This window comes from Dreissena polymorpha, chromosome 8 (assembly GCF_020536995.1).
Source record: "Dreissena polymorpha isolate Duluth1 chromosome 8, UMN_Dpol_1.0, whole genome shotgun sequence".
Lineage (NCBI taxonomy): Eukaryota > Metazoa > Mollusca > Bivalvia > Myida > Dreissenidae > Dreissena > Dreissena polymorpha.
In genome coordinates this window covers 4,871,899-5,016,077 of record NC_068362.1, presented here as the reverse complement: position 1 = coordinate 5,016,077, position 144,179 = coordinate 4,871,899, and the positions used below count along the sequence as shown (strand labels likewise).

The window sequence follows — 144,179 nt, the reverse complement described above, 5'->3', positions numbered from 1 at the left end:
GCAACAAATTGTTGTCGGCCTTTATTTAGATGATTACGGGCCCTTTTGTAGAAAAAGACGCTGAACGGAAGTGCAATAACTAGGTGCTTTGTAACGGGCAATTTAAGACCAGTGTCGTCTCTGGGACGGGGTTCCTCTAGTGTCATGCACTATTATCGTTAACTCAAATGACAACTCTGATGGGGAAATATAAGGATAAATTTCCGGTGCGCTGGAAACAATGAGCCAACTCATACGAAATGGGTCTTATGTCTTGTCGGGAGCTACCATGTCCGCCAATGAGACGACGAACCTTTGCGTGACATTGTAACGCACATGGTAGCTCCTGTTCAGACTGATGCTGGCCGCATATGGTATAGAATCCACTTTTGCATGACGCAACCCAAATGAACTACAGTCTACCTGGTACTCAATGTAGGCTATGACTCCCTTCATCTGCTTCCGCCTGGCTAGCTCCATTAGCGTCACTTCCTCCCCTCCGTCCTTGTACTGCACCGACAATAGATTATACGAGTCGCGCTCTGGGAAAACGGGGCTTAATGCATAAAGGATCGTTCAAGATTAGCCCGTGCAATACACCCAGGCTAATAAGAAACGAAACTTAACGATACGATTTAATGGAATTATTCGTTTAAGTGAATTTTCTTCCAAAAGAGAAACCACTCTATGTGAAAAGTCCGCAAATGCTTATCAGGGACTTTAACCAGCTGCATTAAGCCCAGTTTTCCCTGAAAGATTCTCATATTTAATAGAGCTCGATTGGTTATTGTCGGCTCGCGTACTACTTGCATGTACCCCGGGTAATCTTAAGTATAAATACATGTTCCCCGGAGACGGTATAAAACGTACGTGGGAATTGTAACAATAAACCGATCGTTATCTGCTATTTTGTTTTAATTAATAATGTTCACATTTATGTCGATTTTCTGTTAAATGACCTCTATATTATCGAAACTCATACCCAAAAAGCATGTTGATGCAGTTTTTTAAGAGAAGATTGTTTAAGAGAAACAATTTCGTTTTACGGTAATCGGTATCACGCTTTACGACATAGGATATTGGACGGGAATTCAACTCGGGTACAGCCTAATATCGACCGGGTACGTTTAAGTTTATTGACCGTACCCGGGGAACATTTAAGTGGGCCGTCCAACAGATTTTGGCATGTATTGAAGCTTGTCATTAAATGATTTAAATGCAGTATATTGATACATTTAAACATTTGAACTGAAAATCTCCATTAAAAAAAACCCACAAGAATACAATGTAAAAAAGGAAAAAAAGTAACCCTCAACAGGACTCGAACCACTGGCCCGAGTCCTGGAGTCCTGGAGTAAAAAGTAACACGTCTAGACTACTCATGCTTAGAGCGGATGTATTTTTTAGCTATATAAGCAATCCTCGTAGTTTCCCAAAGTATCGTTTCGCGTCGCACGACGCTTTATCTGTTGGACGGCCCCTTTAATTGACGCATGAAGCCATGATAGGCAAACGCGCGTATTTGAATAGCCATATTTAATAGTGACATAGCCATATTCAATAGTGACATGTCACCAAAACACTAGAATGAAGAAGTATCGTTGGGATACCCCAAGTTTCTGCACGAACATACATACAGTACCATAAAATGTGTTATATTTATCGGCATCTTATGTGTCAGCTGACTGGACAATCATCAACTCGATTTTGTTCGTGCAGCGGTATATTGATTATCAGCTTTAAAATGGTCCGCCAGACAGCCACACCTTGTCCGCAAAAGGGTGTTAGTACACTGGGTTACAATACCCCAGCATTTGGTGGGGGGGGGGAGGGGGTGTAGTTGGCACACGCTTTCCTCACATAGGCCATCCTGGTTCAATGCCCGTTTCCGGAAGCATGATAGTTTTGTTTGTGGTCACCATACCGGAAAGATGGTGTTTCCTCCGAGTACTCCAGTCCCCCGTCCCCTCACACAAAAAGACCTCCACAAAATTGAAAATATTTCAGCAACTACATGTACTAGATTAGATGGAATTTGAACCTGACAATCAACATCCGTCCCAACGTTAGTGTGTCTAGTTTCTTAATTTGGTAGGACAGTTAGGGCACACTCCGGGTTCATACATGTTCGTATTCCGGCGAGAGAGGACTTTATAAACCTCGAAATACTCACACTGGTAGGGGGAATGGAAAAGGGGGAGGGAGGAGGGAGTAAAACTAGGTTACCGACCTTGACCGTCCAGTCCATGCCGAGCGTGAGGAGATATTTCGCGATGGCGTCTCTGCGGGCCTGCATGGAAAACTCGAGCAGACACTTACACGGTGGCGTGGTTTGATACATCCTGTGCGCAATGTCCTTCGTCTGCACGTCTTTGTACATCTGGGATCTGTTTTAAAGTATTCCCTTTTTTAATATGTACCAATTGTGTCTACTTAAAACATTTTCATATGAAAATACACTCTCTGGTCTTTTAATTAGAAAGCAGTACTTTCAGTCTATGGATAACATTTAGAAAACGCTCCAAGATTCAAATATAATCGGATAAATGACAGCTGCCAGGAATACATCGGGCTTTAAAGTGTTTTTATTGATTCTTAACTTTACGATAGCCAAACATAAGTGTCTGCTGTAGATGTAACCTCTGATATTCATTATACGATATGTATGGTAAACATTTAAGCCCGCGCAGGTATGTATATTGCGAGATTCAACGTCACTTTAAGATTTCACACACACAAAAAAATGTTTTAAAATAACAGCTGTATTTTCCATCTTTTCATGTTACTTTGTTTAATATAATTCCAATAGTGTGAAAGCCACGCTTACATTCAAACTGACTGGAATTCCAATTGAAAGCTCCGTACGAAATAAATGACGTCGCAATTACCTGATTTGCTCAACCAATGAAAGGTCACCCAGTCTTATCGCCTCTTTGATGTCTAGATACTTGGCCAACAAGTGAGTGTCCAGTCCGAAATCTCGCTCGCGCTCCCGTGCAAGAAACGCTTGCTTTTCTTTTGCTGACAGACGCTTGATATCATCAGGAGATTGACCATTCTGATAATTAACAAATAGTTTTTTTCCAATATTATGCAAGATCTGCGACTGCTTCCTAAACATGTGCGTAAACTTGCGAGTTCTTACAACATGTAACAACGTGTTACCAGTTTTTATATGGAGAATCAAAAGCGCTTTGAAGTTTGTTTGCGAGAAAAACTAAATGATTCGTCTCCCTTGTCTCAGGGCGAAATATAGTTGTGAGACCGATATGATTTTGAAAGTCATTTCATTATATTAATGCCATATCTATCGGAAGACGGTACTATAATAATGTTTTTTCGCTGCGGTTGTGTTAGCTTCTGAGATCCTGTTGTTCACAGACGTGTGAAAAATATTACCTTGTCTATGTCCTCCATAGTGCATCCCAGTGCGACCAGCTCCCTCTGAATGTCTTCGCCTTCTTCCAGAGCGCATGCCACAAATAGTGGTGTGCGACCTTCCTGAAACAAGTGTAACCCTTTATGGACGGTACGGTTGAATTATTTTCAGTCGTTTGAATGTTTTATTTATTGTCGGCTTTATAAACCATTTTACTCCGATTGCCATATTCAAACTGACAGCAAGAAATGTGCTTACAGTATCTGTTTCGTATATCACCTGGCCTTTTCCGCAATAATGAAAAACACAATGATCCTTTTGTAATGATCTACACCTGAGTCTCACGGGGCCTAACGACGAGAAAACGGAGTTTGTCGCATGTGCTTTACGTGACGTACCAGATTAGCCTGTGCAGTCCAGACAGGCTAATCATGGACGACACTTTCCACCTGAACTAAATTTTCGAAGAGATTCCCCTTGAAAGAAAAAAAAAATCAATTCAAGCGTGTGTTGGAGCAGTGGTCTAATGTCAGGACGCTGGCTTAGGGATCGAGAGGTCCCGGGTTCGAATCCCGCCCTGACCACTTTAATTTTCTTGAGCAAGAAAAAAATCCCACATCTGCTCCTCTCCACCCAGTTGTATAAATGGGTACCTGTGAGGGAAATAGGTCGATGTGCCGTGGCTGCATACTGCGCTAAGATGTTCGGACGACTTATGACCCAGTGATCAGGGACAAAGGTAAAGCGCCTTTGAAGGCACATCTCGAGTATGAAAAGGGCGCCATATAATGTGGTATAAAAACAGAAGAAAAGAAATCGGTCGTCACCGATTTGCTTGTGCATTCATGATTTAAGTCAAGTTTTCTCATAACGCGACTATTAAGAATGAGATTTCAACAACGAGACCGGTTGATGGCGGCATAGCTCTTTATCCACCATGAGCCACACACAGTTTTACGGACAATTTCATAGCGATTACACCGTTGTACAATGAAGGCGGACAATAACAGACGGTGGATCTTTATTTAAATCAAAACACATAATTAATTTTAAATTGTAAGAATTCAGTATAAGATGTCAGATAAAATTGAAAGAGTTATCATAAATTGAAAACACAATTTTCTTTTAATCTGTCTTCTGTCGTTTAGACGGAGAACCGGTAACATATGAAACCATGAATTCACCCCATTAACGTTCTTTAATGAAGGCATAATGAAATGAAAAATTAATTGTTATGTGAAGAGCATATGTTTACGCCTTAAATAATAATAGTAATTTAAATGTACTTTAGTAGGAGGTTGTTTCATAGTACTAAAATGTTTCGCACATGAAGAGAGACGCACCGTTAGTCTACTCTGACCCACACCTACCCTGTCGGGTATTTTTGCTGACTCCGGCGCCAGCTTCATCAGGAGACGCAGCACGTGGCGTCGCTCGAATAAGGTAGCGCGGTACAGCAGGGTACGCTCGTACTTGTCCCGCATCCGGAGCACTCCCGTTGTCGACAACGTCTGCACATGAACCAAATTGTCCGCGTAGATCGCGTGACTGATCTCGCGGTACAGCAACTATGGAGATAACAGGATATTCAATGTATATAAACTATTGAGACACGGGAATCGGTATCAACCATCCAGCATCGGTACATAGATTTAATTGATTCCGAGTATTGCTAAACGTTTGCAAGCCTAAATCAACTAGGCGACTCGGGTGTGATCCCCGGTCCCGAAAGCATGTAAGTTTGGTTGTTGGTCCACCAAACCTGGCAGGTGAGGTCCCTCTGGTTACCCCTGCTTCCATATCAAACTAAAAGCCAAAGTAAAATAAAAAAATATTTACGTAACAACTAGAAATAGCCGGCAATTGCGGCTATATTTCGATATTGGCCCCTAACGTTCGTGAATCTAGAACGCTCATTGGGTATGACTGCTAGGGCACAATCCGTGCCCACACATTATGCAGACTAAAGCGCAGAATGACCTCATAAAATTCGACATAAACACACTTCATTCAGATATGAAAAGATTTTACTTGCGTTAAATTCCCTAGCGATAAGTTTTCCAATCTCCAAGCAGAATTTTAACAGGTTTTGAAAATAGCTCATATCGCCATATTGGTGCAAAGAGGTACCATGTGCCTTCTTATTTCAATGTCGCATGGTACCTTTTTGCATCAATGGGGCAGTATTGCGGTTTAAAACCGCTCCATATCAGACTTGAATCAAATTATACTTGAATCATGTTAATCAACCCTTGAATCACTCACCGGCAACGTTCGAACATCCTCCATAAATAAACATGCCTTTTTGGTTCCCACTTTAGCCTCCAGTGCGTTCGCGACTGACCCAAATTCCGGATCGCTTACATCAATGTGTTCATAGCCGCGTTCCAGCAAACTGAAAGTAACTTTGTACACGTTAACTGAATTTCTCAAAGCTGCACTGCGTGTTTTAAATTATATAATCTCATATCTTACGTACAATTTGTCTACCACTGTTATAACTAAGAAAGCAGTTAGTTTGAGCAAGATTGTGAAAACCGCACAACCGCTCAATATTGCTTGATTCCATTGTAAAACATCTAAACACCAAATAAGTATTTAATAAAGCAACTTATGTTTAATTAATTGAAAGTTATGAAGACACGTCAGGTTTATCGCATGTCCAATATTGTCTGACGGTTCTTAACCTCCCGCTGCCCAAGAGTTTGATTTAATGCGATTGCGCCACTAAGTGAAAATTGCGCCAATCATTACTTTGTATAGATTGCGCCAATAATTACTTTGTATAGATTGCGCCAATAATTACTTTGTATAGATTGCGCCAATAATTACTTTGTATAGATTGCGCCAATCATTACTTTGTATAGATTGCGCCAATCATTACTTTGTATAGATTGCACCAATCATTACTTTGTATAGATTGCGCCAACCCAATTATGGAGGCACTTCTTTGTGAAGTTCATGATCACATTCTTGTCATGCTATATATATATATATATAACAATCTTAATACAAATCAAAAGATTTGTATTCCCTTTCAGCCATGCTTTTTGGTTGGTAAAGCGAAGCGCTCGTGCAAAATTAAAACTTTGGGCAGATATTTACGGTGGTAGAAATGGGACATGAGCATGTTTTTATCGCTGTTGCCTCGTCAGTAACTCGTTCTCACGATTATGAATTCCGCTCGAACGATTTAACTAAAACATGAAACGACTTCGTGGCAATACAATTAATTTTAATGGGAACGAATTGGTAAATCATTTGAAAACATCACGTTTAAAATAATATCAACATAATGCTATAAAGAAATTACAATTTTCGTTTAAAAAACCTCGACATTAAGAGAAAATAATGTATCGAATATAAACCTTTAAAACTTCACTGAAACACGTCTTATTTGAATTGGAATAGATTGCCGCACTTATGAAAACATTGTTAGCGAACCTCTGCAGCAGGTCTAAGCAGCCATTCTTTGCCATATCCACCAATATCCGGTCAAGGTAGGTCAGTTCGCTCGTCAGTCTCGCGGGACTTCCGGTCGCATATCGGATCATAATCCTATCTCGCAAGAAATGCCCGTCATCGTCCAAGGCGAACAGATCCAGCCCGTTGGCGGACATGATCTGTAGCGTTGGGATCGGCAACTTCCGGTCGTAAGCGGCATCCAAAACAGCGTACGTATGTTTTCTGATGTTCTTCTTTTTGAAGTCCGTTGTATCGAGTATTACATCTAGTGTCTCATAGAATGGATTATTGTTCTTTGTATTTTGCATAACGTAAAGGAATAATGGCACGTTTCTGACAGTGACGTCAATATGAGCGCCTTTTCGGACGAGCTTCCGGACGATGGACGCAAGCCCCAACATAGCGGCTTCACCGACCAGAGGTAGTGTTATGAAGTCACCACTTCCGCCGTCTATATAACCGGTCGTCTGCGTATTGACGTTCACGCTACTCATTTTGAAGAATGGGCGAAGCTTCGCGCGATCGCCTGCTAGCGCGTAATGGACGAATTCCACCGTCTTTTCCCGTTCATTGACTTGATCCAGAATTTCCGTATATGCGGACGTCTGCGCCATTTTTATCAGCGTCTGCCCGTATTTGCTTGTATTTATCTTGCACCAACTATCCATAAGGCGGTTCAACTGCCCCGTATTATTTTTAAGAATGGCGTTCCAGAGGCCGGGAGAAAACTGCGTCAAAATTGCCGCATTATCCGGGAACGATTTGGCCAGCTGTAACGCCGTGTGGCCGCTCTGGTTCTGTTGCAGTGGATCTACGCCAATCATGATAAGAGCCCTTAGGAGTTTCCGAGCGCCGGCTTGTTTAGCCGCAACGTGGAGCGCCGTGTTTCCGTCGGCGTCGGCGGATGCCATGTCGATCCCCGAGTTACTCAACTGGAACACGACCGGAACGAGTATCGCCTCGTCCGCATCGCCCGAGTATGCATGCGCAATGAAATGAAGGTACGTTTCCGATTTTGAACTTCTTAAGTTGACATCAACCTTGCCGGAAGTGATAATCTCCAGCGTCTTGGACGGAGTTTCCGTCGTCTTTTCTTTGATAATGTTTAAGAGTTCAGATGTTTCAGAGATCATGATTTACTTTTAGTCCATGCAATTACAATCACGACTCGTGTATTTATAGTAAATTTCGGACAAATTAAACAGTTATTTTGATACTAGTATTATTCAATAAAGTTTCTAAACGACTGTCAATGTGAATAAAAAGCAGTTTGTACTAATACAAAACGCAATTCCATTTCGGAAATTTTTAGTTTTACAAACACACAAAATTATTCGAATCATCATGCATTTATCATTATGTTTGTTAAAAGAATTCAGTTCTTGTGACGTCATTGTGCACACTAAAGGGGCAGTATTTCGGAAACCATATACCCTAGTCTGGACAGGGGGAATTCTGAAATTCCAAAGTGTAATTTCTCGATCACGTTTACCTTATTTAACATGACCACATATCGATTTCCTGCGACATGTAATGATAAAGTATTAGCAAATCGCTGACTCTATATATAACTGTATTGCTACAGGTATTAGCAAATATTGTTGACAACATACATACCAATTACACAATTACACAAGTGTTGAAGCGTACGTAACTTTATGACCATTTCCAAAGTGTTATAATAGCATACACATAACCAAATCTGTACTTTTCCTTTGTGGCCATTTATACATGCATTTGGTTTACTGCTTAATCTAAATATATTTGACGATTGTACATTGTTATTCTAAAACTATTTATTAAATTACAGATTCTCTTATTATCATAAGTTGGTTCTAACACGTTTGGTCCTATTCCTTGATTTGTTGTCAGATTTTTGTTAAACTTTAAATTCCCCATTTATTTCCGTTTTCATACTATGTATCCCTGTTTCCGACGTCGCCCTCTGCCCCCTCCCCTCCCATTTAGTTTTGTAAGATTAAGATCATGTGCTAAAATAAAGATGATTTGATACACCGCGAAATCACAATATCTTTCATTTTCGTTGTTTTCTCGTACATTCTCTCATACATAGTGTACCTTTATTAAAAGAGTGTAAACACAGAAACGCACCGATATTGGCAAACACGGCTTGATCAGACTGCACATACAATAATTGCATACGCTTCTGTATGAATATTTGATGATATTTAAACATGGTCATTTTGGTGATCAATTGTTGAACGGCTGTTGTATTGACCAATAGTTGAAGGACATTTCGGAATTTTTCAAATTTATTTTCAATGATAAAATGCGTTGTATCATTATTGGAAAGGGAAACGATTGGTAGTTTCATACGCCAATCGGAACCTCCTTAAATCGTCCTTTGACCCAGAGTGCTTCATAACCGAATGCTTTGCATCGCCTTTGGCATTTGTTAACATTCCGGTCAGGATGAAATGAGAAATGCTGTAAATACTGTTCTTTTGTGTTTTAGCTGCTGACAAAAATTAATCAATATTATTAATATTAAAAAACAGGTCTGAAGTGGATTGAAAAGAACTCAACAAGTGGACGCTGAAGGTACATGGACGCTCACTTGAGTTTAAGACCTAAGTGGTATTTATATCTCAATAAGTGTTGTTGTTTTTCATCCTAGGGTCACTATCCTCCTATTTCAAATATGAAACGTATGCAATATGCTAGTTTTTAATAGCTATATAAGGCTGTCAACGATGCGTTACCCATGGGGCGATATTTAGTTTTTAGGTTCTAAATGTTGACCGCTGAGGCATCATTTGAACGGTCTTTGAACATGGCCAATATGCATTGTAACATACCAAATACCAGCCGTTTGGTTGCAGATGACACTGTTTTTAGTTGTTCGCCTGCGAAGAACTAAGGTTAGGACACGCGTTTCAAGTCAGTTCGCTCTTAACTACGATAAACCTGATACATGCCGCATCCGCGCGAGAAAGAGTTGTACATGTATAATTGATGCAACAGGTTTGAGTTCTTCAACTGTATTAATTCACAAATGGAAACATAATGTGCATATCGTGTCAAATGGATTTTTGTTAAAGGAGCGTATATAGATTTTTTTATAAACAATGTTATTATTATGCGTGTCGCGGAAGAGAATGTTTATGAATGATTAAAATAGTCCACTATCTGACGTAGTACATTTGTTCAGCAAAGGTCATTTATAATCTGACGCTATTATTAGAAGCGGAAAAATAAAACTACTGCTGATAAACAAGTATAGTGGTACGTCCATTACACTATCAGGCGACTGTTGCGTTACCTCGTTCATAGGTGCATGCTACTACAGCGGGGTTAAATTTGATATGTCTGGGAAACGTTCTTTTGTTCTCAACAGATAGAGGCCATCTTTTGTATACACGGCTGCTAACAACGTAATTGTAGAATGTAAAGTTTGTTCATATTCACAGTTCTCAATTTATCAAACGCTGAACACGAGTTCACCAATAACTACAGGTATACACCAACAACAATGCTTTATAATCGCTTAAACCGATTTAAAAAAAAACTGTATATAACAAGAATTTTTTTTAAATGTAGTCGGCGTAAACGCTGACTTTGAAATAAAGTTAACAATTTACGTTTCTAAATAGTTTAATTGAAAACAAAAGTTTAACTATTGTGTTTTTTCACTTGTTAGCCGCGTATTCACCGCATGAAATGTATTATGATTGTCAAACAACACATAAAGGTAAGTAGATAAAATTATATTACCGGAGTGCACATCATGTGTCCTCACATGCCTTATTGTAAGTGTATTTCTTCACCATCGAAATATATCGTATAAATTAATATTTGATTTACACGCAGTTTTTTTCGACACAAGTAAATCAAACTTGCATAGCCGCGTCATGGCAAAATGGGTCTTTGGCGTTTCGGCCAGCGTATCTTTAACCCAACCTATGCATTTGCGCAGTTTTGTCAGAGGCGATGCTGTTCGCTATAAAATCACTCAATGTGTTATGGTCTCATTATGTATCTCCTGACCAGACTGAGAGATGCGAAGGCTGATAAGTCTATATATATATATATATATATATATATATATATATATATATAAGAAAAGTATTGATGCAAAGCATCAAAGGGCGTCGGGAATTTCAGTGTAAAAGGCCCTCAATGAAGTTACATGGAACGATTTTTTTCTACTGTAAATATCAATATATGTGCCGATTATTTTAAACAAAATAGAAACAGATACTGGTATAACCATTATCTATGATTTTGTGTTATAACCCCCCGAATAACCATTATTTATGATGTTGTGTTATGACCCCCAAATAACCATTATCTATGATTTTGTGTTGTAACCCCCAAATATTTCATAGTTCATTTTATTTACATTGGTTTCCTTTTTCACTGGCATCCGTGTGCAGTTTTCATTAATGGAACAGAACTGTGTAGGTTTTAAAAAATCTGCTTCATCTTTTAAGCGTAATTTCATGTTTTTCTCAACTTCAAGGGGAGATGATTCTGAACTTATTCTGACGTTGCTCATTTACGATAGGGGTTGAGTACTCATTGATATGAAAACACTGTTAAAGTTTGGAAAAAAAAATTGAATGAAAACTGTAAATTGCATAAAGAAGCTGCATTTCACAATACTTTGAAAATCAGTAAAAGATCATAATAGATTTATTGCTCCGATATTCATCATTTTCAATAGGGTTCGAGTAATACTGATATAAAAACACTTAACAAGTTTGAAAAGATTCAGACGAAAGTAGTGAAATCTTTTAAACAAGTGGAAATTTTTTATTTTGTCAAATTTAATAGAAAAAAAATCTGGACTTATTGTCCCGATGTTTCTCATTTTAAATGAGGTAAAAATGCTCATTGATATGAAGACACTGTAAGTTGGAAAGAATCTGATGAAAAATGTTGACATAATCACCTAACCAAGCAGCTTTTCACTTTTATTTTTAAATTCAAAGAGACATAATTCTGGACTTATGGTCCGATATTGCTCATATAAAGTTTGGGTTGGGTCCTCATTGATAAAAAAAACCTGTGCACGTTTGGGAACAATAGGATGAAAATTTTGAACTTCGAACAAGGATTTCAAAATTTCTGAAATTCTAAGGAACATAACTATGGACGTATTGGTCGGATAATGCTAAAGGGCCCATACCACCTGGATAGTAATACGTGTCGCGCTTCGCGCTCTATATGTGGTTCTTAAAAAAAACTTCGAGGAGTGCTTGACTTTAGGGAAACGGGTTACTGGGACACAGTTCCTCCTTGATAAGCGGCTGCTTCCTTTATCGCAACTCATTGTTACAATCAAAAATACGTGTCGCGCTTCGCGCTCTATATGTGGTAGGGATAGTACTTAGGGCCTATGATAGAAAACCATACAAATACATGGATAATAGATGTGTTGTTTGCATTAATTTGTTAATATACAAACACGTGTATTTTTTTATAAGACATTTAAGTGATGAAAGAAATTTTAATTAACGTTGTCACCACGTTGCATCCATTAATTTTAATAAAAATGTCCAATTGTAGTAAAATGAATTTTAAAATGTCCACATAAAATAAAGCTTTATTATATTTATTAACCTGTCTGAAAAAATTGTCAGCCGCCGAACTGTTCGTTCGTGCCGGAACCCGGGATTGAACCGGGGGCCTTTAGATGACTGTTGCGTAAACAACTTCAGTCTAACGCTCTCCCAACTGAGCTATTCCGGCTGACATTCACTTATGTACTGCTATTTGGTGAAGTTGTGTATAGCGATCGTTATTATATGTCTATTAATAAACTAATACATTGTACGTTTTCGTACCACTACGCCTTCCAATAAACTTGCTTGCGCGATAGGTCGTCAAATATCGTACTACATTGATTCTCCACTAAATTAGCAAATTAGAAAAACCACAAATTAAATATATTTTGATTATGTTTTGCTTTTATACAAAACATCATTTGTTTTTATACAAAACCAAAAAGTTTCGCGTATTTGCCCAGTCCCTGTGATCTTTCCCCTGTGATTAGTTGTGGATCAGTTATTAATAAATACAATTAGCTTTGCATTATTGGCAATAAATGTTGTAATAAATGTAATAGGCACAAATGCAGTACTTATTTACAGTAATTTACACAAAAAATCACCACTATGCAAGATGTTCTTAAAACAAAAATATATACATTGATCCGTAAAATAACTTCTCCCATAGGCGAAAAATAAATGCATTACATTATAGTCGCCGCACTCCAGTGCGACGCCAATGATTGGCGCATATGGAATAAGACACATTTTCGCATGACGAGGGTCATAAAAATCTCATTGCGAATTGGAAATGACACATTTTAGCAAAATGCTTTTCGATACATAATTAAAATCAAAATAGCAAACTGGTAAATAAGGGTAGCCTATCCAGGCGTTAAGGAACGATTTCCAGACGTGCTGACAGAGTGGTGGGATTATTAAAAGATTTTCCTCTTATCGTGATACTATACTATTTCGGTAATGTGTGTTTTCTCATCTTGAAAGCAAAACTGTTTATCGATAATCAATTATATTTTCCCCGGTCGATTTAGTGAACGAGAACTGACCCTGCAATTCTGCGATATGGATTTTAAAGGGGCCTTTTCACAGATTTTGGTATATTTTGAAGTTTGTCATTAAATGCTTTATATTGATAAATGTAAACATTGGATTTTAAAAGCTCCAGTAAAAAAAAACAAGAATAAAATTTAAAAAAGGAAAAAAAGTAGCCGGTACCAGGGCTCGAACCAGTGACCCCCGGAACCTGGAGTTAGTCTGAAGTAAAAACGCATTAGCCTTCTCGGCTATTCCGCCGGGTATACACAGTGTAAGTATTTTATACCTTATATAAGCAATCTTCGTAGTTTCGTAAATTTAAACGACAACAACAGAACTGTCCAAATTATTCAATCGTTTCGCGTTGCAACGCTTTATAATTTTTAGGTTTTCAAATCGTCAAAAGTTACATATAATGGCTATATTGGACTGTGGTAAATGTTCAGTAATACTGTTTCCTCAAAAATATCATAACTAAAACGAAAATTTGCGAAACTGAAACAACTTTTTTCAATTTTGCCAATTTACCAAACCGTGAAAAGATCCCTTTAACACGTACTTGTAACTTGGCCACAATTTGTGTCGTTTGAACATGCAGAGAGTAGTCCGGAATTCCTCACACTGAACAGTGCTACATCCTTAACGCTGAGCACAGACACAGTGATGTAGCCTATAAATATTCTAATATATTGATGCGTGTCTGTTGGCGTTATGTAAAAGTCATTTAAGGTGAAAAGCTGGGTAAAACAGCTATGCCGAAAAAGCGCATGAGTGCTCTATAACCACGTTTAAGTCAGAGTTGTTGAAACCGTATGAACTGCTAGGGTAACAAGTAATGCATCAACAAAAAGTATGGTTCAACGGTGTTCTCTTTATGACTACCTATATATAATTCGTGGGTTAAAAGTATTGCTCGCAGATTTATTATTTTATTTATTTTCATCAATTATCTTATTGTATACCGGTATTTCGAATTTGTATATGGTGTCGAAAATCATAAGTTTTGTACAGGAAATTTCCATCATGAAAGTATATTCTTAGTGAGATAGGCATTCTTTATTCCAACAATATTCATTTAATATGATGGTGATTGCCAATTTTCTTAATATTCAGTTCTCATTACCATTTTTATCATACTTTGTATGCTTTCAGAACGTAAAAAATGGCCATGTTGTTGTTCTTTTGTCTAAGTTATGTCTATAAAATTAATAGGATGATAAAAAAGTGCACGCACATCTCGACCCGTGCTTTAAGGCACACTCTTAATAAATTTGAATGGCTTGTGTTCATTTTAAACTTGCGATTAATTTTGAAAAATGAGTTGCGTCTTAAATTATGCAATAGCGAACTTCAGTGCCTCCAGAGCTTTGATTAAAATAAGTTCAACTTTTAAGTCTATATAAACCATGCTGGGTCGGAGCCAGTTTTGACCACAAGTACATTATTGGTACAAACTGTCAGTGACCTCGACATGCGTGATTTAAAATATGGAAATGAAATACAGTGGGTTCGGTCGAATTTTCTAAGCGGGAGCTGTAATTGTGTGACCCTCTAATCTGTACTTGCTGCATGTTGAATAGAGCAATACACACACGCCCACGAGGACACAGATGAGTGGAATAGCTTGAACTAATATTATGGTAACGAGTACAGCTTCTTATATGGGAAAACAATGCGTGTTATCATTCGAGCATCTTTCCGGTAAAACTGCGCTAAATGCATGTGCGTAGTGTCGTCCAAGATTAGCCTGTGCTGTCTAAACAGGCTTATCAGGGACAACACTTTCCGATTCTATGGATTTTTGCTAAAAGGAAGTATCTTCCAAACGAAACATCGAATTGTGCGGACTGCCTATGCTAATCTGGGATGACACTACGCATATGCGTTAAGCCTTTGCATGCTGGGAAATTTGTCGTCTGCTAAAATGTCGTCTGCTCAATTTCTAAAATTATCATTTTCTTCGATTTTTTCAAAGAATACTATCACAATAGCAAACAGTTTGGATCCTGATGAGACGCCATGTTCTGTGGCGTCTCATCTGGATCCAAACTGTTTGCAAAGGCCTTTAAAATTCGGTTCCAGCGCTACATGGGTTGAGCCTGGTTTTCCCAGAACGAGGCTCATTCTTTTTCACAAAAGGGAACAAACAAACAATAATGAAAATTAACATTGTATTAGCTGTTAACAACATGAATCATTGATTGTAAAATAAACGCATTAACTGAGAGTAGCATTAAGTGTGTATAATAAGGCATCTTAACAAAGACAAAACTGTGATAAAATAGTGTACATTTTCCATTACTGTGACAACGTATAGGTGATTATGTTGATACCACAGAGAAATAATTGATTTAAAAGTATTGCATATTTTTAAATCTATTTAAATCTATTATTTGAAAAAAAAATCTACTCTGGATTTTATGCTGTGAATTTAAACAACACAACATACACAAATATTTGCCTTTATATAGCACCATTATAATATTGTATTTGCATAGTCAATACATCAAATCAATAGTTATATTTTCAATTAACATGCCTACACAACACAAAACAAGACTGCCAGGTCACAAAATATGCTGTTGTAAGGTCTGGGTTACAATGCTCTGTGAAGCTCATTTGTAATACTGGCACACAAAATAATGGAGACAACAAGAAACATGGTAATGTCATGATACCAGATCTTCGGCTTTTTAGTATATTAATAAAATTAAATTAAAATAATTGTGTCATTTAAAAAACGGGGCATATTATATGAACACCCACGTTAGGCAGGTATAGTCCAAAACAACATCATTTTAAATTGTGAGGAGTGGTGTAAAGACATAGGCAATATAATGAACATGTACCATATGTACATGTATATTAAAAATCATTATAAATAATCATTAAACAAGCCATCAATCTGACAATAATGCCCAAACAGACTTTAGAAACTGACTTATTGCGAATCACAGCTTTAATTTCCATGAAACTCGAGAGCGTTTCAATAAGCGCTAGGCTGTTGATGCAATCGAGCTAGAGTAAATTGTAAACAGAATACCTTTACACACTTGAATGTAATCATTCAATGATATAGAGGATATGCTATGATTGAAAATATATTTTTTCTATGCTCACGAGTGAATTAAAATCGATAATCCACCGAATCCAACAAATTTCCATTTTATTTAATGCATTTTTCACAGTTTATATACATTGTTCAAGAGTTTAACTAAAGAATTTTGCTGGGATAATGACGTCATTTCGTCAAAAAATGACGTCATTTCACAGTAAACAATGAAAATTATCGATAATTCTCACTTACAATTTTCCCTGTTTGAAGCAGTGAAATTATCAGTTTTAATTCACTAATATTTCTCTATAAACCACCGGAAAGCATTAAATAAAATGTTTCATTTTTTTGTATTCTTGTGTAGTAGGAGATAAGGCAAGACATTAAAATCAGTTGTTTAATTCCTGCATTTTTATGCTCTTTACAGTTCCTCAAGAAAACCAGGGTAAATCACAAAACATAAGTGGCCAAGGGGCAACTACCGCTTTGCCTTTGACTTGGATTTCATTGATTTTGTTAAGATTTTAAAAGGTATATTATCAACAAATGTTCTAGACTGAAAATTGATGTTTATGCTATAGTCATGAAAATCACACAAAAATCATATCAGTAAAGGCCATAATACATATTCTTTGAGACAATTCTAACAGTCAATATCTTTTACAAAACACAACATATTTTTATCCATGTTTGCCTGCATTACATTTTTAGATATTTATCCAAAAAATATTGCACAGATCAATAAAAAATCTTGGTTTCTACTACTAAAAGTGAGTCATTAGAAGAAATCTGTCATGATGCTATTCAAGGAACAAGAGCTATTGGCGGGAAGGGCGCTCAATTTTATTTTTCTTATCAGAGTTTATGACCATTTTCTAAACCAAACTTTTTGTATAGTAGGTAAGATATTTAAATAATGATGTAATTTATTAATTTTCTAATATGCAATATATCCAACAAAAACATACACCTTGATTTTGAAAATAGCTCAATTTGTGAGTTCCAGAATCCTTTTTTAGCTTTAATGATCTCATGCACATCACATATAACCCTAATAGGAAATATAAGGTCCTAACATAATAATAAATTATTTAGTTGTATAACTTTATTGATAACATTTTCTATGTTTACTTAACATGACCTTGACATTGACTCCATGACTAACCCCATGAGCAATTTAGCGCTTGGTCTGTATATGTGTTATATTTTCTATGTTTACTTAACATGACATTGACTCCATGACTTACCCGATGCGCAATTCAGGGCTTGGTCTGTATATGTGTATTAATTCATTAAGTTTCATTGTAATGGATATGGTGTCTGCCTAGCGTCCGGGAGGTTACGGGTCTGAGTCCAACTGCAGGAGCGTTCTTTACATCTCCCCAAAAGACATCAAGTACTGGTTTGAGGCCCAGGAAAAGGACTCGATAACATTTAAATAAGCGCGGGGCTTTACATGTAATCAGCTAAAATAAATAGGTTTAAACTAATCAAGAAATTAAGTGAAATTTATTTTGTTTTTTGTAATAACAGGGAACTTGACCCTTCCAAACACCATTTGTATTCCCATGGAGTTGTCTTGATACAAAGTTTCTTTATATGAAATTCGTTGGAAATTATCTATCTTTATAGCTTGTATGTAAAATTCAAAGTCTAAACAGGTCCTTTTAGTTAATAATGGCAGATTTCAAACTAGAGTTGCCAAAATATGCCTATGAGGTCGTTTAAGTATGGTGATTATATCTTTTAAGCATGAATGATATCCCTTAAGCCATTCCTGACACACTAACCGTAAAACTTAAAACAGCCTATTTTGCTAATATGCAAACATTTAAGTCAACTAGAGTTAATAACTACAGTTACCTAACTTGGACTATGGTGTGATTTTAATTTGGGAAATATCGGTTTTATGTTTGCATGAAATCCTTCAAGCAACTCATGAGAAATTAGCTTACAGAAAGACTAGAACCTCCCTATATAACGTTTATTCAAATGCAAATTTAAAATGGCCCTAATTTTTCTAAACTCAGCATATTGAGTCATTTTAATATGGAGAGCTCATGTTTTGAATTAAAGTGAAATCCCTTTAGCCATAGTGAGAAATTAGCTTAACAGAAAACTTAAACATACTGGTAGTTCGGGAAAAAATGCACGGATAGCACACTAGCTAGCCTTTTCTTTGAATAAAGAAACCTCCAGTAGCAGATGCAAAAGACATAAATGCAGCAAAAAAGTAAATTTTTGTCAAATAAAATACCAACACATGACAATAACAGCACCAAAAGAAATTTAAAACATGTAAAATGAATTCTCACAGTCATGAACACATATTGTTAGTATGGTAATTTCAAGAGCATATTCTTGAAAAATAAATGCACACTTATAAAAAGCATATACATAATTTATATTTAAAGCAATATGATTAACACTTGTGACTTAAAACTTCAATCATGTAAAGTAATAATTCATTCCTTTCTTTGACTATAAGTTGGCAGTTGACCTGCATCAGTCACTAGAAGGTTAAGAAAATAAATAATTTCTACTCTATTAGCCTGAGTTATTCGGTGGTAAATGTAATATGGTTGTAGAATATAACAGCACATCACAGACATTAAATGTTGCATAGAGAGTATATTGTAAATAAAATACAAATGTACCCTAACATTATACAATAATTAAACAAAACTGGATAGCACACAAATGTGCGAATCCATACAGCGTGGTAAATAATTGAATTTAATATTGAAATGGAATCAAACAGACAACCATTATATTGTTATCTATAGATCCTTAACCCTTTCAGTGCGGGAACCGAATTTTGAAGGCCTTTGAGAACAATTTGGATCCAGATGAGACGCCACAGAACGTGGCGTCTCATGAGGATCCAAACTGTTTGCTATTCTGATAGTATTCTTTAAAAAAAAAAAATCGGAGAAAATGCTAATTTTAGAAATTCAGCAGACGACATTTTCGCAGAAGACAAATTGCCCAGCATGCAAAGGGTTAAATTTCAATCCCACCATCACTCTTTAAAAAAATAATTAAATTACTTCATCAGCATCACTTAACCTTCCATATCGGTCATGTATATTCATATAGATTTGAATGTTTACTGTAATTTTAGTAAAATCACTCTTAAGTAAAAGCTTTTAGCAGATACGTAGGACGTATCACGCTTTCACTTCTTTCTCTTCCCATTTCTCGCTGTCATCATCATCAGTTGGTGGGTCAGAATCCGTAAAACTGCAAAATTCATCGTCCTCTGTCATTGCAGCTGCTTTTTTGTGTCTAACATTCTTCTGTTGAAGCCTCTCCTCATCTGAAATCTTCACGCTTTCATCATCAGCCCCGAAACAAACCCTGGACTCTGGCTTCGGTGGCCTTATCTTCTCACCAACCTTTCTAGCAATGGTCTTTATGTCATTAAATTTGCGTTTTGAAGGGACTGGTGAACAATCACCAACATTACTACCTACATCAGTGTCGTCACCCTTCTTAACATTGTTATTTTCCACAACTTCCTCTGCAGTTTCTATGCTTCCATTTTCAATGGAATTTTCTGATGAACTTTTCTCCAATGTATCACCTTTTGCTTCATTATTTACTTTCAGGTCATTTCTGGTCTCTCCAGCAATGAGATCAGCAGAAGAAGAATTCGGTGGAGATTTTGAAGGTGATGGTGATTTTTTCTTCGAGGTCAATGAGAAGTTCTCAAATGCTGACTCCAGTTGGTCTTTTGTTTTGAGGCCAACAGCTCTCATGACTTCATTCAACTTCTTTAAGTAATCGCCATGTCCATCAATCTAGGTAAAACAAGATCTAAATAGAACTCACTTTTAAAAGGTATCTTTACATAATTAAGAATCAAATATAACTAGTAGTGAAGAACTCACACATTATTTTAACACTTAATCAAATAAGGGATCTCTATTAATAAAGAGTTTTGAGCTGCTTAAATGTCAAAACTTATTCATTACGCACCAAGACTCTTTGTGTTTAAAGACAAAAACCTATATGTATTCTATAGGTCTTTGTTAAAGATAACTACAGTAGTGACTGCGTTCCATTGTTTAAGGTTCAGAAGGTAAAATCAACGGAAGCACCAAAACATTAATATTTTTATTTACCTGCCTTATCTCTTAAGTCTTCAAATATTAAACCATTATCATTTCTTAATTTTTAAAATCATACTTATCACTTAACATCCATGTTGCTTACTTTTCTGTTAAATATAGAACTTATTAAAGTGATATTACAACAAAGACATTCTATTTTTTCCAGTAAAAAGCATACCACTAGAATTACCTTCATCAGTACATTTTGTTTAAAAGTGATTTCAAATATATACATATTTTGTTTTAACTATTTCAGTGCTGGAACCAAATTTTGAAGGCCTTTGCAAACAGTTTGGATCCAGATGAGACGCCACAGAATGTGGCGTCTCATCAGGATCCAAACTGTTTGCTATTCTGATAGTATTCTTTGAAAAACAAATCGAAGAAAATGCTAATTTTAGTAATTCAGCAGACGACATTTTAGCAGACAACAAATTTCCCAGCATGCAAAGGGTTATACAACTACACATTACACACAAAATAGCCTTACACTGAGGCAAATATGCAGTCTGCACAGGCTAATCAAGAAAGACACTTTCCGCTTTTATGGAACTTTTCATTTAAAGGAAATCGAAAATCCAGCTTAGAAAGTGTCATCCCTGATAAGCCTGCGCTGAATACACATGCATTAAGCACCGTATTCACAGAGTGTTGCTTAATTCAATTCTCAATAATATTTTCACAGCACTTACCACTTCACTCAGGTCAATATTGTGCATTCGCCTATTGTCCCACTTGACTGGTGACAGTCCCGCCACATTAAAAGTCACTGAGGCAGTTCGAAACAGGAACTTTAACAACCAGTCACTCCTACAAGGGAATGCAAGCAGACTAGTAACATATCAAGAACACAGATCTGGTGTACCTGAAACAGTTAGTCTACAGAATAATCATAATTGAGAGTTTGCAAAAATAAAAATCATCAAAGGAATTAGATGTTTATTTCTGTTGACTTATAAGAGATGGTCCATTAATAATTTGCTTACATTGGCACATTACTATTTTACATTTTGCTCTTATATATACTTAATAGCCAAAGACAAGACATATCGAAGGATGTCACAGGATACATTCCCCCAAACAACCAGAATAGTGTGGGTGGGGTACTAAATTAATAAGCAATGAACAGCATACTAATGTGTACACAATTTATCTTATAAAGTTAAAAGCAGAAACGGGTTACAGGATATGAAAACTCATGACCTCTGACCTTAAAATTGTGACATTGACCTTTTACTTTGGAGCGTTCAAAATATACATTACACATCCTAAGGTCACCATGAAATAATAATTACTAAATAATAAATATATTTAAGATTACTCCTAGGCATATAAAGTCACAGAACGAATACTATTAATTTATTAACTTTGACCTTGTATTGTGACCTTTACCTTTAACCAAGGAGCATGAAAATTCTTTTAAACACATTATCTGGTCATCGGGAATAATACTCTTAAGTTATATGAGCTTTGTTCTGTGAAAACTGAGCTTAGTGCATGTGCGTTATGTTATCCCAGGTCAGCCTATGCCCTCTGGACAGGCTATGTTATCCCAGGTCAGCCTATGCCCTCTGGACAGGCTATCCCAGGTCAGCCTATGCCCTCTGGACAGGCTATGTTATCCCAGGTAAGCCTATGCCCTCTGGACAGGCTATATGTTATCCCAGGTCAGCCTATGCCCTCTGGACAGGCTATATGTTATCCCAGGTCAGCCTATGCCCTCTGGACAGGCTATGTTATCCCAGGTCAGCCTATGCCCTCTGGACAGGCTATGTTATCCCAGGTCAGCCTATGCCCTCTGGACAGGCTATGTTATCCCAGGTCAGCCTATGCCCTCTGGACAGGCTATATGTTATCCCAGGTCAGCCTATGCCCTCTGGACAGGCTATGTTATCCCAGGTCAGCCTATGCCCTCCTGGGTTATGTTATCCCAGGTCAGCCTATGCCCTCCTGGGTTATGTTATCCCAGGTCAGCCTATGCCCTCTGGACAGGCTATGTTATCCCAGGTCAGCCTATGCCCTCTGGACAGGCTATATGTTATCCCAGGTCAGCCTATGCCCTCTGGACAGGCTATGTTATCCCAGGTCAGCCTATGCCCTCTGGACAGGCTATGTTATCCCAGGTCAGCCTATGCCCTCTGGACAGGCTATTAAGGGACAACTTACCGCATAGACTTGATTTTCGTTTAGGAGAGACTACATTTAAAAAGAAAATATACAAAATATACAAAAAATCTCATATTCTGATAATATTTTTACTGATCCACTGTATTTTACTAAAAGGATGATGTTTCATTGGACTGATAATTATAGATTTAGGATTACAAACCAGTTGCTTCAGTAATATTGTTCAGAGTGTGCCCTGTTGGCCGCGTATGCATTCTTAAATTATCATTCAAAAAACCATTTTACTATTTCGAGTCACCGTGACCTTGACCTTTGACCTAGTGACCTCAAAATCAATAGGGGTCATCTGTGAGTCATGATCAATGTACCTATGAAGTTTCATGATCCTAGGCCCAAGCGTTCTTGAGTTATCATATGACAACCACCTGGTGGACGGACAGACCGACCGGCAGACCGACCGACATGAGCAAAGCAATATACCCCCTTTTCTTCGAAGGGGGGCATAAAAATCCACAAAAAAGAAAGTGTTGTTTCATTATTCTGTGCGAACTGCACCAGCTTATCTGTGACAACACTTTACGCATATGCATTCAGCCCAATTTTCTCTGAAACAAGGCTAATTATAGTCCTCTCAGGGATGCAAATGCTACAGAGCCGACACAAAATCTGGACTAACGAGTTGGATCTTGTACAAAATATGGCAACCAATCAAATTTTTTTAATTTCATCAACACAAACTAGATCTATCTATTATTATTGACACAACAAGTCACGTGAAATGGGGAAAGACGAGATCTAACTAAAGAGGGCATGATTATTGATACCTTACTGTATCATAAATTCGAGCCTTGCTCTCGGTAAACTGGGCTTAACCCTTTGCATGCTGGGAAATTTGTTTTCTGCTAAAATGTCGTCTGCTGAATTTCTAAAATTAGCATTTTCTTGGAATTTTTTCAAAGAATACTATCAGAATAGCAAACAGTTTGGATCCTGATGAGACACCACGTTCTGTGGCGTCTCATCTGGATCCAAACTGTTTGCACAGGCCTTCAAAATTCGGTTCCCGCACTGAAAGAGTTAATGTGAGTGCGTAAAGTGCGTAAAGTCCCGATACGCCTGTGTAGGATGAAAGTGTTGTTCCTGACTGCACAGGCTAATCTGGGGTGACAATTTAAACACATTCATTAAGCTCATTTACCGAACCAGAGGCTCATTTGTGACTCATACCTGGAATAGCCGTTGACAATCTTGCCGGACACGATCCTCTCCAGTGGTTTCCATAGTTTCACATCTCCCGACACAGGAGCACCCAGTAGAATCACTTCCTCCACCAGACCCTCACCTCCTGGGGTTAGATAACATCTGTGAGGCCACATTCCACTCATAGCAGACAGATACATGTACAAGGTATATTTAATAATTGTAACTTGAGTTAAATAACAACATACTTATTGGATCAATTCGCGAATAAAAATTAATTTCCAATGAGCGTGGCAATGGTAAATATAAACAAGAGCACCGCCTTGCGGGTGCAGACCGCTCATCTATTTTTCTTTTTAAAGGTGTAGGGACCTATCTCAATTTCAATCACAAAGGAGGGAGGGGTGGAGTGGAGAGGGGTGTATAGTGTGGGGGTGTGGTCATTTATTTCATTATCTTCCAAAAATGCAAACAAAATGAAAAAAAAAAAAATGAGGGGGGGGGGGGGGGGAGATTCTTGGGTGGGATGGTTGGACAGTATTTCAAAAATAAAATAATAAAAATAAATATTTGTGTTTTTTAACCATGTTTGAAAAAAAGAAGAGATGTGTTTGTCAGAAACACACTGCCCACTATTGTGCTGCTTTAAAAAAAAAAAAAAATGTTTATTTTTACCTTGAAGGATGACCTTGACCTTGAACTTCCACCACTCAAAATGTGCAGCTTTATGAGAATGCCGCTTTGAAATATAATTTTTTTACCTTTGACCTTGAAGGATGACCTTGAAGGACGACCTTGACCTTGAACTTCCACCACTCAAAATGTGCAGCTTTATGAGAATGCTGCTTTGAAATTTATTTTTTTTGACCTTTTACCTTGAAGGATGACCTTGACCTTGAACTTCCACCACTCAAAATGTGCAGCTTCATGATAATGCCGCATTACATTATTTATTTTTTGACCTTTCACCTTGAAGGATGACCTTGACCTTGAAGGATGACCTTGACCTTAAACTTCCACCACTCAAAATGTGCAGCTTCATAAGAACGCCGCTTTGAATTTATTTATTTTTGACCTTTGACCTTGAAGGATGACCTTGACCTTGAAGGATGACCTTGACCTTGAACTTCCACCACTCAAAATGTGCAGCTTCATAAGAACGCCGCTTTTTTTATTTTTTTTACCTTTGACATTGAAGGATGACCTTGAACTTGAAGGATGACCTTGAACTTCCACCACTCAAAATGTGCAGCTTCATGAGACGCCGCTTTGAATTTATTTTTTATTTTTTTGACCTTGAAGGATGACCTTGACCTTGAACTTCCACCACTCAAAATGTACAGCTTCATTAGATACACATGCATGCCAAATATCAAGTTGCTATCTTCAATATTAAAAAAGTTATGGCCAATGTTAAAGTTTTCGAACGGACAGACGCCATATATTTGACATTTGACCTTGAAGGATGACCTTGACCTTCACCTTTCACCACTCAAAATGTTCAGCTCTATGAGATACACATGCATGCCAAATATCAAGTTGCTATCTTTAATATTGAAAAAGTTATGGCCAATGTTAATGTTTTCGGACGGACAGACAGACTGACTGACATACTGACGGACGGTTCAACTGCTATATGCCACCCTACCGGGGGCATACAAAATATTTTTTTGGGGTGGGGGGGGGGGGTATAGTGTAAGGGTGTGGTGGTCATTTATTAGATGATCTTAAAAAAAAATGGAGTCTATTGTGGTATGTCAGGTAAGAGTTGTTTTGTCAAAGTATCAATCAAATCTAATCATAAATAAAGAAGTTATGGTTATTTTAGCGAAATTTAATAATTTGACCTTGAGAGTCAAGGTCATTCAAAGGTCAAGGTAAAATTCAACTTGCCAGGTACAGAACCCTCATGATAGCATGGAAGTATTTGAAGTTTGAAAGCAATAGCCTTGATACTTTAGAAGTAAAGTGGATCTAAACACAAAATGTAACCATATATTCAAAGTTACTAAGTCTAAAAAGGGCCATAATTCCATAAAAATGACAACCAGAGTTATGCAACGTGTCCTTTACTGTCCCTTTATGATAGTTTGCGAGTGTTCCAAGTATGAAAGCAATATATATGATTCTTTAGGGGGTTAAGTGGACCAAAACACAAAATTTAACCAAATTTTTAAGTATAAAGGGCCCATAATTCCGTCAAAATGCCAGTCAGAGTTACATAACTTTGCCTGCACAGTCCCCTTACAATAGTTAGTAAGTGTTGCAAGTATGAAAGCAATAGCTTTGATACTTAAGGAAAAAAGTGGACCTAAACACAAAACTTAACCAAATTTTCAATTTTCTAAGTATAAAAAGGGCACATAATTCTGTCAAAATGCCGGTCAGAGTTACATAACTTTGCCTGCACAGTCCCCTTATGATAGTTAGTAAGTGTTGCAAGTATGAAAGCAATAGCTTTGATACTTAAGGAATCAAATGGACCTAAACACAAAACTTAACCAAAATTTTCAATTTTCTAAGTATAAAAAGGGCACATAATTCTGTCAAAATGCAAGCCAGAGTTATCTAACTTTGCCTGCCCAGTCCCCTCATGATAGTAAGTAAGTGTACCAAGTTTGAATGCAATAGCATTGATGCTTTATGAGAAAAGTGGACCTAAACTCAAAACTTAACTGGACGCCGACGCCAAGGTGATGACAATAGCTCGCTTTTTTTTCCAAAAAATAGATGAGCTAAAAATGAAAACCTTTTCTGTTGTAAAAAGAACAAGAAATGTGTTCACGATACAAAAATGCCCCAACTCTGTAATATTCAATGATCCTAAATTATATAGTTTACACAAAATTATATTTAGAAGGGTTGTATCACACGAGTAAGATAGCAGGTATTTGGTATTTACATAGGGCATTCAGCTTTGTGTGATTATAATTGATACTGTGATTCACAAGTGTCATACACCCATCCATGTAATATTACATGTATAAATCTTTTGGATACATCAATTATAAAATTAACACAAATTACATAAATATTAACAAAAGATATCATATATGTAAACATATAAAATTATTATAATATGACCCAAAATACACAACCCATTTTACACTACAACAAGGGTGTAGAATACAGAGAATTGAACTAGACTCATAACTAATTTGTTAATCTGAATATTAAGCTGTTGATAAACTATTTTAATATAATATGTACACTACTCAATTTTGCCCAACGTTGCCAGAGTGGCTCCAGAATATAAATCAGAACACTTCTTATCATGTGATTTTTTCTGATTTATCAGCAGAGAATATCAAAGACTAAAATTGAATTCAAGGGAAATAACTTTTTCAAGACTTTCAAGGATGTCTCTTCTTTTCAAAAATCACATCTAAGTGGTAAGAGTTGTCCTTGAATAGCCACTGCACAGGCTAATCAGGGACGACACTTTATGCACATGCATTAGGCTCATTTTTCCCAGAACGTGGCCTTTATTGTCACACACTCTCAGTATTAGACACAATCAATTGGAAAACCTAAACAAGGGCTGTTTGTAAAACATGCATGCCACCCATATGGGCTGTCAGTTGTAGTGGCAGCCATTATGTGAATAAGTTTTTTGGCACTGTGACCTTGACCTTTGACCTAGTGACCTGAAAATCAATAGGGGTCATCTTCGAGTCATGATCAATGTACCTATGAAGTTTCATGATCCTAGGCGTAAGCTTTCTTGTGTTATCATTCGGAAACCATTTTACTGTGTCAAGTCACCGTGACCTTTGACCTAGTGACCTGAAAGTCAATATGGGTCATCTGCAATCCTATGCGTAAGCGTTCTTGAGTTATCATCCGGAAACCATTTTTCTAAGTTGAGTCACCGTGACCTTGACCTTTGACCTAGTGACCTGAAAATCATTATGGGTCATCTGCGAGTCATGATCAATGTACCTATAAAGTTTCATGATCCTAGGCATAAGCGTTCTTGAGTTATCATCCGAAAACCATTTTACTATTTTGGATCACCGTGACCTTGACCTTTGACCTAGTGACCTGAAACTCTATAGGGGTCATCTGCAAGTCATGATCAATGTACCTATGAAGTTTCATGATCCTAGGCATAAGCGTTCTTGAGTTATCATCCGGAAACCATTTTACTATTTCGGGTCACCGTGACCTTGACCTTGTGGCCTAAAAATCAATAGGGGTCATCTGTGAGTCATGCTCAATGTACCTATGAAGTTTCATGATCCTAGGCCTAAGCGTTCTTGAGTTATCATCCGGAAACCATTTGGTGGACGGACGCATGGACGGACATACAGACTTACATGAGCAAAACAATATACCCCCTCTTCTTAGAAGGGGGGGCATAAAAAAATCTCATTAATCAAACAAAACAAAACTCGAAGCACTGACTGCATCATATAATTAAACATATTAAAATACCTGTCCGTTTGGAGAGCTCTTCAAGACAAGAGAAGATGACTCTCGCCCCTAGACTGAAGCCAATCAGAGTTACAGGCCGGTTCCCCTGTTCCCTCGCCAGAAGAACCTCTGCCAGCTGTTTCCCAGTCTGTGTGGCCCGGCTCGTGCACACGTGCCAGGGATTATCGATGGTTGCAGATGCCGATAGAAGAGCGGAGGGCCAGGCGACAGCTGTGATAAGGCCTGGAAATGCATGGCACTAATATTATTACTGCATGGTGTATAATGCACATTATAACTATTTTGATACAAAAGTTGCAAAGACCAATATATTGATACAACCGATTGTGCAATTGTAAAATGAGAGAAGATTTTTAGCAGTTTTCTTGATTATAAAACATTTTTTCCTTCATTTCAATATTTTAAAAACTGTCTAGGTGCATTATACATGGTTGCACCAAATACATGGTAAAGTATGGTATGGTTTGTAGAATATTCTTAACCCTTTGAGTGCGGGAACCGAATTTTGAAGGCCTTTGCAAACAGTTTGGATCCAGATGAGACGCCACAGAACGTGGCGTCTCATCAGGATCCAAACTGTTTGCTATTCTGATAGTATTGTTTGAAAAAAAAATCGAAGAAAATGCTAATTTTAGAAATTCAGCAGAAGACATTTCAGCAGACGACAAATTTCCCAGCATGCAAAGGGTTAAGTGGTATATTGAACATTAAAACCCTTTACCACTCAGATATACACTTTGAAGCATTTGTAGTCCTTAAAATAAATCTAATTAATTCTAAGTCCTTAACCCTTTGCATGCTGGGAAATTTGTCGTCTGCTGAATTTCTAAAATTAGCATTTTCTTCGATTTTTTTCAAAGAATACTATCAAAATAGCAAACAGTTTGGATCCTGATGAGACGCCACGTTCTGTTGCGTCTCATCTGGATCCAAACTGTTTGCAAAGGCCTTCAAAATTCGGTTCCCGCACTGAAAGGGTTAAAATAAATCTAATTAATTCTAAGACCTTTATTACTTGATTCAAGTTTTAAAGGCTTCATTCCAAACCCTCAGGTACTAATGAGCAGCAAACAGATTTAAACCTGAACCTGAAGGCTATTGAGGTTTAAAGTAGGTTGTTTTTATAGCCATTCTCACTTTTCTTCTGAGTGGAAACAGGTTCACAGAGAATTTTTTATGTTCCAAGATTTTATCATGATTGTCTAAACATGTGAGAAATTCACAATGAAGAATTGAGTATAGATCTAATTAGGAAACTGTAAAAATATATCAGTATGCTTGTCTTAAAAAAACTTGCATCGGCTTAAAATAAGATTCATCTAAGAACAAGAGATGTGTTCGTCAGACACACAATGACCCCTACTGCACCGTTTTGATTTATTTTATTTTTTTATCATTTGGCAGGTACTGATAATTTTTACAAGGGAAGTATTATTTTTGAAGGAGATATAATAAAAAATATTCCTTCCCTTGGTCCCTGCCAAATGATAAATAGAAATTATATCCCTTTTTTGACCTTTGACCTTGAAGGATGACCTTGACCTTTCACCACTAAAAATGTGCAGCTCCATGAGATACACATGCATGCCAAATATCAAGTTCTTATATTCCATATTGCAAAAGTTATGGCCAATGTTAAAGTTTTCGGACAGACAGATTGACTGACAGACAGACAGACTGATGGACAGTTCAACTGCTATATACCACCCTACTTTGGGCATAAAAAGATAATGTACATGTATATTAATTTGAGTTTTCTCTGCTTAAGTTAAGAAAATAAAACACAACACATTTTTGGAATTAGAAACATAACATTACAGACTACCGGAATTTCCCCAGGATTTTGGCCAAGCACACCGACAAGGCAGTGTGGTTGAGGGTTTCACTTATAATTTGTGTTATTTGCTTCACTTTCTATATGAAATTCTACATTACTTTAGAGCTATTAAAAGACATTTTTGTCAACTATATATTTGTTTTTACTTAATTTATTTTATTAAAGTCATATATTATAATATTTAATAACAAACAATAAGACATGGCTGGAAAAACAAGTGCTGTACTAAAACTGTCTGGGCAAAAGCCTGCATTATAAAGAACACAGATTAATGGTAACATCACACACATATGTGACAGTTGGTGAATTTATTTTAGTATCTGTTCAACAATGCTGTTTTCAATTAATTAACAAGCAAAATATTGCTTTCATAATTATAGAACCAAATACTTCTTTTCCTGAAAATTCTTACATATATTATTTTTGCAACGTAGATTATTCTAATCATAGAACAAGGGGAAGGGGTTATATATTGTCTTAATACTCAATAAAACCATCAGTGCATGAGGAAAATAAATAATGCAGCTAATGTGTTTGAAGAGAATCAGAAAAACAGTAAACAACAATACAGATTAATTTTTTTCAACATGTTCTTTACTAATTGATAAAACCTGTATTTTGTTGAGATGTAAGTATGTATAATAACAACCAGGTTAAAACCCGCTACAGTGCGCCTTAAGCCCAAGTTTTAAACTATTTGCACTCAAGTCAATACTTCACAATATATCCCGTTACCATGTAAAGCATACCTTAAGTGTAAATTCACCTAGTAAAACACAGTGGGTTTTGATAGTGTCAAAAAAACAAACAAGCTTCACATCAATGCAAGCCGGGCTCAATCCCAGTTCCTGTAGCATATGAGTTTGGTTGGTGGTCACAATACCGGACATGTGAGGTTTATTGCGAGTACACCATGTGAGGTTTATTGCGGGTACACTGGCTTCCCTCCATAACACATGACCACACCAAACTTGAAAATATTTTAGAAACCTCAAAATACATGTAGCTAGAGATTGCATCTTTTATTCAAAAGTTATCCCAACTTTTGTAAGTCTAATATTAAAGTTCATTAGTAAGTAGGGCCACAACATGCACCTGGTCCAAACATAATGCAGCCTCAGGCGGGGAAGGACCTCATAAACTTTATAATACACACACATGATGGTTTTGTAAATGCATCTTTCCCCTCAATTAGTAGTTTTGTATTACAAACTAGAGTGAATGGTGTATTTCAAGGCCTCTGTCGTGGCCATATTGATGCCTATAGACATGAGGTAGTCCATGGTAAGTGACCTACCAGAGAGAATGGTGTATTTCAAGGCCTCTGTCGTGGCCATATTGATGCCTATAGACATGAGGTAGTCCATGGTAAGTGACCTACCAGAGAGAATGGTGTATTTCAAGGCCTCTGTTGTGGCCATATTCATGCCTATAGACATGAGGTAGTCCCTGGTAAGTGACCTACCAGAGAGAATGGTGTATTTCAAGGCCTCTGTCGTGGCCATATTGATGCCTATAGACATGAGGTAGTAAATGGTAAGTGACCTACCAGAGTGCATGGTGTATTTCAAGGCCTCTGTGGTGGCTATATTGATGCCTATAGAAATGAGGTAGTCCATGGTTAGTGACCTACCAGAGAGAATGGTGTATTTCAAGGCCTCTGCCATGGCCATATTGATTCCTTTAGACATGAGGTAGTCCCTGGTAAGTGACCTATCAGAGAGAATGGTGTATTTCAAGGCCTCTGTCGTGGCCATATTGATGCCTATAGACATGAGGTAGTAAATGGTAAGTGACCTACCAGAGAGAATGGTGTATTTCAAGGCCTCTGTCGTGGCCATATTGATGCCTATAGACATGAGGAAGTACATGGTAAGTGACCTACCAGAGTGAATGTTGTATTTCAAGGCCTCTGTCGTGGCCATGTTGATTCCTATAGACATGAGGTAGTCCCTGGTAAGTGACCTACCAGAGAGAATGGTGTATTTCAAGGCCTCTGTGGTGGCCATGTTCATGCCTATAGACATGAAGTAGTCCATGGTAAGTGACCTACCAGAGAGAATGGTGTATTTCAAGGCCTCCGTCGTGGTCATATTGAAGCATATAGACATGAGGTAGTCCCTGGTAAGTGACCTACCAGAGTGAATGGTGCATTTCAAGGCCTCTGTCGTGGCCATGATGATTCCTATAGACATGAGGTAGTCCATGGTAAGTGACCTACCAAAGAGAATGGTTTATTTCAAGGCCTCTGTCGTGGCCATATTGATGCCTATAGACATGAGGTGGTCCATGGTAAGTGACCTACCAGAGAGAATGGTGTATTTCAAGGCCTCTGTGGTGGCCATATTGATTCCTTTAGACATTAGGTAGTCCATGGTAAGTGACCTACCAGAGTGAATGGTGTATTTCAAGGCCTCTGTCGTGGCAATGTTGATTCCTATAGACATGAGGTAGTCCATGGTAAGTGACCTACCAGAGTGAATGGTGTATTTCAAGGCCTCTGTTGTGGCCATATTGATGCCTATAGACATGAGGTAGTCCATGGTAAGTGACCTACCAGAGTGAATGGTGTATTTCAAGGCCTCTGTTGTGGCCATATTGATGCCGATAGACATGAGGTAGTCCATGGTTAGTGACCTACTAGAGTGATTGGTGCATTTCAAGGCCTCTGTGGTGGCCATGTTGATGCCTATAGACATGAGGTAGTGCATGGTAAGTAACCTACCAGAGAGAATTGTGTATTTAAAGGCCTCTGTCGTGGCAATGTTGATTCCTATAGACATGAGGTAGTCCATGGTAAGTGACCTACCAGAGTGAATGGTGTATTTCAAGGCCTCTGTTGTGGCTAAATTGATGCCTATAGACATGAGGTAGTCCCTGGTAAGTGACCTACCAGAGTGAATGGTGTATTTCAAGGCCTCTTTGGTGGCCATGTTGATGCCTATAGACATGAGGTAGTCCATGGTAAGTGACCTACCATAGTGAATGGTGTATTTCAAGGCCTCTGTCTTGGCCATATTGATGCCTATAGACATGAGGTAGTCCATGGTAAGTGACCTACCAGAGAGAATGGTGTATTTCAAGGCCTCTGTTGTGGCCATATTGATGCCTATAGACATGAGGTAGTCCATGGTAAGTGACCTACCAGAGAGACTGGTGTATTATAAGGCCTCTGTGGTGGCCATGTTGATGCCTATAGACTTGAGGTAGTCCATGGTAAGTGACCTACCAGAGTGAATGGTGTATTTAAAGGCCTTTGTCGTGGCCATGTTGATTCCTATAGACATGAGGTAGTCCATGGTAAGTGACCTACCAGAGAGAATGGTGTATTTCAAGGCCTCTGTTGCGGCCATATTGATGTCTATAGACATGAGGTAGTCCATGGTAAGTGACCTATCAGAGAGAATGGTGTATTTCAAGGCCTCTGTTGTGGCCATATTGATGCCTATAGACATGAGGTAGTCCCTGGTAAGTTACGTACCAGAGAGAATGGTGTATTTCAAGGCATCTGTCGTGGCCATATTGATGCCTATAGACATGAGGTAGTAAATGGTAAGTTACGTACCAGAGAGAATGGTGTATTTCAAGGCCTCTGTCATGGCCATATTGATGTCTATAGACATGAGGTAGTAAATGGTAAGTTACGTACCAGAGAGAATGGTGTATTTCAAGGCCTCTGTTGTGGCCATATTGATGCCTATAGACATGAGGTAGTCCATGGTAAGTTACCTACCAGAGAAAATGGTGTATTTCAAGGCCTCCGTGTTGGCCATATTGATGCCTATAGACATGAGGTAGTCCATGGTAAGTGACCTACCAGAGAGAATGGTGTATTTCAAGGCCTCTGTGGTGGCCATGTTGATGCCTATAGACATGAGGTAGTCCATGGTAAGTGACCTACCAGAGAGAATGGTGTATTTCAAGGTCTCCGTGTTGGCCATATTGATGCCTATAGACATGAGGTAGTCCATGGTAAGTGACCTACCAGAGAGAATGGTGTATTTCAAGGCCTCTGTTGTGGCCATATTGATGCCTAAAGACATGAGGTAGTCCATGGTAAGTTACCTACCAGAGTGAATGGTGTATTTCAAGGCCTCTGTGTTGGCCATGTTGATGCCTATAGACATGAGGTAGTCCATGGAAAGTGACCTACCAGAGAGAATGGTGTATTTCAAGGCCTCTGTTGTGGCCATGTTGATGCCTATAGACATGAGGTAGTCCATGGTAAGTTAGCTACCAGAGAGAATGGTGTATTTCAAGGCCTCCGTGTTGGCCATATTGAATCCTATAGACATGAGGTAGTCCATGGTAAGTTACGTACCAGAGAGAATGGTGTATTTCAAGGCCTCCATGTTGGCTATATTGATGCCTATAGACATGAGGTAGTCCATGGTAAGTTACGTACCAGAGAGAATGGTGTATTTCAAGGCCTCCATGTTGGCCATATTGATGCCTATAGACATGAGGTAGTCCATGGTAAGTTACGTACCAGAGAGAATGGTGTATTTCAAGGCCTCCATGTTGGCCATATTGATGCCTATAGACATGAGGTAGTCCATGGTAAGTTACGTACCAGAGAGAATGGTGTATTTCAAGGCCTCCATGTTGGCCATATTGATGCCTATTGACATGAGGTAGTCCATGGTAAGCTACGTACCAGAGAGAATGGTGTATTTCAAGGCCTCTGTGGTGGCCATATTGATGCCTATAGACATGAGGTAGTCCATGGTAAGTTACCTACCAGAGTGAATTGTGTATTTCAAAGCCTCTGTCGTGGCCATATTGATGCCTATAGACATGAGGTAGTAAATGGTAAGTTATGTACCAGAGAGAATGGTGTATTTCAAGGCCTCTGTGGTGGCCATATTGATGCATATAGACATGAGGTAGTCCATGGTAAGTTACGTACCAGAGGGAATGGTGTATTTCAAGGCCTCCATGTTGGCCATATTGATGCCTATAGGTATGAGGTAGTCCATGATAAGTGACCTACCAGAGAGAATGGTGTATTTTAAGGCCTCTGTGGTGGCGATATTGACGCCTATAGACATGAGGTAGTCCCTGGTAAGTGACCTACCAGAGAGAATGGTGTATTTCAAGGCCTCCGTGTTGGCCATATTGAATCCTATAGACATGAGGTAGTCCATGGTAAGTTACGTACCAGAGAGAATGGTGTATTTCAAGGCCTCCATGTTGGCTATATTGATGCCTATAGACATGAGGTAGTCCATGGTAAGTTACGTACCAGACAGAATGGCGTATTTCAAGGCCTCTGTGGTGGCCATGTTGATGCCTATAGACATGAGGTAGTCCATGGCAAGTTACCTACCAGAGAGAATGGTGTATTTCAAGGCCTTTGTGGTGGCCATATTGATGCCTATAGACATGAGGTAGTCCATGGTAAGTTACGTACCAGAGAGAATGGTGTATTTCAAGGCCTCCGTGTTGGCCATATTGATGCCTTTAGACATGAGGTAGTTCATGGTTAGTTACGTACCAGAGAGAATGGTGTATTTCAAGGCCTCCGTGTTGGCCATATTGATGCCTTTAGACATGAGGTAGTTCATGGTTAGTTACCTACCAGAGAGAATGGTGTATTTCAAGGCCTCTGTGGTGGCCATGTTGATGCCTATAGACATTAGGTAGTCCATGGCCTCTCCCATCTGCCGCACGTACTTGGTCTCCCAGCGCAGGCTGTACTGCTCCTTGGACTCAATCAGGCATGACCAGGGAATACGGAAATCTGAAATAAAGATATCGCAGGCTGTACTGCTCCTTAGTCTAAATCAGGCATAACTAGGGAATATTGAAATCTAAAATAAAGAAAGAGCATGCTGTATTGCTCCTTGGACTCAATCAGACATGACCAAGGAATACAGAAAGTTGAAAATAAGGTATAAATATGCTTACTTAAAATAAGACCTGACCCCGTAATATGGAAATCTGAAAAATAGGTTTTAATGTACTAGCATTAACTAGGCATCACAGGGGAGGGAAATCCGATATAGACTAGGCATCACAGGGGAGGGAAATCTGATATAGACTAGGCATCACAGGGGAGGGAAATCTGATATAGACTAGGCATCACAGGGGAGGGAAATCTGATTTTAAGGTAAAATTATGAGCCTTATGCTGCAAAAACTGGGCTTAATACATGCATGTAAAGTTTCATTCCAGACTGGTCTTTGTAGTCAGGAAGGCTGATCAGGGACGACACTTGTTGCTTTTATTGTCTCCTTACAGTAAAACTGGAGGGGACTTATGGTTTGCGCTGTGTGTGTCACACTTTTCTGGATCCTGCGATAAAAAGTTCTTCATATTTTTTCATGAAACTTGAAACATTGACAGATGGCAATATAGAGATTCTGCACGTCATTTCATTTTGTTCCTACGTCAAGAGTTCTGGTTGCTATGGCAACAAATTGACTAGAAATATTTCTGAAAATGGTGGATCCTGCGATAACTTTAAAAAAAAATCATATTTTTTAATGAAACTTGATAGATGGCAATATGGAGATTATGCACGTCATTTCATTTTGTTTCTATGTCTAGAATTCTGGTTGCTATGGTAACAAATAGACTAGATATATTGCTGAAAATGGTGGACTTTCACTGGTAGGGGACCATATTGCTTGACAATAGTCTTGTTTGTTTTGTTTTAATTTTAAGGAAGTCAAATACTATGCAATGTAACACAATTTGCATTATACATAATATATTATTGAATTGAATTTCTGATAACATTTGCATAAAAAATCATGCCAAGTAGATAATTTTCAAGAGTCAAAAGTGGAAAAATAAAAATTAATTGATCAAAAAGCAGGATTCTAACATTTAAATCACTGGCATTACCTTGGACCTTCTCGTTCAACCAGCCAGTGACGGCTATGGTGATGTTAAGCTGCTTCACGGTCCTGGTTGGGTCATACTTGCTGCCTAGCAATGTCAAGGGCTCGAAGGCAAACTCCTCTATCGCCCCAACTCGCTTCTTCATCTTGTAACCTGTACAGGTATCACGGGTAGAAGTTGAAAATACAGGCTCAGATCATGCCCTTACAGTACCTTGCAATAATTCAGCCTTGTTTTGGCAAAACTGGGCTTAATACATGTGCGTAAATTGTTGTCACAGATTTGCCTGTGCAGTCCCCACAGGATAGTCAGAAATGACACTTTCCGCTTTCATGGAGTTTTTTACTAAAAGGAGGCCTATTCTAAAAGAAAATCTAGCTAAGACTGAGAGTGTTGTCCCTTATTAGCCTATGTGGACTACACAGAAGTTGAAAATACAGACTCATATTAGACATGTACAGTACCTCTTCTGAATTTTTTCCATTTAATATCAGCCATGTGACCTTAAACAGAGACCCTACAAAGTTTGCCCTCTTTCAACACAAATTTTGAATTTATATCAACTTGAAATAAATTATTCCTATAAGGCATCTATTTAAAACCTACCTTTATACAGTATTAGTTTTGAACTATTAGTTAAGCTCGAATATATCGCAAAGTCTGATGCTATTTGAAACCCTCTTGAGTCTTTTTATGAGGTAGAACCTGTACTTGGTGTCTTTGGGAGGGATCAAATGAAAACGGTGGGGCTTGAACTCATGATCCACAGTTGCTAGAGGGACAACATATCTTCTATGCCACAGTGACCTATTAACCCTTTGCATGCTGGGAAATTTGTCTTCTGCTAAAATGTTGTCTGCTGAATTTCTAAAATTAGCATTTTCTTCAATTTTTTTCAAAGAATACTATCAGAACAGCAAACAGTTTGGATCCTGATGAGACGCCACGTTCTGTGGCGTCTCATCTGGATCCAAACTGTTTGCAAAGGCCTTAAAAATTCGGTTCCCGCATTGAAAGGGTTAATATACATTATCATACAGTACTAGAGATCCTAATCTTTTATCTCACTGTATGCAATTTTGCATTCTCATCAATTCTTCTTACCTGTCCATTCAAACCCAAACATAAATCAACCCCATGTCATGACGCCTACCCATCTAATGCTGACTGATCAGTTCTGATTGATCAGTTATGTCCATAAGCTGCACTAGTATTCTATTGGCAACAGAAATTTGTCCCTTTACCACCCAGATATGCCCTTTGACGTGTGTTTAGTCCCTAAGAAAATCTAATTCAATTTAATACATTTCTTTATTGGTTCAAGTTTGAAAGCCTTCATTTCTTAGATACCGGTGAGCAGCAAACAGCTGAACAGACTGCAAGTTACTCTCCGGCTGTTCTGGTTTTATGCAGGTTGCACATGCCCATTTTTCACTTTGTTTCTGAGAAGTAAAGTGTGATCTAGCATAGTACCTGTCAATCCAGCCCCTGCGACCCCAAACAGGGAGCCTATGATTGCGACCCCAGCAGTTGACCCCAGGACTGCAGCCCCTGCTCCCCCTATGATTGCCCCTGCACCGGCTGCTACCAGTGGGGCAGCCAGTCCACCTGTGAGACCTGCCATACAGGACTGAGGTTTCAGAGATTTATATAAATAATATATCTAAAGCCTATTAAAGAGGTACATGTTAAATTTCAGAAATATATATATTTTTTAAGAATATTATTGTATGATAAGTATTTATTTAATAGTGTATAGTGTGTGGTTTTTATAAATGCTAATACAAATAATTTAATTTTTGATAATTATTCAAAAGTTTTATCTGTTGGAAACTGTATGCAGGCAGGAGAGAATATTAGAATATGTGGTTATACAAGAGTTCCGCGGTCGGAGATGACCGCATTGAAGCCGGATTTTTGATTTAAATGACAGGAAAGTACCTTTCGTGTTTTTGTCAATGCAATACTTAAATTACTGTCAATTGAAAGACTTTAAAATGACCAGTTGTTCTCTTGACCAGTGGTCATCTGTTAGTCATGGCAAAGTCCATGTCCAAGCATACGAAAGTTAAAACAACTTTTAATTTTTAACATTCAAGGTCACAGTGACCTTGACCTTCAATGACCTTAAAATGACCAATTGTCATCTACTAGTGCTGGCCAACCTTCATGTCCAGTTTGAAGACTGTAAGTCCAAGCATAAGAAAGTTATACCATGAAATAAGAATTTTAAAATTTTTACATTCAAGGTCACGGTGACCTTGACCTTAAAATGACCAGTGGTCATCTACTAGTTCTGGCCAACCTTCATATCAAGTTTGAAGACTCTAGGTCTAAGCATACCAAAGTATTAACAACTTTAACATATTTACATCCAAGGTCACAGTGACCTCGACCTTCAAATGAATGACCTTGAAATGACCAGTGGTCATCTAAGTGTGCTTGCAAACCTTTACGTCAAGTTTGAGATTCTAGGTCCAAGCATACCAAAGTTACAACAATTTTAACATTTTAACATTTAAGTTCACAGTGACCTTGACCTTCAAATGAATGACATTGAAATGAATGACCTTGAAATGACCAGTGGTCATCTAAGTGTGCTTGCAAACCTTTACGTCAAGTTTGAGATTCTAGGTCCAAGCATACCAAAGTTATAACAATTTTAACATTTTAACATTGAAGGTCACAGTGACCTTGACCTTCAAATGAATGACATTGAAATGAGCAGTGGTGATCTTCTAGTACTGGCCAACCTTTATGTCAAGTTTGAAGACTCTAGGTACAAGCATACCAAAGTTATAACATGGAATAAGAACTTTAACATTTTTACCTACCAAAGTTATAAGAACTTTAACATTTTTACATTCAAGGTCACAGTGACCTTGACCTTAGAATGAATGACCTTGAAATGACCAGTGGTCATCTAAGTGTGCTTGCAAACCTTCATGTCAAGTTTGAAGACTCTATGTCCAAGCATACCAAAGTTATAACAATTTTAACATTTTAACATTTAAGGTCACAGTGACCTTGACCTTCAAATGAATGACATTGAAATGACCAGTGGTCATCTTCTAGTACTGGCCAATCTTTATTTCAAGTTTGAAGACTCTAGGTACAAGCATACCAAAGTTATAACATGAAATAAGAACTTTAACATTTTTACATTCAAGGTCACAGTGACCTTGACCTTCAAATGAATGACCTTGAAATGTCCAGTGGTTACTTACTAGTTCTGGCCAACCTTCATGTCAAGTTTCAAGACTCTAGGTCCAAGCATACCAAAGTTATAACAACTTTAACATTTTTACATTCAAGGTCACAGTGACCTTGACCTTCAAATGAATGACCTTGAAATGTCCAGTGGTTACTTACTAGTTCTGGCCAACCTTCATGTCAAGTTTCAAGACTCTAGGTCCAAGCATACCAAAGTTATAACAACTTTAACATTTTTATATTGAAGGTCACAGTGACCTTCACCTTCAAATGAATGACCTTGAAATGACCAGTGGTCATCTGTTAATCCTGGCCAACCTTCATGTCAAGTTTGAAGACTCTAGGTCCAAGCATACCAAAGTTATACCATGAAATAAGAACTTTAACATTTTTACATTCAAGGTCACAGTGACCTTGACCTTCAAATGAATGACCTTGAAATGACCAGTGGTTACTAACTAGTTATGGCCAACCTTCATGTCAAGTTTCAAGACTCTAGGTCCAAGCATACCAAAGTTATAACAACTTTAACATTTTTTATATTGAAGGTCACAGTGACCTTGACCTTCAAATGAATGACCTTGAAATGACCAGTGGTCATCTGTTAATCCTGGCCAACCTTCATGTCAAGTTTGAAGACTCTAGGACCAAGCATACCAAAGTTATACCATGAAATAAGAACTTTAACATTTTCGAGCACGCCGCCACCCCGCCCGCCCGCCCGCCCCCCCCCCCCCCGCCCGACAACATCAATCTATAAGCCGAGATTTTTTCGAAAAAAATCCGGCTAATAATCATGATGAATTTTTATATGTTCTTAAAAATGGTCATAAAAAAGAAACAGTCATTTGTAATTTCACTGACCCTTAACAAAAACTTGTTTTCACCAATACAAGGCTGCACCCATTAACTTCAATAATACTAACAATAAGAAATTGATTCCTAAAAAAACACTATCCACAAAATTAAGTACAGAAAATGAACGCTTACCAATAAGAGCCCCGCCCCCAACTGTTGCCAGACCAATCAAAGCATAGCGTTTTATCTTCCTCTTCCTGGCCTTTTTTTCTTTTTCTTTTTGTTCTTCTCTGAAAATACAACAACAAATTTTGCCTCTTTGATATTTACGTTTTACAATACTTGACTTAATTCACAGGTATTTGAAATATTTATTAATTTGGAATAAAAAAAATCAACTCAAAATCATTATCTCTTTTAAGCTAACTTCTCTGTACTGGCCTTAAGTTAATAAAAACAGTTAAAATGTGTAATTGAATAAATAGCTTTGTAATTTTGCTTATCATTTTTCCAAATAAAAAAAGTAGCAATGTACCCAAAACATGCCAGTGTCAATACACATTTAAACTTACTTGATTTCTATGTAAATGTTTGGTTTGCTGTGTTTACCAAACTTTAAACTCTAGTTAATATTTCTTGCAATTTTAGGCTATGCAACAGTTATTTACAAACAGGATCTCATAAAATGTTTTGCACTTTAATTATTCACAATATTTTAGGCTGAAAATGTCAGTAAAAAATCATGCTCATTGTTGGCGTAAGGAAAAACAACGAAATGTAAGCATATTGCATACACTAAAAAATTATTTTTTTTAACTTAAAATTTGAGAACAGTCAATTTGATATATTTAACTGCTTTTTAAGACAACAACAAGTGATACCAATTGTAAAACTGACAACACCTTACACGTACAACAACTATGCTCTAAACAAATAAAACAAAATAAAATATCAGTTCAATTGACAGACAACTATCTAACAGGATTCGAACTTTAAAGCTTTTACCGACAGCCATGTCAGCTAACAAAATAGGAATGTTTAAGAAATGTCTCTGGAAGTTCTTTTGGTGTGGTATATAACATTTAAATTGAATTATCTCACCTTATATGTATGGAATTTGAAAGAAAAAAAGTAATCAATTTTTTAGTACAACTTCATCTCTTGTTACTTATGGATATAATATCAGTTCAACAGCCATCAAGTCAAAATCGTTCTTCAGTTGTGCCTTACATGGCTTTTATGGATAACAACAATCATTATTTAGGTACACACATAGAAAAACAAGAGCTGTGTTTGTGAAACACAATGCCCCTTACTGCACTTTGTAACTTTGTCAATTGTCAAAGGACAATAACAAAACTCTTGAGCCTTGAGCTGAAAGACATGTATGTTACTCATACAACAAAATCAGGTAAGCAGTGTCCGACAAATTTCTTATTTTTCAGGTAGCCCACTGGGCTACCAATAAAAATATTTGGTAGCCCATAAAATTTTCCTACAAAATGATAAGAGGCAGGTTTTCATCTTTATTTTATTTCTTCATTTACATATACATAATATGTATACATACATATACATAAAACAGCAAGTAGTCTGATGTACATGTAGTTAATATCGTAAATTAATGTTACAGTACAGGCACCGTGTACCTAAATGTAAATGTACCAAAGAAAAACATATACTACATGTAGATATTACATGTATGTGCACATGTATGTGTACTTAAATTCGGACAGCACGTTAAGTCGTTAACGTAAATAAAGCGTTTAGATGATCAATACGATTGACTCGTATGGTGTTAATCAATGCAATTGCCCTTTTTAACAACAAATACCGAGTTTCAAGAAATCAAGAGTATTAAAGCATTTATTTACTTGTGTCTGACTTTAAGTACTGTCCGAATTTACGTATTGCATCCGTATGTTACGACACTTGTGTGCAGTCAGTATACAATACAATAATTGTTTCAATAATGAAGGAACTCGTGTTTACATGATATTTTATTAAGAGAAAATGTCAATGCCAAATAATTCGCGATATATCCCGGTACTTTAGTTAAAATTCACAACGAAACTTTTAATGGAAATTAAATGATCTCAATGTTGTACCCGCTACGAAATTTTTTATTTACAAATAAATACACCCACGCCAATTTTCGCACGCTTTTTATCAGGACAAAGAAATTCATTTCTTAAATGTAGAATTTTGTAATCTAAAATAGCTGTACACAACGCGTGCAAACCGTGGCAGGTTATTTACGCATGTTGCAATACAACGGTCCTGATTGGGAGCTTATTTCATCATATCTTTAAATAGAACCATACGCCGAAATTCATTTGACACTTAAGAAAATTTCAAACGTTTGTGTTTATGACTCTTATTGTCTATATTACCCACCCATAATTTGGTTTTAAAAATATAAATCGGGTATATATGGGATTATTGATAAACAGTCGATTAATCCAATTATTAATTGACAATGCAAAGTAATTAGCAGGTGTTAACCGCGTTCACAAAGTTGTCATTAATATTCATTTTCGGTTTCCTTACGGTTTTGAAGAATCCGCTATTGTTTTGATTTATTTAATGTTTGGCGTCCTTCGATATTTAACAACATCAAAAACGTTGTTGCTATTACTCATTGTTGCGGTAAACAAAGAATTCCAAACTGCGAAATGATGTTGCATCATGTGCGCCAACTATCCAACCGGCTCTCATTATATTATTAGCAGACGACAAATGTTGATTCTGATTGGATGATTAAAATACACTGTTACTGTTTCAGACATTACCGCAAGTTATTGATGACTGATTAGATAATTGATTGCACTTTGTTATCGGATTATAAGCAATACACGGTGTACAAACACATGGTCAGCGTGTTTATTCTACGTATGTCTGTCAATAAACCGGGCTACCGCTCTTATAGATTTATAGTAGCCCGGCGGGCGTCAGCTGGAAAATTTCAGTAGCCCGATGAAAAATTTCGGTAGCCCCCGGGCTCCGGGCAATGGATTTGTCGGACACTGAGGTAAGTATCTAAAAGCTTAAACAGAAACAATTCAGGAAAAGTGTCATTTTACAGAAAATTCCAAAGTCCAAGGCATGTAACATGGTAAAAAACCAATGCCATGTAGGTAGACTTACCAAACAAAATTCAGGTAAATATCTGCAAGCGTTTAGGAAAACTGTTATTCTAGAGAACATGTTGATTGTCCTAGTCCGATGCCTGTAACTTCGCCAAAAATCAATGGACCAGACGAAAACTCGAATTTGATCTTTAAGTCATTAACGTGGACTGACACACTAACAATGAGGTAAATATCTGAAAGCTTTTAGGAAAAAAACTCCAGAAACGTAATACCAGACGGACAGACAGACAAATGGACGGAGAATTCGGCTGCTAAATGCCTACATAACGGGAGCATAATAATCCATTTTAATGAAATTGGTACAATAGAAATACCAAAGTACAACATACTTGTATACCTGAAACATCCTGTTGCACTAAAGTAATGAATTGTTAATAATTGAAATTTGGCAAAAAAGAGAGGAAGAAAAAGTTATTCCTACAACAGTATCTACATTATTTAAATGAGTTTCAAATATTTAAATCACATAGCATAATATTGAATTGTCTTTAATGAGCTTTGCTTAAGAGAAAATGAAGACCCCATACTCTTAAAGTGAGCCTCATTTTGGGAATACATGCCTTAATGCATGTGCATAAAATGTTGTACCAAATTAGTCTGTGCATGACTTAACTTTTTCATTATATGGATTTTTTCGCTTATAGGAGATCTCTTCTAAACAAAGAAGAAAGTCTCATCTTAACAAACATTCTATTTTAGTGGAAAAAGTCATCCCTGATAAGCCTTTGTGACTGTCCACACTAATCTGTGACGAAACTTAACACACATGCATTAACCCTTTACATCTTAGAAATGTATTTTGATGCATTTGTAGTCCCTTAGAAAGTCAAATTTAATTAAAGACCTTTCTTACTAGATTGAAGTTTAAAAGGCTTCATTTCCAACCCTTTGTTACTGATGAGCAGCAAACAGCATAAAACCTTAACAGACTGTGAGTTCCTTGCAGGCTATTCTGGTTTTATGCTGTTTGCACATAGCCATTTTCACTTTTCCTCTGAGTTGGAAAGGGTTAAACCAAGTGTTCCCAGGTGGACACTCCAATGATTATTTTAGCAGTAAATATAACATACTCCATGACACCATTATAATAACGGCAAAAATAATTCTAAAGAATAAATTTCAGTGATTTTGCAAGTTGCTTTTTAACTTAAAATCAAATTATACAATAACAGTTTATTTAATTAGCACACTTTTCCTGTCACCACAAAGGTATCACTTTATATCAGGGACACTTCCTGTCATGACATAGGTCTCATGTTATATCAGGGACACTTCCAGTCATGACATAGGTATCACTTTATATCAGGGACACTTACTGCCATGACAGAGGTATCACATTATATCAGGGACACTTCCTGTCATGACATAGGTCTCATGTAATATCAGGGACACTTCCAGTCATGACATAGGTATCACTTTATATCAGAGACACTTACTGCCATGACATAGGTATCACATTATATAAGGGACACTTCATGTCATGGCATAGGTCTCACATTATATCAGGGACACTTCCTGCCATGACATAGGTATCACATTATATCAGGGACACTTCCTGTCATGACATAGGTATCACATTATATCAGGGACACTTCCGGTCATGACATAGGTCTAACATTATATCAGGGACACTTCCTGACATGACATATGTCTCACATTATATCAGGGACACTTCCTGTCATGACATATGTCTCACATTATATCAGGGACACTTCCTGTCATGACATATGTCTCACATTATATCAGGGACACTTTATGTCATGACATAGGTCTCACATTATATCAGGGACACTTCCTGTCATGACATATGTCTCACATTATATCAGGGACACTTCCTGTCATAACATAGGTCTCACATTATATCAGGGACACTTTCTGTCATGACATAGGTCTCACATTTTATCAGGGACACTTATTGTCATAGCATAAGACTCACATTATATCAGGGACACTTCCTGTCATAACATATGTCTCACATTATATCAGGGACACTTCCTGTCATGACATATGTCTCACATTATATCAGGAACACTTCCTGTCATGACATATGTCTCACATTATATCAGGGACATTTCCTGTCATAACATAGGTCTCACATTATATCAGGGACACTTCCTGACATGACATACGTCTCGGTTTATATCAGGGACACTTCATGTCATGACATAGGTCTCACATTATATCAAGGACACTTTCTGTCATGACATATGTCTCACATTATATCAGGGACACTTCATGTCATGACATATGTCTCACATTGTATCAGGGACACTCCATGTCATGACATAGGTCTCACATATATATCTGGGACACCTCCTGTCATGAAATAGGTCTGTGATTATATCAGTGACATTTCATGTCATGACATAGGTCTCACATTATATCAGGGACACTTTCTTTCATGACATAGTTATCACATTATATCAGGGAAACTTCCTGACAGGACATTGGTCTAACACTCCATGATTTACAACAGAGACACAGCCTCTAACACGGCATGGCTTCATGAGATTTTTATCCAAGACTACAATATCTATTAAGCCTAGGTTTCGTATTTCTAGGCTCTTATATCTTTCTGTAACAGTTACAACTCAACTAACTCAGTCATGATATACACTTCATATTCAAGTATTGGTTACACCACAACTCACTATATCATGACAAAGGCTCAGTACTCTAGTATTGGTTACAACTCATCTCGCCTCGTCATGACCTAGGCTTCATACCCGTCTGTCATGACATAGGTTTTATATTGGAGGGTTGATTATACAGGGACTTTCTTTGGCATGATATGCGCTTAATACACAAACACTACATAAAAGTCTGCTTATGCTGTCATGACAAATGCTCCATACTCTAGTATTGGTTACTACTTACTCTGTCATGACATACACTTCATACTCAAGGCTTTCTGCAAGGTCAGATTCCAAGTCTTGTAACTCTTCATCAGAAACACGTAGTTGCCAAGCAACATGTCTGATCAGTGTTCTCATCCTTGCGTCATAGGTGCCTAAAAATATGCAAATCTTTTTTTTTCATTCTAAGGATTGTATTCATTTGCAATATATGTATATAAAATCAATATACAAATAAATTTGCAATATGAGTTCTCATTCTGGGAAAACTGGACTTAGCCCTTTGCATGCGGGGAAATTTGTCGTCTGCTAAAATGTCGTCTGCTAGATTTCTAAAATTAGCATTTTCTTCATTTTTTTTCAAAGAATAATATCAGAATAGCAAACAGTTTGGATTCTGTGGCGTCTCATCTGGATCCAAACTGTTTGCACAGGCCTTCAAAATTCGGTGCCCGCACTGAAAGGGTTAATGAATGAGTTATCAAGTGTCTTCTCAGATAAGCCTTAGCTGTCCTCACAGGCTAATCAGGGACAACTTTTTCCGCTTTTAGATAAAAATTTTTTTAAAGGAAATCTCCTCTTCATAAAAATCATGTTTAAGCGGAAAGTTTTGTCTGTAATTAGCCTGTGCGACACTTTACGCACACGCATTTAGCCCAGATTTCCCACAACGCTGCTCATATATTAGGACACTTTAGTGATGTGAACTGACATAGGACACTTTAGTGATGTGAACTGACATAGGACACTTTAGTGCTGTGAACTGACATAGGACACTTTAGTGATGTGAACTGACATAGGACACTTTAGTGATGTGAACTGACATAGGACACTTTAGTGCTGTGAACTGACATAGGACACTTTAGTGATGTGAACTGACATAGGACACTTTAGTGATGTGAACTGACATAGGACACTTAAGTGATGTGAACTGACATAGGACACTTGAGTGATGTGAACTGACATAGGACACTTTAGTGAAGTGAACTGACATAGGACACTTTAGTGTTGTGAACTGACATAGGACACTTTAGTGATGTGAACTGACATAGGACACTTTAGTGATGTGAACTGACATAGGACACTTTAGTGATGTGAACTGACATAGGACACTTAAGTGATGTGAACTGACATAGGACACTTTAGTGATGTGAACTGACATAGGACACTTAAGTGCTGTGAACTGGCTTTAATCTGATATTATCTGTGATTCAGATGAGTTTGATTTTCTTCAGGCAATTTTAGATCGCCTTCAGCTTTAGAACTACAAATCCAAGATTACCTTGTGCTATAGAAATGCATAGTAGGTCCCTAACCAGGGGCAGGCGACTCTGCTTAAGTTCCGGATCCTTCAAAAGGTTGTCCACGAACGTGTCTGTGTTGTCAATAATCTCTCCATCTAGCAGGGCTATCATAGAGTCATTGGTCTGAAAAAGGGAAAACTGGGTTAAATTCATCTGCGTAAAGTGTCCTTCCATATTCATCTGTGCAGTGTGGACAGGCTAATCAGGGACGACACTTTCCACTGATATGAAATTTTTGGTTTTAAGGTCACTTCTCAACAAAAATCCAGTCCAGGCAAAAGTGTCATACCTTTCAATATTGTCTCTTTTTTCCAGTTGCTCAAATCTCTTGCCAGAGAAGGGCATTTGCATGAACTCAAATGTATTGATAGTACTATTTAATTTTAGATACAGATTAAAACCATTTGATTCTTTTAAAGTATGCTATACCAAAGCGATTCCCTGAAAGTATTAAAATAATGCAATTATGATGCCAATCATGTGATCTAAACAAAGCTGCTGCTACAGGAGTGGTAATATTTTTCTAAAATGCATAGTTTTCATCGGGCCAGGGAATTACTTCCTTTACACTTGGTTCACATCTATAACAATTTATGCTAGGCTGGTCAAAAAAGCTGTGCTAAATCTTTGCTTGTAGTAGTATCTTCATTCCAACAATTATTAAAACTACCCATCTACACCAGTTGAACAGATAAACCATGACCACTTGGATGACAGTAGGTCAGACCCACTTGTGTTTAACATACCAGTTGTGTTTTAATTATCACTCAACAAAATAATTATTTTTCATATTCACTATTATAAAAAGATGTCCACGGAACACTTTTCCCGCACATGGAGAAAGTACATGAAGCTCTACTATGGACATGCCCACTTTTATTTTATAACAGTACATTTTTTTAAGAATTGTAAAATGTATGAATATTAGAGCATTATTTTGTGTAGACATTCATCAATAAATCATTGGTACTAAATAAGTTTTTTTCTATATATGTCAATAGAGAGAATATTCACTGTGTTAATACCTAACTGAACGTATGCAGGGGATATACAGTGAATATGCCATTTTGCTGCATTCTTGCAATAAGTCAAAAAGGGATATCAAGGTTAATTTGCATGATGGTCAAAGGTTTAATCTTTATTAGGATTATCAAGTGAACCACTAAGTTACACTTCCTTATCTCAGTCTAACTTCCTTCATTCATATTTACTTCCTTAATCAATCTATATCACAATGTGCTTTCAATTAATGCAGTGACATGCTGCTCGGATAAAATACTGAATAATTGTTAATGTTTTGCATATAATTAAATGACTGGTATATTTTATTTCAACTGTATTTAAAAAAAAATCTAGTCTTCCTCTAGGAAAATAGGGCTTAATGCATATTTTAAGTGTAATTCAAGATGAGCCTGTGCGGTCTGCACAGGCTTATCAGGGACGACACTTTCCGCCTTTCCTGGATTTTTGCTCAGAAAAGATTTACTTTGAAGTAAAAAAAACATAAAAGCAAAAAGTGTAGTCCCTTAGTAGCCTGTGAAGACTGAACAGGCTTATCTGGGCTGACACTTAACTGAAGACTGAACAGGCTTATCTGGGCTGACACTTAACTGAAGACTGAACAGGCTTATCTGGGCTGACACTTAACTGAAGACTGAACAGGCTTATCTGGGATGACACTTAACTGAAGACTGAACAGGCTTATCTGGGCTGACACTTAACTGAAGACTGAACAGGCTTATCTGGGATGACACTTAACTGAAGACTGAACAGGCTTATCTGGGATGACACTTAACTGAAGACTGAACAGGCTTATCTGGGATGACACTTAACTGAAGACTGAACAGGCTTATCTGGGATGACACTTAACTGAAGACTGAACAGGCTTATCTGGGATGACACTTAACTGAAGACTGAACAGGCTTATCTGGGATGACACTTAACACACAAGCATGAAAGCCTGTTTTTCCAGAGCTAGGCTATATTGAACTCTGTTAATAGTTTTACCTGTTTTGATTGTCCCAAGTCTAGAAGGATCTTCTCAAGAGCCTTCATCTTGAAATCTCTATAATAAAACAAGTATTACAAGTAAGGGAAATGAAGCGTGTATAACATGATAATTATAAAGACATTAATCTAAAAAGGTCCAAGTAAAAGTATTTGATTAGGTTTCTGCATAATCAAAAAAAATGTAAATTGACTTCTCGGGCTTATCTGAGACAACTTTTTAAACAAAAAGTAATAAGCCCTGTTTCCCCGCAGCAAGACTCCAATGTTGGAACCTGATTTCCTTACGTGTGGCATTCCTCCTGGAACAGTTGTACAAGGGACACAGCACACAGGCCTGACAGAGAGTACTGGGAAACATCGGTGAGCTGCTTGTGAAATCTCTCTGAAACATTTATACAAGCAAACACCCGTAAAAATTGAGAAAACTGGGCTTCATACATGTGTGCAGTGTCTTCCCAGAATTGCCTGTTCATTCAGCACAGGCTTATCAGAGACGACACTTTTGCTTAAACTGGATTTTCCTGGTTATTTGTTTAGAAGAGATTCCTTCAAATAGAAAATTCCATAAAGGCAGAAGCGTCATTCAAGATAAGCCTATGCAGACAGCACAGGCTAATCTGAGACTATATTTTATGCACATGGATTAAGTCCAGTTTTCCCAGAACAAGTCTCATTTACAATCTATCAACTTCAGTTTGTGCAGATTAGGTGCTTCTGAATCTCCATGTTATAATCATTTTACATTATAATTTATTATCTGTGGTTTTCGCTGATCAGTTGCTTTGGAAAGGTCACACAAGCAAATATGTTACAAGTTATGGTGAGTAGCTTTGCAGGTGAATTGCTCATTAAATCCTTCTTTTAGAAACATGTTGAGTAGTATCTTTTGCTTTTGCAGGTCAACCCTTTTAAAAGCTCAATTAAACATCCACACACGCAAATATGTAATGCACGATGTTTGATTTTGCATGTCACCTGCTTGTGAATCTCTATAGCAGTCACACAACCAAAGAAGTAATCATCATCATATTGTATGATCTTGTTTTATGCTTATCAGTTGCTTACCAATCTCCCTTGAACATTCACACAATCCAATTTGTTATTTATGTGTTTTTTATAATAATTTTGTGGGTTTTTTTTAACAGTAAATCAATCAAACAAGCAAATATTTAATGTTTGATCTTTGGTTGAGATGGTCAATGTCTAATGCTATTTCTAGAAATCCAGGAAAATATTTGTTTCCCTTTTTGAAATTAAGATCATAATTAGGTGTTGTATTCAAATAGGTAAAAAAGGACATTACATTGGCTGTTTTACACAAGAGTTTTAATAGACGGATTCTTATTACAGTTTGGAATTCAAGTCTAAAAACCTCCAGTGACAGTTCACAATTCTCAAAAAAATCCAAGAGAAGACATTCTTAGGTATTACTTTCTCCAATGACTTGAGAATGGAAAACCAACATCTCAAACATAACAAAATGGCCAACTCTACACTAGGCTTCCTATGACGTAACCTCAGATACTGCCCCCAAAGCTGCCAGCAAACCGCATAATAATCGCTCATCTAGAGCGAGTCCAGCAATCTGCAACATGCTTTACTACTAAAGATTACAAATAGAGACACGATGGATGCGTATCAGCCAGGCTTGACAAACTAAATCCATCCACACTACAAGAGAGGCCACGCCACCAGAGATTGACGTTGTTATACACGAAAGTGGAAGGGCACGTACTGGCTATCAAAATTGAGCACTATTTGCATCAATTTAGACCGAAACGCACTATTAGGGCTCCGAAGTTTGAAGCCTACATCCATCAAATTATAGTGTTAAATTCAGTGAACAATAACTCCAGCCAATACACACTGACAGTGATAATTTTAACTTCTCGTTCTTTCCGCAAACCATTCTTGACTGGAATTTATTCAGTGAAAGCACTGTAAACTCAACATATATTGAGTGTTTTAAGGCCGCAATATCGGAAAAAGTGAGACATTTGCCTGGGTCATACTAACTACATGCGCACTCTTCGTTGAATAAAAGCCAATCTTGGTCACTTCAATGTATCCATTCAGATTCAGACAGTGGTATATAATGAGATTATTGACCTTAAATATTTGAAACAATGTCAACTTATGAATATAATTGTAGTGTTGACAACCTAAATCTGTTTTGAACTTTTGTAGTTAAATTTTTTATGTTTCTTAATATGATAAATGAGGCATGTGATTAAAATGTTTTCTTGGTCGAGTGGACAAATCTACCCAACAGAGAAAAAACACCTTGTGTTCCTTTCATTCCAACATATCTTGATTATCAAAACATTATGTTAATTTACAAAGCAAAGTCTAGGTCACTATTATGTGCAATTTAACATCTTGAACTATTGTTTATCAAACTTTATGATCATGACCGACGACTTTTTTGAGTCAGGAAAATTAACTGACAGTAAAATCTGTGTAGCGCTACCCTTTTAAATTCGAAATACCATTCATATTTTCCTTTGAAACATCATTAGTTATTTCGCGTCCACCTGAGTGTTCTTCCATGTTTCCTGTTTTGCCTGATGACACTGATGACAGGTCTTCGTAGGGGGTTTCCAAGGTCAGGGTCAGGAATAAGCACAAAACTTTTTTCCGGTGTAAACATCCGGTGAGGTCACAATACACTTTGGTTTTGTAGCTTGGTTATGTTTAAGGAGAACTTATACTACCTTGCTATATGAGCTTGATTTTATACCGACGAGGTAGAATGTCTGCCTGATTTGGAACCGGGAGGTCCCGGGTGCGATCCCCATGGTGGTCGGGGATTATTCTGGCTGGGTTACATTGTACTAAGTGTTAAAATAGCAACCCCGTCACATACACTGTGTAGCTGGGTTCTGTATAAGGAGAACTTATACTGCCTTGCTATATGAGCTAGCTTTTATAGCGACGCGGTAGAGTGTCTGCCTGATTTGGAACCGGGAGGTCCCGGGTTCGATCCCCATGGTGGTCGGGGATTATTCTGGCTGGGTTACATTATACTAAGTGTTAAAACTTGCAACTCCGTCACAGTTTTATATACTGGATAATCTTCGTTGCCTATCTATCTATATATACTGCTAGTCGCCAACAATTAGCATTACAAGCAGGTAAATTACATGCCTCTAGTGTATCTCATCGACTAATCGATGTTTTAATGCGTGTTATATGACGCATGATACTGTAGTAATTTTTTATTTTCGTCAACACGTGCCTGCGATGATTCTTCTAAACATTTGCATACTGTATCAGGATATTGGGTTGACGTCACTTTGTTCATAAAGTCACACTTTGCAGCGTTCATAAAAAAAATCAATTTAAAATGATTATTCACACGTTTTGATTAATGAACATCAACTGGAATGTATATACTTGTATACTGCTCAAAACGCATACACATTTCTAATATAAAATGTATTCTTGATGTAAAAATCTTGACATAATCGATCCTTTGGATATATCAAGAAATTATTTTCTGATATTAATAAATCGATTTCTTACTTGAAAATATAGTCAGTATTTTTTTAAACAAAAAAAATTCATTTTTTTTATATAAGAAAATTATTTCTGTATAAAGGAACATCAGATTCTGGATATAAAATATGCAGGGGCGTCGGAAGCAAATTGACATTGGGACGGCGGAGGGCCGGGGTGGGTGTGGGAGAGAGTATCTCCTTCTTGTTGGTGGGGGTCCGGAAAATTTTTCAAGTTTTAGCATCGAATGGCGCATTCTTGTGCGTTTTTATGCCTAATACACGTCTATTGCAGGCATATTCTGAATGACAAAAGTTGTGATCGACAAACAGACGATGGAGAGTTGATCTCTATATGTCGCAGTTTGTACTTTGTAGCAGGCTACACAACAATAGGGATCATGTGGGTTTATAGAATGTTCTATGGGATTTTTTCCCAAAATGCCGTATTGAAAATTTGAAATTCGTTGGTTGGTTTGGAGTAGACATTAAAATCACACAAAAAGTGGTAAAAAACATTTAAAAAGTTTTTTAGAATTATCGATTTACTTTGAGTTATTACAATTAATTCAGGTATCTTGAGGTGTTTTTAATTTTGTGGTAATTAAGGACTATTGAATATCAGCAGATTTGTTCATGCCATACTTTCCTTTATACTAATAAAAAGAAGCAAAGGTTTAGATCATACCGACAATTAAAGATTACCAGGTTTATTTACTCAAGAATAAAGGGATTATCGTTATAAAAGAGACCGATCAATTAACAACATAATTAACATGTACATTACTGCGGGCGGGTGATGACAATCAACAATACACGTGTCATAACCGCGAAAGCGTGATTACCTTGTTTCGTGGTAAAGATATTTTCAAATATACGGGTATTGAAATTTATAAAAAAAGATGATAAGGTCTTTGGCGAAATTTAATGTTTGCCGAAAATATTGGGGCGACGGCCGCAGTCCCTGCCGCCCAGCTCCGACGCCTCTGAATATAACCAATTTCTCGATATCAAAACTTGATATTTCGATTAAAAATCGAATTCTTGATATCGATATGTACTTGTTTCAGGGTCTTCCCCAGGCCATTTAAGCGCCCCTTGCCGGGGCGCTTGAAATTCGAAATCAGAGTCCCCGGGGCGCTTGAAATTTTCCGATCAGTGTATTCTTCAGTAAAAGAAAGTTGAGATTGTCCAAAAAAATCAAGGTTTCCCTATCAGTGTATCAATATTCCCTGTTTTAAAAGAGCACTCGGTACCTACTTTCACAAGTAATCGCCATAAACACCACATGGGGTAATGGATAATCCACTGATAAGAGAATAGCATGACGCGCGTATCGATTATTCTAGCCACATTACACGGTCATTTAAATGCTGACAAGGATGTATCTGGTAACTTTCCAGTCGTCAAACTGTGAAGTTCATCGTCCAATCGGTTACGCGAATGCTTATGAGGGCGGGGTTAACTATCGACCATTATTTTTTATTGACGTCGGGCATGAAGTGAGAGTCTATCGCAGCTTGATTAGCAAGAAGTTGTACCATTTGAGTAATATAAAACCGGTAATTAGTACAGTACAGAACATTAAAGACGGTTTCGGGCATCATCATCACAGCTTTTTACTGTAAACAAGTGTTACCTATGATTCATAATTAATACGAGAAATTAATTGCAAGTGGTAAACAATTAATTATTATAGCGAGTAATGGTATTTTGTAATTTAATAAGTGGCGGAATAAGAACAAGAATTTTTCTCCTGATACAGTTTCTATTTTTGCTGACGTTTAGATCAAAGAAACTGTATTGTATTACTGTATGCATTCAAGGACTGTGCAAAAGAAGACAGTGGACGCAAAATTTTATACACAAATTTTTTAACAAGTTTTTAGAGTTTCATTGCAGTTTTATTAGCTTTAACTAACGTGTTGAAGTGGAGGAACTGTAAATACTCACGTTGACGTCCAGTTTGAAGTGAATATAGCTGAAAAGACTGACTTTCATGGTTTGTGTATCACAAAAAATCACACGTTTCCCCCATGTTATGCATGTCGGCCATCTTGTTTTCGTAAAATGTACATAGCTCTGAGAGGACCAAGAACGTTTTAACTGTTTTTATTTCGTGTTTTTACCGTATCTTATGAACATTGGCGTTGTCCGAAACGGTTTTATATTTTAAAAACAAACCAATTTTATGCGTTCGTGAGTAGATGTATGCTGGTGACGTAGCATTTGAAGGACTGTGGAAGTGAGCAGGTTCTAGTGCAATATACTAGTGGTTTGAACCTTAAATAGAGAATTTTCATTCTTATTTTTAAACAAACTGTTTTAAAGGCTTTCAAAGATTTGAAGCACATTTTATTTTATTTTTATATGAATGTGGTCTGATAGTATGTGTAGATCCCCCCACAGAGACAAGCTGTGATAATAGAACGCTAACCAGACCACTATCAACTCTGTATGATAAACAATTATCAATACCCAAATTGCTAGGCCAAAAGGCTATATTTCGAGCAAACTGATACTTCTGTCTATGTACTTGTGGCTTTGCGGACTGTGTGCATGAACCATACGAAATAACTCTGCGATGTAAAAAAGTAATACAATTCTACGTCGAAATAACAATAAATACACTGATATATATAATTTTTAACTAGGTCACTTTTGGCTCTACCCACACTTATTGCTACTTATCCATATTTGGTACATAGCGCGTTACAGACATTCAGATCCAGACAGTCACGATGGAACTGGAAAAACACACTGGCTCCGAGAGGACCCAACGGTTGCGAGTCCCCAGGAGCATCTACACCCCTATACAAGATATCAAAACTGAGAAACGACACTACAAGGTAAACCCCAGAAAGGCTGTACAGAAAAAGTTACTTGGTACAACTATACCACAGAAGAAGATGGAGGTAAGTGACAAGCACGGTACCCTTGTCATAGAAAATCTGTCGTCTGCTGCATATGAGGTGCTAAAATCACAAACATTTGAATATTATAAGACTTGCGAGGACAGGCAGTGTGAAATAAAGAGAAGGGCATCAACTGCCAAAGGGGTTAAGTCTGAAATAATCGTAGAAGAAGCTGCTTGTGTAAAGTATAATTCTGGTGGCAAACAACTTTTCCGTGTTTACTTCTTCAACACTACAAATAAAATAGACGTAAATGGACATATGTACAAGATGTTTATCACAGAGGGTCTTCCAAAGATCAGCAAAATATTGGAAAAACATGACTTTATAGACCAGCTTAACTCTATGATCTATGATGCCTGTTCTGCATATTTTGACCAGCAAACTGAAACATGTGCCTCGAAGATATCACTAAAGATTCAAGAGAAACAGCAGCTAGCAGAGAATACTCAGATCAGGACTGCAAACAGAGACAAACACGGGTCAAGAACATTACACATACCCCACATACCCCAGCTGAAATATCATGAGACGCCGGAGGAGGATGACACGGGTATAATGAATCTGGACGACTTAAATGGGCGGTGTACTGAAGAAGATGATAAAGATTTCCCCTGCACGGTCTGTGATGAAGATACAGAAGGTAAAACCAGCATAGAGTGTATGTTATGTGGAAAATGGATCCATAGAGAGTGTCATATAAAAAGCCTGAACTATGAACCATATGAAAATGACTACATATGCACATTGTGTAAATGCCTTGATGATGAAGAACCTAAAGTTAGGAACAAACGATCACCTATAAATGACTATGACGATTGTAGTTTGCACGTGTTGTATGATGAAAATGATGAAAATGAAACTGAAACTCATAACAAAACCCAGCAAGATTCAAACACTGAAGATAAATCCGATGAAGTAGAAACTAGATCTGATAGTTCACATACTGAAAGAAAGACATTTGATAGACAAACAGATAATATTGCAGTGAAAACAATCTTTACCAGTATCGTCCATGATGGTGCTGTTAGGTCAATAACTCTCCACAAAATCGAAAACTCAAATGAAGAAAGGTCATGTCTGAACGTTCAATCTTCTCATGTAGTAAAAAGCCAGAATGTGGAGTCTACATTTCATCCAGCCGTCAGGCAATCAGAGACCAATTGTCACAGCCCAAATCCAACAAATGCCAGAAAAGAGCAGTAAAATAAAGGTGATTTAACCAGAACAGAACAGCGAAATGCAGGTGTAACAGGTGAACCAACCGTAGCAAGTAAGTCTCTCCACTCGCATGAGCAAATGAACTTATGAATATTAGGCCTGAAACTGAAAAATGTGAATCCATCAATACATCAAAAACTTTAAATAAGAATGCGAAGATGATAAACTCTACCTCAAATATGATAACCCGAGAAGAAATCACAATACCGAAAAATCAGAAAGCTAAAAAGCAAACTCAAAAATCAGCTCTTGAACAACAATTTGCTGACTGGCCACGATACAAAAGTTAGAAGCCGAAAATCGTGACTTCTAAAACACAGTCACACTGCTAAGACACAACCAGAAAAATGAAAACACTGGTACGCAACAGAACCCATCTGTAAACCTGGAGAAACTGAGTTAAAAATGAGTAACCCTGTCTTCGAAGAGAAAAACTCTGAAAACACGTCTAGCGTTTATCTGAAAATTATTCATAGACTTGATATGCAAGAGATAAAAATGAAACATGAATTTGAATGTCAAAATCTGAAATTTAAAATTCAATTATTAGAACTACAGAAAGAATTAGAAGACTCCAAACCTAGAAATAGAATGCATCAGGATCAACAGTATCGTAGACGTACCTAAAATCGCCGTAAACCTTGGTTCGCCGTATTTACAAGTTTTGTTTTGATCACGCGATATTTCCGCGCATGCGCGAGATGTGACGTCACAGTGTTGTGAGAAAGCTGTTCCCACGGAAGGAAACTGTCAAACTCGACAAAATGCGATTTAAACAGGTATTTAACAAGTAATTAAGAATTTAATCGATAAAAAGCTTATTTTTATTATTCCAAAAATGAATATTATTGAAAAAACAAACAAATCACGCAAAATTCCGTTTTTAAACATTGTAACATTTGCCGTCTGCTCTGTTTACATTTATCAATGAAGATCACGTGACCGTAGTATTTCGTAGTAAGGACAAAATATTTGTATGGATGGTTTTTCTGACCCATGTTCTGATAGATAAATTTGAAGATGCATTTTTTTTCATTTTTACATCAGGCACATCCCACACCTGTGAAGAAACATTATAGGGTTTATCCCTCACAAATGCTTATAGGATGGTGAAAGAGGAAGGCCTAACTGTCTACAGGGCTAGTAGAATGTTGAATGTGCCAGAAAGAACACTTAGAGACAGGTTTATTGGCAGAGTTGATCCTGAGTTGTGTGTTATGGGCAAACTTCCATTACTTGACCAGTTTGAAGAAGCTAAGCTTGTCAATCATTTCAAGAGGATGGCTGACTTAGGTTATGGCTATACCCAGCAAGAATGCATCGATGTTGCAAGTGAGTTTGCTGTTCAGCTGGGGAAACGCACCAAAGATAAACCTCTGTCTATGAAATGGATGAAAGGATTTCTAAACCGGTGGCCAGAGATGCGGGTAACAAAACCCAGAGCACTGGAGTTTGTTAGGGCAAAGATGGCTAGTGAGGGTGTTGTCATGACATACTTTGATAATCTTGAAACCTGTCTGCAAAAAAATGATCTCTTGGATAAGCCACATTTAATCTATAATGTGGATGAAAAAGGTGTGTCAATACTGCATAAACCACCTCATATAGTTGCAGGTACCAACCATCCCGCTCAGGCGGTGACATCTGGAAAAGGTGACACTGTTACAATAATTGGTGCAGGTAGCGCAAGTGGTTCAGCCATTCCACCATATTTCGTGTTCCCTGGCAAGAAAATGAACTATGACCTACTAAAGGGTTCTTCAGCAGGAGCAAGTGGAACTGTATCCGATTCAGGGTGGTCAAATATGGATGTGTTTCGCAAATATCTTACAGAGCACTTCATACAGTTTGTACCAGGAAGGGGCGATCAAAAGGTTCTTTTGCTCCTAGATGGACATAGGTCACATGTTGCCCTAACACTGGCTGAGTGGGCAAAAGACAACAACGTCATACTATACATCCTACCTGCACATACAAGCCACATTCTGCAGCCCCTTGATGTTGGATGCTATGGACCCTTTCAGAGGATGTACCATGTCCAATTGCACAAATACATACGACAAACACATGCTGCCATCACCAAGTACAGCATAGCCGAAATTTCTTGTAAGGTATATAACAGGGCCTTATGTGCGGATAATTTGCAGTCTTCTTTTAGAAGAACAGGAATTTACCCTCTGGATAGAACTGTTGTACCAAAGAGCAGCATGGTTCCAGCTGAGGTATTTCATGACAGTTGTGACAGTCAGTCAAGTCAAGCTACCGTTGAAGAAGGGGGGATTCCATTGGATGTATTTCAAGAAAAGGAACAACAGCTAGTAAAAAAGAAGAATGAATCGGTCAGGAAACCTTACAGAACAGTTAGTAAGCTTGTGTCTGGCAAAGAACTGACCAGTGACAATGTCATAAATGCCATCCAACAACATGAACAGGTCATGAAAAGACCCAAGAAGACAACAAAATCAGTCCCAGCCAGGTTATTGAAAACAACAAGCAAGTCATGTGTTATAAAAAAAGCCCCTGAACAAAACTTCATTGTAGACAGTCCGAAGCCAGGTCCATCGCGCATGAATGTGATCCCAGGAACATCAAGCAGTGATGATGATGATGATGATGATGATGAAACTTGTTGTGCCTGTGATCGGTTTCAAACCGAAGAGCAGGCAGCATGTTTATCACTTACCTTTGTTAAGTGGGCACAGTGTGATGGGATTCGCAATGGTATGCCATGCTTGCACTGGACACACCTAGGTTATTGCACACCAGTGAAAGTAATAAGAAGGGGTGATGCATTCTACTGTCCCCATTGCAAAAAACCAGAAGAATAAAATAAAGTCATATTAAAAACTGTAAATATGTTACACTGTTAAAGTTTCCAGTTATAAAAAAAACATTTAACAACCAATTTTTTTTAACACTTGTCAGACTATTGCAAGTATATGTTATGAACACAGAACCACAAATAAACTAGTTTTGGCCTTAATTGCAACCAAGGCTATGACGACGTCATTTCCGGCGATTCAAGGTACATTCAAAACAAAAGACGCAGTCAAGCATGTGTGTGTTATTTTTGGATTATAAACTACGAGGATGCTTACTTTGACGTTCATTTTTGTGTGGAATATAAGTTTAAAGGATTAACTTCATGAAACAAGTAAGTTTATTGCTTCTTACTTTAGTTTTTGATTTGCAATTTGTGATTCTTTGTGACTACGGCGATCCATGGTTAGTCGAGGATACATACAAGCAGGAATCCAGATACAAAGCACACCATATGGGCAACATGTACCACAGCAGTACGGGGTACCCTTTGCACCGACAGAAGCTCATCTACCACCGGCATACCAAACACTCAATGGGTTATACAGACCAACCCTGCAGTTTGGACCGGCAAACAACCAGGTACCATCTATGCCGTTTGCAACCCCAACAATACAGAATGCCAGTGTTATGCCACTTTCACATTACATACCTACAGGACCTTTTGCACACTATGTTCCTCATGCACACATTGATCCAGTAATGACAGGAACAAGATTACAACCTGGTCCACATATATTAGGTACACACACCCCAATGATGAGAGCTACGAACCCTCCATGGATGCCTAGAGGTATGCATAATATACAGAACCGCCCACATATTGCGCATGGACCATACATGCTAGCTTCATCATTCTTACCACCAGGGCATTATGTGAATCCTGTACAGACACACATCCAGACATCTCAATCCTTACAGTTGACTCGAAACACGCATGCTGCGTCTAGAAACCAAACATTAGTAACAAACAACACCGCAACAAACCAGCGAAATCCCCAGATAGTAGTGAACGAGAAAACAGTTAGAGAACAACAATCTCCTGCGTACACAAACCTGATCTCCGACGTAACGAACCAACATGATGAACAAACTGCACAGCACACAGATAGACAGCTTGCACACTTGCCAGACATTCAAAACACCGAAGTAGCATCGCCTCATGTAGCAGTATCTCTTATTCATCAACAGCCTCTGATGGATGACCCCAGCATTATTGATATAACACCAACACCGCGAGAAGATGACAGTCTCAGAACTCAACAGAATCAACCCGTAAAAAACGTGGGTAATCAAGTGGTTAATCTCGACAACCAAGACGCCATATCTTCTTTTTTAGAGAGAGGCCGCGCTTCCACTCGCATGGATCGGACACAATACTAAAGATAGACTCTATCAACATCCAAAATGTAAAAAGTAATCAGGTTTATCTTCAAGAAGTTTAAAAAAATCATGATTTTCTATGCTGCAAGAGCACTGGTTAATGAACTATGAAAAAGAACTATTAAATGACATTGATCCAGACTTTGAAGTATTTGCAAAATGCGTTGATGACCAAGACCCTAGACTAGATTACAACTTTATTCGTGGTTATGGTGGAGTATGTGTATTCTGGAGAAAAAGTCTTAACTCTAGTGTAAAGATAAGCAGTCAAGGAAATGACAGGACAATCATAGCAGAACTCGCAACTGACAATAAACCAATATGCCTGGTAAATGTTTACATGCCTTCAACTTCAAAAAATTCGGACGAAGAATACAAAGAAATGTTGATCGAGCTTGAAGAGATTCTTGAAATCTACAAAAACTCTCATGAAGTAATTATATGTGGAGATATGAATGCCTCAATGCAACGAGCTACAGCGAGAGACAAGTTGTTGGAGAACTTTGTCAAGGAAACACAACTGACAGTGACAGAAAAACAGGGTGAAGCCAATACGTTCTTTCATCACAATGGGAAATTCACTTTAATATTGAAAACATCTGTGCACACGAAATGAATTGCTTGAACTGCTCCGACCATACGTTAATCACTATGACACTGAAAACACATATCACAAAGAAATCATGGGAAAACTAAGAAGAGTCATTATACTGCAAAAACGAAATGGGAGAAATGTGATGTTAGTTTGTACAGGAAGGAAGTAAAGTGTAACACAAACGACTTCCATAACTCGGAAAAACAGTCTACGGTCAGCGACAAAGTGAACTATGTCATAGGCGCTCTACACACAGCTGCAAAAAAGACAATACCAAATTATATGAAATTTAAAAGACTGAAAAGGATAGGGCGGGGAACCTGGAATCCACAAATCGGGAAATCTTCCAACGCAGCAAAGATTACTTTTAATAAATGGAAAAACTCAAACAGAACATGTAGTACTACTAGACTAGAATAAAAACAGAAAAAGAAGTTATTGCGCCAACACCAGAGACAGGCATATGCTCGACAAAAACATAAACATGTAAATGATATCATGGAATCAGCTGACTTAAATGACAAACTGTTTTATATCTTAATTAAGAAACAGAGACAAAAAGTAAATGAAAACGTCCAAACTTTAAAAGTAAATGAAAAAGAAGTGAATGGTTCAGAAAAATTATTGGAAGCCTGGAAAGATCACTTTAAGATACTAGCAATCCCGGAAGATAGAGATTTTCATGGAAATAGCAAAGTAAACCTAGCACTCGAACAGAACAATATAATTGAGAATCAAATCAAGAAGGGTCGAGAAACCTTAGAAAATACCGACAACTCTGAGGTACAGAAAGCAATTGAATCATTGAATATAGGAAAGGCAGTAGATGATAATGGAATCTCGAGTGAACATTTTAAATATGCCAAAAGCGAAGTAACCCCCATACTCGTTGACATTGTGAACGACATTTTTAATAATCTTGATGTACCAAAAGCTATGAAATGTGGTATTTTAAACCCAATACATAAAAAAAGGAAAGGTTAAATTCCTTACAAATAACTACCGAGGAATAGTCGTATCAGATACATTTGCTAAAATATTAGAAATAATCCTCAAAAACAGACTTGACAGGATATTTAATAGTGTTCAACATCCGCTACAGAGAGGGTTTACAGAAAAGAGCTCGTCCATGCATGCAGCCTTCATTTTCTCCGAGGCTATGGAGCACCATAGGGAATTGAACAAGCCACTACTCTTAGCAACGCTGGACGCTCAGAAAGCGTTTGACCGTGTTAATCATGACATACTTTTCAACAAGCTCTACCATATTGGTGTACAAGGTCCATTCTGGTTACTTCTTCGAAACTTATACCGACAATCTACAGTAAAAGTCAAATGGGAGGGTCAGCTATCCAGTGAATTTGAACTAAAACAAGGCACAAAACAAGGAGCACAACTGTCAACTACGCTATACAAAATTTATCACAACAATCTCTTGAAGTCTGTTAGTGAAAGTGGCCTTGGAGCCTCAAACGGGAGAATTAACATGTCAACCCCAACTTGTGCAGACGATACTGCGCTATTAGCAAACTCGCCACATGAACTGCAAGCTATGCTGGACCTCGTAGATTTCAATACATCCCGTGACCTAATCAACATCAACCCGGATAAATCAGAAATACTTACTGTCAAATATAAAGATACTGTAAAAGCAACTATGAATGGTCAGGAAATCCCCAATGTGACAACCGTGAAACATCTTGGTATTGATAGAAATGGAAAAAAATTCAATCAACATAGAAGAAAGGTTAGGAACTGCACAAGGGACTGTTTATTCCCTATTAGGTCCGGGTTTGCATGCAAGACGTGGGTTCTTACCTATTGTTGCGCACAAGATTTGGAATACTTATGTAACTCCAAGATTTCTATATGAGATTGAAGTCCAAAACCTTACACACTCAAACCTCCTTAAGTTAGAGCGTTATCAGAGGAAAGTCTTAAACAGATACAAGGCCTACCAGAACGAACATCACCATCAGCCTTATGCACACTCATCGGTGGAAAACCAATCGAACTTCTATTAGAAAGGAATTATTTAGCACTGTTCATGAATATTGCACGTCTACCAGAATCTGTTGAATATAAAATCCTCACACGTCAGCTATTCATGGCAGATCCAGATAGTAAAACGCTCACATCAAAAAAGTCAGAAAAAACTGGAAAAATATAACTTACCAACTCCCGAAGAACTTTTAGAGGAGGTACCAACAAAAGTCATATGGAAGAAAATGTTCAAAAATGCTTCAAATGATTACTGGGAAAACACTTGGAGACAAGAATTGGCCACTCAATCCACTATGAAGTACCTGCAGGTTCAACACCCAGTGGTTGACAACCCACACAACTTATGGAAATCAATTCGCCCAAGGCAACATCAAGTGCAACGTGCTGAAATTAAAGCTTGGCTAATCACGGGTACCTTCATCCTTCAAAGTAATGCTATGAAGTACAACAAGAGTGATGTGTCTGCAACTTGCAAATTATGTGGCGTAAATGACGAAACAAGGGAACACCTACTGGGGAGATGTTCGGCACTTAGCCAACTCAGAGAAGAAAACTTCACACGACTAAGAGCAATTACATGTATATCCGATGACAACAAATTACAACCATCACACAAGACTTTGATCTGCTGATTCAGATGATTCTTGACTGTACCCATTCATCACTAAAGGACATCATTGTACTGTCACCAGCCCAAGAGACAGACATAGAAAAATGGTCCCAAGCCTACTGCGAAAGACTCGTCACGCATAGAGCTAAAATAATAAGTAGCAATTAATGGGTATCCAAATTGTACATTTTATCCCTCAAAATATATTAAACAAACTAAAATGGTCCTCTCGCGTTCGTTTTTGTTACCATGTACTAGACCTAGTTAACTAAACTGATGGCTGACCGCGTATCGAAGTATTCGTAAATACTAGTCTGTATATACACGTTGTATCCCGTTGAAAAGTTAAGTGATTAAACAGTTGAACATTGCGTGTGAACTGAAAAAAAATGGAAAAGTCATCCTCTACAGAGGAGTGCTCCTATGCCAAAGGGAGGAAAATTCACGACAAGACAAGACAAGACAAGACAAGACTGGCTCCACATTCTATTCATAACATGTGACGTCACTGCCTTCGTCCGTTTCAAGTATCGATCCAGGGTTAGCTGCTATTTCCTTCATCTTGCGTTCAAACCAGCAACATAATTGTTTTTCTATGACTTTGTACAAAGGCGAATCGGCAGGGTATGCTCCCATTGATGATATTGCACGAAGTAAGACAATTGTATACAACAATGTAAACGCTTGACCACGCGCCCCATTCGAGTGTGTATATGTTTGTACTTTGAAGTTTATAAGATCCTGAGGCTGTATTATGCAAGGACCAAGCAGTCGTACATAATAACTCACTATACTCACGAAGGCTGGGACTAATTGTGAATTATAAATAGAATGACCAGCTAATTTATGCATTTTTACTCAAGGGCGGTAGATTTTTTTTTATTTTTGCGCTGCGGGGTGGGGGCAGAATACCAGAATTTTTTTTCGTCTGTCCGGTTTGGTGAAAACTGGCCAATTTTAAGTTAGAAGCGCGTTTACAAATCAATGAGCTAGCCGGACAGCCGCCCCGTTTACGCCTGTGATTTTAGTGATGATATTTTTATAGAAAGAAATAACCTGATTTAAGGTTCCTCGTAACCACTTAAAACCTGTTTGGGGACCGGCAAGCAAAGATGTGACCCGACATTTGTTTATCTCTATATTGCTCAAGGTCTGTTTCTGAATGCTTTAGACGATTAAGCTTACAGAAAAATAAATCAATTGACAACAAAACAATTAAAATTGAACGGTTAAAAAAAAGATTATTTATAAGGCCGCCACATTTTACTCGGCACGCCAACGTCATTTAACACTTTGTATTCATAGTATTCGCCATATTGATAAATGATGCTTTAGTGACGAGACAGCCATTTTGTAAACTGTATTAATCTTTGCATTAAGTCATTAAATATGTAAAATACCTTCGATTTACCAAGACTGAATGCAGTAGCAATTTCTCGAATTACCAATCGCTGACGATTGATGACGTTCATATCGACATCAGTAGATTCTGGCCCTTTAGTGTCGAGTCACCATTTGCCATAAACTGTAAATTGTGAACATGTTGTTTGTTCTTTAAAAGTAATTGACACTTATTCGATAGTTGTTTTTTAGGCTTTTATTTATTATTAATGAATTGTGTATACGTGTTTTTTTTTATAAACCAAATCTTGAAGAATAATCATCTGCGCCATTGATTCTGCTCTCTTGACCAGTTTGAATGTGTCATCAGTCTAATGCTGCCGGAATAAAACACGCTTTAGCGAAATTGTGTCCGAACACCTCGCAAAAACATGAGGTTACTGTCATCAGCTCTGTCACTTCGATATTATAGAGTGGTTAGCCACTGGAGAGTCTTCTTGATGAACTACTGACGCTTTCAGTTTTGTACTTGTTTGTTTTGCTCGATTTTCGATGCGTATTTTATATTGACATGCATCTTTATGCTGGGGACCTCTTGATGGTGTCTCAGAAACCCCCCCATTAAAATCGTTCAATAATGCAAGGGATAAAATGATCGTCAATTCACAATTTGAATAAGAAAGGCCTAATCCAATCATACAGTTTCACTTGATATCGGAATTGGAACCATTTGTTTGAACATGTCTGGTGATCCAATATTAATGTGATTAACCCGTATACATCTGAGCTTTTGATTCGCCTGTTTCTTCATCCCATTTCGCATGCGCAAAAAAATGGCATCAGGGACGTATATTAACGTGCCTAGCAAGTGTAATCAAAGACTTATAGAATACAATTGATAGGTCTTTGGTTTAATGTGCAATGTTATATTAGTCGCGTTGTCATATCTAGCACAGAATACCTATTTCTTTTGTGTGTTTTATTGTACCCAAACTTAAATATAATATTTTAAACATGCATACAATATTACATTCTACGAGGCTAATTTACAAATATTTCAATTTAATGTTTTCCCAGTGCCCGAAAGCTATCTATCTATCTATATAAACTGCTAGTCCCCATCAATTAGCATAACAGGCAGGCGCGTGTCAGTGCTAAGAAATTAAGGAAGAAGTGTATAGGAGATAAAAAGTAATACATAATGTATTTGTGAGACATAGAAACAAAGGTGATAGTGTTAGTTAAAAGAAGAAATATACAGATAAAAAGGTTAAAAACAGCCAACCTGCTTAGAAACTGTGGTCTAGTTTGGTCACCCCCTGCCTAAACTGGTCCAGGGTAGGTGCCTGTACAATATTGGCTGGTAGAGAGTTCCATAGGACAATAGTGGCTGGATAGAATGAAAATTTATAGTAGTTGCTTGAAGTGGGGATTTGTCTGAATGAAAGAGGGTGCAGATGTCTAGTGAGCCGGGTCGGAGGAGTGACGTAGGGAGGCATTGGTACAGCAACCAGTCCGTGGACAATTTTATAGAACATCAGTAGCCGGTAGTCATACCTTCTGTTCTCAAGTGAACGCCACCCTAATTTGTCTAGCATGTGTGTGACACTGTTGTGATATGAGTAGTCATTTGTAACCCATCGAGCGGCCCTGCGTTGGACCATCTCGATCTTGTTGGTGTTGTGTTGTGTGTGTGGACTCCACACTGAGCTACTATACTCAAGTTGTGGGCGGACAAGGGTTTTGAAGGCAAATTCTCTAATGCGTGGGTGATTTATGGGAATGTTGCGTTTGATGAAGTTAAGTGTTTGACTGGCTGTTGCGGTAACCTGGTTAATGTGTTTATTCCAGCTGAGGTCAGATGTGATGCTAACACCCAAGTATTTAGCATCACTAACTGTTTCAATGGTATGACCGTGGAGTGTGTAAGTGGATTTGTAGGGATGTTTTGACCTGGTGATGTTCATAACATCCCATTTTTCCCATTTTTGTAGCCGATCTAGATCTTCTTGCAGGGTATTTTGCTCAGTGGGATTCTTGACCGTGATATAGACAGCAGTGTCATCAGCAAATAACCGGACCTGTGACACTATGATTTCTGGCAGATCGTTTATGTAAAGCAAGAAGAGGAGAGGGCCGAGAACAGAGCCCTGAGGGACACCTGATGGGACTGGAACCTCGTCTGAATTGTCACCATTTATCAAGGCCTACTGAAGTCGACCTATAAGGAAGGATTTGACCCATTGTAATGTGCTATCTTGGATGCCGTGTTGGTGCAGTTTGTAGAGTAACTTCATGTGATTGACCTTGTCGAACGCTTTCGAGAAATCCAGGAGTATTAACTCTGTTTGTTGACCATGAATAAGGTTCCTGGATAAGTCCTCTACAAGTCCTATGTACAAGTCCTATGAGCTGTGTCTCGCATGACAGTTTTTACCTAAAGCCATGCTGAAGATGGAAAAGAATGTTGTTGACCTGGAAACGTTTGGTGATGTTTGAGGCGACGATGTGTTCCATGACTTTGCAAAGAACACCTGTCAGTGAAATCGGCCTATAGTTAGCGGGGTTACTTTTGTCGCCTTTTTAAAAAAGGGGGGTGACGTTTGCCTTGATCCAGTCGGAGGAGATAGTGCCTGTGTCTAGAGATTTTTGAAAGATTCTGGTAACCAAGGGGGCAATATGTACACTTAGATTTTTTAAGACAATAGGCTTGATATTGTCAGGGCCGCAAGCTTTACCAGTTTGGGCTTTCATTAAACAGAGTTGACCTAATTTTAGAGGATTCATTGGGGTGAAGACGGATTGGAACTGGCGATTGAGGAAGTTTGATTGACCCTTGCTATCAGTGATGAGATTATCGTTTTCCAGTAGTCTAGAGGAGCGATACCTTGGGTATCCTGTTTATCATTTTTGATGGTGGAGAAGAGCTTCTTACGGGAGAAATTTTGACCTATATGGGGAATGTCTGGATCACCGGACTGCGCTTCGAGCACATATTAAAGGAACTGGAGTGGGCCTGATTTATTTCGTTTTTAACCTCATTTCTGAGTTTTCTATACTGTTGTTTGACCTTGGGACTGCCAGTTTTCTGTTTTACGTACAATTTGTTTCTTTTTCTTATTTGTCTAAGAATACTTTGGGTGATCCAGGGAATAGAGGGTTTTGATCCCAACCTCTTTGAGGGGATAAAGTGGTTTGATCCCGCTCGGAGGAGGTCCTTAAATTCAGTCAATAGCTCTTCGATGGACTTAGATTGATAATTTGTGAACATGGTAGGGGACCTAGAAACAATGTATTGTTGAAAGTTGACCAAGTTGGCTTTACGGAATAAGTGTACAGTGCGGGGCTTTTGTCTATTTAGTCGGTGTTTGATATCAGAAGTGATTTGGACGATGTCGTGATCAGAGATACCGGCTACTGACTTTACATGTTTAATGAGGGAGGGGTTTGACGTAAAGAACAGATCTAAAGTATTTGTTAATCTTGTTGGGAAACTGACCATTTGTTTGAGAGAGAAGTCATTTATAAGTGATAAGAAGTCTTCGTAGAGTTTAGGAAGGGAGCAGCCATCTTTAGCTGAGGGAATACCTTGGCTGCCCCAGGATAGTTTCGGAAAATTAAAGTCCCCAGTGAGCCACACTTTACCTTTGAGTTTGCTAACCAGTTGTATTGACTTATGTAATTCTAATATACTATTTTCATCTTGTTCGTGGGGTCTGTAGTATGATACAGCCTCTATAAACGTTGACGTTCTCAATCATACACGTACTTGTTCAGAGTTTCAAAGTGCATATAATTAAGACTTTTGGTATTAAAATATATATGAAAACTGTTACATATAATTTATCATTGGACCGATCCATGTATGGAAATTTATTGAATCACAAATCACTTTCTTAAATGACTTATACTGGTTTCCCTTACAACGCGCCTCCCAATTATAATCGTGATTGATTGTTTGGGAGTATATCGTAGATGTAGATGTAGAACATTTATATTTTTTGCGATGACGATTTGGTACGAAAACACTAGTACGCAAGTCATTTGGTACGACCGGATATGATAACAAACATTTGTAAACATCGATTTTTATCGTCGAGAAAAAATAAACACAGGTAAGTTTTTTTTCAAAGAAATCAAAAGCAATAGTCGTAACATGTTATTGGTCCTCCAAAATTTTATGCAAAATTACTCGATTAATTCAATTCGTTACAAAAAATGGGGTATTAAGCCTTACATAAAATTAGGGTGTTGGCGGGTGAAAATGTAGGATAACGGGATTTCGAAATAAAGCAGCGTTCTTACAGTGGAAGAAGGTAGCAAACGCAGACGTGGCTTTAGTTTTTTCACTGATGCAATTGTATGTATAAAAACAAGTTGTTTATCATTTTTTGTATGTATTGACTTTTTAAAGTGAAATATGTATTGCCTGTTAATTGTAATTCAGCTCTAATAAAATAACAGAGTCTGATATTTTCATATTTATGGTCGATGTGGATTTTCAAATGATGTACTGTAGAACTATCTGTTCATAACTTTTAACTATGAAGAAATATTTCTTCTTTCTAATATTTTATTAAGAATAATAAAATTTGACAGATTTACAAATGAGACGATTTGGTAAGTAAAATGATAATTCCTGAATATTAGTCAATGTGTTTTTATATCAGTGATTTTTTTCTGTTAATTACAGGTTTACCAAGTGATAACACAATGGATAAGCATCCACAGGGTTATGGTATGTATTTGATTATGAAAAAACAACATTATTGAAGCCCATTGCTAACATTTACTACCTTTCTGCAATTTCAGTTATTATTACATGTTCAAATGAGCAATTAATTTTTGAAAGGACTTAAACTTTGTCATACTTATAGATATCAGGGCTTTCCTTTGACCCGAGCTCCCGGGTTTTGACGCTTGAAAATTACAGAAGACCCCTTTTCGACTCTTGAGAAAATTACGTCATGCGTCACATTTGACCCGGGGGAATATACCAACTTGCGTCAACGAGATCAAAAGTTGTTAAGACTAAGCGATAATTGGCTCGGGGCCGAGTATCTCATTTAGTACACGCTAATCGTTAACGCCCGTTTTCAATCATCGAAGCACAAGTCCACCCAGTAGGTGGAGTTTGGTTAATTAACAAATCTAGTATTGACCAATTAAAACACTGCTGGTTCGATGACGCGTGCATTAACTTTCCATTATTTATCATAGCGTTTGTTATCAGCTGTTTGCGGAAAAGACGTGTATTAAACCCACCTAGTTGCAATAATCCAACTCCCAGCTATTGACCCTCTGAGCTGTACGTATGTACTCATAAAAGCTCAGAGCATTTAAGTTTATTTAACTATAAACCCACCAAAACAGAATGGACTCATCCGCGTCAGTTTTAATAATATTCAATATAAAATAATAACATCCATATCCACAGAACACCGTAAAGCATATTTTGAGATATTTCCAGAGTATGGCAGAATGTATTTCCAAAGCTGAATGCACCCATCACTGTTTCACTTCATGATTGCTCAGTTCAAAGACGCGCGAAAGTTATGCTGGCATATGTACTGTCTACAACGTCAAATTACACGCTTTGCATCAAAGTTGCTAAAAATAACTATAGAACCGATACAACTGGCCTTGTGGCAAAGTGACAATTTTTGCATGAGCTAATTGATTACAAAATACATGTAGGCGTAATAATTGACTGTTTGAGAAGGCATAGAAAACGGCGTGTTTGTCGCACGTCTTCAGTGAAGATGGCACATGAAATAATTAAAGGGCGTCGGAATTTTTGATGGGATTAAATACGGAGGCACCTTTATCGGCGAGTAGAAATAATTTCCTTTTATAGTTTACCGATTTATATAGGCTATTGTGTTTAGGTACCACCCGTATGTTGTTGTTTTTTTGTGATAGCCAGCAGAAATGTTTTTTTTTTCACATTTTGTATTTCATTCTTAATTTAATAGCCACGCGAAACGGTCAAACAAAGTTATTGGATAAAGTGTAATTGTGCAAAGTGTAATTGTGCTTGTACATTCGGAAAATGTCGCAGAGAAACCTTTTCGAATTCGGAATCGGTAGTAACTCTGAAAGTGTGTGTAAGACGCCAACAACAAAGCGTACTTTAGATCTAAATGACAGTGCTCCTAACACCCCCAAACGTGCGAAAGAAGAACATATGACATATTACTCTGCTGTATACATGAAGTTAATGTTGTATTAGAATACATGTTTTGTATTAATTAATCATTGAAATATTGTGTTTAAATGCATAGTGTTGTAGTGACAGTAAAATGTAAGAAATAAATGTTAACATACATGTATCTTTTTATTTGTTGCTTTTTATATATTATATCTCAGTAATTTGCTTAAATTGCAAAAAATCATTGACTCCCCTGCGTTATTATTAGGACTCTCAGAAGTTTGATTTTGACTCTTGAAAATATGGTCCCAAGAGTCCTTGAGATTTGAGGTCTAAGGAAAGCCCTGCCTAACTAGATCTAGTATGCTAATCTTTGTCGATTTAATAAGCATGTTCAAAACAGATATGGTGCAGTTTCTATTTACTGTTCTAAGTTTCAGCAAGTTTTTATGCATATCTTTTTCGCACCTCTGTCTGTGTTGTTTTATTTACTTACATCCTACGTTACATAGGAGGACGGTATACTGTACGATCTGTATCAAAATTATTTGTTAACAGTATAAAAATAAAAGATGTAATTTATTTCCGATCTTTTTACTTGTCAATTTAGAAAAAAAAACAATGCTAAATTAATCCAGAAAAGTATAACATCGGTTTACTGTGTAACGCTCTGCACCACAACAGACGAACGCAAACTGTATTTTACGCTGTTTATTCTCCCACTTTAAACCAGATGCTTAACATCGAGGTCGTGTTATCGATTTATATCTACACAGCGAGCGAATCGAGAGATATTGAAAAATTGAATAGTGGTTGGATTTAAATTGATCAGTCGTGCAAAATTCAAAGTGTCATTACATAATTTCTACGGAACATTATCGAGAAATGAATTATCTACACAGGTATGTAAATATTAGTGCAATCCGTTGATATAAAGTGTCTTATATCGAGGCTTGAATGTTGCGCACAAAATCCTTGCGCAACAATATAGACAAAGAAGAAAAAATTCCCACCATTAATTTGGTCTTTCCCCCTTTTTACGCTCCAAATATTACCCATATAAAAAGTAGCTTAATATTTGAGAGCGTCAAAAATTTGGACTAGCCGCCAGGGGAAGCCACCCACATCCCTCATGAGGGGGAATTTCGCGTCGTTTAGGGCGAAAAGGGGAATTTTAGAAGATCTTTTCACCAACCATTCAACACCTAAAATTGCTATATTTTAATCTGATTTACATAAATATACATTTAATTAAAGGTTAGTAGCACAATACAAGCTTGCAACATAGGTATAAAAGTAAAAAAAAAAAAAAAGTTTGGAGTGGGGAATTTTTAGCTGAAAAAGGGGAAAAAAGTATACTTTTTTCATGGGGGAAGCCCTGCCATTAAATGTCAACATTAAATGTCAAAGGACCAAGGCCCCATTTAAATCTCAAGGAGAGAGAATATGTCAAGCTTTTCTAGATGATGTTTCCAGGCTCTGTGGCAAGGGGTTATTTTATATTATCTTTCACATTTATTCGCCTGGGGAAAAGACAAGATTATATGTTTTCTGTAGGGAACTTTTGCCTAGTTTAATCCACACGTATTTATTAGAATATTAATTTGAATACAGATGTACTTTTGATTCAGAAAAATATAGAAATATATGCCTCTAAATAAATTATATTGATTGGCTCTTGTGAAATGTTTTATTTATGAGTCAGCTAATGATAGAATAATCAGAATGTTATCTTTTTTTGGCACCAAATTTTATTAGACCGACATTTGCCTATTTTTGGTTTCTTCTGTTTCTTGTTATCAGTGGACTTAGTCATTGATGATTGAACATATTTGAAACACTGCCAATGTTAAGAAAACAATAATCTACATGTAAACAAATTGATACAGATTTCTGTTATTGCTAGTTCTCCGGAATGGTTATTCCTTTAGTTTAGTGTGTCTTCATATGCAGTAAATAAGTGAAGACATGAACCTTTTTATATTTTATGCTTTAATACATTGTATGCAAATTTTATGTTTAGTCGCATTTATAATATACTATATACATGTACATGTGACATGATGTCATTCAAAATACTTTTATACAAATACATGTTTTCATGAAATACAAATTTAAACTATATATTTGAAATTATCATTTAATTTTTTGTCAAATGCAAAGTTTAAATGATAATAAAAAACAATCACACACATTTTTCGCCTTAAATAGATAACGTGTATTGATCTAACAAAAATTACAATGAGGGCTGTTTATCTATTTGGCACAATTGTTGTGTAGGTTAAATTACTGATAAAATGTTTAAATCATACAATATGATGTACATTGTAGCTAGAGCGAATAGGAATTTTGCCCCCTCCCCCTTTCGATTTGTATGCTCCAACCTTTAAAAATATGCCTCCTTACCCTTTTTATGCCCATCTTTAAAAGAATGTCGCACACATTTTTATCCCTTTTTAATTTGTCAATTTTGTCATGCATACAGACACACATAACTTGTTTTCATTTGATATTTATGATGCTATAAAAGATAAAAATGCAGTATCACTTGATATAAACAACAATAAAGAACATACTTTATGGATGCTATACTGTTTACTACGGGATTATTTTTCCTTGAACTTGACTAAAAAAATCTTATTCTTTGAAACAGCTAAAGGTAAGTGATTAATATTTGGTTTAGTTTTGTCTGGTTTATTGTTGTCTTCTACTTAGTTTGTTTAAATCACGACCCTGAAGTAAAACTTTGCTCCAAGCCAGGGGTTACATGTCTTTTTGTTTACAGTGAATACATTTAATTGTACTGTCTCAGATTATATCTAATCTCTGCACTACAGAGTCAGTGACTTTTTTGTCAAAAATTTCAGCCTGTAGGTGTTGCAGGCTTTTTCCAAATGTGGCAAACGAGTACATTTTTTCCCCAAAACTCTTACTCAAATTTCCTACAAAAAATGACTACTTTTCCATTTAATTTATTAATAGGTTTCTTGAGTTTATATTATACAAATACATTTAAACATGCAATCATAAACAATTGGAATAATGTTATTTATTATCATTTTTTTCCAATTTTCAAAAGGCACAGACTGTTAAATACAGACCTTGAAGAATTTTAAGCTCGACTTTTATATATGAAATATATATAGTGGAGCTATCCTACTCACCCCGGCGTGGGCGTGAGCGTCTGCGTTAGCGTGCAAATGTTAAAGTTTTCGTTCTACCCCAAATATTTTCTTTGTCCCTTGACATATTGCTTTCATATTTTGCATACTTGTTTACCAACATCACCCCAACCTATAAACAAGAGCAGACAACTCTATCAAGCATTTTGTCATTTTGTCATAATTATTGCCCCTTTTATATTTAGAATATGCATATTATTGATAAATCTATGTTTGCGTACTACCCCAAATATTTCCTATACCCTTTGACATATTGGTTTTATATGTTGCATACTTGTTAACCAACATGACCCCAACCTATAAACAAGAGCAGACCACTGTATCAAGCATTTTGACATAATTATGGCCCCTTTTACACTTAGATAATTGAACATTTTGCTTAAATTGCCAGAACTTCTTTATTTATGATCACATTTTATTATTACTTTGACAAAACAACACTTACCTGAATACCACAATGGATTCCACCCAAACAATACCCCACGCCCCTACCCAGAATCCCTCCCCCCCCCCCCCCCAACCCTCCCCCCCCCCAATTTTTTTTTTAAACATCATCTAATAAATTACCCCACCCCACATTATCACCCCCCTACCCCCCCCCCCCCCCCCCAAAGTTTTTTTATTGTTTTTATTTTTGAAAGATCGTCTAATAAATTATTGAATATGATTTATTTCCCCATGATGGCTTACGTTATTCTGTCAAGCACTCGAATAGTCGAGCGCGCTGTCCTCTGACAGCTCTTGTTCCAGAGCCACTCACCCTGCAGGGCAACACTTTCTGTCTTGACTAGATGTTCGTTTAGAAGAGACTTCCTGTAAACAAAAAAAAATTGAAACAATGTCTTAAAAGCAGAAAGTGTTGTTCCTGATAAGCCTGTGTGGTCTGCGCAAGCTTATCTGGGACTACACTTCACACACAACTTATTGGTCGATTTTAACCTTAGTGTTGTTAAGTTGACGATACAATATATTTACTTAGGTTCAAGCCATAGAGCTGCATAGAGAAACTTACTAAATGTTGCAATTTATTTATAAAACCTTAAATTGGTAATTTGTTGACAGCAATTGGTAAATATGTATCTTTTTCCCAATTGGGAATGTGACAATTTCATTACTATAAATGATAAAGTTCAGTAAAGGAGGTAAAAAATAGCTGTATATTACATGAACCTCTACTTATATTTAATTTATACATTTATGCACATTTCCCAAATAACTCAATACAATTAAAAAGAAAAAAGACGGGCAAATCCTTATTGAATTATTTCAGTTTCATTATCAATTGTATTTGTATTTTTGTAACGCAATCTTGCGGTTTAAATACAATATATAGCCGCTATTGTACTTGTCATGAACATGTTTAGAGTACAGAATTCAGTTTTCCTTGTTCCTAGGATCTTTTGATGGTAAGTTTTAGAGTTTTGATAACCTTCAGTATCCCAGAGAAAACTTGCACAGCCATAACTGGTAATCAAAGATAAATGAGAGTGCGCATGCACTGTTGTTCATATAGATTTCTTTGCCCCATTGGTTTAAAAAGGCACCATGTCACATTGAAACATTGAAATTAGAAGGCACATAGTTTCTTTATTCACCAATGGAGCGATTTTTCAATATTATCTGATAAGATGACAATAAAACTTGGTGAGCAAACATAGAAACTTCCGTATGTGATAAATCAAATGAGTACAAAGGTATCATATTTCATTGAATCTTGATTGCATTATTTATTGTTGTTCTGTAATCAAAACCAACAGTAACTTACAAATCAGAATATTTATGTACATGCACATTAAAATGTGTTTCTGTTAAATTTATAGGAATAAAAATTTAATAAAAAGTTAATGATACATGTACATGTTCAAAAAATTCTTAATGTTTACTGGATTTTGTATTTTTGACTATAAATTTACTTCAATTAACTGTATTTGTTGGAGCCTCTAAATAATTTCGCTAAAGCTATGTTAATGTTATACAAGCTTATAACAATGATAATTTGTCCTTGTCTTAGATAAAATATGACTGGTATTTTGCAGTGACTGCCACTTGTAAGCACTTTACACTACAACTTGATACCCTCTGTCGCTGTGCCATTCTCATAATTAAAGACGCATCCTGGGAAAACTGGACTTAATACACGAGTCTGAAGGAATACATAGTCTAATCAGGGAGAACAATCTTCACCTAAACTGGATTTTGGTTTAGAAGAGACTTCTGTTTAACCAACAATTTAGTAAAAATACAAAGTGTATTCCATTTAACCCTTTCAGTGCGGGAACCGAATTTTGAAGGCCTTTGCAAACAGTTTGGATCCAGATGAGACGCCACAGAACGTGGCGTCTCATCAGGATCCAAACTGTTTGCTATTCTCATAATATTTTTTGAAAAAAAATCGAAGAAAATGCTAATTTTAGAAATTCAGCAGACAACATTTTAGCAGACGACAAATTTCTCAGCATGCAAAGGGTTAATTTGCACATGCTCATCTAAGACTACACTAAATTAACGCACATGCATTGAGTCCAGTTCTCCCAGAACATGGCAAATTTAATGTAAGAATTAAACTACTTCTATTAAGTATCGTTTAATGATTTACCTTTTTGTTATTTGATTCTACAATGAATACGAATATGGTTATTCCATGAAGTAGCCCCATACCCTTTGTGGCTTATCGGCTTGAAAATGTCACCCAATTGTTTTTTTCCTTGATTGATAAATGTGTGCTTTCCCTCAAAATGATTATCTGTTACCATGAATGAAAGGTGATACTGATTGAAAGCACTGGGTAAAATTCTTTCTTGGTTACAGATGTTCATAGATCATGTTTCTCAAATCAGTACATTTTAATCAGTTTCTCTAAAATCTAGATTTATTTGTGATACTTTTATTTAAAGAAATACACTTAAGTCAAGTTATACAACTCATTGTTATATATACATTTAATAGCTTTTAAGCATGTTTGTTTTAGTGTATTGATTCCAGCAGACATCAGAATTTATGATCAATATTCTTGTGTTTGTATTTATAAATTGAATGACCTGAAAGAAAATGTACTTGAATTAAACTGTCTGCCTATGTGTAGATCATTCAAAGGTTAATGATTTTTTTGTCCGAATTTCTGATAACTATATTTGCTTTAAACAAAAATTTACTTCTGATTAATAAATTGCTATGACCACAAGTAATGCTGGGAATAATGAATCTTATGGAAAAAAGATTTTGAATGCAAACAATTAAATATACAAGATGTGTAAATTATCTTGCAGTTCCCAGCAAGGTAAATTTTAAACTCAGTTTAAAAAGTTCAATCAGAAATTAAGTAAGAAATCACTGATTACTTTTCGGTCATTATGAATAATAAATGTTTTGAATTAAATAGATTTGTAAAACTATTTAGACAGCAAAACTTATCTTCATAGCCAATGTGGCAATGAAACTTTCAACATTTCATAGCCGGTGGCAATATTTTATAGTTGAATGTGATGTTATAATTATTTACAGTGACATATCCTGAAAGATAGACAACATTCCTAATACATGTATTTCAGTAAGGGGTTTAAGTGTTACTTCAATTCTATTATTGACACTCCCCAATGAGATATAATAGTATCCTTCTCAGCCTTCAGATTTAGAATGAACAGTCATTAAGTGTCATCGAACACGTAATCAGGAAGTCCTTCAAGTACATTTGTCTTTTTATACATGCTATCAAGTATTGATATGTTGTAGCCCTGTTTAAACAACTGTTTGAAAAGCAATTGATTTGTAAATGAGACTTTACTAAATCTGTGGTCAGCGATGTTATCCTGTATTAAGTACCTGTTACCTGTACATTGTACTTTCCCAATTGAGGTAAAACTACAAAATTCCCTATTGCCGTCTAAAAAATGGCAAAAATGGAGGAAAAATTTGTAAATTTGCGTCCAAATGTGCTTTATCTGCAATTGAAATAATAAAATGAGCTCTTGAACATTTCAAACCAAAATGCATGTAAATGAATATTTGAATTGGTTTGTGCAAGTAAAACCAAGCAATTAAAAAAAACTTTATTCCCAATATAAAGATTTTATGTCGGGGAAACTTCCAGATTTCAGGTTTTTCACGCTAATTTTACCCAATTGGTACAGTAACGGTCCTTTTCTCTACTGGACAAATACAATTGCTGGTGGTTATAGCCTATAATTGTTAATAATTTTAAGATGGTACTCTGTGATAATTTTATCAACAGTGGAACAAATATTGCTTGTTGTAAAATTACCAAATTAAATTAACAATGCAGCAAGATTTCCCAATCATGAACATTTTTTTTTATGTAATTGTAACGTTTTCATTTTACTTGCAAAAACAGAAGTATCTGATAATAAATGTATAAGAATAAGAATAATTTTAGCAGTATCAATGTTTATTCAGGCCAATATCCAACTGTTTGTTTTGCTGGGCACTTTTCACTAACTGATGGGCCAGTGGGCCCTAGATAATCTTTGTTTAGAAAAGAATTTGTTTATACATAAAATTCAGTAAAAGCAGAAACTGTCCTCCCTGATTAGCTTGAGCAGCCTGCACATACTTATCTTGGATGACAGTTTAAGTACATGCAAAAGCCTTGTTTTCACAGAATGAGGCTAAATTTCAAACCCCATGTACATGTATTTTCCTCTTGTAGGAGCCCCCCAGCCAGGATATGGGCAGCAGCCACCAGGTCATGGGGCACCACCTCCGGGCTATGGTCAGCCCCCTCAAGGTTACGGGCAGCCCCCCCAAGGTTACGGGCAGCCACCACAAGGGTATGGTCAGCCTCCCTACGGTGCTCCAGTCCAAGGGTATGCCCAGCCTGGGTATGGGCAACCAGGTAGTGTAGTTATCAGGCTTTAACAGTGAGTTGTGATGATGTTACTCATTGAAATTAGTAACTTCAATTTTTAACAAGAAATTTGATCACAGTCAGTTGTGGCAACTCTGCTTTAATTGGGTTATTAAGAAGCCTTTCCTTTGACAAATAAGGGAAGGTTAAAACAGCCATATAGAATAACTTGTACAACCATTGTTGACATTTAAATCCTTCAATGTAGCCGACACAAAGTATTTCATTAAGTTTGTAAAGAAAAATGTTATGGTTTGAAAGAAAAAAGATACATGAACAAGAGGGAACAAATGCATTTTAAAATACCCTGTGTTTTGAAAGAACAAAATGAATGAATTTAAATGTACTTTTCCGCTAAGAGGCAAAGTAAAAAAGGTATGTAACTCGCAGTCTATTCAAGTTTTATGCCTTTTTGCTGCTCGTCAGTATCTTAAGGTTGGAAACTTGAATCTAGTAAGAAAGGTCTTAAATATAATTAGATTTTCTAAGGAACTACATGTATAAACACATCAAAGTGCTTATCTAAAAGGTGAAGGGTTAATGTTCCATGCCCCTGTGGTTACAGGAATCCCCATGCAGGGTCAACCCCAGGCATGGATGGCCAGACCCCCGGGCATTCCAGGAGTACCCCCTGGCTTAGAGTACCTGGCACAGATTGATCAGCTGCTTGTGAAACAGCAGGTGGAACTCTTGGAAGGTATCAGCCACTTAGAAATGAGGCGAATGAGAATTGTTTTCATTATTGACAGATGGACAGACAGACTTCCATTGTGATTTCCATTATTTGAGCCTTCTTCTGGGGAACAGGGATTAATGCCTGTGTGACAAGTGTCGTCTCAGATTAGCCTGTGCAATAAAACTTTCTGCATTTATGAAGTTTTATGTATATAGGAAGTCTCTTGTATACAAAAATCCAGTCTAGGCAGAAAGTGTCATCCCTGATAAGCCTGTGCTGACTACACAGGCTAATCTGGAACAACACTTTATGCTGATGCATTAAGCCCCATTCTTCCAGATAGAGGCTCTAGTTATTTGAATCAACATGGATGTCTTTATGTCTGTCCATCTCAACTATCCATTGAAGCAAATTTGTTTTGAAAAAGCTACATTATAATTTGCTTGCCTTTTTCCTTATGATATGAAGCTGTGCATTTTATTTCTATAATTAATTTCAAAAATTTAAAAATGTTGTTCCTCTTAACAACTTAGATTTTCTGTACTATGCTAAAAATTTCTTCAATATACTAATGAACTATACATTACATGTTAACTATACACACTTCAGTACATGTATATAGTGTTTGCATTATTTTTAAGTTTTGACTGGATGGGAAAGTGCCAACAAGTACAAGATACAGAACAGCGTTGGCCAGCAAGTCTACTTTGCAGCTGAAGGTAAAACTACATAAAGCATTGTATAATTTAAAGGTTAATGAGGTCCTTTTGCGTCTGGGGCTGCAATATGTGAGGACTTGAAGTGTGGCCCAGCACTCCTTACTTTACTCACACAAGTGGGATCAAATTTGGAATGTTTTAATTTTAAGAGGTTGAACTTTTGTGTTGCATTCGGGTGGGGGGCCTGAGTGTCCTCTATGGTAGTTTACCAAGTAAACATGTGCTTAGTTGAAAAAGAACTGGCTTGGCCTAGGTGAGAAATATGAAATATGTGTACTAAACCCCCCACTTACCAGACAGCTCTCTAAATGTGCAGTGCTTTTATTGTTTAATAAGCGTTTTTGTCCCCTACCGATTTCACCGGAGGGGACTTATGGTTTGTGCTATGTGTGTCCGAGGGTCCGTCAGTCTGTCACACTTTTCTGGATCCTGCTATAACTTTAAAAGTTCGTCATATTTTTTCATGAAACTTGAAACACCGACAGATGGCAATATGGAAATTATGCATGTCATTTAAATGTGTCCATAGGTCAAGAATTGTGGTTGCTATGGCAACAAATAGACTAGAAATACTGCTGAAAATGGTGGATCCTGCACACTTTCTGGATCCTGCGATAACTTTCTTCATATTTTTTCATAAAACTTCAAACATGGATGGATGGCAATATGGACATTATGCACGTCATTTCATTTTATTCCTACTTCAAAAATTTTGGTTGCTATGGCAACAAATAGTCTGACAATGGTGGAGCTGGTAGGGGACATATATTGCTTGGCAAAAGTCTTGTTGGATCATAATATCAGGAGAGAAAAAAGAATATTTATCCATATTCCAGTCCAAAGCTCAGTCAACTAAGTCCTATGTGTCAATATCTACATTTGTGTATGTATATGCAAGTATATCCAGAAATTGTATGATTAATATAAGCAAACCTTCATCACAACTTATTATCCTTTATGTATTTGTAGGTGATAGTAAAATCATTGCAGTTATTTACTGGGATATACTTTTATGTCTTTTTAAAACTATTTAGAAATAATGGTACTGAAATGCAAAACATTTGTGAATACATGGCATTTTTTCTTCTTAAGCTAGGGCCATATAAAGGCCTTTTTCCCCCCAAGAAAAAAGCTATTTCCCCAATGAAAATTTCTTTAAAATGATTTAATGTTATCAAAATTTGAAGCATTTTTTTCCTTTCTCAATTTTTTCAATAATTTCTTTTCTCAAGATGGGAGGCCAGGGTATTTCCCCAAATCAAGAAAAAAACTCTAGCATAGCTTCTGACTAAGGTCAGTTTGGTTATTGTGGGCATGCAATAGAATGTTTATAACGCTATCCCCAGCATGGGTTTACTTCCAACATCACAGCCAAACATTGTGTTTTGTTTTTCAGAATCCAACATGTGTGCCAGGCAGTGCTGTGGACCCCAGCGTAGCTTCACTATCCACATCACAGACAATGCTGGAGTGGTAGGCATTCCTCTATTGAGTCTTGTTCAGGGATAACTGGGCTAAATGCATGTGCGTAGTGTCGTCCCAGATTAGCATTTGCAGTCGCACACGCTGGTCAGGGACAACACTTTGTGCCTAATTTGGATTTTTTTAGAAGAGACTTCCCTTTAACAATATTTAAAAAGGAAAAGTGTCGTTCTTTATTAGCCTCAATTAAAGGACTAGTTAAAGGAATCTCTGGCCTCCACATGGGGTATTCCACTTCATATACTCCTCAACCATAAAAAATCTCCTACTTAGAAAACCAGTGATAATAACTAAAATGAATGATTACTTATTAAAACCTCCCCCCAAAATTATTTTTTTGGTCTTAATACAAACAATTGATAAGGATTTGTGTATTAATGGCTTGAGTGAGAAAGCATTACTTTTCACAGGAAATACTATTTCCTAATGCCAACTGTGGAACACATACACTGTTTGATAGAATTTTGGTAGCTATGACATTGCAATGTTGCTGATTTCTCTCAAACTATAACTCAATCATGACGCCGGTCTGTGTACAAATTCACAGGAGATCATTCGAGTTCACCGAGAGTTCAAGTGCTGCGCAGGCTGCTCGTGGTGTGCTTGCAGTCGGGGTTGTGCTCACGAGGTCACCGTGGAGTCACCGCCAGGAACCCTTGTCGGATACGTTCTGCAAAAGTAGGACAAATGTGATATGTGATGTGAAAAAACAGGGCTTAATGCATGTGGGTAAAGTTTCAGCCAGATTAGCCTGTGCAGACTACACAGGCTAATCCAGGACAACACTTTCCGCTTTTATGAAAAGAAAAGTTTAAACATAGACTCCTAGACAAATATCCAGTTTAGGAGGAAAATGGCTAGGAAAATACTTGACAGACATGCATTATGCCCTCTTGTCTCAGAGCACTGGTTATATTTTACACAGCAAGGCATTAACCCTTTGCATGCTGGGAAATTTGTCGTCTGCTAAAATATTGTCTGCTGAATTTCTAAAATTAGCATTTTCTTTGATTTTTTTTTCAAAGAACACTTATCAAAATAGCAAACAGTTTGGATCCTGATGAGACGCCACGTTCTGTGGCGTCTCATCTGGATTCAAACTGTTTGCAAAGGTCTTCAAAATTCGGTTCCAGCACTGTAAGGGTTAAGATACATTATGCAATTACAAAAATGTTGTACTTTGCACATAATTGTATCAAGCCACCTAACATAAATTCCAAAACATGTATTACTGTACAGAAAGCGGAGCTCTACACCATGTTTAATGAAGCCCCATTATACAAAAGAAAACATGGATTACTTGACACCGATTTGCATAGACCCTTTTTACAATCACAAAGATATATAACTGTTCACAAAGGCTCTTTTTGCCACATCATACAAAAGCAAATACACAAACTTGCTTGAAGTTGTTTTTACCATCCATGCATGGATTACTTTACAGGGAGTTGTATTATGCCACATTATACAAACAAATAATATTTATGTATAACTTTTCACACAAAAATGCATTAAACTACATGCAATATTAATTTACATAGAATTGCAATTACATGTAGTCACATATTACAAAAAAAGTAAAACTTTACCTAGAAGTGCAAAGAGGCCACATTATGAAATCATGAACACTTATGTTCAGTCACGGCTGTTTTAAGTCATACACTGCAAATCCATCATAATTGGCTCTATTATAATACGGAATCCAATATAACGCAGATGGGTATTAGCTCCTTTTTTTCTCCAACTTTTCCTTTGTGTTTCAAATGTTGTCTTGAATTTCAAATATGGCAGCGCCTATCTAGCTGATTGAATTATTGCTCTATTATAATTGATTTGAGGTTTATTTCCAGTGAGGCATTTGACAGTTTAAGTGTGATAATCAATTGTTTCATGCCAATAAAGGTATGAAAAAAGCATGTGTTTATACGTGTTTGACATTTAAATGCTGAAACTTTTAATGTGCGTTCAATCTTTTGAATCGTTGACAACTTTGACAAGTCTATCTAGGCTTGTTCCTTTTGATTGTTATATCCATATCTGTTTGTTTGCAGGCAGAGCTGCATTGAGCCCCACTATGCCATCATGAACGCCCAGGAAGAGGAGCTGCTGACAATCAAAGGGCCGATGTGTGTCATTTCGGGGCCCTGTTGCCCAAATGTGGAGTTCAACGTGAGTGCAATGATGATTTGATTTCCTTAAAATAAAATCTTGTCCCATAATTAATATATCTAATAAAATTAGGGAACTATCTTAATACATTTTGAAGGCTTTATGTCAAACCTTTACATACTGATGAGCAGCAAGCAGCATAATACCTGAACAGCCTGTGAGTTACTCTTCGGTTTTTATGCTGGTTTTTAAAAGTATTTCCACTTTGCATATGAATGATAATGGCTGAAAGGTATTCTCTATTCCTACTTATCAGTTACTCGGACATAAGCCAAATTAAACAAAGGATGAAAATTAGTAAATTTTGATAAAGAAATTTCTATTTTTCTCCATAATTTTCTTGTTTAAAACCAATTAATTATCCAAATAATAACAATTTGACAAATTACGGTTTATTCGACTTTACACTGTACTGCACAGGCTAATCTGGGATGACACTTTACGCACATGCATTAAGCCCAATTTTCTCAGAACAAGACACAATTGAATGTGAGTTTACTAACTATGTGGAACATGTGTTATGTAGGTGCTCTCCAAGGACGGGACCACGGAGGTGGGGAGGATCAGCAAGCAGTGGTCCGGCGCCCTCCGCGAGTACTTCACGGACGCTGACAACTTTGGGATCTCATGTAAGTATGGTTGATCAGTTAACAACGAACACCACTGGGAATTCCTTTGACTCCTTACCATACTTTGCTCATGTAACCGAGACACACTCTTGTAAAACAGGGGTGTACGCATGTGCCTAAGAGTTGTCCCAGATTAGACTGTGTAGTATGCAAGAGTTGTCCCAGATTAGACTGTGTAGTCTGCAAGAGTTGTCCCAGATTAGACTGTGTAGTCTGCAAGAGTTGTCCCAGATTAGACTGTGTAGTCTGCAAGAGTTGTCCCAGATTAGACTGTGTAGTCTGCAAGAGTTGTCCCAGATTAGACTGTGTAGTATGCAAGAGTTGTCCCAGATTAGACTGTGTAGTCTGCAAGAGTTGTCCCAGATTAGACTGTGTAGTCTGCACAGGCTAATCATGGACTATTTTCTCTTTTATCAGGGGTGTCAATTTTCCGGATTATTCCGGTTATCCGGATTTGAGCCGTCCAGGGTTGATATTGAGGTGAATGTAAATCTGATGAGTTTGTTAAAGGCGGGGGGTAAGGACAAAATTCTTTTAGTGCGGGATCATTTGAGAACGAATATTGTTATGGCATCGTAGGCATTCCGGACATTTGCGCTTGGTACCGATTTTATTTATTGATTTCTGATTGGTAAGCGGCTGGCACTGTCATGAGCAGTTACTGGCTAAGTAAAGCACTGCAATATCATATTTTAAAACAATATGTTAATCAAATTATATATTGACTGCGTATTTGCTAGGTTACTGGTTACTGGTTTTCATTTTCTGCAGTCAAAGGATATGCATATTTTATTTCATTTGCAAATGATGTATCGCGACATGTTTTCGGACAGTCTTTTTCAAATACGCTGGTTTGTCGATTGTTATTTAATTTCGGAGTTCTTAATATCATTTGTTTAGAATGACAAATACACCTGCTGTGTTACGGATGGTTTGGTTTATAATATTTCCTTTGTACTCACCAGAAATTGCACCTAGAAAGACTATTAAAAAAAAGAACAATAAGCTAGGGCTCGGGGGGTTGGGCCCTCTCTTCCCTTTATCCTACGGCTTAATTTTCCGGATTTCAAATTGGGGACAATTGACACCCCTGTTTATGGAATTTTGAATTTAAAGCAAGTCACTTCTTAACAATAATACTGTCATGACGGAAAAGAAGGTCCATCTTGAACAGGCAAATCAGGAAGGATAATAAATAAACATGCAGTAACCCCGTATTTTGCAGAGTGCAGCTTTTATATAACCCTTTACCACTTAGATATGTATTTTGATGCAATTGTAGTCCCTCAGATAGTTACATTTTATTAAATACCTTTATTACTAAATTCAAGTTTCATAGTCTTAATTTCCTACAGGTGAACGCCAAGATACTGATGAGCTGCAAACAGCATAAAGCCTTAATAGACTGTGAGTTACTTGCAGGCTGTTCTGCTATTATGCTGGTTTCAAAAGCAATTTTCACTTTGCTTCTTGTGGGGGAAAGGGTTTAAAGGCATACAACTGCAACTAAGGCATATGTTTGAACAGGTTATATATCAAGTAAAACCGTAAATCCAATAGGTCGAGCAGATGTGCTAATGGCAGCTATCAGAATGTTGGTAGAAGTCTTAATGTTGTCAATGAGTAAAACACTGAAGCGGTTTTTGCACCTTAGGATTAACCATAAATAGTTCAAAAAATTTAATGGAACGTGTTTACAAAATACGTCCATGCATAAATAAAGTGTGTAATGAAAACATACTTTAATAAAGTTTATGCTAATTTTATTCTGAAATTATTCCAAATGGTGTACATTTTCTAACTGATTGGCAGTCATCTTGTTAATAGATGTCCATGCTTAAGGCTATTCATTATGAGTCAAATTTTGTTCCCTTTTTCTTCTGTGCATTACCATTTTTCAGAGATGCAAAATAAAATACAGTGCAACACCAACATCATCTATCATTCTGCAAAAAGGGTTCAAAATTTAAACTTGTCAGCAATTGTTTTTTATTGATATCTTCATTGTAAAAAAGATGCCTAATATTTTCTAAAGCAATAAATAAGTTGGATATGTTTTATTCACATAATTTGTGTAATAGCAACCACTGGTTCCCTGTTTTACAAAGTGTCACATACTGAAAGCCTGGAGCCATTCAATATAGTATTGGTGAATGCCAATAGCAAACCCAAAAACTCCTTGCAAAATAGATAAATGACTGACTTGTAAAAAAATTGATGAAGTTGTAAATATTTTCATAGAATATGCATGTTTGGTTTTGATAGCAATAAAATATAAGTTCTATCTAACTCATTTATTGAATATCAGATGATGAACATCAATAAATATATGTCACTTTGTATTTGAATGCATATTACAGACTGAAATCATGATTGAATTGCATCCCTTGTGTATGTATTATAGTATCTGATATTTTCCTTTGCTGAACCAGATTGTTCTGACATTTTCTAACCTGAAATCCGACTCATGCGGTCACCCTGTCTGTGTGACCAAGTATTCCTTCTGTCCATCCTTGTGTCTGTCTTTGTGACCAAGTATTCCTTCTGTTCCCCAATGTGTCTGTCTGTGTGACCAAGTATTCCTTCTGTTCACCCATGTGTCTGTCTATGTGACCAAGTATTCCTTCTGTTCACCCATGTGTCTGTCTGTTTGACCAAGTATTCCTTCTGTTCACCCATGTGTCTGTGTGAACAAGTATTCCTTCTGTTCACCCTTGTGTCTGTCTGAGTGACCAAGTATTCCTTCTTTTCACCCTGTCTGTATGACCAAGTATTCCTTCTGCTAATCCTTGTGTTTGTCTGTGTGACCAAGTATTCCTTCTGTTGACCCATGTGTCTGTCTATGTGACCAAGTATTTCTTCTGTTCACCCTTGTGTCTGTCTGTGCGATCAAGTATTCCTTCTGTTCACCCATTTGCCTGTATGACCAAGTATTCCTTCTGTTCACCCATGTGTCTGTCTGAGTGACCAAGTATTCCTTCTGTTCACCCATGTGCCTGTATGACCAAGTATTCCTTCTGTTCACCCATGTGTCTGTCTGAGTGACCAAGTATTCCTTCTGTTCACCCATGTGCCTGTATGACCAAGTATTTCTTCTGTTCACCCTTGTGTCTGTCTCTGTTACCAAGTATTCCTTCTGTTCACCCATGTGCCTGTATGATTGCAGTCCCCATGGACCTGGATGTCAAGATGAAGGCTACAATGCTGGGTGCTGTGTTCCTGATTGTGAGTATACCGGATACTTTTTTTCTTGGAGGTTCAAGCATTATGATGCATTTAATACTTTCTTATGGATACATTTCTTTAAATTCACACGAAAATATCAACAAAAGTTTACAAGTACTGAATGAAATATAGAAATCACAAATTTTGATTCTAGGGATTCATTTTTGTGGGAAAAATGTATAGCAATGCCTATTTTAGTACTTGTCTTACAATGTTTATACTGCGAAACTGATATTATTTTTAGACATACTTTTCATGGATTTGTGTTCATCAGCTCAACCACAAAAATAAAGAGTTCCACAAACAAATGTCTGAAGTCCTATTAAAACCTTATAAAAAATCCACAAACATAAAATCCAACAAATATGGTCGATGTAATTGATCCATGGAATTCCATGTCATTGAAATGAATCCACACTAATGACCCCACACAGGCGACTCTGCAAGTACTTGACTGCGAGGTCTGTGATATTTGCTAGCTTGCCATACTTTAGCCTCGCTTTGGGAACACTTAATGCATGTGCGTAAAGTGTTGCCCCAGATCAGCGTGTGCAGTCCGCACACGTTAATCACGGAAACATTTTCATATTTAATGGAATTTTTCGTTAAAATGAAGTCTCTTCTGCACAAAAATCCAGTCTAGGCAGACAGTGTCATCCCTGATGAGCCTGTGAGGACGACACTTTACGCACATGCATTAAGCCCAGTTTTCCCCAGAACAAGGCAATCTTAATGAGTTTTTAATTTGTATTGTGTTCCAGGACTTCATGTACTTTGAGCAGTCTGGCAACCAGAACCAGAATAACCAACGCTTTTAAAGTGCCTTCTGGGACTAAACTATGGACCATGAATCCAAACTCGAGTTATTTTGAGTTAGAAATTTGTAGCACCCAATCTCCACTTTTGATTTTGCATCAAAATGACAATTTTGTGCAATGTTGTAATATTTCTTCTTCTTGAGTTGTAGCCTTGTAATAATAGTAGATGGCAATGTAAACAATAGTTTTAATCAAGTATCATTTTTCAATATATATATATTTTTTTTGGAGGGGTGGGGGGAATTAATAACTTGCAAATAAATTACAGAACACTTGCAATGTGTACAGACATGTATTTAAGATAATTGCCAGTGATGTATAGTGATACATGGATGATATTCATCTTTATATTGTAATAATTGTGTGTTATTTTTTATTATTTTAATATGACAGCATTATGTGTTTGTATTTTTATTTTTTTTTATTGTATTTATGCCATGGTTCATATTTCATCCTACAATTTGCACCTTTAAGGTGTTTTAGCATATCAAATTAGAATTTTATTTTTCAAATTAGAAAACCATTTATTTATGTGTCCAAGAAAAAAAAATCATGCAGATGAATATCATTGATTTAACAGAGTTTATTATGTACAGTAGTTGAGTAATAACCAAATAAAATGGCATCTGTTCTTGCTTAAGTCCAAACCAGCAGTCATGCTTGAATTTGCATACACTGAGAAACACATGCTTAATTTTATTTGTTGGTTGGCAGGGAAACACTTCTCACTGTGTTATTTAGTGCATGTGCATATTTCGTATTCATTCCTTTTAAAAAAGGACACAATTAAGTCCAATGTCAGCATTATTTACACTAAATGTCATTATTTCGACCAACTAAATTGTTTACTTTGAATGTGAATAAATGTATAGTGTTTATATTATGTGTAGTTACAACGTTATATTTTGTACTATATTAGCTTGCTAGTTAGCGATGTACAATCTGTAGTGTATTTTAACTCTTGCCTATGTGTTAGTGTTAATAAAGAAATAAACATAATTGATTGTTAAATCTCTCAAAAACATTTGCTGGGCCATGGGACAGAAATCAAGCATAATTAAATGCACATTTTTTCGCTTATCTTCATATTAGCCCCTCTCTGACAAAACGTGACTTAAGAGATGTGCATAATGTGTTGCCCCAAATTAGCCAATGCAGTTCTTACAGGCTTATCAGGGACGACATTCTACAATTTATATAGAATTTTTTAGTTTAAAAGATGTCTTTTCTAAACAAAAATCCAGTGTAGACGGAAAGTGTTGTCCCTGATGAACCTGTGTGAAGAGCGAAGCTAATCTGGCATGACACTTAACGCTTGCGCATTGAGTCCAGTTTTCAAAACTAGACTCGTATTAACACAGATAGAAGCACTCATAAAAACTCTCAACAAAATAATCTGGAACACAGACTAGGAAAAGTGTTCTCTAATTATCCCCCGCCATAGGCGGAGGGATATTGTTTTGGCGTTGTCCGTCTGTCTTTTTGCACTTTTGTGTCCGGAGCCATATATTGGAAGTGCTTTGGCGGATTTCATTGAAACTTTGTATGAGTATATATATGGATAAGAGGATGATGCACGCCAAATGGCATTATACACCATCTGTTAATAACGGAGTTATGGCCCTTTGTATCTTGAAAAAATGCTTTTTTTTGAGTGTCAAATATAACACTTTTGTGTCCAGAAGCATATTGGCGGGGGATATCAATTCAACGAATTTGCTTGTTTCATTTGCAAAATGCCTGTCGATGCTAGTTATATGCCCCTCAATGAAGTTGTAGGGGAGGGGGATATCCTGGTTACAGGTTTGTTTGTCTGTCCCTTCATACGTCGGATTTCTTGTCTGTTTGATGTCTTCAAAACTATTACGGGAACTACAACTTTAAACTTCACTGAAATATTTATGCAGGAAAGTGCAGTTCACAAGAGACGCTTTCACATTTTTTAGAGTACTCGCTATTGCTCTTTATTATTTCATTTTATTCCAGAGGATATCTTTAAAACGTAATGATGTATCACCTTTGAACTTCATTGGTAGATATAAATATTTGGGGTTAGTGCAATGCTCAAGAGCAATGACTCTTTTTTAACTATATTTTAGGTCATGTCCGTCGTTAAAATTTGGCTTAAGTCTTATTCGAACTCTACAAGAAGTATCGACTTACAACTTCATTTGTAAATAATTCTGATTGCGGAAGTGCCTTGCATAATAGTCATTATACTTGCATATATATTTTTAGAGCCATTTCACTTTGTTAATGTTGATTCCTTACTTTTTGTGCTGCACCATATCTCAAAATGTAATTAAGGTACCATTTTGAAACTGAATAAGTACATGTAGATACATCGTATGCTCATTCAATATCATGTACTGCTTCAGTATTTTTAAAGATACTACAGTATGTAATGCTTGCATTGAATTTCAATCAACTTAAAACTTCGTAAGAAGATTGATATCCTTGAGGGGATTCACTCTGCACAAGAACAATAATTAAGCTGCAATATCTTCATTATTATTGATTTTTAACCAGGTTTTCCGAAGGAAAAATACTGGTTATTAGGTTATATATGGATAAGAGGATGATGCACGCCAAATGGCATTATACACCATCTGTTAATAACGGAGTTATGGCCCTTTGTATCTTGAAAAAATGCTTTTTTTTTAGTGTCAAATATAACACTTTTGTGTCCAGAAGCATATTGGCGGGGGATATCAATTCAACGAATTTGCTTGTTTCATTTGCAAAATGCCTGTCGATGCTAGTTATATGCCCCTCAATGAAGTTGTAGGGGAGGGGGATATCCTGGTTACAGGTTTGTTTGTCTGTCCCTTCATACGTCGGATTTCTTGTCTGTTTGATGTCTTCAAAACTATTACGGGAACTACAACTTTAAACTTCACTGAAATATTTATGCAGGAAAGTGCAGTTCACAAGAGACGCTTTCACATTTTTTAGAGTACTCGCTATTGCTCTTTATTATTTCATTTTATTCCAGAGGATATCTTTAAAACGTAATGATGTATCACCTTTGAACTTCATTGGTAGATATAAATATTTGGGGTTAGTGCAATGCTCAAGAGCAATGACTCTTTTTTAACTATATTTTAGGTCATGTCCGTCGTTAAAATTTGGCTTAAGTCTTATTCGAACTCTACAAGAAGTATCGACTTACAACTTCATTTGTAAATAATTCTGATTGCGGAAGTGCCTTGCATAATAGTCATTATACTTGCATATATATTTTTAGAGCCATTTCACTTTGTTAATGTTGATTCCTTACTTTTTGTGCTGCACCATATCTCAAAATGTAATTAAGGTACCATTTTGAAACTGAATAAGTACATGTAGATACATCGTATGCTCATTCAATATCATGTACTGCTTCAGTATTTTTAAAGATACTACAGTATGTTAATGCTTGCATTGAATTTCAATCAACTTAAAACTTCGTAAGAAGATTGATATCCTTGAGGGGATTCACTCTGCACAAGAACAATAATTAAGCTGCAATATCTTCATTATTATTGATTTTTAACCAGGTTTTCCGAAGGAAAAATACTGGTTATTAGATTGGCGAATGTCGGCGGGCGGGCGTGCGGGTGGAGCAAGCTTGTCCGGGCCGTAGCTTTGTCGTTCATTGTGCGATTTTAAAATCATTTGGCATATTTGTTCACCATCATTAGACGGTGTGTCGCGCGAAAGAATTACGTCGATATATCCAAGGTCAAGGTCACACTTTGAGTTCAAAGGTCAAATATGGCCATACATGAGCTTGTCCGGGCCATAACTAAACATAATTAGTTATTCATTGTGATATTTTAAAATCATTTGGCACATTTGTTCACCATCATTGGACGGTGTGTCGCACGAAAGAATTACGTCAATATTTCCAAGGTCAAGGTCGCCACGACTAAAATAAAGATTTATTTTTAAACAAAGGGGGTTAATTATAAACAATCATTTCAGTTTGAGTTGTCTCCTTTTTTTCAAATTGAAAGCCTGGTTTTGTGACAATTTTGTCCCTTGTTGTTTATTTTTTTGCATACATCGGAAACTATCAAGAACATCAACTTGAAACTTCATAGGAAGTTGTATCTCATTTACGGAAGTACGCAAGAACCGTAAATCTTGCAGACATATTTTCGAGTAGTTGTCCTTTGTTATTTGTTATTGAAATACATTGTATATTGGAAGTTATCTTGAATGCAACAAGCGGCCGAGGGGACAAATATTCCACTCATCGACGCGTATTGACGAGCGAAATCTTGAAAGGACAAGTAAATTTCCGACAAGCCGTTGTGTTACAGGACGAGCGAAAAAATCTCCTGTTAAAATATTGTATGAACAGTACGACTATTTTTCATTTTTAATAAAAAGCATATATCTATTCAAAACGAAGAACTCAAATGAACCGAAAGTTGTCATTGTAAATTTCATATTGCAGGTGCGCGTTGTTAGACGAGACTGTCCCAAGTAATTTTTTGGTGCACACTTTACGCGTGGAATATGTCAGTTTCAGTTTTGATAATTTTCAGTCATGTTCCTGTTACATGTTAAGATTTTTAAAAAGTGCACAGCATTCAGTTTGCAAACATTGTCTGCATTTATTTTTTGTTTCTAATTAAGTAACTTATTTCACTTCTTGAAATGGAGATTACACTGGCATTAACCTATAACTGAATCAACTGGGGTTTACCACAACAGTAGCATGACGCATGTGTGATCAGCTAGCATAAACAATCTGATAAAACAACATTCAAGCAGTGATATAGGAAACACTAATAGTCATATCCGCCCTTTGAAATCTTTAGTTCACACATATTTGAAGGCGGGGTGCATGTGTTTGCAGGACGAGTGAACGTTGGAATGTAGTCGTCCTGAAGGAATTGTGCAGTCTTGAAATCTGTTTGTCCCCGAAGACATATCAATTTGAAACTTAATATATATTTAGATCTTCTTGAGGCAATACGCAGTCTCCAGGATCTGTAATACTTGCTCCCATATGGTGAAGAATTATTGCCTTTGTAATTGTTTTTCCATTTTGTATTTGGCAAACTAAGAGGTAGGATCATAAAATTCCATAGGTAGATAGATCTCAAAGAGGGTAAGTGCAGTGTTTAAGATACATTACTTAAGGGTTTCTTTCCCATGTGAAGGGATTATTTATCATGCTAAGGATTTGTTCAGGACATATTTGGGTAATCAAGTATTATGTGGTATGTAGATGACACCTCTTAGGTTGGAAAGTTGTATTGTCAAAAATGGTTGAGTAACCTGTTCTTAAAACTTAACTGATTGCGTCCTCTTACTTGGCAATAACAGTTCTAGATTAAAAAAGAATCAGAATATATTAGTAATATAGTTGTTCATTGGATTATATGAATACGGCCTTTTTTATGTCAAGCTTGAAAGACCACTCCAGCAAACGCGTTCGTTGTTAAATTTATAAGCATTAGAACGCTACAAATTTTCAAAATAGTAAAATCCTAAGCAGGGCTCGAAAACGCGCCTTAATCGTGTCTGGCTTCGGTCGATGCAAAGCATGGGGGCACGTACAGTAAGCACGCAAAGAAATTACCATAGCATTCAATTTCAAATGTAAACGCAAAACAATTAAAGGGACTGTCAACCGCGATTGACGAAAAAAGAAAAGTTCTACAATACCGTATTTTTTTTACAATAATTAGTTTATATTGAATAAAATATACGAATTATAAATTCAATTGCAACTTACTCGTTCTGATGGAAATTTTTAAAGCTCTTAGCATCCGTATAGATTCCGTTTCGATATAGATTATAGATTGTGTTGCTGTTGTGTATTGTATTTATACTACTGCATAGTCTCATTAGTTTGGCAATATATAACTAAAAAAACTGCTTGTTGTTGTTTTTTATAAAAGAATCAAAGCTACAGGGTAACACATGTCTGGTGAAAAATTAAATAAAGTAAATACCAGTATGAACTGTATACCGCCTATTTTACTCAATTTCAGAACGCAGAGTTATATAGAGAGCATTACAAATTGTCGAAATACATGGTTTGAAAAAGCGGATAACTTAGCTTGAAAGTATAGCCTCACTATTTATATTCCGTACAGTTGAAAGCAGAAGTATATTGTTATACAGATGAGTCTTTATATCTTGAACATAAGTAGTTTTTGCCATTGCTATTTTTGTTATATGACTATATAAACAATTAGAGATTTTAGCGTCAATTTAATGTCAATAATACTGAAGAAATCGATTAGTAAAATTTGCATTATTGTTGAATAAACTTAATCCTTTACAAAAATGTCTTTGTTTTTTGCACTCAAAAATCTATTTTAAAAAATTGACAGTCAAACCAAAATTTTCGCTATAGATGTTGTGCTATTAGGCACTTGACCCATTTATGGCTATACAATTAGCCAATTTAAGCGATGTAATGTATTATTGTATGAGTGTTTATTGAATTTTAGTAGTTGTATTGCAGGAAAGGGATTATCAAATCATTAAAACATGTCCGTATGAACAAACTCGATTCTTCTAAGTAAACAAAAACGCACACGACGCACGTCAGTTCCCGGCCGTTGACGTAAGGAGGGCATGGCAGTGAACCACAACGCGCTTCCGTCAGGTACATGAGCTTCCCGTTGTGATTCTCGCCTTTTCCGGGAACCATTTCTGGCTTCCCATCTAAGCAGATGCATTTCAATGATACAGTTTCACTTGATATCGCAATTGTAACCATTTGTTTTAGCATTTCTGGTGATCAAATATTAATGTGATAACCCGTATACATCTGCGCTTTTGATCCGCCCGTATATTCATCATATTTCGCATACGCATCAAAATTGGCAGCAGGGACGTATAATACCGTGCCTAGGAAGTTTAATGTATTGCTCGATTTTCGATGCGTATTTTATATTGACATGCATTTTTATGCTGGGGACCTCTTGATGGTGTCCCAGAAAAAAATAACAACATCAAAATCGTTAGATAATGCAATGAATAAAATGATCGTCCATTCAAAATTTGAATAAGAAAGGCTTCATCCAATGACACAGTTTCACTTGATATCGCAATTGTAACCATTTGTCTTAATATTTCTGGTGATCAAATATTAATGTGAATAACCCGCGCTTTTGATCCGCCTGTGCATTCATCATATTTCGCATGCGCATCAAAATTGGCAGCAGGGACGTATATTACCGTGCCTAGCAAGTTTCATATATGTGCATTATTATATTGACCCCGTTTTCATTTACAGATCTTGATAGTTTTTAAGCTAGATCGCTCAGAATTCCGCTGCCATAGAGGCATGAATGATAATGCATATGCATCACTCATTTGTTGGACGATTGAATTATCGGTGCTTATTGGCCATTCGCTGACATCTGCTTTTGCCTTAACTGTTCTATTTATTTGTGTTTAAACTGCACAATACCTATTTCTTTAGTGTGTTTTAATGTTTCCCAAACGTAAGTAAAATATTTAAAACATTCAAGAAATTAATTATGCATGGAATATGACATTCTACGAGGCTAATTTACAAATATTTCAACATAATGTTTTTCCAGTGCCTGAAAGCCTCTATAAATGTTGACGTTCCCAATAAAAGTCGTACCTGTTCCGAGTTTCAAGGTGCATTTGTGGTATTAAATTGCATATGGAAACTGTTACATATAATTTATCACTGTCGATCCATGTTTGGAAATTTATTGAATCACAAAAACTTTGCTATGTTTTGCCAATCTCCTTGCAAAGTTGTCGTTTGGGTATACGGAATATACGGACCATGGACCATACGGCCCAGATTTGTGGACCATACGGCCCAGATTTGCGGATCATACGGCCCAGATTTGCGGACCATATGTCTTTTCGCCATGTAGATTATTTTAATACACGAAATACTACACTGCTAATTAAGTATGCTGTGATACTATAGATAAAACTTAAAAACGGGTAATGAAACGTTTGTGTTCATGATTATTTCAATAAAGTTATTCATATTCTCAGGTTTCAAACTCTGAATTAATTGAATCATCAGTTATTCATTTAAACAATAGGCATCACGCAAACATACACTTTCATCGATAAAATCTATTTAAATAAAATTTGACATTTTTATTAAAATTAATAGATGCCGCGTGTTGACAACGTTAATTCATTTTAAATGGAGATTTTTGTCGTATCTGCATACCGAGCTCTTACACTGTGTTCTAATCCCGAGTTCGCTTTTAGTAAAAACAAATAATAACAACAATATAATCGTTTCAAAAATGCATTGCCTTGCATGCAAATGTTTTATTCGGACATATTTAGTAAAATTGTCTTTGATATTTTGCATGATTATCATTAAAAACGAGGATTTTGTTAACCTTCCCTATATGCGCTTTTATGAATTCCACCTCATTTTGCCAACCAGTGGGCGGGGTCTAAACTTTGCAGGTGGGGTGAATTGACACTTCAATTCCCATTTTCAATGATTAAGATCATGTTTCCAAGCGGTTAAAAAGCGCTCAAATCATATGCCAATGATCAAAACCATTAAAATATAAATGTTCGGCGCTTTTTCCCCAATATTTGGCATTTTAATAAAATATTTGCGTTTAAAGTTTAGTGGTAACAGTACGAGATTTTTCTTGCGTCACATAGGGTTATTGAACAGAATGTTTAATGTATTTGCACGCTTCAACGTACTTAAATGAAATATGCGAAAAGCGATAACTTTCATAAGCGTCAATATAATAAAAATGAAATATTTGGGCAATTTAAGCATATATAGTGCAAGAGACGTTGATATTATCAGCGACACTGTAAAAAAATTTCTCTGGTGGATTTTGTATCATCTCATTACGTTATATCCGGCTAAGGGACACAACTCTTACACTAGTAAATGCGAATAACTGAAAGGGTCTATTAATCAAGTATTTTTTCATGAATTGGTAACGATTCGCCCCCGTAACGACTCGCCCTATAACGACTCGCCCCATGTTTTATAACGATTTGCCCCACCTATATACCGACTCACCCCACCTATATACCGACTCGCCCCACATATATAACGACTCGTCCCATCATAGCTTATATGGTAGATTTTTTTTAATTGTTAATAGCCTTGTATCTTTGATTCAATTTCGGTCATGTTTATGCTTTATTTCGATTTTAGTGTGTTTACACAAAAACGAAACAGTGGGTGGGTATGGAAAAATATCTCCAAGTATCAGGTTTTTTGGCCCAATTTTTAATTTGAATAAATCGTTGAAAATATGCTTGTCGATACTCTTTAAAACTATGGAATATTGTTTCTCACTCTTGTCTTTTGCTTCAGGTATGTCGTCGTCGAAATGAGGCGTTATTATAGCCTATATACAGGAGTCTCGGACGGCTTGGAAAATAAAACAAACTTTACATTTATTTCTATTACATATATTTGGATAACTTTAAAGTGATAACAAAAAGGAATACACACGTCTTAACAATACAATACAGTATCGTATTCACTGCACATAAATGGCTCATTTTATTAATAAGTTCAATAACATCATCATCATAATCATCATCATCATAATCATCATCATCATAATCATCATCATCATCATCATCATCATCATCATCATCATCATCATCATCATCATCATCATCATCATCATCATCATCATCATCATCATCATCATCATCATCATCATCATCATCATCATCATCATCATCATCATCATCATCATCATCATCATCATCATCATCATCATCATCATCATCATCATCATCACCATCATCATTCATCACCATAATTCGGCAAAAATAGAATTTCGGCAAAGACCTTTTTTCTTCTTTTTTTCATTTTCAATACCCGTTTATTGCATATTTATTTATTTATTATAGTCTCATCCAATATTTACATTTATCACAGTTTTGCATATATTTATTTGAAAATATCTTTACAATGAAGCAAGGTTATGAGACGTGTATTGTTGATTGTCATCACCCGCCCGCGGTACCTAATCTACGTGTCAATTATGTTGTTAATTGATCGGTCTCTTTTATAACGATAATCCCTTTATTCTTGAGTAATTAAACCTGGGAATCTGTTATTGTCGGTATTATCTTAGTATTTGCTTCTTTTTATTAATATAAAGGAAAGTATGACATGAAACAAAATGCCGATATCCAATAGTCCTTAATTATCACAAAATTCATGCTATATGGTAATATTGTTACTGCATATACATGTATAAAAATACATCAAATAAAACTTAGTACTAGCATCTTAATTTGACTTTTAGTATATGTTTAATCAGTATTGACGTTACATGATCCCTTTTGTTGTGTCTCGCTGCTACAAAGTACAAACTGCGACATAAAGAGATCATGCACTTCTCCGTCGTCTGTCTGTCACACATGTTGTTATTCAGAATATACCTGCAATAGAAGTGTATAAGGTCATGTATCGGGCATAAAAACGCACCAGAATGCGCCATTTGATGTTCAAGTTTATTTGATACTATGTCAAATTTTCCGCGCTAATCGTTTGTGCCTAATGAACCGCAGTGACTTTTTGCGATAACGATTTAGTACGAAAACACTAGTACGCATGTCATTTGGTACGACCGGATATGATAACAAACATTTGTAAACATCGATTTTTAGGTGACGCGATTTTTATCGTCGAGAAAAAATAAACACAGGTAAGTTTTTTCAAAGAAATCCAAAGCAATAGTTTAACATGTTATTGGTCCTCTAAAGTTTTATGCAAATATATTCGATTCGTTCAATTCGTTACAAAAATGGGGTATTGAGCCTTACATAAAATTTGGGTGTTGTCGGTTGAAAATGTAGGATAACCGATCATAACGGGATTTCGAAATAACGTAGCGTTCTTACAGTTGTAGAAGGTAGCAAACGCAGACGTGACTTTAGTTTTTCCACTGATGCAGTTGTATGTATAAAAACAAGTTATTAATCATTTTTGTATGTATTGACTTTAAAGTGAAGTATGTATTGCCTGTAATTTGTAATTCATCTCTAATAAAATTACAGTCTGCGATTTTCATATTTATGGTCGATGTGGATTTTCATTATGATGTAGAACTATCTGTTCATAACTTTTAACTATGAAGGAATATTTCTTCTTTCTAATATTTTATTAAGAATTATAAAATTTGACAGATTTACAAATGAGACGATTTGGTAAGTAAAATGATAATTCATGGAATATTAGTCAATGTGTTTTTATATCAGTGATTTTTTTCTGTTAATTATAGGTTTACCAAGTGGTAACATAATGGATAAGCAACCACAGGGTTATGGTATGTATTCAGGTTTTTTTTATCTGATTTTGGGGAAAGTGCCTGGCCTTTTTTGAGGGAAAAAAATCGCACGAAACGCCGGATTTGGGGGAAAAAAATCACACGAAAAGCTGGATTTTGGGGAAAATAAGGAAAGTCCTAAATAATCAATTTAACATATGTTACTGTTTTTAAAACAAATTTAAGGCAACAGATAATCTAATTATGCAATATTTTCAATTTTCTACACTGGATCAGGATTTCTTATGTATTTAAAGGTAAAAAAAACACAATTTTTATTATTATTTTTTTTTGGGGGGGGGAGAATGAAATCTGGGGGAAAATTCACCTGCTGAGGGGAAAAAATCCGAGGGGAAAGGGCCGATTTTCAGCGGGTCTCAAAGAAGGGAAAAAAACCTAGTATTTGATTATGAAAAAACAACATTATTGAACATTATTGAAGCCCATTGCTAACATTTACTACCTTTCTGTCATTTTCAGTTATTATTCCATGTTCAAATGAGCAATTTATTTTTGAAAGGACTTAAACTTTGTCATACTTATAGATATTATTTATACTCTTATGTAAATAGAAAATATGTTGGCATTCCCCCTCTCAAGGTATACCTTATAAAAATTCCCCATTCAGTGCCCTCTCTTGCCGCCAGGGGAAGCCACCCACATCCCTTATTAGGGGGAGTTCTGCGTCGTTTTTGGCAAAAAAGGGGAATTTTAGAAGATCTTTTCACCAACCATTCAACACCTAAAATTGCTATATTTTAATGTGATTTACATAAATATACCTTTAATCAAAGGCAAGTAGCACGATACAAGTTGACAACATAGGTATACAAGTAAAAAACAATACATATTTTTTTTGGAGGGGGAATGTTTAGCTGAAAAGGGGGAAAAAAGTTAACTTTTTTCATGAGGGAAGCCGCCGTTATTCGGCGGTAAAAAGTGCCAAACGAGGGCCCTGCCATTCAATGTCAAAGGGCCAAGGCCGCATTTAAATCTCAAGGAGAGAGAATATGTCAGGCTTTTCCCGAGGATGTTTCCAGGCTCTGTGGCAAGGGGTTATTTTATATTATCTTACACATTTATTCGCATGGGGAAAAGACAAGATAATATAATGTTTTTTTTGTAGGGAACTTTTGCCTAGTTTAATCCACACATATTTATTAGAATATTAATTTGAATACAGATGTACTTTTGATTCAGAAAAATATAGAAATATATGCATTAAAATAGATTGTATTTATTGGCTCTTGTGAAATGTTTTATGAGTCAGCTAATGATAAAATAATCAGAATATTATCTTTTTTTGGCACTAAATGTTATTAGGACAAATTTGCCTATTTTCGGTATCTTCTGTTTCTTGTTATCAGTCAACTCAGTCGACTTAGTCATTGATGATTGAGCATATTTGAAACACTGCCAATATTTAAAAAAACAATAATCTACATGTAAACAAATTGATACAGATATTTGCTATTGCTAGTTCTCCGGAAAGGTTATTCCTTTAGTTTGTCTTCATATGCAGTAAATAAGTGAAGACATGAGCCTTTCTATATTTATGCTTTAGTAAATTGTATGCAAATTTTATGTTTAGTCGCATTTATAATATTATACTATATACATGGTACATGTGACATGATGTCATTCAAAATACTTTTTTTACCCGTTATACATGTTTTCATGAAATACACATTTAAACTTTATATTTGATATAATCATTTAATTGTTTATCAAATGCAAAATTTAAATGATAATAAAAAACAATCACACAAATCTTTCGCCTTAAATAGATAACGTTTATTGATCTAACAAAAAACGTGTATTTATCTAACAAAAATTACAATGAAGGCTGTTTATCTATTTGGCACAATTATTGTGTAGGTTAAATTACTGATAAAATGTTTAAATCATACAATATGATGTATATTGTAGTAAAGCGAATAGGAATTTTTGCCCCCTCCCCCCTTCGATTTGTATGCTCCAACCTTTAAAAATATGCCCCCATACCCTTTTTAAGCCCATCTTTAAAAGAATGTCGCACATATTTTTATCCCTTTTTAATTTGTCAATTTTGTCATGCATACAGACACACAAAACTTGTTTGCATTTGATATTTATGATGCTATAAAAGATGAACATGCAGTATCACTTGATATAAACAACAATAAAGAACATACTTTATGGATGATATACTGTTTACTACGAGAGTATTTTTCCTGGAACTTGACTCAAACGAATCTTATTCTTTGAAACAGCTAAAGGTAAATGATTAATATTTGGTTTAGTTTTGTCTGGTTTATTGTTGTCTTCTACTTAGTTTGTTTAAATCATGACCCTGAAGTAAAACTTTGCTCCAAGCTAGGGGTTACATGTGTTTTTGTTTACAATGAATACATTTAATTTTGTTCTAATACTGTCTCAGATTATATCAAATCTTTGCGCTACAGGGTCAGTGATTTTTTTTGTCAAAAATTACAACCTGTAAGTGTTTCAGGCTGTTTTCAAATGTAGCAAACAAATACATTTCTTCCCAAAAAATCTTACCCAAATTTCCTACAAAAGATGCCAACTTTTCCATTTAATCTATTAATTGGTTTCTTGAGTTTATTATACAAATGCATTTAAACATGCAATCATAAACAATCGGAATAATGTTGTTTATTATCATATTAATAATGTCCCATTTTTTTCGGATTTCCACAATGCACAGGCTGATAAATATAAAGCAAAAAAAAAAGCTGGGAGTAAAAAGACCTTTATAAAATTATAAAACCACATTTATAACGTCAACATCATAAAATCTGCGCATCATAGTTTAGTTTCTACTTGTAAGTTTCTAGGCTCCCATGTTATTTTAAATACATAAATTCGTTCTGAAACTGTCTCAGACATATCAACTTGTGTCATACAGAGTAAAAAACTTGGATAAAATCCAGTTTTATGACAAACCTAACACAATCTTCACACACCAGTTTTGTTTGAACATATATCGGGTGAGCGACATGGGCATAAGACTCTCTTGTTATTGTGAGCATCTTATGTATGGTGTCACTGTCCAGTGTTTTTTATGTCCCCCACCCACTATAGTGGGGGACATTGGTTTTGCCCTGTCTGTCTGTTGGTCTGTTTGCTCCAAATTTAACATTTGCAATAACCTTTTCAATATTGAAAATAGCAACTTGATATTTGGCATGCATGTGCATCTCACGGAGCTGCACATTTTGAGTGGTGAAAGGTGAAGGTGAAGGTCATCCTTCAAGTCAAATGTCTAATATATGGCGTCTGTCCGTCTGTCCAAAAACTTTAACATTGGCCATAGCTTTTTCACTATTGAATATAGCAACTTGATATTTGGCATGCATGTGTATCTCATGAAGCTGTACATTTTGAGTGGTGGAAGTTCAAGGTCAAGGTCATCCTTCAAGGTCAAAGGTCAAAATTTTTAAAAATTTTCAAAGCGGCGTTCTAATAAAGCTGCACATTGTGAGTGGTGGAAGTTCAAGGTCAAGGTCATCCTTCAAGGTCAAAGGTAAAAAAACTACTTTTTTTTTGAAAGCGGCGTTCTCATGAAGCTGCACATTTTGAGTTGTGGAAAATCAAGGTCAAGGTCATCCTTCAAGGTCAAAGGTAAAAAAACAACTTTTTTTTTCTAAGTGGCGCAATAGGGGGCATTGTGTTTCTGACGAACACATCTCTTGTTGACTATAAATTTACTTCAATTAACTGTATTTGTTGGAGTCTCTAAATAATTTTGCTAAAGCTATGTTAATGTTATACAAGCTTTTAACAATGATGATTTATCCTTGTCTTAGGTAAAATATAACTGGTATTTTGCAGTGACTGCCACTTGTAAGCACTTTACACTACAACTTGATACCCTCTGTCGCTGTGCCATTCTCATAATTAAAGACGCATCCTGGGAAAACTGGACTTAATACACGAGTCTGAAGGAATACACAGTCTAATCAGGGAGAACAATCTTCACCTTAACTGGATTTTGGTTTAGAAGAGACTTCTGTTTAACCAACAATTTAGTAAAAATACAAAGTGTATTCCATTTAATTTGCACATGCTCATCTTAGACTACACTAAATTAACGCACATGCATTTAGTCCAGTTTTTCCAGAACATGGCAAATGTAATGTAAGAATTAAACTACATCTATTAAGTATCGTTTAATGATTTACCTTTTTGTTATTTGATTCTACAGTGAATACGAATATGGTAATTTCATGAAGTAGCCCCAAACCCTTTGTGGCTTTTCGGCTTGCAAATGTCACCCAATTGTTTTTTTCCTTGAATGATAAATGTGTGCTTTCCCTCAAAATGATTATCTGTTACCATGAATGAAAGGTGATACTGATTGAAAGCACTGGGTAAAATTCTTTCTTGGTGACAGATGTTCATAGATCATGTTTCTCAAATCAGTACATTTTAATCAGTTCCTCTAAAAATCTAGATTTATTTGTGATACTAATTACTTTGATTTAAAGAAATACACTTAAGTCAAGTCATATAACACATTGTTATATATACATTTAATAGCTTTTAAGCATGTTTGTTTTAGTGTATTGATTCCAGTAGACATCAGAATTTATGTTCAATATTCTTGTGTTTGTATTTATAAATTGAATGACCTGAAAGAAAATGTACTTAAATTAAACTGTCTGCCTATGTGTAGATCATTCAAAGGTTAATGATTTGTTTGTCCGAATTCTTGATAACTATATATGCTTTAAACAAAAATTTACTTCTGATTAATAAATTGCTATGACCACAAGTAATGCTGGGAATAATGAATCTTATGGAAAAAAAGATTTTGAATGCAAACAATTAAATATACAAGACGTGTAAATTATCTTGCAGTTCCCAGCAAGGTAAATTTTAAACTCAGTTTAAAAAGTTCAATCAGAAATTAAGTAAGAAATCACTGATTACTTTTCGATCATTATGAATAATAAATGTATTGAATTAGATAGATTTGTAAAACTGTTAAGACAGCAAAATTTATCTTCGTAGCCAATGTGGCAATGAAACGTTCAACATTTCATAGCCGGTGGCAATATTTTATAGAATGTGATGTTATAATTATTTACAGTGACATATCCTGAAAGGTAGACAACATTCCTAATACATGTATTTCAGTAAGGGGTTTAAGTTGTAAACAATAAGTAGTGTTCACACTTCAATTCAATTATTGACACTCCCAATGAGATATAATAGTATCCTTCTCAGCCTTTCAGTTTTAGAATGAACAGTCATTTAGTGTCATCAAACACGTAATCAGGAAGTCCTTCAAGTACATTTGTCCTTCCATACATGCTATCAAGTCTTGAGGAAAATTGTGTAAATTTGCTTCCAAATGTGCATTATCTGCAATTGAACAAATAAAATGAGCTCTTGAACATTTCAAACCAAAATGCATGTAAATGAATATTTGAATTGGTTTGTGCAAGTAAAACCAAGCAATTTAAAAAAACCTTTATTCCCAATATGAAGATTTGATTTCGGAAAACTTCCAGATTTCAGGTTTTTCACGCTAATTTTACCCAATTGGTACAGTAACGGTCCTTTTCCTATTGGACAAATACAATTGCTGGTAGTTATAGCCTATAATTGTTAATAATTTTAAGATGGTACTCTGTGATAATTTTATCAACAGTGGAACAAATATTGCTTGTTGTAAAATTACCAAATTAAATTAACAATGCAGCAAGATTTCCCAATCATGAACATATTTTTAATGTAATTGTTAAGTTTTCATTTTACTTGCACAAACATAAGTATCTGATAATAAATGTATAAGAATAAGAATAATTTTAGCAGTATCAATGTTTATTCAGGCCAATATCCAACTGTTTGTTTTGCTGGGCACTTTTCACTAACTGATGGGCCAGTGGGCCCTAGATAATCTTCGTTCAGAAAAGAATTTGTTTATACATACAATTCAGTAAAAGCAGAAACTGTTCTCCCTGATTAGCTTGAACAGCCTGCACAGACTTATCTTGGATGACAGTTTAACCCTTTGCATGCACACGTTCTGTGGCGTCTCATCTGGATCCAAACTGTTTGCAAAGGCCTTTAAAAATCGGTTCCAGTGCTGGAAGGGTTTTCCTCTTGCATTTATTCCATGAACCCCTCTTCTCTTGATTTATATTTAATTTGTTTACATGTTATGTGTATGTTAGCCCGCATTTAATCCGAAAAAAAAGACCTCCATTCCCGTTTTTAGGATTCCCCAAAATGGCGTCGTGGCAGAAATATTGCCGAAATGAAAAACACTCGTTCGATATTTTATGAAATTTTCAGTTCGATGCTTGATAAAATAACTTGATATATATATCATAAGCAAATAAGTAATGGTCCATGCTAATGTTTGTTAGGTACATAACTCGAATTTAAGTATATTTGATAGGAAAAAAAATAATTTCAAGGTTTGTTTACTCATTTTATATTGTGAAACTGTGTTCGAGGTGTTGAAGATTAATGAAGAACACGAAGAAACAGATGTTTAAATGTGGTGTTATCAAACTGACTATTTTGCATTTGTATTATACATTTTAGATGATTGACAACAAATCCAATACCAATCATAAACATAAACAGCCATGAATTTAATATAGACATACTACTTTAAAGTAAGCAAGAAATTAAAATTTACTGTTCAGTTTTTGCAGCTCATCATATAACTTTTTTGTCAATCATTGTGCACACATCAGCAGTGAAAACAAACAGCTTGAGGAAGAAATCAGAACATGCTATCAGTAGAAATCACTTGATGGGGATAATTGTCTTTACATTTGTGCAGAGTTAAGAGTTCCCACACTTTATGATAATATCCTTGTTTTTGGAGATCTTTTCAAACAAACTTCTCACAGGCGGCCAAATTGTTTTACCGCCGAGGATAAGTTTTATGACTTTTTTCACATTTTTTTTTGTCTGACTCAGGAATTAATTTCAAGCAATGATGTATTTGGACACAACTTAAAATATAAGTCGGGTGAAATTACAGCAACATTTGCCGAACAGCGCCAACGAGCAGAAGCACACTTTTGGATGTACCTTTAATCCAATTCCAAACACACTTGGAAAAAAAATGATTTAGATGAACACGTTACTGAAAAAAAAACGCATTGTAATCGGTAGAATAACGAACAATTTGCTATAATGTATTGCATTGATAGAAATAGTCAAGCGATTGCGCTAGAAGCCTTAAGAGTTAATCGATTTAGTACACACGCAAAAATAAGTAAACATATATATCGCACCAAGCGCTTTTGAACAGACACATTTTTTCTCTTCAAACAAAATTCGTTTCAATGAAATAAAAGACACTTTGTTTTATAAGTACTAATTATAGTTTAGCAAGACTCTTTTTTCAAACGTACTACGTATATTTAAGCATGCATTCTGTACTGTGACACGCGTATCATCGAAGTTGCAAACTGTGACCTATTTCGGCTTGAATTAGCAAGCTACGACTTATTTTAGCTAGGGATATCAAGCAGTAGAGGGCTTTAAGTAAGCTATCTTCACCCTCGCATATAAACGAGTTCACTCGCATTAAGCTTTACTATTCGAATACAGTATTACTATGGGGAAAGAAACACACACGACAGAATTGCAGATTATTACGTTCATGTATATATGGCTTTTTCAGATTGCAGTCGAAGATCTGGGCAAAATTGTGCAACAATTTAATTTGTCAACCAAGTTTTACAAGCAATGCAGTTAACCGCCCTATAATAATTTTTAAACTGAGCACTTTTAGATTACAAGATAAACGCGTTGGTTTCTGTCCACTCGAACTAATGTAGCTGATAATTTGCTCCGATTAGTGCAGATTAACTGAGGACTCTCCATATCACGTATGATAGAAAGCTTCTCATCTTTGTTAACTTGTCAGGATTACGGTATCCACCGACGGTTTTGATCTTAAACAGAACAGAACAGAACAGACATTTTATTTAGACTTATACATAAGTACATCGTCTTAATACAATCAGTATAAAATGAATATGTCACGTTTTCATTACATTTAAGTTGAAAACAAATATATATATAAAACACACACACACAAAAATACAAATGAAGAAAAAGCATATAGTAAATTTTCTAAACATATAACGACAGAAAGATTTGTAGGTGATACCGGTTATATGGTATTATTGATAAATTAATTGCGAATTACAAATGCTTCTTTTATATATTTACACAACTTGACAAGTTCGTTTTTATCGGATGAAGTCAGTAATTGGTGATACTTAAACACAGATGGATTAACATATAAATACCTTTTAAGGTATTTTTGTCGTAAAACACTAAAACATGGACAAATACAAACAAAGTGAACCTCATCTTCAATATCTCTACTATTGCAACAAACACAGTATCTTTCGTTGCGAGGAATATTATTACGCCCATACCTCCCAGTTTGGATTCTCAGTGAGTGAACAGAAATTCTTAACTTAACAAATTGGGTACGCAAACTCCTTGGTAACAAATCCAAGTAAGATTCGTATACAATTGTAGGTTTTAAAACTCTGTACATGTCTAATACAGGACTGTTACTTAATGTACCAAACCATTCCTGTTTAAATGTACCTATAAGTCTATTTTTAAACTGGCATATAAAAGAATTAACACACACAGAGCTAGGGTTATTAAAAACATATCCATAACCATAATCGTTTAACAACTGTTTAATATGTGAGACCCAATTGATGTTTCCTTTATGACACTCTTCAACATTCATATTATACACAGTATGGAGAATAATATTATCACTCAATCTAATTTTAAACCAATATTTTAACATTCTTATAAAACGATTTATGTAAAGTGGGTATCTACCCAACTCTCCGTAAACACATGCGTTACAACTGTTGAGTCTTACTTGTAGCATTCGTTTACAGAACTTTAAATGGATACGATACGTTCTATTTCTTTAGACTTTGTAAAACCCCATATTTCGGAGGCATAGTTAAGAATAGAACCAACAAATGCATCAAATAACTGGCAAAGTGTTTTAGGTTTTAGATCATACATTTTACACTTGTATAGCAAAGTATTCATAGCCTTAAGGGCTTTACCTACTAAATGTTCTTGGTTCGCTGTGGTGTAATGGATATGGTGTCCGCCTAGCGACCGGGAGGTCACGGGTTCGATCCCCGCTGTGGGAGTGTTCTTTCGATCTCCCATATAGACACCAAGTACTGGTTCTAGGCCCAGGAAACGGACTCGAGAGCATTTCAAATAAGTAGGAATTACTTTCTTTGCAATCGAGCTAAAATAAATAGGTTTAAACTAAATGTTCTTGGTTGAATGTGAAACTACCTGTATAATGTATAACAGTACCTAAATAATTAAAGTTATCAACTGTTTCGATGATTTGGCCATCGTATGTCCATGCCTCATTTTGGCGTAGGCGGCCCCTCTTACGGAAAACCATAATTTTAGTTTTTGAAGTGTTAACTTTAAGGCCCCAAGTATTACAATACACAAGCAGATTATCCAAATGGTTTTGTACTTCTTCTGGATTTTTACCCAATATGGCCATATCATCGGCGAAAAGGAGTAATATAAGTAAAACATCGTCAATAGTTAATCCAGACTCTATATTATGTTGTAAAAACATCTCTAAGTCCTCTACAATAGTCGATTACTTATAGATTTCATAATCTCCATAAGGTCCCTATTCGTAGGTTCGGAATTGCCACCGTCCGCCATTTTTTGTGACGCTATTTTTGCATCCGCCGCATCCACCGGCACAAACACACTATCACTCAGTTGATCTCCATACAGCACCGAATCTGTCCAATTAAGCAAATCGCTTACCGGAGTAGATTCTGTACTCGAACTCCCGGACGGGCCTCTTTGTTTATGCACTTTACTATTGTTGCTATTGTTTTGGCCATTGTCACTACTATTCCTCTGTTTTCTCTTTTTATTGTTCGAATTTTTCATCGTGCACCATTGTATCCATGTAAAAGAACATTTAGCACGTTTAAATCTCTATACTAACATTCACAAATATGCATTAAATCCAGTAAATAAAACATTTTCCTCTCTCGACTTAAAAACGCCGCCATTCGCGCCTTATCACGTTAAAGTGAATAAGAATTATCTGTAAGTATCGACTGTTTGGGAACAATATCTTGTTGAGAACATGGATGTGTAGAATCTTGCAGAAATGAACCACTTTGTAGCATCTATTGACATCAATGTCAAGCATGTTTATACTTGGAGATTAATCTCCCAATATTAGAATTGTGCCTTATTCATGATTAAATTACATGTGCTGATATATATGTATGGAGTGTCTCATTTAAAACAAATATGCACAGTTTTTGCAAGCATAATATAATAAGTACACAGGTTATCAGATAATTTGCAAGTAGAATTTTACAAGGTTTATTTAAAAACACGTTCAGGTTAAAAGTGGCAATATGCATTATTTCATTTATGTTTAATTAAAGTCAATATATCTGCCATTAAACTCTTAACAATTGTTCCATGATTTGGAATTGGGTTAAAACTAATTAAGTTTAAACTTCATGATCGTTATACGTGATGCATTTTACGTACATAAACTACAGCTTTGTCACAAACATGACTTAACATACCCTCTCACCACTTTGAAACAGCAAACAAAATTGTGTCTTGAACATCATACACTTCATGTTATTGCCATATTTCAAGTTTCAATTCTATCGCTTGAGAAATATGGAAAAAGATCACTTCACAAACAGAGAAAATTGTAAACGTTTGCCATAATAGGTTTACTATCAAGGCTAAATAACTCAAGAACGTGTGGATCACTGCTCATGAAAAAGTGTCTTGCACATCTTCACTTTAAAGGGGATTACATATTCCTAGTTTCGATTCAATAGCTTGACAAATGAAGTCGCTTTACATACTTTAAACATTTGATTCGGACAAACAAACAAACCTATCAACCGACCAACCAATCGACCGACCGCCCAACAGCATGACTCCTACATAACTCCCTGTCAAACTTCGGTGTATAATTATGTCAATCTGTTGTTGTTGTTGTTTTAAATATAATTAGCAATTAAAAGCCCATATATATTTCTATGAAATTGACACAAGATATGGTCAACGTACCGCTTATAAGACTTTTTAATAGTGTTATTTGTGTTTTTGTTTTTATACATCAACCACTATTTTTTTCATAATTTTGTTTTTCTAAATGCTTTTCAGTAGATAAAAGTGGCCTGGTATACGTATACAACTAAAACATGAAACCCGTTTGACGACGATCCCTATTGGTACATACGAGCTTGACACAAGATTGTCACTGCACAGTTTATATTTTGTCTCTAATATATATATATATATATATATATATATATATATATATATATATATATATATATATATATATATATATATATATATATATATATATAATGATATTTGAGAAAATGTTTTATCAATTAAAATCTATAAACATAGCATGTAGTTATGAAACGAACAATGAATAAACATGTTAAATACTTACCATATTAGATGTACATTGAAATGAAAACTGTGAAAATGACAAAACAAGTTTGACATTGGTGTCTGCTAACTTTTATGTACATGGTAAATTTATATCAAAGGGGATTAACTCAACAAATGTTTAGTATATAAAATCAAATAATTCTTTATATTATTATAGTTGTCATAGCTTTCAGAGTTTACAGTTGACTCAGTTCATTAAAATGGTATATAATTTCATTTAAATGGATAACATATTACTGGTATAAAATCATAGTTTAAGTTTTTAGCTATGAATAAACACAATGTATCAAATGAAAGTACAGTTAAAAATCACTTCATCAATTAAAATATTATTTAATGATATCTGGGTCGTATTTTTGACCATAAAGTTTTCTTTTTCATTTGTTTTAAAGGATATTAATACACTTATTAATTTTACCTGATTTTAAGTACAATTTAATCAAATACTTGATAGTTATACATAAGGTAATTAGACTTTGCCCCCAAAATTGGAGCATTTTTTGCTGATTTTCAGTAAAATATGCACAAACATGCATTCCATTACATGGTAATAGGTAAATAAAGCATTTAAGATACACATCCCTTTCATTTAATGTTGATTTAGAAGGAGGATAGCAATGTTCCCCACATAAAATAAAAGTTGTAATGTATACAGTGAGTAGGACACTTTTGGCAGCCATCTTGGACGCAATCTTGGATTTTGAAGCCCTCCAGCACTTTTCGAACAAATAAAATCTCATACCATAATCTACAGACCCAGACGAAATTTTCTGTATATAAAACTCTTTGTTTATGATCAGTGGCCAGTTACTCCCCTAAATAAGCGACTTATGTGTGCCTGCTTGCAGCACTATTATATACAAACCTTTGTTCTATTTGTCACCAAATTATTCCACACGAAGGTATGCTGAAAATAGCGTAACTTTGACATTTCTTGGCCGATTTGCATAATTTTTTCACTGATGTACTTGTGACTCCTGGCTGCATACAGCTAGAGTTGTTTTAAACACTTACAATGAAAATCAATATATGCCCCGAACACCCTATCTCTTGAGCCGCTTTTCCTTCAGATTTATTCATAATCAATGTTTAAAATCTCTTATTTAATTGAGGACAAAATGAATAAAAATATCAGAATGGTACTCGTCTTGCACTTAACATGTAACTGAATATACTATGTATATGTCCAGTCATTTTACAGACATACATAGTTACAAATCACGAGTGTCTCCATGAGTTGTCTTTTATTTTTTAGAATATAAACGACTCAAACCCATAATACATAACGATCAATGTGTTATATTATGGATCACACTACCATTGATACAGGAGAATAACTATTTTAACAACAAAACACTGTGCGTATGAAAGCTTTTTAAGTATGATTAAAAAAAACAGTGCCTTAGAATAAGAATTAACTGTTAACAAAGTAAAAATACGTTTCAACAAGATTGAGTCATACAAGTTTTTTCAAAAGGTGGTAATATATCATTTTATTTTTGGTAATACGATGCTATATTCCAAATAAGCATCGCAATCAATATTTTGGAAAGGTTGCAATGAGATTAAGTCATTAATTGTATATATACATCGGTAAACACTGTTTTGTTTCAGGTCACATGGGTACCCTTCTAATGCTCATAACGCATAGTGTTTAAGCATGCAATGTCAATAGATAGCGGGATCCACACATTTCAACCCACACATGTCAACGTTAACTGAACTTGAAGCATAAAATCTCAATAGATAACAAAAAATCCGTTTAAGTAACATAATCACTTTCTTAATAGACAACACGTGAGGAGCGTGCAAATTTATCAACTTGAGGTACGACATAACATACGTAAGGTAAACTTATTTGACAAAGTAAATTTTGTAATTTTACTGAGATTTATTTTTGTTAAAGTGGTTTTGCTAACTTTCAAATGTATTTGAACCTTGTAAACCTGCCTAGCCCTATAAACAGTTATGTTTTACAAACTTAAAATTCGCTTAGGGCGCTTGTATGCAGAGTTAGTTAACTTTAAAGTGAACAGTATCACAGAATAACGGGATTTGCTATTGTAGTAGGTAACGCACAAGCAACAATAGTTCGTTATATTCGTGCAGCCATCAAAGTCAATCTCGAATGACAATAAACTGACCAAAAAGGTATGTTGTTCTATAATTAGATGATTTTGTATTTGTCCAGTTCTGACGCACATCTGATGCGTTTGATGGTCGATTGGTCGGGTTTAATGGGTTATCTTGATTTTCGATTTTAAATTGTGTAATAACCACACATTTGTTTAGAAATACATTGTTTTACCAATATGAACAAACAAATAAATGCAACATAAAATTTGTAAATGCTGTGAGGAATTGTATCTTATAACAAGCTTTATAAGTCTGTAAAATGAAGTTATTTTCCCTTATGCAATAGTAGATATTAAAGCATTAAATTCACAAAAACAGCAGACTTTACTACTGAACTATTTTAATTCCTTACCACTGTAGTAACCGTTATGACAGTATATTTGTGTGCCGCCCTGAATGGTAATAACGCCAACGGTTGTAATACATGTTTAGTTTTAGCTCACCTGAGCGATAGCTCGGGGTAAGCTATTATGATCACTCACCGTCCGGCGTCCGTCCGTCCGTCTGTCTGTCTGTCTGTCTGTCTGTCTGTAAACAATTTGTAAACATCTTCTTCTACTAAACCATTGAGCCAATTTCAACTAAATTTTATGTGGAGCATCCCTAGATCATGGGACAAAAGAATTGTAAAAAAAAATTGATCACATAACCAAGATGGCCGCCATGACCATATATGGTAAAAACCTTAAAAAATATTCTTGTCAGAAACCGCTCATCAGATTTTCAAAAAATTTCACAGGGATGACCTTTAAAGGCTCCCCTGAAAAAGTTGTTCAAAGAAATGTGATTCGTCAAAAAACATGGCCGCAGGAGCTCGTTGAACTTTGCATGTTTATTCGTTTTTGCCTATTTTGTGAAAACTTTCAAAAATCTTCCACTTTTTTTGTCCGATCCTTTCCAAATTTGCACAGTGTCTTTATATCAATGAGGACACGAACCCTACAAAAAATGAGCATTATTGGTCCATGAAGTACAGAATTACCTCCCCTTGAATTGAGAAAATGGTGTTTATGCAATAAAGTCCAAATTTTTCATCCAATTCTTTCCAAACTTGCACAGTGTCTTCATATCAATGAAAACTCGAGCCCTGTCAAAAATGAGCAACATCGGACCATTAAGTCCAGAATTATCTCCTTGAGATGGCAGATTTAGAAATAATTATAGTGTACTCTTTTTTCCAATTAATAGTGCTATTAGAGTAAAGGATTTGCTGGCTACAGGCCAGGTTTCTCTGACACGATTCTCTTCTGATGGCTTTGCTGCAGACCACATAAACCCTTAACCCAGAACAGTTAATTCTTTCTGCAAATGTTTGTGACTGTGGAAATAATTGAAATAAAAGGACAAATTGCTGAATTTAGCATTTTCTCCTTTCATCACAATGCTTCCTACCCTATTAAATCAGTTTCTTCTTATTCCATTATAATTTAATTTGTCGTCTGCAACCTCTTTCAATTTGGAAAAGGGTTAACTACCAGAAATCAATTAATGCTGTAGTTTTGTTGATGAGAAATTATTTTTCCTTTAAAATGGGAGGTGATTATTGCTTAGGAAATTGCTCTGGTAGGGTTGAATCATTGTGGGAAATTGAGAAATTGTTCAGTCCAAAATATGTTGATTGGAAAAGGGTTAAATGGATACCATATTTAAAATGGGAGGTGATAATTGCTTAGGAAATTGCTCTGGTAGGGTTGGATCATTGTGGGAAATTGAGAAATTGTTCAGTCCAAAATATGTTGATTGGTAAAGGGTTAAATGGATACCATTTTTTTCCAAGTTACCCTTTTCCTTATGCGAACATGGGTTGCCTGTTTAGTGGATGATATCTTGTCAATTTTGAGAGAAAGGAGGAATCTCTTCAAAACAAGCAAAAATTCCTTTTATCTCAATGTTTAAGTTTTAAGCGTACCTGAGCAGATCATATTCTCCTAAACCATTGAGCCAATTTCAACCAAATTTCATGTGGAGCATTCCTACGTCACGAAAAAAAAATATTGTTAATAAAAATTTGGTCACATAACCAAGCTGGCCGCCATGCCCATATATGGTCAATACCTTAAAAAATCTTCTTGTCAGAAAGGGCTCGTCGGATTTTCAATTTTTTTACAAGGATGATCCTTAAAGGCTCCCCTAAAAAATTGTTCAAGAAAATTTGTTTCTTGTCAATTACCATTGGGCCTAAGGCTATTAAATTTGTTCAGGTGAGCGATTCAGGGCCAATGTGGCCCTTGTTTTGTAAACGTGTGTATCATCACATCCTTAACAAACATTGTCAAGCAATGGTTTGATTAGAAAATTTGAATCGTCAGCATTTTGTCTTAGGATCGTAAGCGCTTCTTATACACAAATGTCCGTTAAGACACAAATTTAAGACCTTCACAGAGATGAAGTTGCATTTATGTATATAACTGCTATTTTTCTTAAGAGGAAATAAATGCGTGGCTGTCGAGTTAGCGCAGTACTTGGTAAACGCGTGGCGTTCCTTGGCCCCCCGGGTTCAAAATGCGCTCCTGGTGCACGTGAGCCTGGTTAGCGATCACCATACCGGTTAGGTGGGGTTTTATCTGGGTACTTCGCTCCCCCCCCAGCACAAGACTTCACTACACAACAAAGAATCTAAATAGCTGGAACTTATATCTATGCTTTAAAATTCAACCTAACGTTTATTTCGTAAGTCTAATAACTAAATTAGTAAGGAGTGATGGGACTGTTGGGACACTCTCTAATACAGCCTTAGACGCGGAAGGACCTATTAAATTTTAAAATAAAGACTCGCACAACACATTCGCGCAATAATTTGTGTGGGACTGATGCCTTAGTGTGAAAGAACCTTTTGCTGCTCATCAATTGCCTATTGTAGTCTCTGAGCAAATATTTTAAAAACTACACGTATATATACTTAAAGGTTTACTTTTTCTGGAGTCATCGTAAAAAATTGCGGTAAATAGTACTGTTTTCTGAAAGTTCAAAAGGACAAGCAAAGTATAAACGTGACAAGGAGAACCTGAATACAAATTTATCATGTATGATTAATTAAATGCTTGACAAGAAAGATGCAACCAGTTAACGAATACTTTTAAACAATAATTGATGTTAATCTAACATGGATCTAGACTAAGATATATGTGCTGACATCAGTGATTTTCCAGCTTGTGATTCATTTAAATCAATAATAACTGACTTTAAGTGATATAAAAAACTAAAACAAACGTGCTTCCATTTTCGCGGCAATAATACGCAGTGCTCGTTTACCTTCGGAAAGGGTAGTAAGTCACAACCAGATAAATGTCCGTGTAGTTACGATCAATCAAATCGGCACGAATCGGTACAATCAAAAATCGTTGTATTATATATAGATATTTGCTACTGCTAATGAATAAAAAACTGGCAAAATTTTGTATTGTGTTATTTATGTTATTAAGAGAAGAATAACAGGAATTCACATGACAAAGGTAACTACTATACGCCCAGTCTTATATCAAACATTCAAACGAGTTATAATCACATTTCAAAACTCGGGCTTCGAAAAATCAGCACTTAAACAGATTAAGTGGTCTCATTCGTTACATTAGCATTTGACACTTATCGGCGTAATCTTGTAAAATGTTCATATTGGGAAGAAAACGTGTTCTTTTCCCACCGTCAATATTACGACCTTTGATCTTAGACAATCAATCGTCTTTGATATGTGGTTCAACATTATTATATCTGCAGAATACAATCATAAAAGATAATCTTTATGAGCGTAAGATAACTCAAGAGACATGTCAGTCAAAATTTTTGCTGAATACGGCCGTATATGATTAGGTTTGTTTTACAGGACGATCGCGATGACTTCTAGCTATTTAATTCAGAAATGACGAGTTGTTATTGCCCAAACTTGCCACTGAGACTTATTGAACATGGATACGCAGTCCGAACTGACTAAGCGGTCACCTAAGAATATTGGTCATCTGTATAGAGCGGTCAGTCTAGATTCTCCTCTCCGAAAATATATTCTGTATTACACTTGATGATTGCGGTCACCTGTCTTTAACGACCGACGGCCAGTATATTACAAACCGAAAGTCATAGTTCAACTCTGTACAGCGGTCACTAGGTAGTTTTTTTTTGATAAGCATGGTGACTTAAAAAAATATCGCATTTGATGGTGACGTAGGATGATAAAAAGCACATGCATAACTTCATATTATGATTAACAACGTCTTCAAGCCTTTTTGTTTGCTGAAAAGTGAAGGAGACCGCCTCCGGAAAATTGTTGATCTAAGGACAGACGGACAGACTGAAAGACGGACGGACGTCTATTGCCATTCCAGTGTAACCCCTTTATTAACGTCGCAAGCTGTCGTAAAGAGGATCTAGTCGGAGAAGTGTCAATCTGTCACAACCTTTTTCATAGGTTTCGTACTCTGTGTCGACCATTAATGCGATATAGATTTGATCATAGTGTTGCAATTATTTCTCCAGAATATGACCAGTTATCTTCTGTCAAATCTATATAAAGATTGATATAATTTGTATATATCAAACGGAAAAACGGTGCTGTCCCAAGACAGCGCTCGACAATGCTTCCGCTTTAATAGTATAATTTAAATATGTTGTCCGTTACCTGATATAATGACCACAATGACCTATTTAAAGTAAAAATAGAAGTTATATATGGTAATTTAAAGCTGGAAATTTATAAATTAAAACGAGAAATGTGACCCTGCCAAGATACAATGTATTAAACTATATAACGTTGATAAAGTTTTGAAGAAAGTCCGGCATGTAAGCTACATATACACACATTACATCACACTACTTCCATGCAATATCAAGATATTGAGCAGACGCCATTTTTCTATTTTACTTTAGAATGACCTAGACCAAAATGACCCTAAATGCAAGTCCAATATAGGTCTGCATGTAAGCTACCTTCAAACACAATCACAGCACAATTGTCGATCCACCCATGCACATTAGCCAAATTTCGTGTACTTGCATTCTTATTACGAAAGCGCATAATGTACAGGTAACTCAGCACATAAGAAGAAACATGACTTAGTAAAATCACGCGACTTATCTTTCGTTTTTTTCTTTTATAGTTTGTTTCCTTCACATTGTCTTGTACTTCATTGATTTTTGTTTGTCTATGTTTGGTAACTTACAGGCTCATTTGTCCAGGTGTTACCATTCAGGTTTGTATTTATTATATGCACATGTAAAGGTTATAAACAATGTGTAAAACTCTACTTAATTTCTTTTTACTTACTATAACGCAAACATTGTTTATCGGGACTATAGATTTTTCTCGTCTCATTTTTGGGACGGGCGTTAACACATTGGCCCATATTCCTTAAAAGTATAAATTATCTCTCGAAATTTAAAATTAGTCTACTTACGTGTCAGATAGTGTACTAATAGAAAACAAAACATGTGCATTATTATAAACTAATACACCTGTTTAGCTGATCACGGTTACCAAAACGAAATAATGAAACATTATAAGCAATAAATATAAATTCAATAATATTATTAAAATACTTTGAGATTGTGTTATGTTAATGTACATCGTCGCGAGAACATATTCACCGGCCATTGTGGATATAAGGTATTCGATAGTTTTTGTCTGAATATGTTTCTACCGTTATTAATTCCACAACCTTTGTAGTACAAACCATTATTGGACAAATTGGAACTATTATTAATGTGTTCCACTTGGAGTCAAAGTAAGGGCAATTGGATCTTCTACTTTTAGTTGTAAGATAGGTGCAATTTTGGCGCTGCCTAAATCAGGTTGACCGAGAGTTCGAGAAGCAGTTATAAGAAAAAACATGCCATCGGCGTCAGTGCGTTTATTGACAAAATACCAATGCTTAATATGCTTAATGTAGTCCACTCGGGGTCCATGTAACGGCAGATTGGAAACATCATTTTAAGTTGTAAGATAAGTGCAATTTTGGCGCTTCGACCGAAATCGAAATAGCTATTTCCTTGACGAAAATAGTTTGGAAACTGATCAGGTGGTTTAATGTGGGGTAAGTCCCTAGCCAAAAGAGGAAAGAAGATACAATAGCATACATTCTTGTTGTTGCTTCCTATATAATGGGGTTACATACATTATTACGTAAAACATGTTTACTTTTTTCACATTTAATATGCACTTCCTTTTTCAACATGGTTACTAAAAAAGAATTCAATTGGCAAGCACGCACAATACCCACAAACACACCCCATCCCTTCCTTTACACACCAACACCTTACCCATTCCACCCGCATACATTACTCTTACGTCCAAATACCAAACATACTCCCGCCCACTCACACACTCACAATGTGTAATTTCAAACGAACATTTAACTCTGATGTTCTCTGGTGCATTCTCAATCGCTTTACTTCCATGTAAACCCGGACAATATCAATCAACACGCAGCGGTCTGTAAGAAAGTTCAATTTAAATTGAACTGAGTTTGGAGAATTATTTGGGTTTGTTATTATTTCAACTTTATGTTCGTTAAGATGAAATGTAATATTATTATAATTATCATCATTATTATTATTATTATTATTTATATATCGGCAGTATAAACATGATTTCAGAAGCTAATGTTAGACTTGTGGTTTCGTTTGTGTTTTTTTCTCAAAAGACGTTATTAAACAGATTTAACTTGAATATTGAAATCCGGCTATAACAGACGCGTTGTCTACATTTAAATGCAACATATAATATACCATTGCTTTAGGCTGAAATTGTAAACAGCGTACATATTCGTTTTTAACCGATTGATTATGGTAACAACGCAAAAGAACTATTATTCTCAAAACTGTCATTGTTTATGCGCAATGTGTATGCACTATCATATGTAATTCAGAAAATAAGGGACTTGTTCACACATTTTTGGTATATTTAAAAGACCGTCATACACTGCTCTAACTTGATTGAATAAGTAGAACTAATAAACAAGTATATCAATCAGATAATAATTTATATCTAAAACATGTTTTTAATGTTGGTCACACCAGGTTGCGAACCAAGATCGTCTGAATTAAACGCTACTACTTAAAGGCTCTATAAAGGTGAGAAATTAAATTATTATGCATATAAACTGGTTAAATTTTTACCGAATTTCAGTCTCCTGAGCATTAAAAATGCTCATAACACAGCTTAAGTGCAACGTTGTCAAGACTTATGGAAGGTATACCCGTTTCATAATTGGTAGAAATGTTTACAACTTTGCAACTAACGTGATGTGTAGCCTCAAAGCGTTAACGTATGCTAAAAATAGCCGAAAGAAAATTAAATTTTAATTCTGTTTTAAACAATTTTTTAGCAGCAGAAAGTTACTTATTAGATCACTACAAACGTTTAGTGACAAACTTTGTGATACCGGAAAACGTTGAAAATCAACGATATATTTTTGCAATCTCCACGCAGAGTTGTCGTTCCTTGCTCTCCCATACACCTCTGCGTAAGGCTCAGCACGCCATTTTGTCTACCATATAGGTAAAACCGAACAAACGCATTCAATGTATATTTGAGTGGATATTTAAGATCGCATGCATTAAATTAAGAAATTTGACTTTTATATTAACGATAAATCGTGCAAAAACTTGTGAGTTTTAATGCAACTCTTTGGTACTATTTTATTGCCCATTTACACAGATGGAATCATTCCACGCACTTCACAAATGTAAACAATTGTACATATTTTTTATTGAGAGACGTTAGACATTGCTTCGACGTTTTTATGTATGTTGGTTTCTTAGCATAAAAAAACATATCAATTTTATAATAATTTAAAGACTGATATAAGATATCATGGTATGAGATTGTTTTCTTTTTTGCAGTGAATGCAATGTAACCGTCGTGCAAGAGATTGTTTAGTATACTGTAACCTCAATGATGAACGCTTGGAATGATCATGACATGAATGAGACGCTTTCATATCAGTAGTCCGTTTTGAGCACAACACAGAAGTGAATGTAATTTAACCGTCGTGCAAGAGATTGATATTTTTGGTGATCTGAGTGACTTTCACTTTCACTTTCCGTGTAAACAGCGATGTAAATAAACTGATTGTTTGTAAACACAATTGACTTGGAGGACACTATATTTTTAGCTCAAAACAAGCTGCATTGTTTATTTTTGTATGGTAATGTCCAATTGCATACACATATTGTTTTTTGATAACCTTCATAAATAAAATATGAAAAACAATAATTAAAAATCGGTAAATAATTACGGATCGTGACCTTTATAGAGCCTTTAACATTAATTCATAGGGACAATTATATTGTACGATGCATACTTAAGCTCATGTTAGTGATGCATTTGTTGACACAAATTGTTTTTTTTTATTTTTTATTTTTTAAATTACTCTTATCAGCACTAGACTGTTTTAATGCCTTGTCATCAATCACAAAAATAGCACAAGTAGTAATTCGCAATACAGATTTGTTAAATTAAACGATTCGATTAAATGCTAGCATGATTAAATTAAGGTTTTGATTATATTGAGATACACGTGCCATGGCATGACATTTAGTTTTGTCTTGTCATAGGTGTACATTTAATAAAGTTTAGTTTATAAAGTTATGAACATACTAATAACGTTCATGTGTAAATAACAATAAGAATAACCGTTATGTTGATCGTTTAAAAGCCGGGATTGCATCTATTATGTCAAACAATAAAATAATAAGAGCATGGTCTTAATGCAGGCTAGTTCTTGTTTTGATTATTTCGATGTTTATAAGGTCGCATTATGCGTCTATGAGGTATGCGCCTTAGACTGCTTTATGTGAGGATTCGGAGTGAGCCCCAGCTATTAGATAGACTTTTATTTTCCTCCATTCATGAAGAGCATAACACATAATACAGATTATAAACAATTAAATACAATTGAGTATATACACATACAAGAGATCAAAATGAAGCAACTCAATACAGCCATTATATTATTTACAAAGATAAGTAACATAACTAGAGTATATATCAAAATAATTGTTAGGTCAATGACATGAATAAAGTCAATGATAATGATTTTAGTTCAGACACGCACGCACGCACGCACGAGCACAGGCACGCAAAGAATATAAACGTTTACATGTACATAAAGACACAGTAAACGTTATGGGCAATCAAATACGCATAAGAAATAACATTTAAAAAAGAAAAAACATTATGCATATTGATATATTTCTAATAATTGCCAGCATCATCGCTGTATTAATGTAGCAATTTTCTAATTGAGACGGCAATACCAAGGTGCAAAAAATAAATGCTTCTGAGATGTTTCAGAGCCCTACTTTCACACATTGCTCAAGGGCACTGATATGGATGAATCGTTTATAGTCGTCAATCCCACGACTCTAAAGTATAAGAGTCCACAATTTATCACGTTCGGCTTCAATAGCAGTACACTAACACAACTTGTGGATAACACAACTTGTGGATAATCAGGCTTCCCGTTTTGAGGTTACACAGTTTGCACATCTGCATTAACTGATTTGATATTAATAAGCCGATGCAATTCATAAGGGTTTTGCACAAGGCTAAGAGTTTCTTATTTTCCTTTGCAATCAACCATAAAGGAGAGTAACCATTAGTTTCTATAACATGCGCCTTTACGCCCCATGGGTCTCTAGCTTTTAAACGTTTTACCATGTCTTTGTTGATACGCGTCACGATATTGCGTTCAATGATTTGCTTCCACTGTTCCTTGAAAGGGAATGTTCCGTGTTCAACATAAGTAGATAGAAATATGCGCGGCTTGCTCGAACCGATTTTTAACCATGAATATGGTTGAATTTGGTTTTTACCATCAATATGGTTCAATTTGGTTTTAACCATCTTGTGGTTGAATTAGGTTTTAACCATCTTGTGGTTGAATTTGGTTTTAACCATCTTGTGGTTGAATTAGGTTTTAACCATCTTGTGGTTGAATTTGGTTTTAACCATCTTGTTGTTGAATTTGGTTTTTACCATGAATATGGTTGAATTTAGTTTTAACCATCTTGTGGTTGAATTTGGTTTTAATCATGAATATGGTTGAATTTAGTTTTAACCACCTCGTAGTTGAATTTTATTTTAACCACGTTTATGTAGTTATGGTCATTTATGATTGCTTAACTACGTTATGGTTGAATTTTAATTTCAAAAATTCAACAAAATTAAAGCCACACCTGAACCATGAATCGCGAAATACATGAAAATTCATTTTTTTATTATCGTGACGGGGCGGCTGGAGGACTTTCGTCCGTTTAGACCAATGCAAAATATTTTCCTTTTATATGTTTTATTTCAAAGTCTTGGTAAACAAGTTTGTTTGGTTTGATCATTCCGAGTAAGAATGCCGTGGTAATAGCACCTTTGCGATATTTCTCCTCAATATTACACTCTAATTTTCATACGTATTTGTCAATCAACCTAGGTTGATCCCGTTTTTTAACGTTCTTCCACTGTTGTATTGACTCTTTAATAGTTGCTTCCATCTTTTCAAACATATCGTTTTTAGTCCAGAGCATTTGATTAAGTTCATCATTTAGTTGGACGCTGTATGTTTTAGGTATTTTAAACGTTTTATTGAATTTTAATAAGGTAGACGTCCCATTGTCATTGTCAATAATCATACCAAATTTTCCAAAAGCAAGATGTTCCAAACACATCTTATTTTCTTTATCAGTTTACTACATTCTAGAAAAAAACGGATAAAATCTCATTTTTTATATTAGAGTTAGATACTCTTAACTCAGGTTAATAAAACATACAACTGCATAACTTGAACTCCAAGATCTCCGGCTCCAAAGCTTGCTGTTATATTGAGTATAAAAACGAAGGAGCACTAGCAGAGCCTGACAACTTAGTTGCATATGTCGGTGTAAATGTTTTCTCGTCATTGCTTCTAGATGTCGGTGTAAATGTTTTCCCATCATTGCTTCCAGTTGTCAACAGGGTTGTTAATGTTTTCCCATCATTACTTCCAGAAAAATCCCATTCAGTCTTATTTTTACCATCAATAGCTCGAGCAGCTTTATGCCTTTTTGCTGCTCGTCAGTATCTTAAGGTTGGAAACTTGAATCTAGAAAGAAAGGTCTTAAATATAATAAGATTTTCTAAGGAACTACATTTATAAACACATCAAAGTGCTTATCTAAAAGGTGAAGGGTTAATGTTCCATGCCCCTGTGGTTACAGGAATCCCCATGCAGGGTCAACCCCAGGCATGGATGGCCAGACCCCCGGGCATTCCAGGAGTACCCCCTGGCTTAGAGTACCTGGCACAGATTGATCAGCTGCTTGTGAAACAGCAGGTGGAACTCTTGGAAGGTATCAGCCACTTAGAAATGAGGCGAATGAGAATTGTTTTCATTATTGACAGATGGACAGACAGACTTCCATTGTGATTTCCATTATTTGAGCCTTCTTCTGGGGAACAGGGCTTAATGCATGTGTGACAAGTGTCGTCTCAGATTAGCCTGTGCATTGATACTTTTTGCATTTATGAAGTTTTATGTATACAGGAAGTCTCTTGTATACAAAAAGCCAGTCTAGGAAGAAAGTGTCATCCCTGATAAGCCTGTGCTGACTACACAGGCTAATCTGGAACAACACTTTATGCAGATGCATTAAGCCACATTTTTCCAGATCGAGGCTCTAGTTATATGAATAACTATGGATGTCTTTATGTCTGTCCATCTCGACTATCCATTGAAGCAAATTTGTTTTGAAAATGCTACATTATAATTTGCTTGCTTTTTTCTTTATGATATGAAGCTGTGCATTTTATTTTTATAATTTATTTCAAATATTTAAAAATGTTGTTCCTCTTAACAACTTAGATTGTCTGTACTATGCTTAAAATTTCTTCAATATACTTATTAAGCAAACATGTATATATCTCTCAAATTACGAAATTGTTACATTTATATGGTGTAGCTGGCATTTTTGGGGACAGAACTTGCCTCACCAAAGACGAAAATACTTTATATAAATTATATAGCAAAAGGACTGAAAACATATTTTCCTCTAAAACAACATGGCCCATGATTTAATGTTTGTGAACAATGAACTATACATTACATGTTAACTATACACACTTCAGTACATGTATATAGTGTTTGTATTATTTTTTAAGTTTTGACTGGATGGGAAAGTGCCAACAAGTACAAGATACAGAACAGCGTTGGCCAGCAAGTCTACTTTGCAGCTGAAGGTAAAACTACATGAAACATTGTATAATTCAAGAGTTAATGAGGTCCTTTTGCGTCTGAGGCTGCAATATGTGAGGACTTGAAGTCTGTCCCAGCACTCCTTACTTTACTCACACAAGTGGGGTCAAATTTGGAATGTTTTAATTTTAAGAGGTTGAACTTTTGTGTTGCATTCGGGTCGGGGCGCCTGAGTGTCCTGTATGGTAGTTTACCAAGTAAACATGTGCTTAGTTGAAAAAGAACTGGCTTGGCCTAGGTGAGAAATATGAAATATGTGTACTAAGCCCCCCACTTACCAGACAGCTCTCTAAATGTGCAGAGCTTTTATTGTTTGATAAGCGTTTTTGTCCCCTACCGATTTCACCGGAGTGGAATTATGGTTTGTGCTATGTGTGTCCGTGGGTCCGTCAGTCTGTCATACTTTTCTGGATCCTGCGATAACTTTAAAAGTTCTTCATATTTGTTCATGAAACTTGAAATACGGACAGATGGCAATATGGAAATTATGCATGTCATTTAATTGTGTCCATAGGTCAAGAATTGTGGTTGCTATGGCAACAAATAGACTAGAAATACTGCTGAAAATGGTGGATCCTGCACACTTTCTGGATCCTGCGATTACGTTCTTCATAATTTTTCATGAAACTTCAAACATGGATAGATGGCAATATGGACATTATGCACGTCATTTCATTTAATTCCTACTTCAAAAATTTTGGTTGCTATGGCAACAAATAGTCAGACAATGGTGGAGCTGGTAGGGGACATATATTGCTTGGCAATAGTCTTGTTGGATAATAATAATAGGAGAGAATTTGTTTATCCATATTCCAGTCCAAAGCTCAGTCAACTGAGTCCTATGTGTCAATATCTACATTTGTGTATGTATATGCAAGTATATCCAGAAATTGTATGATTAATATAATCTTTCACCTCTTTGTAGCATAAGGGCAAACCTTCATCAAAACTTATTATCCTTTATGTATTTGTACATGTAGGTGATAGTAAAATCATTGCAGTTATTTACTGGGATATACTTTTATGTCTTTTTAAAACTATTTAGAAATATTGGTACTGAAATGCAAAACATTTGTGAATACATGGCATTTTTTCTTCTTAAGCTAGGGCAATATAAAGGCCTTTTTCCCCCAAGAGAAAAGCTATTTCCCCAAAGAACATTTCTTTAAAATGATTTAATTTTATCAAAATTTGAAGCATTTGTTTACTTTCTCAATTTTTTCAATTTTTTTTTCCTCAAGATGGGAGGCCAGGGTATTTCCCCAAATCAAGAAAATAGCTCTGGCATAGCTTCTGGCTAAGGTCAGTTTGGTTATTGGCTATCCCCAGCATGGGTTTACTTCCAAAATCACAGCCAAACATTGTGTTTTGTTTTTCAGAATCCGACATGTGTGCCAGGCAGTTCTGTGGACCCCGGCGTAGCTTCACTATCCACATCACAGACAATGCTGGAGTGGTAGGCATATCTCTATTGAGTCTTGTTCAAGGATAACTGGGCTAAATACATGTGCGTAGTGTCGTCCCAGATTAGCATTTGCAGTTGCACACGCTGATCAGGGACAACACTTCCTGCCTAATTTGGATTTTTTTAGAAGAGACTTATCTTAAACAATATTTAAAAAGGGAAAGTGTCGTTCTTTATTAGCCTCAATTAAAGGACTAGTTAAAGGAATCTCTGGCCTCCACATGGTGTATTCCACTTCATATACTCCTCAACCATAAAAAATCTCCTACTTAGAAAACCAGGGATAATAACTAAAGTGAATGATTACTTATTAAAACCTCCCCCCAAATTTTTTTTGGTCTTAAAACAAACAATTGATTAGGATTTGTGTATTAATGGCTTGAGTGAGAAAACATTACTTTTCACAGGAAATACTATTTCCTAATGCCAACTGTGGAACACATATACTGTTTGATAGAATTTTGGTAGCTATAACATTGCAATGTTGCTGATTTCTCTCAAACTATAATTCAATCATGACGCCTGTCTGTGTACAAATTCACAGGAGATCATTCGAGTTCACCGAGAGTTCAAGTGCTGCGCAGGCTGCTCGTGGTGTGCTTGCAGTCGGGGTTGTGCTCACGAGGTCACCGTGGAGTCTCCGCCAGGAACCCTTGTCGGATACGTTCTGCAAAAGTAGGACAAATGTGATGTGTGTTCTGGAAAAACAGGGCTTATTGCATGTGGGTAAAGTTTCAGCCAGATTAGCCTGTGCAGTCTACACAGGCTAATCCAGGACAACACTTTCCGCTTTTATGAAAAGACAAGTTTAAACATAGACTCCTAGACAAATATCCAGTTTAGGAGGAAAATGTCTAGGAAAATACTTAACGCACATTATGCCCTCTTTTCCCACAGCACTGGTAATATTTTAAACAGCAACGCATTAACCCTTTGCATGCTGGGAAATTTGTCGTCTGCTAAAATGTCTTCTGCTGAATTTCTAAAATAAGCATTTTCTTCGATTTTTTTTTCAGAATAGCAAATATTTGGATCCTGATGAGACGCCACGTTTTGTGGCGTCTCATCTGGATTCAAAATGTTTGCAAAGGCCTTTAAAATTCGGTTCCAGCGCTGAAAGGGTTAAAATACATTATGCAATTACAAAAAAGTTGTACTTTGTACATAATTGTATCAAGCCACCTAACATAAATTCCAAAACATGTATTACTGTACAGAAAGCGGAGCTCTACACCATGTTTCATGAAGCCTCATTATACAATAGAAAACATGGATTACTTGACACCGATTTGCATAGACCCTCTTTACAATCACAAAAATATGTAACTGTTCACAAAGGCTCTTTTTGCCACATCATACAAAAGCAAATATGGATCACTTTACACAAACTTGCTTGAAGTCTGTTTTTACCATCCATGCATGGATTACTTTACAGCGAGTTGTATTATGCCACATTATACAAACAAATAATATTTATGTATTACTTTTCACACAAAAATGCATTAAACTACATGCAATATTAATTTACATAGAATTGCAATTAGTCACATATTACAAAAAAAGTGAAACTTTACCTAGAAGTGCAAAGAGGCCACATTATGCAATCATGAACACTTATGTTCAGTCACGGCTGTTTTAAGTCATACACTGCAAATCCATCATAATGGGCCCTATTATAATACGGAATCCAATATACTGCAGATGGGTATTAGCTCCTTTTTTCTCCAGCTTTTCCTTTGTGTTTTAAATGTTGTCTTGAATTTCAAATATGGCAGCGCCTATCTAGCTGAGTGAATTATTGCTCTATTATAATTTATTTGAGGCTTATATCCACTGAGGCATTTGACAGTTTAAGTGTGATAATCAATTGTTTCATGCCAATAAAGGTATGAAAAAAGCATGTGTTTATACGTGTTTGACATTTAAATGCTGAAACTTTTAATGTGCTTTCAATCTTTTGAATCGTTGACAACTTTGACAAGTCTATCTAGGCTTGTTCCTTTTGATTGTTATATCCAAATCTGTATGTTTGCAGGCAGAGCTGCATTGAGCCCCACTATGCCATCATGAACGCCCAGGAAGAGGAGCTGCTGACAATCAAAGGGCCGATGTGTATCATTTCGGGGCCCTGTTGCCCAGATGTGGAGTTCAACGTGAGTGCAATGATGATTTGATTTCCTTAAAATAAAATCTTGTCCCATAATTAATATATCTAATAAAAGTAGGGAACTATCTTAATACATTTTGAAGGCTTTATGTCAAACCTTTACATACTGATGATCAGCAAGCAGCATAATACCTGAACAGCCTGTGAGTTACTCTTCTGTTTTTATGCTGGTATATTCACTTTGCATCTGAATGATAATGGCTGAAAGGTATTCTCTATTCCTACTTTTCAGTAACTCGGACATAAGCCAAATTAAACAAAGGATGAAAATTAGTAGTTTTTCTCCCTAATTTTCTTGTTTAAAACCAATTAATTATCCAAATAATAACAATTTGACAAATTACGATTTATTCGACTTTACACTGTATTGCACAGGCTAATCTTGGATGACACTTTGCGCACATGCATTAAACCCATTTTTCTCAGAACAAGACACAATTGAATGTGAGTTTACTAACTATGTGGAACATGTGTTTTGTAGATGCTCTCCAAGGACGGGACCACGGAGGTGGGGAGGATCAGCAAGCAGTGGTCCGGCGCCCTCCGCGAGTACTTCACGGACGCTGACAACTTTGGGATCTCATGTACGAATGGTTAATCAGTTAACCACGAACACCACTGGGAATTCCTTTGACTCCTTACCATACTTTGCTCATGTAACCGAGACACACTCTTGGAAAACAGGGGTGTTCGCATGTGCCTAAGAGTTGTCCCAGATTAGACTGTGTAGTCTGCAAGAGTTGTCCCAGATTAGACTGTGTAGTCTGCAAGAGTTGTCCCAGATTAGACTGTGTAGTATGCAAGAGTTGTCCCAGATTAGACTGTGTAGTCTGCAAGAGTTGTCCCAGATTAGACTGTGCAGTCTGCACAGGCTAATCATGGACTATTTTCTCTTTTATGGAATTTTGAATTTAAAGCAAGTCACTTCTTAACAATAATACTGTCATGACGGAAAAGTAGGTCCATCTTGAACAGGCAAATCAGGAAGGATAATAAATAAACATGCAGTAACCCCGTATTTTGCAGAGTGCAGCTTTTATATAACCCTTTACCACTTAGATATGTATTTTGATGCAATTGTAGTCCCTTAGATAGTTACATTTAATTAAATACCTTTATTACTAAATTCAAGTTTTATAGTCTTAATTTCCTATAGGTGAACGCCAAGATACTGATGAGCTGCAAACAGCATAAAAACCGTAAATCCAATAGGTCGAGCAGATGTGCTAATGGCAGCTATCAGAATGTTGGTAGAAGTCTTAATGTTGTCAATGAATAAAACACTGAAGCGGTTTTTGCACCTTAGGATTAACCATAAATAGTTCAAAAAATTTAATGGAACGGGTTTACAAAATACGTCCATGCATAAATAAAATGTGTAATGAAAACATACTTTAATAAAGTTTATGCTAATTTTATTCTGAAATTATTCCAAATGGTGTAAATTTTCTAACTGATTGGCAGTCATCTTGTTAACAGATGTCCATGCTTAAGGCTATTCATTATGAGTCAAATTTTGTTCCCTTTTTCTTCTGTGCATTACCATTTTTCAGAGATGCAAAATAAAATACAGTGCAACACCAACATCATCTATCATTCTGCAAAAAGGGTTCAAAATTTAAATTGTCAGCAATTGTTTTTTATTGATATCTTCATTGTAAAAAAGATGCCTAATATTTTGTAAAGCAATAAATAAGTTGGATATGTTTTATTCACATAATTTGTGTAATAGCAACCACTGGTTCCCTGTTTTACAAAGTGTCACATACTGAAAGCCTGGAGCCATTCAATATAGTAGTGGTGATTGCCAATAGCAAACCGAAAAACTCCTTGCAAAAAAGATAAATGACTGACTTGTAAAACAATTGATGAAGTTGTGAATATTTTCATAAAATATGCTTGTTTGGTTTTGATAGCAATAAAATATAAATTCTATCTAACTCATTTATTGAATATCAGACGATGAACATCAATAAATATATGTCACTTTGTATTTGAATGCATATTACAGACTGAAATCATGATTGAATAGCATCCCTTGTGTATGTATTATAGTATCTGATATTTTCCTTTGCTGAACCAGATTGTTCTGACATTTTCTAACCTGAAATCCGACTCATGCGGTCACCCTGTCTGTGTGACCAAGAACTCCTTCTGTCCACCCATGTGTCTGTCTGTGTGACCAAGTATTCATCCTGTTCCCCAATGTGTCTGTCTGTGTGACCAAGTATTCCTTCTGTGCACCCTTGTGTCTGTCTGTGTGACCAAGTATTTATTCTGTTCACCCATGTGTTTGTCTGTGTGACCAAGTATTCCTTCTGTTCACCCATGTGTCTGTCTGTGTGACCAAGTATTCCTTCTGCTTACCCAAGTGTTTGTCTGTGTGACCAAGTATTCCTTCTGTTCACCCATGTGTTTGTCTGTGTAACCACGTATTCCTTCTGTTCACCCATGTGTCTGTCTCCGTGATCGAGTATTCCTTCTGTTCACCCATGTGTTTGTCTGTGTGACCAAGTATTCTTTCTGTTCACCCATATGTTTGTCTGTGAGACCAAGCATTCCTTCTGTTCACCCTTGTGTCTGTCTGTGTGACCAAATATTCCTTCTGTTCACCCATGTGTCTGTGTGACCAAGTATTCCTTCTGTTCATCCTTGTGTCTGTCTGTGTGACCAAGTATTCCTTCTGTTCACCCAGTGTCTGTGTGACCAAGTTGTCCTTCTGTTCACCCATGTGTCTGTCTGTGTGACCAAGTATTCCTTCTGTTCACCCATGTGTCTGTGCGACCAAGTAGTCCTTCTGTTCACCCTTGTGTCTGTCTGAGTGACCAAGTATTCCTTCTGTTCACCCTGTCTGTATGACCAAGTATTCCTTCTGCTAACCCTTGTGTTTGTCTGTGTGACCAAGTATTCCTTCTGCTAACCCGTGTGTTTGTCTGTGTGACCAAGTATTCCTTCTGCTAACCCATGTGTTTGTCTGTGTGACCAAGTATTCCTTCTGTTCACCCATGTATCTGTCTGTGTGACCAAGTATTCCTTCTTTTCAACCTTGTGTCTGTCTGTGTGACCAAGTATTCCTTCTGCTAACCCGTGTGTTTGTCTGTGTGACCAAGTATTCCTTCTGTTCACCCATGTGTCTGTCTGTGTGACCAAGTATTCCTTCTGTTCACCCCTGTGTCTGTCTGTGTGACCAAGTATTCCTTCTGTTCACCCATGTGCCTGTATGACCAAGTATTTCTTCTGTTCACCCATGTGTCTGTCTGTGTGACCAAGTATTCCTTCTGTTCACCCATGTGTCTGTGCGACCAAGTAGTCCTTCTGTTCACCCTTGTGTCTGTCTGAGTGACCAAGTATTCCTTCTGTTCACCCTGTCTGTATGACCAAGTATTCCTTCTGCTAACCCTTGTGTTTGTCTGTGTGACCAAGTATTCCTTCTGCTAACCCGTGTGTTTGTCTGTGTGACCAAGTATTCCTTCTGCTAACCCATGTGTTTGTCTGTGTGACCAAGTATTCCTTCTGTTCACCCATGTATCTGTCTGTGTGACCAAGTATTCCTTCTTTTCAACCTTGTGTCTGTCTGTGTGACCAAGTATTCCTTCTGCTAACCCGTGTGTTTGTCTGTGTGACCAAGTATTCCTTCTGTTCACCCATGTGTCTGTCTGTGTGACCAAGTATTCCTTCTGTTCACCCCTGTGTCTGTCTGTGTGACCAAGTATTCCTTCTGTTCACCCATGTGCCTGTATGACCAAGTATTTCTTCTGTTCACCCATGTGTCTGTCTGAGTGACCAAGTTTTCCTTCTGTTCACCCATGTGCCTGTATGACCAAGTATTCCTTCTGTTCACCCATGTTTCTGTATGAGTGACCAAGTATTCCTTCTGTTCACCCATGTGCCTGTATGACCAAGTATTTCTTATGTTCACCCTTGTGTCTGTCTCTGTTACCAAGTATTCCTTCTGTTCACCCATGTGCCTGTATGATTGCAGTCCCCATGGACCTGGATGTCAAGATGAAGGCTACAATGCTGGGTGCTGTGTTCCTGATTGTGAGTATACCGGATACATTTTTTTCTCGGAGGTTCAAGCATTATGATGGATTTAATACTTTCTAATGGATACATTCCTTAAAATTCACACGAAGATGTCAAGAAAAGTTTAAAAGTACTGAATGGAATATAGAAATCACAAATTTTTATTTTAGGGATTCATTCTTGTGGGAAAAATGTATAGCAATGCCTATTTTAGTACTTGTCTTACAATGTTTATACTGCGAAACTGATATTATTTTGAGACATACTTTTCATGGATTTGTGTTCATCAGCTCAACCACAAAAATAAAGAGTTCCACAAACAAATGTCTGAAGTCCTATTAAAACCTTATAAAAAATCCACAACTATAAAATCCAACAAATATGGTCGATGTTATTGATCCATGGAATTCCATGTCATTGAAATGAATCCACACTAATGACCCCACACTGGCGACTCTGCAAGTACTTTACTGCGAGGTCTGTGATATTTGCTAGCTTGCCATACTTTAGCCTCGCTTTGGAATGCATTAAGTGTTGCCCCAGATCAGCGTGTGCAGTCCGCACATGTTAATCACGGAAACATTTTCATATTTAATGAAATTTTTCGTTAACCCTTTCAGCGCTGGAACCGAATTTTCAAGGCCTTTGCAAACAGTTTGAATCCAGATGAGACGCCACAGAACATGGCGTCTCATCAGGATCCAAACTGTTTGCTATTCTGATAGTATTCTTTGAAAAAATTATAAGAAAATGCTAATTTTAGAAATTCAGCAGACAACATTTTAGCAGACTACAAATTTCACAGCATGCAAAGGGTTAAAATGAAGTCTCTTCTGCACAAAAATCCAGTCTAGGCAGACAGTGTCATCCCTGATAAGCCCGTGAGGACGACACTTTATGCACATGTATTAAGCCCAGTTTTCCCCAAAATAAGGCAATCTTAATGAGTTTTTAATTTGTTTTGTGTTCCAGGACTTTATGTACTTTGAGCAGTCTGGCAACCAGAACCAGAATAACCAACTCTTTTAAAGTGCCTCCTGGAACTAACCTATGGACCATGAATCGAAACTCGAGTTATTTTGAGTTAAAAATTTGTAGAACCCAATCTCCTCTTTTGATTTTGCATCAAAATAACAATTTTGTGCAATGTTGTAATATTTCTTCTTCTTGTGTGATGGCAATGTAAACTATAGTTTTAATCAAGTATCATTTTTCAATATATATATTTAATTATTTTTGGAAGGGGGGGAGAGATTAATAACTTACAAATAAATTACAGAACACTTGCAATGTGTACAGACATGTATTTAAGATAATTGCCAGTGATGTATAGTGATACATGGATGATATTCATCTTTATATTGTAATAATTTTGTGTGTTTTTTTATTATTTTAAAGGGATTTTTTCACGGTTTGGTAAATTGACAAAATTGAAAAAAGTTGTTTCAGATTCGCAAATTTTCGTTTTAGTTATGATATTTGTAAGAAAACAGTATTACTGAACATTTACCATAGTCCAATATGCCGTTATATGTATCTTTTGACGATTTGAAAACCTAAAAATTATAAAGCGTTGCAACGCGAAACGATTGAATAATTTGGAGAGTTCTGTTGTTGTCATTTAAATTTACGAAACAACGAAGATTGATTATATAAGGTATAAAATACTTAAACTGTGTATACCCTGCTGAATAGCCGAGAGAGCTAATGCGTTTTTACTTCAGACTAACTCCAGGACTCCGGGGGTCACTTGTTTGAGCCCTGGTACCGGCTACTTTTTTTTCCTTTTTTAAATTTTATTTTTGATTTTTTACTGGAGCTTTTTAGATCCAATGTTTACATTTATCAATATAAAGCATTTAATGACAAACTTCAAAATATGCCAAAATCTGTGAAAAGGCCCCTTTCATATGACAGCTTTATGTGTTTGTATTTTTATTTTTTTATTGTTGTTATGCCATGGTTCATATTTCATCCTACATTTTGCACCTTTAAGGTGTTTTAGTATATCAAATTAGAATTGTATTTTTCAAATTAGAAAACCATTTATTTATGTGTCCAAGAAAAAAAATTATCATTGATTTAACAGAGTTCATTATGTACAGTATTTGAGTAATAACCAAATAAAATGGCATCTGTTCTTGCTTAAGTCCAAACCAGCAGTCATGCTTGAATTTGCATATACTGAGGAACACATGCTTAATTTTATTTGTTGGTTGGCAGGGAAACACTTCTCACTGTGTTATTTAGTGCATGGGCATATTTCGTATTCATTCCTTTAAAAAAGGACACAATTTAGTCCAATGTCAGCATTATTTTCACTAAATGTCATTATTTCGAACAACTATATTGTTTACTTTGAATGTGAATTAATGTATAGTGTTTATATTATGTGTAGTTACAACGTTATATTGTGTACTGTATTAGCTTGCTAGTTGGCGGTGTACAATCTGTAGTGTATTTTAACTCTTGCCTATGTGTTAGTTAGTGTTCATAAAGAAATAAACATAATTGATTGTTCAATCTCTCAAAAATATTTGCTGGGCCATGGGACAGAAATCGAGCATAATTAAATGCACATTTCTTCGCTTATCTTCATATTAGCCCCTCTCTGACAAAACGTAAAAGACAGTGCAGTCCTTACAGGCTTAACAGGGACGACATTCTACAATTTATATAGAATTTTTTAGTTTAAAAGATGTCTTTTCTAAACAAAAATCCAGTGTAGACGGAAAGTGTTGTCCCTGATGAACCTGTGTGAAGAGCGTAAGCTAATCTGGCATGACACTTAACGCATGCGCATTGAGTCCAGTTTTCCCCAAAACTAGACTCGTATTAACACAGGTAGAAGCACTCCTAAAACTTTAAACAAAATAATCTGGAACACAGACTAGGAAAAGTGTTCTCTAATTATCACCCGCCATAGGCGGAGGGATATTGTTTTGGCGGCACTTGTGTGTCCGTAGCCATATCTTGGAAGTGCTTTGGCGGATTTCATTGAAACTTGGTATGAGTATGACTATATATATGGATAGGAGGATGATGCACGCCAAATGGAATTGTACACCATCTGTTAATAACGGAGTTATGGCCCTTTGTATCTTGAAAAAATGCTTTTTTGAGTGTCAAATATAACACTTTTGTGTCCAGAAGCATATTGGCGGGGGATATCAATTCAACGAATGTGCTTGTTTCATTTGCAAAATGCCTGTCGATGCTAGTTATATGCCCCTCAATGAAGTTGTAGGGGCGGGGGATATCCTGGTTACAGGTTTGTTTGTCTGTCCCTACATACGTCGGATTTCTTGTCTGTTTGATGTCTTCAAAACTATTACGGGAACTACAAATTTTAACTTCACTGAAATATTTATGCAGAAAAATGAAGTTCACAAGAGACGCTTTCACATTTTTAGAGTACTCGCTATTGCTCTTTATTATTTCATTTTATTCCAGAGGATATCTTTAAAACCTAATGATGTATCACCTTTGAACTTCATTGGTAGATATAAATATTTGGGGTTAGTGTAATGCTCAAGAGCAACGACTTTTGTTTAACTATATTTTAGGTCATGTCAGTCGTTAAAATTTGGCTTAGGTCATATTCGAACTCTACAAGAAGTATCGACTTACAACTTTATTTGTAAATAATTCTGATTGCGGAAGTGCCTGCATAATAGTTATAATACTTGCATATATATTTTTAAAGCCATTTCACTTTGTTAATGTTGATACCTTACTTTTTGTGCTGCACCTTATCTCAAAAAGTAATTAAGGTACCATTTTGAAACTGAATACGTACATGTAGATACATCGTATTCTCATTCAATATCATGTACTGCTTCAATATTTTTAAAGTTACTAGAGTATGTTTATGCTTGCATTGAATTTCAATCAACCTAAAACTTCGTAAGAAGATTGATATCCTTGAGGGGATTCACTATGCACAAGAACAATAATTAAGCTGCAATATCTTCATGATTATTGAATTTTAACCAGGTTTTTCCGAAGGAAAATACTGGTTATTAGATTGGCGAATGTTGGCGGGCGGGCGGGTGGAGCAAGCTTGTCCGGGCCATAGCTTTGTCGTTCATTGTGAGATTTTAAAATCATTTGGCATATTTGTTCACCATCATTAGTCGGTGTGTCGCGCGAAAGAATTACGTCGATATATCCAAGGTCAAGGTCACACTTTGAGTTCAAAGGTCAAACTTGGCCATAAATGAGCTTGTCCGGGCCATAACTATGTCATTCATTGTGAGATTTTAAAATCATTTGGCACATTTTTTCACTATCATTGGACCGTGTGTTGCACGAAAGAATTACGTCAATATTTCCAAGGTCAAGGTCGCCACGACTAAAAATAGATTAAACAAAGGATGAACATTAGTAGTTTTTCTCCATAATTTTCTTGTTTAAAACCAATTAATTATCCAAATAATAACAATTTGACAAATTACGATTTATTCGACTTTACACTGTATTGCACAGGCTAATCTTGGATGACACTTTGCGAACATGCATTAAACCCATTTTTCTCAGAACAAGACACAATTGAATGTGAGTTTACTAACTATGTGGAACATGTGTTTTGTAGGTGCTCTCCAAGGACGGGACCACGGAGGTGGGGAGGATCAGCAAGCAGTGGTCCGGCGCCCTCCGCGAGTACTTCACGGACGCTGACAACTTTGGGATCTCATGTGCGAATGGTTAATCAGTTAACCACGAACACCACTGGGAATTCCTTTGACTCCTTACCATACTTTGCTCATGTAACCGAGACACACTCTTGGAAAACAGGGGTGTTCGCATGTGCCTAAGATTTGTCCCAGATTAGACTGTGTAGTCTGCACAGGCTAATCATGGACTATTTTCTCTTTTATGGAATTTTGAATTTAAAGCAAGTCACTTCTTAACAATAATACTGTCATGACGGAAAAGTAGGTCCATCTTGAACAGGCTAATCAGGAAGGATAATAAATAAACATGCAGTAACCCCGTATTTACAGAGTGCAGCTTTTATATAACCCTTTACCACTTAGATATGTATTTTGATGCAATTGTAGTCCCTCAGATAGTTACATTTAATTAAATACCTTTATTACTAAATTCAAGTTTTATAGTCTTAATTTCCTATAGGTGAACGCCAAGATACTGATGAGCTGCAAACAGCATAAAAACCGTAAATCCAATAGGTCGAGCAGATGTGCTAATGGCAGCTATCAGAATGTTGGTAGAAGTCTTAATGTTGTCAATGAGTAAAACACTGAAGCGGTTTTTGCACCTTAGGATTAACCATAAATAGTTCAAAAAATTTAATGGAACGGGTTTACAAAATACGTCCATGCATAAATAAAATGTGTAATGAAAACATACTTTAATAAAGTTTATGCTAATTTTATTCTGAAATTATTCCAAATGGTGTAAATTTTCTAACTGATTGGCAGTCATCTTGTTAACAGATGTCCATGCTTAAGGCTATTCATTATGAGTCAAATTTTGTTCCCTTTTTCTTCTGTGCATTACCATTTTTCAGAGATGCAAAATAAAATACAGTGCAACACCAACATCATCTATCATTCTGCAAAAAGGGTTCAAAATTTAAACTTGTCAGCAATTGTTTTTTATTGATATCTTCATTGTAAAAAAGATGCCTAATATTTTGTAAAGCAATAAATAAGTTGGATATGTTTTATACACATAATTTGTGTAATAGCAACCACTGGTTCCCTGTTTTACAAAGTGTCACATACTGAAAGCCTGGAGCCATTCAATATAGTAGTGGTGATTGCCAATAGCAAACCGAAAAACTCCTTGCAAAAAAGATAAATGACTGACTTGTAAAACAATTGATGAAGTTGTTAATATTTTCATAAAATATGCTTGTTTGGTTTTGATAGCAATAAAATATAAGTTCTATCTAACTCATTTATTGAATATCAGACGATGAACATCAATAAATATATGTCACTTTGTATTTGAATGCATATTACAGACTGAAATCATGATTGAATAGCATCCCTTGTGTATGTATTATAGTATCTGATATTTTCCTTTGCTGAACCAGATTGTTCTGACATTTTCTAACCTGAAATCCGACTCATGCGGTCACCCTGTCTGTGTGACCAAGAATTCCTTCTGTCCACCCATGTGTCTGTCTGTGTGACCAAGTATTCATCTTGTTCCCCAATGTGTCTGTCTGTGTGACCTAGTATTCCTTCTGTGCACCCTTGTGTCTGTCTGTGTGACCAAGTATTTATTCTGTTCACCCATGTGTTTGTCTGTGTGACCAAGTATTCCTTCTGTTCACCCATGTGTCTGTCTGTGACCAAGTATTCCTTCTGCTTACCCAAGTGTTTGTCTGTGTGACCAAGTATTCCTTCTGTTCACCCATGTGTTTGTCTGTGTAACCACGTATTCCTTCTGTTCACCCATGTGTCTGTCTCCGTGACCGAGTATTCCTTCTGTTCACCCATGTGTTTGTCTGTGTGACCAAGTATTCCTTCTGTTCACCCATATGTTTGTCTGTGAGACCAAGTATTCCTTCTGTTCACCCTTGTGTCTGTCTGTGTGACCAAATATTCCTTCTGTTCACCTATGTGTCTGTGTGACCAAGTATTCCTTCTGTTCATCCTTGTGTCTGTCTGTGTGACCAAGTATTCCTTCTGTTCACTCAGTGTCTGTGTGACCAAGTTGTCCTTCTGTTCACCCATGTGTCTGTCTGTGTGACCAAGTATTCCTTCTGTTCACCCATGTGTCTGTGCGACCAAGTAGTCCTTCTGTTCACCCTTGTGTCTGTCTGAGTGACCAAGTATTCCTTCTGTTCACCCTGTCTGTATGACCAAGTATTCCTTCTGCTAACCCTTGTGTTTGTCTGTGTGACCAAGTATTCCTTCTGCTAACCCGTGTGTCTGTCTGTGTGACCAAGTATTCCTTCTGCTAACCCGTGTGTTTGTCTGTGTGACCAAGTATTCCTTCTGTTCACCCATGTATCTGTCTGTGTGACCAAGTATTCCTTCTTTTCAACCTTGTGTCTGTCTGTGTGACCAAGTATTCCTTCTGCTAACCCGTGTGTTTGTCTGTGTGACCAAGTATTCCTTCTGTTCACCCATATGTCTGTATGTGTGACCAAGTATTTCTTCTGTTCACCCCTGTGTCTGTCTGTGTGACCAAGTATTCCTTCTGTTCACTCATGTGCCTGTATGACCAAGTATTTCTTCTGTTCACCCATGTGTCTGTCTGAGTGACCAAGTATTCCTTCTGTTCACCCATGTGCCTGTATGACCAAGTATTCCTTCTGTTCACCCATGTTTCTGTCTGAGTGACCAAGTATTCCTTCTGTTCACCCATGTGCCTGTATGACCAAGTATTTCTTATGTTCACCCTTGTGTCTGTCTCTGTTACCAAGTATTCCTTCTGTTCACCCATGTGCCTGTATGATTGCAGTCCCCATGGACCTGGATATCAAGATGAAGGCTACAATGCTGGGTGCTGTGTTCCTGATTGTGAGTATACCGGATACATTTTTTTCTCGGAGGTTCAAGCATTATGATGGATTAAATACTTTCTAATGGATACATTCCTTAAAATTCACACGAAGATGTCAAGAAAAGTTTAAAAGTACTGAATGGAATATAGAAATCACAAATTTTTATTTTAGGGATTCATTCTTGTGGGAAAAATGTATAGCAATGCCTATTTTAGTACTTGTCTTACAATGTTTATACTGCGAGACTGATATTATTTTGAGACATACTTTTCATGGATTTGTGTTCATCAGCTCAACCACAAAAATAAAGAGTTCCACAAACAAATGTCTGAAGTCCTATTAAAACCTTATAAAAAATCCACAAATATAAAATCCAACAAATATGGTCGATGTTATTGATCCATGGAATTCCATGTCATTGAAATGAATCCACACTAATGACCCCACACTGGCGACTCTGCAAGTACTTTACTGCGAGGTCTGTGATATTTGCTAGCTTGCCATACTTTAGCCTCGCTTTGGAATGCATTAAGTGTTGCCCCAGATCAGCGTGTGCAGTCCGCACATGTTAATCACGGAAACATTTTCATATTTAATGAAATTTTTCGTTAACCTGTGTGAAGAGCGTAAGCTAATCTGGCATGACACTTAACGCATGCGCATTGAGTCCAGTTTTCCCCAAAACTAGACTCGTATTAACACAGGTAGAAGCACTCCTAAAACTTTAAACAAAATAATCTGGAACACAGACTAGGAAAAGTGTTCTCTAATTATCACCCGCCATAGGCGGAGGGATATTGTTTTGGCGGCACTTGTGTGTCCGTAGCCATATCTTGGAAGTGCTTTGGCGGATTTCATTGAAACTTGGTATGAGTATGACTATATATATGGATAGGAGGATGATGCACGCCAAATGGAATTGTACACCATCTGTTAATAAAGGAGTTATGGCCCTTTGTATCTTGAAAAAATGCTTTTTTGAGTGTCAAATATAACACTTTTGTGTCCAGAAGCATATTGGCGGGGGATATCAATTCAACGAATGTGCTTGTTTCATTTGCAAAATGCCTGTCGATGCTAGTTATATGCCCCTCAATGAAGTTGTAGGGGCGGGGGATATCCTGGTTACAGGTTTGTTTGTCTGTCCCTACATACGTCGGATTTCTTGTCTGTTTGATGTCTTCAAAACTATTACGGGAACTACAAATTTTAACTTCACTGAAATATTTATGCA

General features: G+C 36.3%; 4 protein-coding genes, 1 long non-coding RNA gene and 1 other non-coding gene across 20 annotated transcripts in view; 2 read left to right on the top strand and 4 right to left on the bottom strand.

Moving 5' to 3' along the window:
- Nucleotides 1-7,956, bottom strand: part of LOC127842174 (uncharacterized) — an 8,905-nt gene extending 949 nt beyond the window's left edge. The window contains exons 1-7 of the mRNA XM_052371532.1: nt 6,803-7,956; nt 5,624-5,753; nt 4,729-4,926; nt 3,379-3,480; nt 2,868-3,037; nt 2,210-2,366; nt 403-489 (exon numbers count right to left, since the gene is read on the bottom strand). Of these exons, the coding sequence (XP_052227492.1) occupies nt 403-489; nt 2,210-2,366; nt 2,868-3,037; nt 3,379-3,480; nt 4,729-4,926; nt 5,624-5,753; nt 6,803-7,956 (1,998 nt within the window). The remainder of the gene's footprint in view (nt 1-402; nt 490-2,209; nt 2,367-2,867; nt 3,038-3,378; nt 3,481-4,728; nt 4,927-5,623; nt 5,754-6,802) is intronic.
- Nucleotides 7,957-12,448: 4,492 nt separating this feature from the next.
- On the bottom strand, nt 12,449-12,538 carry Trnaf-gaa (transfer RNA phenylalanine (anticodon GAA)). Its single transcript is given in 2 exon segments — nt 12,449-12,484; nt 12,502-12,538. It is a non-coding gene; the product is annotated as a tRNA-Phe (tRNA).
- A 3,011-nt stretch (nt 12,539-15,549) lies between these two features.
- On the bottom strand, nt 15,550-52,994 carry LOC127841557 (transmembrane and coiled-coil domain-containing protein 4-like). 4 transcript variants are annotated; one of them, XM_052370475.1, is made up of 14 exons: nt 52,834-52,994; nt 50,630-50,726; nt 50,342-50,399; nt 48,313-48,457; nt 47,053-47,185; nt 41,216-41,313; nt 38,486-38,629; nt 37,016-37,165; nt 35,806-35,906; nt 34,821-34,881; nt 28,327-28,548; nt 23,917-24,034; nt 21,255-21,372; nt 15,550-20,250 (listed from the first exon to the last, which is right to left on the bottom strand). In XM_052370475.1, exons 1-14 carry the CDS (start codon nt 52,892-52,894, stop codon nt 19,618-19,620), a joined length of 2,139 nt encoding a protein of 712 aa, XP_052226435.1. In that variant the 5' UTR covers nt 52,895-52,994; the 3' UTR covers nt 15,550-19,617. The 4 variants fall into 4 exon arrangements, with proteins under 4 accessions (XP_052226435.1, XP_052226434.1, XP_052226436.1 ...); XM_052370474.1 differs by lacking the exon at nt 34,821-34,881 and having other exon boundaries at nt 35,745-35,906; XM_052370476.1 differs by lacking the exon at nt 34,821-34,881 and having other exon boundaries at nt 35,745-35,906; nt 52,879-52,970.
- Nucleotides 52,995-70,754: 17,760 nt separating this feature from the next.
- LOC127842368 (phospholipid scramblase 2-like) lies at nt 70,755-137,970 on the top strand. Of its 3 annotated transcripts, none has more exons than XR_008031562.1 (12): nt 70,755-70,845; nt 71,424-71,468; nt 80,727-80,912; nt 81,490-81,621; nt 82,242-82,319; nt 83,716-83,792; nt 84,349-84,479; nt 85,853-85,970; nt 86,497-86,599; nt 89,766-89,824; nt 90,586-91,295; nt 137,623-137,970. XR_008031562.1 is itself a non-coding variant. In XM_052371833.1 (11 exons), the coding sequence occupies exons 2-11, from the start codon at nt 71,444-71,446 to the stop codon at nt 90,640-90,642; spliced, it is 966 nt and encodes a 321-aa protein (XP_052227793.1). In that variant the 5' UTR covers nt 70,755-70,845; nt 71,424-71,443; the 3' UTR covers nt 90,643-91,641. The 3 variants fall into 3 exon arrangements, 1 of the variants encoding a protein (XP_052227793.1); XR_008031563.1 differs by lacking the exon at nt 70,755-70,845 and adding an exon at nt 70,873-71,090; XM_052371833.1 differs by lacking the exon at nt 137,623-137,970 and having other exon boundaries at nt 90,586-91,641.
- LOC127842371 (phospholipid scramblase 1-like) lies at nt 101,234-137,599 on the top strand. 10 transcript variants are annotated; one of them, XM_052371846.1, is made up of 10 exons: nt 101,234-101,309; nt 115,524-115,604; nt 126,768-126,899; nt 127,708-127,785; nt 129,181-129,257; nt 129,811-129,941; nt 131,302-131,419; nt 131,915-132,017; nt 135,416-135,474; nt 136,432-137,598. In XM_052371846.1, the coding sequence occupies exons 3-10, from the start codon at nt 126,776-126,778 to the stop codon at nt 136,486-136,488; spliced, it is 747 nt and encodes a 248-aa protein (XP_052227806.1). In that variant the 5' UTR covers nt 101,234-101,309; nt 115,524-115,604; nt 126,768-126,775; the 3' UTR covers nt 136,489-137,598. The 10 variants fall into 10 exon arrangements, with proteins under 10 accessions (XP_052227806.1, XP_052227801.1, XP_052227809.1 ...); XM_052371841.1 differs by lacking the exon at nt 115,524-115,604 and adding an exon at nt 101,886-101,930 and having other exon boundaries at nt 101,242-101,309; nt 136,432-137,599; XM_052371843.1 differs by lacking the exon at nt 101,234-101,309 and adding an exon at nt 115,156-115,301.
- On the bottom strand, nt 108,432-113,010 carry LOC127842376 (uncharacterized). Its single transcript, XR_008031581.1, has 2 exons — nt 111,285-113,010; nt 108,432-109,861 (listed from the first exon to the last, which is right to left on the bottom strand). It is a non-coding gene; the product is annotated as an uncharacterized LOC127842376 (long non-coding RNA).
- Nucleotides 137,971-144,179: the final 6,209 nt, after the last annotated feature.

What these genes read in the sequence shown, in the direction of transcription:
- LOC127841557 (XM_052370474.1), bottom strand. Translation starts at nt 52,894, where the DNA reads ATGGAAGAACACTCAGGTGGACGCGAAATAACTAATGATGTTTCAAAG. An exon ending in TTCCAGGAGGAATGCCACAC is followed by an intron (nt 50,400 to 50,629) that starts GTAAGGAAATCA and finishes GTTTTATTATAG; the next exon opens with AGATTTCAAGATGAAGGCTC. An exon ending in ATTGTCAACGGCTATTCCAG is followed by an intron (nt 21,373 to 23,916) that starts GTATGAGTCACA and finishes ATTCCCTTGTAG; the next exon opens with GAGTGACTGGTTGTTAAAGT.
- LOC127842368 (XM_052371833.1), top strand. Translation starts at nt 71,444, where the DNA reads ATGGATAAGCATCCACAGGGTTATG. An exon ending in GCAGGTGGAACTCTTGGAAG is followed by an intron (nt 81,622 to 82,241) that starts GTATCAGCCACT and finishes ATTATTTTTAAG; the next exon opens with TTTTGACTGGATGGGAAAGT. An exon ending in GCCCAAATGTGGAGTTCAAC is followed by an intron (nt 85,971 to 86,496) that starts GTGAGTGCAATG and finishes TGTGTTATGTAG; the next exon opens with GTGCTCTCCAAGGACGGGAC.
- LOC127842371 (XM_052371841.1), top strand. Translation starts at nt 101,906, where the DNA reads ATGGATAAGCAACCACAGGGTTATG. An exon ending in GCAGGTGGAACTCTTGGAAG is followed by an intron (nt 126,900 to 127,707) that starts GTATCAGCCACT and finishes TTATTTTTTAAG; the next exon opens with TTTTGACTGGATGGGAAAGT. An exon ending in GTCGGATACGTTCTGCAAAA is followed by an intron (nt 129,942 to 131,301) that starts GTAGGACAAATG and finishes GTATGTTTGCAG; the next exon opens with GCAGAGCTGCATTGAGCCCC.